The sequence below is a fragment of the Rosa chinensis genome, chromosome 2, assembly GCF_002994745.2.
Source record: "Rosa chinensis cultivar Old Blush chromosome 2, RchiOBHm-V2, whole genome shotgun sequence".
In the NCBI taxonomy this organism is placed as follows: domain Eukaryota; kingdom Viridiplantae; phylum Streptophyta; class Magnoliopsida; order Rosales; family Rosaceae; genus Rosa; species Rosa chinensis.
In genome coordinates this window covers 21,638,329-21,755,796 of record NC_037089.1, presented here as the reverse complement: position 1 = coordinate 21,755,796, position 117,468 = coordinate 21,638,329, and the positions used below count along the sequence as shown (strand labels likewise).

The following is a 117,468-nucleotide window of genomic DNA, read 5'->3' as shown; positions in this document are numbered from 1 at the left end:
TTGTCCCACAGGGTTTTTATGACCTGGCAAGGTTTTTAGTGAGGCAACGATCAAAGCGTCATCACCAAGTTTGAGCGGCATAAGGGGGACTGTTAAAGGATGTTGACACTATGTGTGCCTCTACAAACTAGGGTTTAGAGTTGTAATAGGAAAAAGTTCTAGGTATTCAATGTATTCAGATTTTATTGCCTTTTGTGTACTTTGTAACTCCCTATATAAAGGGCTCCTATTATCAATAATAAACACACAATTACAATTCTCTACAACACATTATCAGCACGAGCCCTAACCCTAGCCTAAAACAAAAAAGAAAAAAAAACCCTAAAAACCCTCATCACCAAAATCTGCATTGGACCGGCCATATGAATGCATATACAATGCTCCTAAGGAAGCATAAGGGAAGAGATGTCTGCATTTTACAGGAGAATGTTGTGAACAAAGTTTAATCGATAAAATGAAATGAGTATTTTCAAGCATAAAGGGAATACAAACAATCAGGATCTCTTAAAAGAAAAGGCAAACCAAAGAATGATCTGTAATTCTGTATACAAATTTGCAAAACTGGGATAGTGCACATATATTGTTCAACGACCTTCTTCAAGACTTGTAGTTATGAGCGGTTTACCAGAGCTGATTGATGGTGTATGAACATGCATATTTGTAGGAACAAGCATATTTGTAGGACCATTTGGCAATGCTACCTCAAAGTTCAGAACATGAACTGCTTGCCTTATTGAGGGCCTTAAGCTTTTATTAGGGTGAATACACCACAATCCTACAACTATCATGCACTCTGCTTGCTTCTCATTATAGTCCAAGTGCAGCTTCTCATCCATTGCCATAAGAAAATTTCCTTTCCCATAAAGGTCCCAAACCCACTCTATCAGTCCCATTTCTAAATCCTCTCCCATACGATCCACTGACCTTTTACCAGTGGCGATTTCTAAGATGACCACCCCGCAGCTATAAACATCCGACTCTTTACTAGCCCGACCTGTCTTGAAATATTCTGGAGCCATGTAACCTAGCGTCCCAACCACTCCAGTTGTTTGGGGACCTAGCTCATGGTCCATTAGCCGAGCTAACCCAAAGTCACCGAGTTTGACATTAAAGCTGGAATCTAGCATGATATTGCTTGATTTAATATCCCGGTGAACAACACATTGCTCCCACTCTTCATGAAGATAAAGCAGTGCAGAGCCCAACCCTAAAGATATCTTGTATCTCATGGCCCAGGAGAGAGCAGACCTACTCTTCCCAAATAGGTGAGCATCAAGGCTACCATTTGGCATGAACTCGTACACTAGTAGGAATTGTCCTCCATCATGGCACCATCCTATGAGTTGCACCAGATTTCGGTGTCTCAAGCTGCTTATAATCTTTACCTCAGTTCTGTACTCCTTCTTCTCTGCCTAGACCCACTTGAGATTTTCTTCACCGCTACCACAGTATCTAAATCAGCCAAGTAGCCCCTGTAAACAGCACCAAACCCCTCTTCCCCTAACTTCCTCTGATTAGAGAAATTGTTAGTAGCTGTAGCAAGATCTGTATAAGAAAACCGTCTCGGTCCTGCTCTTCTTTCAAGGTCTTCATTCATCGAGTTTAAGTTCTCTGTCTCTGGAGTTTGCCTTTTCTTTTGCTTCATCCTTCGCAACACCACAAGCAACACTATAAATATCCCAGCTATCAGAACACCCGAAACTGTTAAACCCACTACTAATTTTTTCTTCTTTGTGTTCTTTCCAGTAGTTTCTTTTCTATCCAAAGTTGAACTAAACTCCCATGAAACAAGCCAATTTCGCTCCCCAAACTGACTAGTAGCAGCTGAAAATCCAATTGTATCCACTCGGGCAAAATTTTCTTCAGATCAAGCTAGTAATGAAGATTGGTAATGTTCTCTTTTGGAGTTGAGGTATTTTGGTAGCTCCAGTGAACACTAAGATTTTTAGTTGTTGCATTGTAGACAATCCATACATCAGTGGTGTCACCACTATATAAGCTAGCATTCGAAGGGGTTGAGACAGAAGAAGAAATTAAGTTCTTGTTAATCTCTACATGCTAATAACCAGGATCTCATTCAGGGTTTATGAAGGAGTCAAACTCAACTAGAACAATCTTGTTGCCGGAGGAGTCACTGGTTGTTGTGTTGAACAACCCTAGAAAGCCACCAACTGAATTTGGTGGGAGTTGAAATCCAACAGGAGCGAGAAAGAATGCAGTTCCATGGCCATAAGTAGGGTAACCATCTGTGTCAATGATGAATGAGAAGTAAGTTGTGAAGTCAGTGAGCTTTCTGTTGGATAATTTGAAAAGAAATATTGCTGCAATTATACTCTGATATATCAAATCACATAGAGAACAAATAGAAAAATTAAGACAAACCTTTTTCTAATACTAATCGAGGCTAGAACTTGGTTATATTTCCTTAAGACGAAATTGCCTCCCTCGTCGGTGCTTGAAGGGTAATTGGAATTGGCAAACGTCTCCCAAGAATTCAACAATCAACTTTTTCTAGAAGAAGCACTGCAATCTAGAAAACGGACGAACACAAATTGTGTGGTACTCTCTTATATGCTAGAATGATTTTAGGAGAAACTTTTGATGGAAAGGAATTTCAAGATCAATTAATTATATACAGAAAGATCGAATTGATGCTTGTTTTATAGGAGTCAAATGTCTGATCGTGAAAGAACGTGTTTATTGATTTAAATGCATCAGTTGCTGTTTCAGTAGAACTCTTTCAACAGATATGTTGTAACTTCTTGATGATAGTTACAAGATATTTAACTACCTATAATTTCCATTCAAATAAAATTAAATATTTAATAAATAAATATTTAAATTTCTAACACTTTCCTGTACTAGTGTCCCAGAGCGGTACCCTTTGAGCATAGGTGGCCAAGCCAACCCGGCATACAAAAGCACGAGTGTTAATTAGATCAATTGCTCCAATGGAAGGCGCTGCGTCTCCTTGATAGAGTATGTTGCCTGCATTCGGTTCAAAGCGGGGTAGTTTGAAATAGATTGAGCTAGCATAAGGAAGAAACAGCAGTGAAAAGAAGACATGTAGAGATGCTGAGCTCTTGAAAGACTTGACCATGGTTTCAAGATCAAGAAACAGAGACATGCACAACAAGAAATAGAGACAACAGGAGAGATGGAGAGAAGCAGTGAGACAAAAGGTTTCGGAACTTATGTGATAAGTACTCTGCGGGGCAACAGTTTCTGCGTTGATTTGTTCCGCTGAAAGGGAGTTTATCCCTAGCTAGAAATCTATGAAAGTCTGTTTGAGTCCAAAAGTATTTTTAGCAAGATCCTTTAGTGGATTCAGCATAGCGGGCTGGTACCTGCGGCCCAAAAATAGGCCTACTTGGGTTTGGGTTACAGCTTCATCCATTCCAAGATCCATAAGGAAAATGAGTCCTTATTGGAATCAAGTAGCGGAGATTGAATAGGAAACTTCAATCAATAATCCTTCTATCGCAAGGAACAGTCGAAACCCTAGGTATAAATACAGGTTTCAAGGACGAAAAAGAATACAACTCTCAAATCAACTAATCGCACAGATTATCAAAGCCTCCCCGGAGCAAACCTTCAACCTAGTTGAAACCCGGCTACCATACTTCTAGTCCTAGGCTCTCCAAGAGCCGACTATTAGCGCTACTGCCACCGATACTACCAGCAAAGCAAGGGTAACGCCCTCGCAACCCAGCTAAGCTAAAGTCACGCTGTAGCAAAACCCGTGCTTTCTCAGAACTTCCCAGTGATTGCTCTGCTCAACCTACAACGTTTGAGTATCGATTCGGTGACGCGAAGAGATCACAACCAAAGCCCTTACCCGTAAGGCAAGAAGTCCTTTTTCGAAAGGCAAGAAAAGAACCTTGTGACGAGGTTGGTGCTCTACTCGTTCATATCGTTTGATTAAGAAGTCAGGTCAAGGAACTCCCCGACGACTGCATCCCACGGTACTGGCACGCCTGCGCAATCACATCAGCAAAAGAGACAGTTTGCAAGCCAACTGGTTTTGGAGCCAAACATTTTGGCACGCCCAGTGGGACCTATGCATAGTGTTTCTTCGTGAATGTAACCATTGGGAAGTCAGGCGAAAACTCTTACCAAAAGGTTTACGCTAACTGCTCAAAGCATAAAACCTCCAGTTACAGACCGCATTCTTGCGCAATCACCCGACATGTTGACTGAACAGGGAGAGAATCACTTGCCTGCTACTGAGGGGCAGAATGTCACTACTAACCAGACAAGTGAGCCTGTTAACACTACCGTTATCTCCAATGCTGCGGAAAGTGAAGAAAGAGAGGATTTCATTCTGAAGCCTATTCCAGAGGGAGAGACTTTCGAGGAAAAGCTCGCGATCATCATGGAGAATAACGAGGCACATCATAAAAAGGTAGTTGCTGACTTTGATAGGGAAATCGCGAGAACAGACCAGCTCATACGCGAACTAGATCAGCGCATCGCCCAGCGTGCTGAGAATATTAAGCAACAAATTGCACGATCTGAGAATGCATTAAGGGCACATGCCAGAGGTATCGCCGATGAGTATAGTCAGCGCCAAAAGGAAGTCATGGAAGCTATCGCGAGCCAAGCCAAGCAGACCGCTTCAGATTTGGCAGGTCTTCGTAACGATGGTTCTAACCTTGCAACAGAGATGGCCATGCAGAGAGTCGAGTTGAACCAGGCGAAAAAGGTATTGAACAATGCCTTAGGGGATCCTAATGCCATCCTCGGATCACTTGGCCAGCCCTCCGGTTCTGGTAAATATATACCACCAAATGCTCGGGAGAAAGCGATCAGCAGTACGGCTACTGCCGCGTTAACCAAGAATAAGGAAAGAGCCTTGGTGATCAGCGGTAACAAGGCCACTCCACCGGCCCTGCAAAAGGATAAGATTCAGAAAATCGGTGATGGTGCTCCTGACGATCCCATTGTGTTTACTCAGTAAGATAGCGACGAGGCGGAGAATGTCTATCATGAACTCCCAGACAATTACTATGGCATTGATCAGACAGGCAACCCGGTCAAGATAACAGCTCTGGTAAAGGATGTACCCATGCCAGTGGTAACTCTTCAGCAATCTACTGATCCTCAGACCATTCGCCTTGGAGAAGGAACAACACTGCAAGCCAGGCTATACCCCTGCAGAATACCCGCCAGAACGTGGCAATACCTCCCCTTCGTCCAGGCTATGTGAGACGGGAATAGGTTGAGGAGATGATCAGGCTGGCTAATCCTAGGGCCCACCTAGATGGGGTCTATGAGGGACCGTTCCCGCCGCATATAATGCTCGCGCCTTTTCCCAGAGGCTATAAAAATATCATATTTTCTACTTTTTCAGGAGAGGATACAAAGGACGCGGTAACCCATCTTGCCAGATTTAAGGTACAATGCGGCCAATACCAGAATGATGACGTCCTCAAGTGTAGGATCTTTGGCACTTCCTTGTCCGGCGCGGCTTTTAGATGGTTTTCTAAACTGCGACCAGGATCAGTGATTGATTGGCCAACCATGGAGAAGCTTTTTCGAGAGACTTTTGGAGCTATTGAACTGGAAGTTGACTTAGCATCTCTCACCCAGATGGCCTAACAGCCCACCGAGTTCGCTGTCTCTTATCTCCAACGCTTTCAGATCCAGAAGGCCAAATTGAGCATGATATTGCCTGAAATAGAGTTGGTTAAACTGGCAATCAAAGGTCTGGGGCCGCGCCAACGAAAGAAACAACACGGCAGCATGATTCAGACAATGGGAGAGCTTATCACAAAGGTCTGTAGCTTCGAGCATCTCCTTAGAGAAACTGACGCTAGGAAAAATGCGTCCAAAGGGACATATGTGCCAGGCAAACACCGCACAGTAGCAGCGCTGAGCTACTAGCCAAATACTTATGATCCCTACTACCACCGTCCTAGTGAAAAAATGTTCCAGGATGAAGAAGAGGAGAATGAGGAAAATGATGTCTCTACTTTTGAGCTGATAGGAAGGAAGAACACAGCCTTGAAACAACTGAAGATATCCAAGGAAACTGTCAAACTCAAATCTGTGGCCTTCACCAAACCTGAATTCGCGACGTATACATATGATGCCAATAAGGCACATGAGATTTTAGATAAAATGATCGCCGCGAAGATGGTGAAGACAGACTTTGGACCTTTTCCTCGTCCAGATCAGCTAAAGGGTAAAAAGTACTGCAAATTCCACAACTTGTGGAATCATAACACAACTGATTGTGTGAAACTGAAAGATCAGATTCAGGTATGGCTCAATAATGTAGTTTGCAGGTGGAAGCTCCAGTTACCGCAGCAACGCTTGTAGATATGAACCCTTTTTCCTGACACCGGAGTCAACATGGTTGATGTGAACTGGCCGAAGCAGAACCAGAAGAAACCAACCCTAGACTTGGCCACCAGGGGAAAAGAAGAAAATAAAGACGAGACCCCTGCGAAGAAGAAAGCTAAAGCTATTAGCAAAGCCTCACCAGTGGTCCTTTGTTCGCGATGTAAAGAGGAATGTGGCATCTAAGTGTCACATGAAGAGGTCGAGCAGACATTTCGTTTCGGCTCTTTCCCTCCAATCAAATGGGCTTCACCATCGCAAAATTATCAACCTTCGAGCCCAAGAGCAAGAGACAAGACCGAGTCACCGTCATCCCCAAAGGACTCCAACTTATTCATGAAGCTGAAGGCAGCTGCAGCAGAACAAAAACAAGATGGCAAGGGCAAAGATGTTTTGACGAAACCGTACATTCCACCTTCTTCCACGACTTCCATCAAGGAGGGCAAGTGGTATACCAGAGCGAAGGGGAAAGTAGTGGAAATCAATCCTTCCAAGAAAAGAAAGCTGCAGTGCAGGTTTGGAGAAGCCAAGCGAACGCTGGAGTCTCTAGATCAGGGGCTGATCAAACCCTCGCAACTGGTCAAATCCCCTGAGCAATATCAAAAGGAGATTCTGACGTCAGCCAAATTGAAGAAAACTTCAAAATAGAAAAACTAAAATTTCCCCCTTCAAGAAATTATTATCCAAGACCAACCCTTATAGATTTACAATTTGAAGAAGCAAAACTTGAAAAACATGCTGGATATTCTGCTGGTACTTTGTACGAGTGGAACATAGATGGCATGAGTGAATACAGAATCATCCAACACATCAATGAAATGTTAATGGTTAGCAATGTTTACAAAAATACAAAAACAGATTGAGAAATCGGTAACATCCTCGTAGCAGGATTTACTGGCCAATTGAAAGGATGGTGGGATAACTATCTCACATCTGATCAACGCAATCAAATTTTAAGCAGTGTCAAAATAGAACAAACAACTGGTGCAATGATTGTTGACCAGCAAAATCTGCCTGTAACCAATGTAGTAGCAACGCTTTGTTACTCCATCATGACTCACTTTATAGGTGATCACAAAGCAATCAAAGATAGAATGGCCGAAACCCTTACAAATCTAAGATGTAAAAAGCTTCAAGATTTTCGTTGGTACAAAGATGTTTTCCTTTCAAAAGTCATGCTGAGAATTGACTCAAACCAACCTGTATGGAAAGAAAAATTCATATCAAGATTACCAAATCTTTTTGCTGAAAAAATTAGACAAAAGTTAAAACAAACTTATGGTAATGAAATTCCTTATGGAGATTTAACCTATGGACAGTTAATTAGTACGATTAACACCACAGGTTTAGAACTCCGTAATGATATTAGGTTAAAAGCCCAAATGAAAAAGAATCAAATCACAACAAAGAAAGAACTAGGATCTTTTTGTGAACAATTTGGATACCAATCTCTCAAATCTCCTTCTGGGAAAAAGCCAAAGCATCATAAAAAATATTCAAAATATTATAAAAAACGCAGATCAAACCTAGAAAGAAAAGTCACATCTAAACCCTATACAAGCTCAAAACCTTATAAAAAATACAAAAGAAAATTTGTCCAGAAAGACTCAGAGCAAAATTCAAAACTTCCTATTTGCTACAAATGTGGCAAAGCAGGATATTACAAAAAAGATTGTCGAGTCAAACAAAAAATCAATGCTTTAAATCTTGATGAAGAAACAAAAAACAAACTTCTCAAAATCATGCTTGATTCAGAATCAGATAGCTCAGACTATGACGACTCTGATTCAGAAGAAGCTTTGCAAATAGACGAAATTGACTTCTCAGAAACTTCAAGTTCTGATGAAGAAGAAACAGAATGTAACAGCAAAAACAAATTAAAAATCCAAATGATTTCCCGAAAAACAAAAAATGAGTTTTTAGAAATAGCTGCAAAAATGGAAGACACAGAACTTCAAGCTCAATTTCTTACTATCTTCAAAGATTTAATTAAAGAAGATATAGGAAAAGATAATCAGTCAAATGACCTTTATAACATAAAAGATATTTTTCAAAGATTCGATAAAAAACAAAAATCTGAAGTAACAATTTCAGATTTACAACAAGAAATAAACCAAGTCAAGAAAGATATAATTCTTTTAAAAACAGAAATTACAGAACTCAAGAGTAAATCTACGAATGAAGAACCATCCAAAATTGAAGAAAAAGGAGAAAGTAGCCAAAACGATCAAAATATTCAAGAAAATGTGTTTAATGAACAATTTATTGGATTTATTACTAGAGTAACCTACCAAAAATGGAAAACATTAATAACTCTAGCAATTTCAGATTCTTATACTATTCAAATAGTTGCCCTGATTGATACAGGAGCAGACATGAACTGTATTCAACAAGGGATAATACCTACCAAATATTGCGAAAAATCAAAAGAAAAACTTACTGGAGCAGAAGGATCAAAATTGAAAATACGATACAAATTACCAAAAGTTCATGTATGTGTAGATAATATCTGCATCCAAACATTTCTCACAGTTGTCACCAACTTAGACACTGAACTGATTCTAGGAACCCCTTTTATCAGTTTAATCCATCCATTTTTGACAACTGATGAAGGTCTAGAAACAACAATTTTACGTCAAACAATTCGTTTTCCTTTTATTGAAAAGGCAAAAACTAGAAACCTAAACTTAATACGAAATGCTGCAATCACCAAAAGGGTCAATTTAATTCAAAACAAAGAAAATCACATAAACTACCTCAAAGAAGATCTGCAAATTAAAAGAATTGAACATCAACTTCAACAACCTTATTTACAAAATAGAATTAAAGAATTCAAAGAAAAATTAGAAAAAGAAGTAAGCTCAAATATCCCAAATGCTTTTTGGAATAGGAAAACTCACATGGTTGAATTACCATATGAAAAAGACTTTGACGAAAGAAAAATCCCTACAAAGGCAAGACCAATTCAAATGAACAATGAATTATTAGAATATTGCAAAAAAGAAATTCAAGATCTTCTAGACAAAAGGTTGATAAGACCTAGCAAATCTCCATGGAGTTGTTCAGCTTTTTATGTTCAGAAGGCTTCTGAGCTAGAAAGAGGAGCTCCAAGACTAGTAATTAATTACAAACCTTTAAACAAAGTCCTTCAGTGGATAAGATACTCAATTCCAAACAAAAGAGATTTACTCAAAAAACTAGTTCAAGCAAATGTTTTCTCAAAATTTGATATGAAATCTGGTTTTTGGCAAATCCAAATCGCAGAAAAAGACAAGTACAAAACAACATTTAATGTTCCCTTCGGGCACTACGAATGGAATGTTATGCCCTTTGGACTCAAAAATGCCCCTTCAGAATTTCAAAATATGATGAATGATATTTTTAATCCTTATTCAAAATTTTCAATTGTTTACATAGATGATGTTTTAGTCTTTTCAGAAAATATTGAGCAACATTGGAAACATCTCTACAAATTCTTTCAAATTATTAAAACCAATGGATTAGTGTTGTCAGCACCAAAAATCAAATTATTTCAAACAGAAATAAGATTCTTAGGACACAATATCAAACAAGGTACTATAGTCCCAATTTCTAGAGCAATTGAGTTTGCTAACAAATTTCCTGATGAAATTAAGGATAAAACTCAATTACAAAGATTTTTAGGATGTCTCAATTATATCTCTGACTTTTATGAAAAACTAACAGTTGTGTGCAAACCCCTTTATCAAAGATTAAAGAAAACCCCTCCAGCATGGACGGATGCTCATACTCAAATAGTTAGAGAAGTCAAAGCTTATGTCAAAACCCTACCATGTCTAGGGCTACCAGACCCAGAGTCCTTTAAGATTGTCGAGACAGATGCGTCCGACATCGGATATGGTGGAATCTTAAAACAAAGATTAGCAGACGACCAACCTGAACAATTGGTTAGATTTACCTCAGGTTTATGGAACCAAGCTCAGCAAAATTATAGCATCATCAAAAAAGAAATTTTAGCTATAGTGCTACGTATCACAAAGTTTCAAGATGATCTTTTAAACAAAAGGTTTTTACTTCGCATTGATTGCAAAGCAGCAAAGTCAGTTTTAGAAAAAGATGTTCAAAACCTTGCCTCTAAACAGATTTTTGCAAGATGGCAAGCAGTACTTTCAGTATTTGATTTTGACATTGCATTCATCAAAGGAGAGAGCAATTCCCTGCCAGATTTTCTTACAAGAGAATTTTTACAGGGAAGATGAGTGAAAAAACCCATCCAACTTCAAAAGAATCCTATGCAATGACTCCCACAAGACCACAGCAAAGCAGACTGGTTTCCAGTCCAAATACTTTAAATGTTGCTGGACAACTAGTTCCTATCAGGAACTCTTTCACTCCCTTAGTGGAGCAATCTCAAACATTTGCTCAAAAATTTACTCAGCCCAAATCTTCTGTTTTACCTTCTTCAAGTCAAACAAAATCTTCAAACCTGCAAAAACCTTTTAAGAGCCCGTATTTTATCAAACCTGAAACCAAAACCATTCTGGTTATTGATCCAGAAATTTATGATACTGAACCTTATCAAATTCTCAGAAAAACAACTTATCCTCATTATTTTGTTACCAATGACCCAAACAAAAGTCAAAAGTTTTATGAATTTATCCTGGTTGATACCAATTCAATCACAATCACCCACAACCAAGACAAAGCAAGTGGCCAAATCTCTCATTCCAAAATTCAAATTCGCCAAATTTTAACATTTGATGATTGGAATCAACACCCAATGACTCCCAAACGGTTTTCTCAAGATTTTATTCCTCAACACTATACTTACTAGGATTATATTGATGCCTTGTCAAATGTTTTTTATCTTCAAAATAAAAACAGGCAGCATTCCTGGTTTGTTTTCTTTTGCAAAAACTTTCGTCCAAAATTCCCTTCATGGTTTAAATCATGGTGGCAGTTTTTCGGCGCAACCGAAATCATCTTGCCCCCACAAATGAAAAGTTTATTCAAATTTTTCCAAGAAAATTGTGAACTTTCTATCATCAAACCCTTTGATGCAATTTTTACTTTTTATGCCTTTCAAAATATTGCATGGATCCTCTCATGGGATATAATTGTATCTCCACCAAATCAAGACAATTCAATGACACTGGTCAGAAGATTCAAACAGAAGTGGTGGGATGGCTTCACAGTTGACAAGTTCTCTGAAGAATCCCTCCTCCAATGGTTCAAAACCCATCCTCAATATTGAAAACAAGGATCAATAGTCCAAAGTCAAGAGCAAAGCCAATTCTTGTTACAAAAATCCAAGATTCAAAGTCAGCTAGCAGGCATCTCTTCTCCTCACGAGTATGCCCTAAAGCTCAAAGAAGTATTATCTCAAATATCACAAAGTGACAATGGAGATGATGACAATGACATCACGGATGAGGTTCAATCTCATTTCGCAAATCATGATCCAGACGCTTTTATCTTCGGCGAGTTTTAATCGCACAGCTGTCTCTCAAAAGATCTCAAATCAGACAAAACCCAAATCAGATCTGCAAACGGACAAGACCCAATGTTTACAGGTGCCCTAATCCTGATAATTGGGACAAATGTGAATAGTGCCACCTCCTTCAAGATTCACCCTTTGATGACACGTTCCATGCTAGGAACACTCAAAAGCAAAAGCAAAGATTTCAAGCAAGACTTTCTTTTCAAAAGCAAATGATGGTGACATGACCAAGATTTTCAATGATGGTGACTTTACTCTCCAGCATGACTAAATTCATGCATGGCAAGAAACACGTCAAAAGTTGATACACCAAAGTCTTCAAAGTCTGTCAAGGTTGGCAGAATCACGACAAAAGTCTTCAAAGCCTGACACAAATCACGACAAAAGTCGGCAAGATCTTATCTTGACGAATCTCTTCAAATCCAAAGAAGATCATTTTACTTTCCAGCTGTAAACTTGTAACAGTATTGTAATCGGCTATAAAAGGCCATCCAATGTACCAATGTAGAGAGAGTCTTTTAGAGACCTGAAGAGAGTTTTTTAAGAGTTTTTTTTCAGAGTTAGAAAAGAGTTTCAAAAAGAGAGTTAGACTGAGAGTTGCATAGTAGCCTGCATACTTGCTCTCATCAAGATCTTGTATTCAAATACTTTCATCAATCAAAGTTTCAACTATTTCAAGGTATCTTTATTCACTTTATTTTATTCTGACATTATTTTATACAATCATGTCTTTATATTTGCAATTAAAATTAGATATTGCTGAATATCAATTTCAACTTTGAAAAGTGCGTTTACAACAAAGATTTGTTGAAGGAAAATATCCTGTTGTTCTTCTTCATGCAGATCCAGAATCTTTTGATTATGATTGTTATAACTTATATAATATTCCTTTTGAAAATTTTCAAATTATTATTTGCCGCTAGGCCATTGGTGGCTCCCCGAAGTTTTCAAAAGCAGGCACGCTTGGAAGCAGGGGCCTCTAAGCCTAGTGTGCCTAGTGTTTTCTGCAGGATCACTAAAGAGCGGACACCTCCGCCAGCTAGGAAAGAAAGCTCACCAACTAAGCGGCCACATGTCAGGCGCAGGTTGTTTAGCGAGGAACCAGACATCAAATCCTCGGTCTTCGAGAGACTGGGGGCAAGGACAACACTGCAGAAGCTTTACAGTGGAGGCCTAAAAAAGTCCAAAGTATAGTGATTGCTCCCCTAGAACAGAACACAGCAGGGGAAGCGGGGCAGGAACACAAGCAGTGTGAGGTAAAAGGTCTTACGGAAGAGTCGTCGGTAGACTGGTTGGCTAAGCAGTTCAACACCGACATCCCACTTGAGGAGCCCAAGCTCGACCTTGAGGAGGACATGGATGAGACAGATACAGTTGATAGCTCTTGCAACATGGTTTACGTACTTCAGGCGAACTATGCACTGTCAGTCGCAACGCAAGAATGTATTGAAACTAAGGAGAACAGTAAACAACCTCTACAGATTACTTCAGTGGCAACGACACCTGTCGAGGAAACTGTGTTCCTGGAAACAGGGGATGCCAACAGCAAGGAATTCTTCATGAGCTTTACAAGGCCAACACCAGCCATGGTCCTATACATGAGGCCTCTGTACATCACGGCAGAGATTGGTGGCACCAAGGTTAGCAAAATTATGGTTGATACTGGAGCCGCAGTCAATGTCATCACAACAAGAACCATGCATTTACTTGGGATTAAGAAAGAAAAAATCAAGTCTACATCTCTCACGCTCAAGAACTTCGCGGGGACTGTAACGAAAACATTGGGTTTATTGTTCCTGCGTGTCAAGGTAGGCCCCGTAGAGAGCGTTTATACTTTCTTTGTGACGGACTGCTACGCGGCTTACAGTGCCATTATAGGCAGGGATTGGATCCATCGAAGTTACTGTGTGCCGTCAACTCTTCATCAGGAACTGATTATGTGGAACAGGATAACATACAAAGCTGAGGTGGTTACAGCGAATCCTCGCCCGTTCTCTGTTTTTGCGAATTATGTAGATGCCAGGTACTACTTGGAGCCTATTACTCCATTGCAGGTCAGTGGCATCGATGACAAAGGCCGCCCCACAGGGGTGACGGCCTCTGAATTGGCATAGTGGGGGCTCACGCTCGTAAAGGAAGGCTAGTAAAGGCCTGGCCACACTGTGCCCAAGCCCTTAAACGATTAATGGATTACAACCTTCCAGAGGAAGGCTTAGAGGCCTTCCACTCGTTGTCCGAAAGACTATCCTTGTACTTGGTGGAAAAAGAGGCCTATGATCGAATCGCGACCTTAGAAATTGTCAACGAAGAGTTCTCTGACCAAGAACAAGAAGACGAAGAAGAGATTCAGCTGGCTCCGGCAGCGCTAGACGATACCCCTCCTAAGGTCAGGGACCCTACCGAGAAGGTCAATCTTGGAACAGTAGATGAGCCTATGGAAGTGGCTATTAGTACTTATTTAGAGCCTAGCGAAAAGCAAAGGCTTATTGCTTTATTACTGGAATTCAAAGACTGCTTTGCTGAGAAATATGAAGACATTCCAGGCCTATCACCGGATTTGGTATGCCATCAGCTACCCACACTCCCTGACAAAAGGTCTGTGAAGCAAGAGCCGTGAAGAATGAACTCTGAGACCCAAGTCCTGGTCAAAGAGGAAGTTGAGAAGATGCACAAGTCAGGCATCATCAGGGTAGCCAAATACAATTAGTGGCTATCCAACATAGTGCCGGTTCGGAAGAAGAATGGCAAGATGAGGGTCTGCATGGACTGCAGAGACCTTAATGTCGCTACGCCTAAAGACATCTACCCCATGCCGGTCGCGGATATGTTGGTAGACACAGTAGCAGGACATGAACTTTTATCCTTCATGGACGGAACCGCAGGTTATCACCAGATTCCGGTCGCGAAGGAAGACAGACACAAGACCGCGTTCCGTTGCCCAGGGTTCGCGGGTGTTTTTGAATACGTGGTCATGCCTTTTGGACTGAAGAATGCTGGGGCAGCGTATCAGGGAGCCATGAACCTAATCTTCCATGACATCATTGGGAAGATTTTAGAGGTTTACATTGATGTGGTTGTGAAGTCTAAGAAGAAAGGAGACCATATCACAGATCTTAGAAAGGTCTTCGAGCGCATGCGGCAACACAAGCTCAAGATGAATCCCGCCAAATGCATTTTCAGAGTTCAAGCAGGTGACTTTCTAGGATTTATAGTCCAACAGAGAAGAATTGAGGTCCCTGAGGATAAGGCAAGCGCAGTTATCAACGAGTCTTCCCCGCGAACAAAGAAGGAGCTACAACGATTGTTGGGTAAGATCAATTTTCTGAGACGTTTCATCTCTAACTCTGCAAGTAAAATCTAGCCCTTCTCCCCATTGTTGAAGTTGCAGGGACAGAACGAGTTTGTATGGGAGCCTAAACATCAAGAGGATTTTGACAAAATTAAGGCCTATTTGGAGAGCCCGCCAGTACTTGTTCCACCTAGAGCTGGATTTTCATTAAAACTGTATATTTCAGCAGCTAAGGCTTCCATTGGTAGTCTACTCGCTCAAGATGACGAGGAAGGCATCAAACATGCCATCTTTATTGCGAAACAAGGTATACTCCAATGGAGAAGCTGTGTCTTACACTATATTTCTCAGCATGTAAGTTACGGCACTACATGTTATCCTTTACTACTTGCATCATTGCTCAAACTGACCTGGTTAAATATATGTTGTCGCAACCTATTTTGAGAGGTTGCATTGGCAAGTGGGTGCTAGCCTTATCCGAATTCTCGCTACATTACGTTCCACAGAAAGCAGTAAAGGGACAGGCAATCGCAGACTTCTTAGCACAACACCCTATGTTGGATGTTCCCACAGTGAAAGAGTTAGAGATAGCGACCGCCACCACAACTCGACCAGACTTGGCGCGCATTCTAGAATATGCTGTATGGTATCAAGCCACAGTTTCCCTTCAACCCTGGGTATTGTTTTTTGATGGCTCAAGAACAGAAACACTAGCAGGGGCAGGGGTGGTTCTGGAAAACCCAGCAGGCGATCGTTTTTCATATTCTTTCAAGTTGGAGTTTAAGTGCACCAATAACCAAGCAGAATATAAGGCCCTTATTATCGGCCTAGAGGTGTTACTGGAGCTAGGAGTGAGAGACATCCAAGTACACAGTGACCCTTTGCTCGTGACCAATCAACTTCAAGAGAAGTACAGGTGTGTAAGCTGCTTGCTCGTACCATATTTGAATCGTGCCGTTGAACTCCTAGACCAATTTGATGACGTGGGTTTGGAGTACATCCCTCGCGAGCCCAACTTCGCGGCCAATGAACTCGCCCAACTGGCTACAGGAATTACATTGAAATATGGGGTCCACGAGCACATTTTGAAGGTTGAGCGATGCACATTGCCGTTGTGGCTTGTACGACCTGACCCGCCTAACGATCCGATCGTCGCGGTTCTGGAGCCTATTGACATAGATTGGCGCATCCTTTTGATAGCTTATCTCAAGCGACCAGAGATATGTGCTTATCTCAAGGTTTAGTCACCAGTTGACTTATGTAGGCACGATATGAAAGGTTATGAAATTGATGGCCGTAGGCGTGAGATATGTGCATATCGTGTTTAGGTTGAGGTGACTTAAAAATGTGTTTTGCTTTGTGGTTTTGAGTTTACTCATACGGGCTTACAAAACCTTACCGGGTTTGTTGTGTGGCAACCCGGTACACTATTCAAACGGTGTAGGGGTTAATCTTGCAAGTCAGGATAATAGGGGCTGAAGCTGCGGTAGCTCCTTTGCAGCTTTACGGTAGGAAGCCATTTTTGTGACTTTACTGTTGATAAGGACTTCCGTTGTATTGTTAACTCTGAGCAGCATTTACGTTTTATTTTGTTGTTGACAATTTAATTCGTAAGCTTATGTAATATATGACTCTATGGAGCAGGTCAATATTGCCACAATGGGTTCAAGGCATCAATATGTAATTGGTTTAAAAGGAAAAAAAAGTTACAGGTATTTTGTATTGATGGCTGACGTTCACGCATATATAATTATGGGATTGTATATCGATTTTTATTTGTGTTAAAAATGAGGGGCGTGACAGAAATGATGTTGATTACTGGGATAATCTCGATGATGAAGAACTCCACAACATTCAAAACATGATGGAGGCTTGACGATCATCTTACTGCATCAACATGGAAGATAAGACTCAAGCATGAAGATCTAGTTCACACATTTCAAGAAGTTCATTTCTCAAGCAAGGAGATCAAGATAAACAACAACAGCTCAACATAGTTTTGTCAACAACTGGCAAGAAGAAACGAAGCAGTGATCCAAGAAGCAAGAGGCAAGAAAAAGCCAAAGCAACACTCATCCTTGGACAAGCAAGGAATTCCTCAAAAAGAAAAGGACATGAATGTCTTTCTACAGCGAAGAGTTGTGTAACTGGGAAACATTTACTAGTAACGGGGCAAATGGGAAATATCCCTATTAAATAATAGGGGCTGTGACCACTTACCCAATTTTTGGCCAAAAATTGCCCACTTACTCCACCAAGAGTTTTTTAACCCCATTTACCCAATCTAACAGTGTTTTACAGTATTGCCCTCATTTTAATTAACAAATTACACACATATCTCTCTCTCCTCCCCCTCATCGATTTCTCTCTCTCTCTTTCTCTCTCTTTCTCTAACCTCGTCTCAGGCTCTCTTTCTCTCTCTCTCTCTCTGAGCCACCATGCCCACCACTCCACCGTCGATGTCGGCCTCCACCGCCGCCGCTCTGTCCTACCGTCGGACCACCAGAGGATGACGCCATCTAACTCCACGATCCCAACCCCTCTGGGCTTCGCCGGTTTTGTTCGTCAGATGTCCGGGAAGCTCTCCACGCCGGAATCGGGTCTGGGCTTCGCCGGTTTTGTTCGTCAGATATCCGGGAAGCTCCGAAGCTCCACGCCGAAATCGGGTCTGGGCTTCCCTTGCAGGTCTTGGACGACGTCAAAACTGTGGTCTATTGGGGGGTAATAGACAAATTATTGCCCCCCACTAATTTCTTAACTGTGGTTAATTAATCACTAAAATTAGAGTTTTGATAAGTCTTATGTTGTTTTGAGTTTATTAAAGTATAATAATCTGTCAATGATAGTTAAGTGAAGGGTTCTGACTTAAAACGAAGACATTATTTGGGGGCAGTAATGTGTCTACTGCCCCCCACTAAACCATTAAAACTTGCACCAGTTAAGTGAAGGGTTTTGACTTCGTATGAAGACATTATTTGGGGGCAGTAATGTGTCTACTCATTACTGCCCCCCACTAAACCATTAAAACTTGCAACAGTTTCAAGGATTCACAGTGTATTGCACTTTATCACAAACAAATCAACAAGAGATGATTACTGTCTCCTAAGAAAGACATTATTGGGTGGCACTAATGTGTCTACTGCCCCCCAATAGACCATTAAACATTACACCGCTTCCTATGTTTCACAGATTATAGAAGTTATTCACACTCAAAACAACAGATAATGTCTAAAAACCCACATTTTGAGGGTCAATATTCTGTCTACTGCACCCCACTAGACTGACACAAACCACACAATTTTTTTCATTTATCGACTACTGCAATTTAACACTACATTTACTTTGGAATAGCATTTTTCAGTCCGTCAATAAATAAAGCAGTCATCATTGGCCCCCAATACAAAGTCTACTGGGGGGCACTAATGTAACAACTTTTATGGTTATGACTGCACAATAGCAGATAGCAGTTTTCAGTCCGTCGTCAATTCCTTCAGAAGGTCAACCCCGGCGTCGCCGAGCTTCTAAGCGACGAGGACCGTTGGCTTGGCGTCGAGCCTGGCCGCGGAGAGCACGACGACGAGTTTCGGCGCCGCGATGGCAAGAGCAGGCGTCGTGGGCGACCTGCTGGAGGGATGGAGGGAGGGAGAGAGAAATCTGACGTCGTCTGGAGAGAGAGAGAGAGAGAGAGAGAGAGAGAGAGAGAGAGAGAGAGAGAGAGAGAGAGAGAGAGAGAGAGAGAGAGAGAGAGAGAGAGATTGGTGAGGGGGGAGGAGAGAGAAATCGGTGAGGGGGGATAGGGCAAAAAAGTCCCAAAAATAAATAAAAAGAAGAAAAAAAGAATTAATTGGGTAAAGGGGAAATAATCCCTTAGAGTGTTTTGGGTAAACGGAGTTAAAAAACAGTTAGTGGAGCAAGTGGGCAAATTTTAAGCTAAAATTGGGTAAATGAGCATTTTCCCTAAATAATAACTGGTTGGGCTGAGCTTTATTGTAAATCGAATGATCCAAGCCTGTCCATATAAAGCGGGTTTTTTTGGGTTGGACTGGGCCGGGCCGGCCTTGCGGGCTTTATTTATAAATAAATCATTAAAGACACTAATTTTTTATAAATCCATATTTATATATCATACACTCCAAAGAGCAACCTCTATCAATTCAAAGAAACTGTGAAAACCGACATTGGATGTGATTATTGCAACAAATTATGTGTGTGGTTAAAAATTTAGCCAATTTCACCATAGTTTCGAACCCGATCGAATTTGTCAACCGTAGTCAGTTGTATGTCTTCTTGGTTGATCGATGGCATGACGACCGCGAAACGTGCTTATTTTTTTACATCACGTTTGTAAATATTTTATCAGTGGATGTGCATGGACATGAGATAAAAATTTGAATTTTAATTACAATTACTTTGGCATATACCAATTTGCCTCCTAAAGTTGTATGACTTATACGTTGCATTTAAATTGTTAAGGTCCATGACTCCATTCTAAAGCAACCATGAAGTGGAAAATGACTTTGAAGAAACCAACCGCTCGATGGAGAGATTGTAATGTTTTATGGTGGTTGTAAAAAATCCAGCCAATTTGGTTCTCATTTCAAATTCGATCAACTAAGTCAAACTTTGTTACTCTTATAAACCTATATATATATATATATATATATATATATTTTCAAAGAGGATCAAAGGATTTCACTCCTACCTCCATGGTGACTCGAACCCAGGACCTAGATCCTGGGTAGTGGGTGCTCTTACCAATGAGTTAACACCACTTCGTCAAGAGAGATCTATATTTATATATCATACACTCCAAAGAGAAACCTTTATCAATTCAAAGAAACTGGAAAAACCAACTATTGGATGTGATTATTACAATAAATTATGGGTGTGGTAAAAAATTTAGCCAATTTTACTATATTTTCGAACCCGATCGAATTGGTCAACCATTATCACTTGTATGTCTTCTTGGTTGACCAATGGCATGACAACAGCGAAATGTGCTCATTTTTTTACATCACGTCTGTAAATATTCCATCGATGGATATGCGTGGACATAAGATAAAAATTTGAATTTTAATTACAATTACGTTGGCCTATACCAATTTGTCTCCTAATGTTGTATGACTTATACATTGCATTTAAATCCTTGAGGTCCATTCTAAAGCAACTATGAAGTGAAAAATGAATTTGCAGAAACCAACCGTTCGATGGAGAGATTGTAATGTTTTATGGTGGTTGTAAAAAATCCAACCAATTTGGTTCTCGTTTAGAATTCGATCAACTATGTCAAACTTAGTTACTCCTATAAACCTATATTTATATATCATACACTCCAAAGGGCAACCTCTATCAATTCAAATAAAATGGAAAAATGGAAAAACTGACTGTTGGATGAGATTATTGCAATAAATTATGAGTGTGATATAAAAATTAGCTAATTTCACCATATTTTCTAACCTGATCGAATTGGTCAACCGTATTCATGATATGTAGAATATATATGCACATATTCTATATAGAAGTATGAGAACTTCCACAAACACACACACACATATAGATATATATGCAATATATAATAGTTTACGGGTTTTTACGGGCCGGGCTTTGAGCCCACGGGCAGGCGGGCCTCCATCGGTCCACTTGATCTGTGGGTTTTTTGATGAGGCCTACTACAAACCATATTTTCCTTTATTGCAGTATATCAAACTAAAACAAAACCATTTACTAGCAATACTCAATCTATTCAAACATATGCACAATTATAGAGAATACTACATGCAACCTTTACGCAATATTCATTATCCTGAAATTGCTGAGTTCAACGACCTTCTTGATGGCTTGTTGTACTCAAAGATTCGCCTAAGCTGATTGATGGTGGTGTAGGTATATGATACCCTGGAACTGGCATCTTTGTTGAAATGTTTGGCAATGTTGCCTCAAAATTTGAATTGCTTGTGTTTTGGCTAGAATCCGACAGAGGGATGGGTCCTAGCAGAATCCTAGTCAATATCTCGGAACTCCCCCTAACGAATGGGTGTGGGATTATCCTCCTGCAAGACACAAAAATCATCAGGGGTAGACCTGGTGGACCAGCCTATAACCCTCTGATGTCTAAATCAGTGTCAAGTAAGATGTTGACAATTAAGGGAGTGAGATAGTGGTGACTTACATCTCTGTGTTGGGATTGGAGCTTTGTTCATTTTCAATGTGGGAGAGTGTGTACTCTCAAAAGTGACAAATGAGGTTTGCATGTTTTGAAAAATGGAGCAAAAGCGTAAGAGGTGGCCCACCCCTTGTGCGGGAGACCCTTTGGCGAGATGCCGAGGGAGGCTCGACATCCTTGTTTTGCCTTATTCCTTTTGGCATTTATAGCAGAGATCAAGGTAGTATGAACAGCTTGTCTTACTGAGGGCCTGAGACTACAATCAGGGTGAACGCACCATAGTCCTGTAATCATCAAACACTGTACTTTTTTCTCATCATAGACCAAAAGCAGCCTCTCATCATGGTATCAGCATCAGTCTTCGGTAGATAATCAGAGTGGGCAGAATATTGCATACCAATAAAGATTAATTACAAAATACCTACCAAATTATGAGTCTATTTTTATTTTCATAACTAACTATTAAATTTTTATATTTGCATACCTTAATTACATTTCCTTCCGTTACATCTGGGTACCCTTACTAGGAAAATTCTACGATACCTACATGTATGTGAAACAAATATTTGGGTACCCTTACTACCGTGTTTCTTAGTGATGTTTGCACCTTTGTACTATGTTCGTCTCTGGGGATGTATTGTTGGTCCTATTTCAGCAATGTTTTTTGGCACTTCAAGGAGCGGCCTTGGCCTGGTCCTCCCTCCTATTTGTACTCTATTTTTATTACTTTAATAAATTTCGAATGAGGGAGATGAGTTACCCCTTATTTCGCTTCCATAAAAAAATAAATAAATAAATTGTTGTCACTGTGGTAATTAGAGTTATTTTTGCGGTAATTTTAGTTCTATTAGATGTAATTACTCTACTTATGCACGACATTTTTACAAGTTTGTGAACAAATTATTGTCGATATAGTAACTTTGTTCAATTATATGCAAATGTGTCAAACGAATGTTAGTAACTGTGTTGTCAGTGTCGTAAATTTGGTTCAATTAAATTATAATTTTAGTTAGATGTAAAATGAGTGTATGATAAAACTCCCAGTACCATAGACAATCTCCCCTTACCAATAACACCATTAAAAATTTAAAATTCAAAGATATATGTAACCATGGCTTAGAGAAGGGAGTTACACTCCGACAGAGACAAGTTTATTGATGATCTCTAGTTATGAAAATTTAGTGCAGTGATCTGCTAATTAAAAAATTAAGATTGGATTGTAAGACCTTTTGTACCAATAATGATCATTAATAATCGGTGTGTAAGAAAATGTTGAACTTCTTTTAACTTCATCGGGTTCAGAGATTTTGTTGTCTATGAATAGGAGAACATCTCAAGTGATGAACTGATGATGCAAGGAAGCAATTTCTGAGAATCAAGATCTGGGGAGATCAAGTTTCTATATATAGTAAAGGGATTTGCTACAATCAACAATGCCAATTTGTCTTATGTTGAAGTCAGTACTCAGTTACTTGACCTGTGAACAATTCGACCAAAGCTCCAGAAGTTCATTTGTCATCCACCTTGTTTCGAGAATTGTCATCTTGAGTGAACTAGGATTGACTAGGAGAAGTGACAAATGTCAGAGAAAGTTAAAAAAAAAAAAAATGGTGTCGTGGTCAAAGGGGACCGTTGCATTGCGTTTGGTTTCATATATGTTGATTATGTTCCTTTCCTCGCATTGTAATTTTGTATTCTATTTTATTTTAAAAAACTCAACGAAGGTTAATTTGAAGTCAAATACTGTGCCGAGTAAATTTGACCGGCAAAAAAGAGATGCAATATAATTAAATTTTTTTTTTTTGGAGCAATGGACGATACAGATAAGCAAATCTAACACTACGTATCAAAGAAATCAATAAAACAAACGGAAAAGCAAATCAAACCACTGGGGGTATAATTGGTTGAGGTATCACCCCCCTAATTCATTGACTTTAGATTAATTCAAGCTATATCGGAGTTTTAAAAAGGAACAAGCTAGTCAATGAAGAGTGATGATCACTCAATCAAGAATGGGAGTATCTGAGCAGATATAATTAAAAGGAAAATTAAGTGACTTATTTATTAGTACACAAAAAAACTTTTATTAATATCAATAGTATAGACTATATAATATATCGATCCAAGAAACCACTGATCGAGATTGCATCCTCAAACGTAGAAATTGTAAATTACTAGTTGAGGAGCTTATTCATATTTAGATATAGCTAGCTAAGCTACATAGTATACCTTGCCCGAAGGATCCTGGCAATCTGTTTTCCTTTTACTGAGCGCGCAACTTATCACATTTGTTGCCTGGTGATCCAGACAGATTACCACTTCCTTTAGTGTGTCACCAAGGGTTGTCCTCCTGCACAGGATTAAAGGAGTATTGCTAGTCCCGATTTTCTTTTGGATTGCGGTTACAAGCTGAGTCATAGTGTATGATGTTGCAGTACTCGGCTTAATAGTTAATACCACTTTGATCAAGCACTGAATGGATGTCATATTGGTTCCATAGCTGGTGTCCTTTCTCAAAGTAGGACTTTTGAGTGAAAGGTGGTACACCTGACTCTACTGTACATGCGCCATGTTTCTTGTACTCATGCTCCCAGAACCACATATTGCTCTTTGTTGTTAACACGGACGGCCATGAGTTTACCAAATCCATCTGCAGAGGTGTCATCTGAAAATAAAAGATACAATTAGAAAAACATATCACTAATTTGTTAAAAACAAAAAAAACTATATATGTCACACGTCAAATTATATATATGACACACATACACACCTGCGCGTTATCAAGGGGATTATTCTTCAGTGCTTGACCACAAGTGACATGTATATCGGAGAAGTTAGAAGGCCATATTCCATGTACATGGAACTTGGTTGGCAGAGGTGAGATGCAATAACCTTTTGATGTGTCATAGCAAACTCCAGGTGGGTACTGGAGTACAAATTGCATGTACTCGTAGGGTTCAGCATTTGAAACGTTGAGAACTTGTACAACAAGTACATATACTGATAGAAGGATGATGAAGTTTGAATTCTTCATTGCAAGTGGTATGGAGCTAGGCAAATGATAATGATAATGATTATGAGTTTGATCGGCTGGCTGGTTCTTTGATCAATGGTGTTTATATAGGACAATTGCATGTACCTAAAAAAGGTTCTTTAATATGTTTACGACTTTACGTAAATGTATGTGTGTGTGTATATTTCTATGCATAAAATGACTAGGATTATTTTTAATCTAAAACATAAATTGTTGCACCTAATTAATTGACTCATTTGTACCCAATAAAAGCACGTATACGAAATTAGTAATAAGTCAATGACGTCCTTTCTTGCATCATGCATCGTAAATCCGTATATATAATAAGGGTAATGTCTTTATTTACTCTTTTTTTATCAGTTTTTTTTTTCATGACTACCTGAAAAAAAAATTGTATTTTTAGTTGAGTAGCAAAAATGGAGAGAGATGTGCATATATTATTAAAATTAAGGATTTAGTTCTTCTTTATTCTTCAGTTGACACACAATGTGTTTTTTGGTAATGCAAATTGGAGCTTAGGGTAACTGCTAGAGAACTCAAACATGACGATTCCAAATCCTATTGTAATCAACGATAAACCCTTAACACTGAGGAACGTACGGTCATATGGTCAAGCAGTTATAATTTTCATGAATTGAAATTCTTGCAATGATCATTAGCAGTTACTAATTAATATAGTTCGTCGTCATCTTCCACTATTGAAACTCCTTCCTTTCAACAGACTTATAGTCCAAGTAAGGTCATCGATTGTGATATTTGGCAAGGAAACATAGGTATTGCTTTTTTTAGTACGCAATTAATTAGAAGCATCATTTGAGTACCTTAATATGTGTGTGTAGAAATTCATACTCATTAACATTTTAAATTTTGCATTTTTGGTGGTTGCCTTGGAGAAATGGCGATGATAAATTTGGGAGGCGGGTCACATGAAGGGGGTGAGGGAGGACTTTATATGCTCTTCTCTGTGTTTTTATTGAGAATTTAGCTTCTAAATTTATAATTAGAACTTAGCAGTTCCTTCTTGCTTTGGTAATTACTCTAATTTGAAGCTAATCGATGTGTAATCCACCTGGTCTTTCTCAATTTTCTCTATTTGCAGATCCACTTAAGACGTACCTCAAATCTTAATGAGTAGATTTGTTTTTCCTTGCTTTCAATACTCAAATTTTAAAGTGATTTAGCAGGTAAACTTATACCAAAATAAGGAAAATCCAATATATATATAGCAATGGGGTCTTGGGTGTTCCACTTGGTCATCCTCCATTAAGTTTCTCCCTGTGAAAATGACTTGTAAAATGATGGAAAACGTGTAGACAACAACTCATCATGACTAAGGAATCATGACGAGTTGTATAGGATTAGGAAATGCATTATATATATTTTGTTTCTTTGTATATCAACATTAATTTTAGCAACAGATTTGGATAATGGCATCCCTTTCAGACATTTAGAACAAGCCTACCAGAACATTAATATTGGAAGAATCATCAGTTTTACCCTAAATAATAATATATAGGTCCTTACTACCACTCTTACTCGACTCCAACCATTATCAGTTCATTCCTTCTCGAACTTGTAATTCTCTCAACTGCTAATTATCAATAAGGTGAAATGCGTTGGTGACAGGACGAGGGGAGGCCTTGAGGCAGCATGGGTGGTGCCTCACACTAGGTCTCCGATTCAGAGAGGCCTCCGAGCTGGTAACTTATGTGCATATAATGTTAGAACTATATTGGGCCTATCATTATCTAAGCTTAAGTAAACAAATTTGATTAAAATCTTATTCCAGTTAATAGGAGATATATAGTAATATAAAATTTAGGTACCTAATGAGTTAAGTATATCAACTCTTTGGTCAGGAATTCATTACTTAGGCTACAAGTTATAAGATGACTTGATCCTTAATAGATATCTTTATGGGAGGACTCCTAGGGTTGATCACCTAATAAGTCTAGGATCCTAGTCAACCGTAGGGTGTGTATTTTGAGCATGTCTAGGACAAAGTTAGAGGCTTGACCCCCTCTAATTCATATGCTAGAATCCTCAATTTTATATTCGAGGGGTTATAAGCATAGTGATTTACACCTGTTGCATGATTGCTAGGGCAGATTGATTAATAGTCTAATTCCCTATCTTTACGCCAATTATAGAGTGAGTTAGTGACCCCCAAACCGGGTTTAACTCTCTCTAATTGAGTTAGTGTAACCCTTCAACCGGTGCATTAGTACGGAAATGAAAATATATGGTCCTTGAACCTTGAACCACCTTGGATACGACTACCATTAAAGTATGAACTTTGCATCTATATTAGATTAGCTTCCAACACATAAGGTTTGGGTAAAGGAGCCTCTCTAGGACCTGACATTCTCATTCATACACTTTATTAGTTGAGATACATTTCATTACTTTTTGTTAATCTAAAATAAACTCTAAAATATTGAACTCTTCGACTCATTGTAAATAACCACCACTGGACTCTTAATTTTGATTAGGGTTTGGTGAAAACCAAAGCCGAATATCGCTAAGCCTTGGTGCCTTAGAGTAGAACTTATGTTTATTTTATTTTTTCTTAACATCCTAAGTGTCTTTATTTTCTATTAGCCAAAGAGTGTGGTTTAGCGACTAATCTCTGTGGTACGATGATTTTGGAGATAATATTTCTCTATCTTGATAATGATATGTACACTTACGTAAATGTATATCAAGTTAGTGGGCTCCGATCAAACCCAAAATCTCTTGATCAAACCCATGAAAGGGAAAGTATCCACTGTCATTGCTTCTCTCTATTTGCCCATCACAACTGCTCAACAAGCACTTCATATTCAAATCACTGGCGTTGCTCCCCTCCTCTCCATTGGCCCAGAAACCACCCAACAGAGGAAGATGAAGAAGAAGAAGAATCCAAAACAAAGGTGCTGCCACCAACCCAAAGTCTCTTGATCAAATTAAACCCCATGAAAGGGAAAGCATCCACTATCATGGATGAGATGCTAGATTAAAAAATTGGAATTTCAATTCTAGCCCTAACAGAGCGGCTGCAAGGGTTTTTTTGACTAAAATGAAAAAGGTCCCTCTGCTATAAGATTGTTGTTCTTCTTCACTTGTAGGAAAAAGTTATTAAGATGTGTGTGTAGAATGCATGTACACACGGCCGGCCCTGGGTACCTTGAGACGAACGCCTTAGGACCACTGGCCTTTAAGGGCATCTGAAGGATTAAAAAAAAAAGTTTCTTTACATATTTTATGGAAGTTATATAACTCAATTTCTGCATATAGATGTGAATCTGCATCTACAGTCCAATGGTACTGGTAACTTAATTTTTGGGTCCTTAACCCAAAACACTAATATGAGCTAAAATTATCTCACATACCCCACCAATAGATTTTTTATTCCAATTTACCCTGTTTAAAATAAAATGACAACTTTGCCCTCAACATAATTAAGGAATTACATCTATGCCTCTCTCTCTCTCTCTCTCTCTCTCTCTCTCTCTCAAGTGGGGTAAGAACCGACCCTAAACCCTAAATTTACCCTGTTTAAAATAAAATGACAACTTTGCCCTTGACCTAATTAAGGAATTACATCCATGCCTCTGTCTCTCTCTCTCTCTCTCTCTCTCTCTCTCTCTCTCTCTCTCTCTCTCTCTCTCTCTCTCTCTCTCTCTCTCTCTCTCTCTCTCTGGTGGGGTAAGAACCGACAGAGGTCGCTGAACAAGGTGTAGTCAGGGCAGTTTGAGAGGAGATCGAGGTTGAAATTAGAAAGGAGCCGCCGGATGTGGATCGGACTGAGTCAACGAGGTTGGATCGAACTGAGTCAGTGAGGAATCAGAGCTCCTTGAGCTTCGTATCGGCGGTTCCGATTCAGAAAACTCTACAAATTTGACTGTCTGCAGGCATTGTGAGCTTGGAGAGTTGTACTTTGGCTCGACCTCGACTGCATCCCGAGCACCACTGCCACGCGAAGAAGACGCTAGAAGAAGGTCTTCATCAGACCAAGTCGGGGCTCACTATGGTGTCGTTCTAGCTTTTGCTTCTTTTTCTTTTTTTGGGAAAATGGGGGCAAGCCTATAAGGAAAGAGAAAAGAAAAACAAAACGTTGTATTGTCTCTTAACAAAACATTGGATTAAATACTTATTACTCCATGTGCTTTGCTCTATAAAACAGTTTAGTCCAAAATTTTTAAATTAAACAGATTAGTCCTTATCTCTCTAATTCTCAAGCAATAGGTCCTAAAAATTACTATTTTACCCCTTTTTTCAACTGTTTTTATTTTTATTTTTTTTATTTCTCTCTTTTTTTATTTATTTTCCTGCTTGTTCTTATCTGGATGAAACCTTCAAAGACAGCTTCCTATATGCTTTTCGAACATCTGCAACACTACAAGTTCTGTCCACCCCAAAATCTCATAACAGTCTTTCTTCTTCTTCAATTGCCTCATAATCGTAACCTGGTCCTTCGTATAGCCACTAGCAGAGGACGACCCAGACTTGCCAGCTACCCTAGTCCTTTGACGGAGCATCGGCATACCCAAACACAACCCAAACGGCCGGTCGGCGGTTTTGGTGCCATCTGAAGCCAGCAGAGGATTGGAGTCTTTCTCAATCGACGATAACAAATCAAGTACTTGCGGGGTGAGGTGGACGTGAGGATAAATACTGATGCCGGCGAGCAGGAACTCCTTGAAAATATAGGCGTATTGGCGGACAAACTCGACGGGGCGCGTGGGAATCATGAGGGAGTGTCGGGTTTTGGTGAGGATAGAAATGGGGAGGGATTTGGAGGGCTCTGACTTGATGAGGTTCTTGATGTTGATGATTGGCTGGATCTCTCTCTCTCTCTCTCTCTCTCTCTCTCTCTCGACCAGGTGGTCGAGGCCACGGTCGCAAACCCAGTGTATAGTGGCGTCCGTGAAGGTTTTGTGGCTGACGTCGTGGTGGTGGGATTTTAGGATGGAGCGGAAGGTGAAGTGTGAAGTGAAAGGGAGACAGTGGTTCCTGATCTTCGGTAATGAAAATCGAAACTTTGAGCGATTTTGATTCGTGTAAAGAAACGAAATTGAACCCAAAATTGAGGGAATTGAACTTACTGATGAGAGAGAATAAGGACTAATCTATTTAATTTAAAAATTTTGGACTAAACTGTTTTATGGAGCAAAGTACAGGGAGTAACAAGTATTTAATCCTAAAACATTTATTGGGGGACAATGAATGTTTATTAGGGGCAATAAATGTTTATTGGGGAGCAATAAATGTTTATTGGGGAGCAATAAACATTTTCAAACATTTATTGCTGCCTAGTAAAAGTTTTGAATTGATGTAATCTCTTCATCTTTTTCTTAATCAAAGTTTTATTTGTCTAATTTTAGAGAGATTAGTTTCAATTTCGGCGACCTAAATGTTTATTAGAGGCAATAAATCTCTTCGGTGACCTATGAGATCTTCAATAACCTCCGCGGGGACCTCCGACGAGGTTCATAAGCTTTTATTGCCTCCCAATAAATGTTTATTGGGGGCAATAAAAGTTTATTGAGGGCAATAAATGTTATTAAGAGGGCAATGAACCTCCCCAGTGACTAATGAGATCTCCGACGACCTATTTAGGGACCTCCCGTAAGGTTTTCAGAGAAGTCTGGAAGCCAGCGATCGGTGACCAAATTCTCGCGACCGGTGACGGGGTTCTGGCAACCAGTGACCAGACTTTGACAAAGTCTCCTACTGCTTCTCTCTCTCTCTCTCTCTCTCTCTCTCTGTAACAAAGGGGAAAGGGCAAAGTAATTTCGAAAAAAATAAAAAAAAAACAAAAACTTAATCGACCTTATTAATTAGCGTCTTTATGGGTATATGGGAAAAAAAATAAGCAGGTGGTGTAAGAGGGAAAAAAGTCTCTAGAATTAAGGTAAATGGTCAAAACCCCTATATTTTTTCCTAGCATGCAAGGTTAGAGTCTTGCTACCGCAGAACTTTTAAAAAAAAAAAATCTTCTTTTTCTTTTGTTGAAAATAAAATCTACATACATTTTCAATAATAAAAAAAAAGGTACAAAACAAATATAACACTAATCGGATTAGAATTACAATATGTCAACCCTATATACATAACTACACTTATCTTAGAAAACGATTAAGAAACAAGGGGAAAAAAAAGTTTTCAATATATGTAAAAGCCACATTTTCATTTTCCGCCTCGGGTCTCCATAATCTCAGGGCCGACCTTGCATAGTTGCATGTACATAACCTATAAAGATCTCTTAGTCTGTTGTGCAACTAAAATTAAGAAACAAAAATTCTAAACTTCATACTTTGTTATATGTTATATATCTGTTCGTCTTGGGGTGTTTGGTACGTATCAGAAGTTTAAATGCTTGGATTTTGTATGTATAAACTTGTATAGGAATAAGCGTTATGAAGAATATAAAATCTATTATACATGTTCCAAGGACTCGAAGAAACGAACGAAGATCATATTCATTCTAATTAAAGACATAACTACAGCATGCAGGGACATACTCTTATGTCGACCAGAATACAAGTTTTACAGTAAGCATGAATTAAGAGACCGACCTAATGGAATGGGAGGGCATATTCAGTTTTTCCCATGATTTGAGTGTCATATCTCTATAGTCGATTTTGTACACTGCGAGTTGAGCTATATGGTGAAGCTCAATCTGGAAATGTTTTTATCTAGAATGCTAACTTTTTCTAGAGCTAATTTCCTCTCTTCTTCTATCAGATTCTCGTAAAGGAGACTCAAATATGGCCTACCATCTGCAAAGGAGGAGAGGCAAATTACATTTCATACGATAAAATAATTAGCGCAACAGCTATGGTCTAATTCAAAATTATGCATCAATCCTGAATAATAGTTACAGAAAAAACCAGTTCTAATTGAAGGGAACTTACACAAATGGAAACCAAAATGCACCTGTTGTATATTTTAACTAGAAAAAAAAAATTCATGTAATATTAGTCACGGTATATAAGATAAATGAGAGTAATTGAATACTTGGCTCAACTATTACCTAAAAATAGAACTATGGATGCCATAAATGATAGGGAGATGAAATTTCCAAATCAAATTCATTGTTTCAAATTAGTCAAGTTATACATCTATCCAAGACCAAATGCGGAAAACTACACTCAAAAGTTCATATGAATCAAGAATAATACATACATATAAAATTGTAGTAGAATATTGCCTAAATTTTTAAGCTGTGCTGATGCCTGGAAAAGATGAGTGCCCCTGTAGCAATCCACAATCTAATTACACATTATAGGGACTTGAATAAAAGAACAGAGATCATATTAGCTGTAACTAAAGAAATGTGCAGCACTCAGGGACACTGAAACATAGTACTCTTATATCAATGAGAATATAAGCTATGTAGTAAGCATGAATCAAAGACCAACCTAATGGAATGGGAGGGTATATTCAGTAATTTTGTCCCAAGATTTGAGAGTTACATCTCTGTAGTTGATTTTGCAAACTGCAAGTTGAGCTATGGTGAAGTTCAAGCTGGAAATGTTTTTATCTAGAATGCCAACTTTTTCTAGAGCTATTTTCCTTTCCTTTTCTGGCAGATTCCCACAAAGGAGACTCAAATATGGCCTACCACCTGCAGAGGAGGAGAGTCAAATTACATTTCATACAATAAAACAATTAGCCCAACAGCTCTAGTCTAATTCAAAATTATGCATCAACTCTGAAAATAAATTATTGAAAAAACCAGTTCTACAGTGAAGGGAACTTACACAAATGTAAACCGAAATGTGCATTGCATATGCCAGTTGTATACACTAACTGAAAACAAAAACAAAAAATCATTTCATGTAATTACTCACAGTGTATTAGAAAACTGAGAGTAATTGAATACTTGGCTCTACTAAGACCTAAAAATAGGAATATGGGTGCCATAAATGAAAAGGTGCATGAAATCTCCAAATCAAATTCATTGTTTCAAATTAGTCGAGTTATGCATCTATCCAAGACCAAATGCAGAAAACAACACCTGAAAGTTCATATGAATCAAGACAAAACAAAACATCATAACAAGAAAAATTAAATACCTGACTGGATTCTTCAGTTGAAGAATCAATGAGTAGGGAAACACATTGGTGATAAAAATTTCGGGTAACCACTAGATTTACTTTTGCTTGGTATGCACAAAAATTTTTAGAACGGAGAGATCTAAATTTGTTGAGCACATCTTCATATGTCATACGAATAGACCCCACAATAGGGATATGCGGTTCGATCTCCGGCCCACCGAACTCGGCCCTGAGACTTTCCATCACCTTCTTGATCCTAAGAGACACATCATCCGGTGGGATGGCCCATATGGAATATGAGTTGCTTTCCCTTTCCACTATTGAAGGACTGAATGGAAAGTACGTGAGTAGAGAAAAGTTCACCTGAAAAATAGCATGAAACATCAAAGTTGACATGTAAGGTATTTCCTAACTAAAGACACATTTTGAACATCCTTATTGGTACAAACTTATGGAAGGATTTGGATAGAAAGGGTAAAAAAAAATTTTTAGTAACTATACCACATTGGAATTATCTGTGCTTCGGAGCTTCTGGGCACCCAAGACTGAAACTATACTTTTCACATAGACAACAGCTGCAATCTCATCTAACCGGACATATATATGAGAATAAGGCGTGTTTTGAATCAGAATATCTTTAAGCCTTTTGCTACGAAGTTCATAGGAGAGTACAAGTCCCATGAAATCATTTCTAACTGTCTCATTGCTATTCAAAAATGCCAATGGCTTTTCTTTGGGTTCAAGAGTTATGTGTTTTGTCCAAGCACCCTTGGGACCACCAAGTTCATCCAGCACCCATATTTCAAAAGAATAATCTTCTTCAGGTTTATAACCTTGAAGTCCATCAACCAATACAAAAAGAGCAGGGGATTCGTTCCACACCCGAAGTTCCATACCATCAGTATTGACCCAGGGATGATATAAACTATCAGGTAACATGATATCATCGAATACCTCATTCTCAATATCCAACAAAATGATGACCGGCCTAATGAGGTCCTCGTCTCTATCAAATGCAACCAGTTCCTTATGTTGCTCATGTCCTAACCAATAAAACATTTGCTTGAATTGAAACTGGAAATTTTCGGGTCTAAGGAGAGTGGTTTCTGTTTCAAAAGCATTGGTGTTGATCTCCCTCCAAGAATCAGTACTCAAAGTGTATATTGCTGCTTTTGGAGGATGATAAATAACATATCCATCATCCCTCAAATCTGAAGGAGAAACTAGTCCAATGTTAACAACTTTATATTCGTTCAATTTAGGATCATATCCAAACCCCTGAACATACTTGAACCACAGAGTTCTTTCCCAATCAACATCTTGAAGGTATGGAAGGGGAGGAAGAAGCTTGAATTCCTGAATTGCTGGGTTCCATAAAAGCAGCTGAAAAGAATTAGGTAGAACTCCTAGAAGTAGACAGATGATTCCGTTGCAATGCCCTACGATATGAACTGCTTCGCCTCTAGTCTTTAGACTCATACAAAGAGGAATCTTGATATCCTCGACACTAGAGACAATAATGCTGTCCTCACCATTATCAATATCATCATCTTTATTGCATAAATTAAGCAACGAAAACACTAGCTCTCCTTCTTCTTCTGCAGTCTCATTTTCAGTGTCCTTGATGTCCTTGGACACTAAATGCTTCTTCATAAGGAGCAGACGCTTGGAATTGGAATTGGAATTGTAATAGGAGAGGTGGTTAGCTACGAACCTGGGATCGTTGATCAGCGCATACCACCCTTTAGAGGCGCATTTGAATCGCATCAGAGCCTTGGGAGGCAGAGTTGACAGGATTTTCTCCACCAGATCTTCATCAACCTCTGTCATTTCTGCCACGCCCTTTCCTCTTCAACCTCTTCAATTAAAAGTTATAAAAGAACAAATTCATTAAAATACATCACAATGATGATAAAAGTTATGAGAACAATGGTGCATAGAGAATTAATAAACGAAATCGGATCTAACTATATAGAATTACCTTAGTCCTTAACCTGAAAACTAGTACAAGAGACGGGGAAAGATATGATGATTCTAAGAGAGAGAGAGTGTGTGTGTGATCGAAATGCGAGTCTGCTAGGGCTGGAGATCGAGACGATATGAGCGATGGAGATTTGAGACTCGGAGTCACTGAGAAAACAGCTTGTGAGTTCTGATGTTGTTTTGCTCGATAAATATTTCCATTAGGTTTTCATTGTACCTTTTCTTTTTTGAAAAACAACGAAAATAAAAAACTCATGGTTGGATAATTCTAAATACAGTATGTAGGATAATTCTTATCTATCATGTCGTTTTCCAAAAGTGTGTTTTTGAAAAATTGAGCTGTATATACTTGTTACGTCAATCTTCTCAAAGTATGTAAACTTTAGGAGAAATGCTCATTTTTTAAATTTATTACTTTAAAAGCTGATATGACCCTACCGTATGGATTCTTTTGATCATACTGATATGACTCATAATAAATATTACTTTAAAAGCTACTAGTATAATTTTGTTCGAGTCACCAACCTTAATTCATTGATTGATTCTGGAAGACTTGACAAAGCATTAATCTGAAGTGTCAATACTAAACATAAAATATGATAGTTAGATTATAGTACTTATCATCTGAATAGAAGAGTAACATCTAGATCCATTACATTATATAAGTGTGTCTATATTAATGTATCTGATGCATATATCTGTGCATGTGTGTTTTTATACATACATAGTAGAAGTTCATTTCAATAACCACCCTTATGGTTAGATACAAAGTTACAAACTGACCTCTCTTTTTTGTTCTTGTTAATGTCCCTTTCAGGGATTTTGTGGAGGGTGTACTTCCATCTTGTCTTTGTATTTCGTCTGATATGCCATTTCAGATCTCTCTTCTTCTTCTTCTTGTTCTTGCTCTCACCATTGCTTTTCTCGACTTCTTGTCTTTGATTCACCAAATGAAGCCCTTCCCAGCTCAAATAGATTGATTTTAACATCTCCCATCTACCTACATTTAGACGTACCATCAAGTCAGCTGGAGAAGAAAGTAAACTCATAACTCGCTCTTTAGGCAAATAATTGCCACATACAACAGCTGAGCAGCACGATGAGTCATATATAGCGATGCTCCCAAATCGCGTAAAACATTGTATAACTTCATAGTGATTCATTGGTCATGATTCAGAGACAACCACTATAGAAGGATGCAATACCTATGGGCAACAAAGCATGCTCTCAATCTAATTCATAGGATAAGTACATAACCATGAGCAATAGAGTCTATAATTCTTCAGGGAAACATTAGACAATTCAATACTTGAGCACTTAGCTCATCTCTAATGTGCTATGCAACTGATCTTCAATCATTCAATTCAATACTCATGCCCATGTTTCAGTAACCATTTTAGCTGCAAAAATAGATCAATGTCTTTTCAAAAAAGGTACGGAAAATTCAATCAACAAATTAAAGAAATAGCTTAGTAATTTGGAATGCAAAACAACACCCATTAACACCCTCATCTATTTGAGCCTCTTCCATTTGTCAACACACTGAGACTTCAAGAACTAGTATCCTTATCCAAGTAATATGCAGAATCACAAGCCCAGAAACTTTCCCCATTTCAATAGTAAAAGCCAAAACCCAATTAAGAAGCTGCATAAAGGAAACGTATTGATTCTGACCTAAAACGGATTCTGGTTCGGCACAGTAAGCCGGGCAGGGCAGCCCGGCCCAAACCCCCTAGAGCAAAAGTCCTTATAATCCAATTTATTACTTCAGGTCAAGGTCAAAGTTTAGATCTTTCTGTCCATCTTCGCCTCTGTTGGTAGAAACTAGAAAGATTCAAACTTTGTAGTCTGCAGAAGCTGAAGTGGTCAAGGGGCCAACTACACAAACTCTTATCTTGTGGACTTGTGAACAGCTATGGAGTTGAGGTCAGAATAGGGAATATATTATATTGTTCCATTCTTTCCAGGCCATTCTCTGTTGACTATGAGATTCAGAGTTCCAAAATTCAATCTTTCCAGGCCATTCTCTGTTTTCCAAACTTTGAGACTTCGACTTTATTTCGCTGCTGCATTTGACATTGAGGTTTTTTTTTTTTTTTTTTTCATTTTCATTTCATATAAGTCAGAGTTAGTAGTTATTGACCAAAAGAAAAGGTCAGTGGGAGTCGTAACAACAGGAATTTTTATATCTAAATTTTTTTTCCTGGAAAAAAAAAATTAGAAGGCTATAATTTTATTTTATAGAGAATATAGCAGCAATATAGAAAAACGCACCACAGTAAACTTTATATGTTACATTGTACTGTTCTGTTAATTGAACATCATTTTTCTTCACCATTCCTTGTATGTGGTGAAACTGTGAAAGCCTTGAATCAGAAATTTTAGTTAGTTTTTTTATCATTGGCATTTGTTAGTAGTTTTGCATAGCAAAGGATGAGTAGGATTTTTTTCCAATGAAACAAAAATGAAAGTAGCAAATTATGAATGCCGATAATAACTTTCATCTTAAGCTTTGTTTTGCATTGGACCGGCCATATGAATGCATATACAATGTTCCTAAGGCAGCATAAAGGAAGAGATGTCTGCATTTTAAGGAAGAATGTTGTGAACAAAGTTTAATCGATAAAATGAAATGAGTATTTTCAAGCATAAAGGGAATACAAACAATCAGGATCTCTTAAAACAAAAGGCAAACCAAAGAATGATCTGTAATTCTGTATACAAATTTGCAAAACTGGGATAGTGCACATATGTTGTTCAACGACCTTCTTCAAGACTTGTAGTTATAAGGGGTTCACCAGAGCTGACTGATGGTGTAGGTACCTGATATGTAGGAACAGGCATATTTGGAGGAACATTTGGCAATGCTGCCTCAAAGTTCAGAACATGAACTGCTTGCCTTATTGAGGGCCTTAAGCTTTTATCAGGGTGAACACACCACAATCCAACAACTATCATGCACTCTGCTTGCTTCTCGTTATAGTCCGAGTGCAGCTTCTCATCCACTGCCATAAGAAAATTTCCTTTCCCATAAAGGTCCCAAACCCACTCTATCAGTCCCATTTCTGAATCCTCTCCCATACGATCCACTGACCCTTTACCAGTGACGATTTCTAAGATGACCACCCCGAAGCTATAAACATCCGACTCTTTACTAGCCCGACCTGTCCTGAAATATTCTGGAGCCATGTAACCTAGCGTCCCAACCACTCCAGTTGTTTGGGGACCTAGCTCGTGGTCCACTAGCCGAGCTAACCCAAAGTCACCGAGTTTGACATTAAAGCTGGAATCTAGCATGATATTGCTTGATTTAATATCCCGGTGAACAACACATTGCTCCCACTCTTCATGAAGATAAAGCAGTGCAGAGCCCAATCCCAGAGATATCTTGTATCTCATGGCCCAGGAGAGAGCAGATCTACTCTTCCCAAATAGGTGAGCATCAAGGCTACCATTTGGCATGAACTCGTACACTAGTAGGAATTGTCCTCCATCATGGCACCATCCTATGAGTTGCACCAGATTTCGGTGTCTCAAGCTGCTTATAATCTTGACCTCAGCTCTGTACTCCTTTCTTCCCTGCCTAGACCCACTTGAGATTTTCTTCACCGCTACTACCGTATCTAAATCAGCCAAGTAGCCCCTGTAAACAGCACCAAACCCCCCTTCCCCTAACTTCCTCTGATTAGAGAAATTGTTAGTAGCTGTAGCAAGATCTGTATAAGAGAACCGTCTCGGTCCTGCTCCTCTTTCAAGGTCTTCATTCATCGAGTTTAAGTTCTCTGTCTCTGGAGTTTGCCTTTTCTTTTGCTTCATCCTTCGCAACACCACAAGCAACACTATAAATATCCCAGCTATCAGAACACCCGAAACTGTTAAACCCACCACTACTTTTTCTTCTTTGAGTTCTTTCCAGTAGTTTCTTTTCTATCCAAAGTTGAACTAAACTCCCATGAAACAACCCGATTTCGCTCCCCAAACTGACTAGTAGCAGCTGAAAATCCAATTGTGATCCACTCGGGCAAAATTTTCTTGAGATCAAGCTGGTAATGAAGACTGGTAGTGTTCTCTTTTGGAGTCGAGGTATTTTGGTAGCTCCAGTGAACACTAAGATTTTTAGTTGTTGCATTGTAGACAATCCATACATCAGTGGTGTCTCCACTGTGTAAGCTAGCATTCCAAGGGGTTGAGACAGAAGAAGCAATTGAGTTGTTGTTAATCCCTACATGCTGATAACCAGGATCCCATTGAGGGTTTATAAAGGAGTCAAACTCAACTAGAACAATCTTGTTGCCGGAGGAGTCACTGGTTGTTGTGTTGAACAAGCCTAGAAAGCCACCAACTGAATTTGGTGGGAGTTGAAATCCAACAGGAGCGAGAAAGAATGCAATTCCATGGCCATAAGTAGGGTAACCATCTGTGTTAATGATGAATGAGAAGTGAGTTGTGAAGTCAGTGAGCTTTCCTGTACTAGAGTCCCAGAGCGGTACCCTTTGAGCATAGGTGGCCAAGCCAACCCGGCATACAAAAGCACGCGTGCTAATTAGATCAATTGCTCCAATGGAAGGGGCTGCGTCTCCCTGATAGAGTATGTTCCCTGCATTCGGTTCAAAGCGGGGTAGTTTGAAATAGATTGAGCTAGCATAAGGAAGAAACAGCAGTGAAAAGAGGACATGTAGAGATGCTGAGCTCTTGAAAGACTTGACCATGGTTTCAAGATCAAGAAACAGAGACAGAACAAGAGGTAGAAACAATAGAGAGGGAGAGAAGTAGAGAGACGAAGGGTTTCGGAACTTATGTGATAACTCTCCGCGGCAACAGTTTTCTGCATTGATTTGTTCCCCTGCAGTGCTTCGGAGTTGCGTGTCAATGTTGAAAATTCAATGTGGGTGTTTGAAATTATGGTACGTATATCCTGAATGATTAAATTAAAATTCTCTTCCTGTTACATTATGACAACTATCGTACTCTAGTAACAAAGGTCTAAATTGATTTTAATTTTCCTCCTTGTTCAACTTGATTGGTTAAAGAATGGCCAGATTCGTTATAACTCTTACCCAATGGTGTGACGTGTCGAATAAATGAAGATTAAATACTCTACTATTGCAAGGAAATGTACTTTCTTCAACAGTGGCGTCCAAATATAAGCCGCCATTTTTGATTTTTTTTTTGGGTTAAAATATGATTGGAGACACAATCATAAACTTATTTAAGATGCAACATCATATATGAATGAATCAGCACTCATCGATCCCATACCCCCAAATCAAGATAACTAAATATTCTTGCTTGCGTGTAATACGGGGAACTATGATCAGATTGTCTGTGTTATGGTTTCATGTAGGTTATGTGTTGTAAGAGATTTCTTTCGTCCAAAATAGTCGACTAGTTTATTCACTAAACCTTCATTTTATAAAATAGCAAATTACCACTACCTACACTTTTAGCCCATAAATTACCATCAGCAAACCTGTTTTTTTTAATTCCCATGTGCTAGTGTGCAAGGCCCATGTGCAAGGTATTATCCCTTGCGGTCAGATTCTTTCCATTTTTTAATTATTTATACTGATAAGTAAATTACAAAACTGCCCTTGTGATTTGGATAATATGAATTAACACTGCTGAATGTCAGTAACATTATGAAAAAAGAATATCTCTACATTCCATATTTGTTTTTCTTAGAAACAACTCATTTATTTAATAATTCTAAAAACTATTTGTACATATTACAATATGAAACTTGGACACTATCATTTATCTCTGGCTTTGCTGCATCCGCATACAAGCAGTAGTGTACTGAGGGTTAGTTGTATGTCACTCCCAGCAGTATACTAGCCCCAGAGTATACTGACCCTCAGTAGTGTACTGATCCGCAATAGTGTACTGGCCCCTAGTAGTATACTAGTCTGGCCTTCTCGCGTTTGCTCACTTCAGCATTGCTTTCATTAGCTCCATCCTAATCCAATAAGAAAGTATCATAAACACAAAACTAAAGCATTACACAACACCACCAATCCAATAAGAAAGTACCATAAACACAAAACTAAAGCTACTGACCCTCAATACAAAACTGAGAATCCACCAAATACAGGGAAAAAAATTGAAATTCAATTTTATTCAGCACCAATTATTTGGTCATACTTTCAGATCAAAAACCAGTGAAATAGCTTACCCATGCCAAAACCTGTGACAACATGAGGATAAAGGTACTGACCCTCAGAATTTCTCAACCAAATCCGGATTCACAGCCTTGCTTTGCCGGATTCGCAGCCTTGTTTTGCCGGATTTGTAGCCTTCCTTCGCCGGATTCGCAGCCTCCCTTCGCCCGCTTCGCAGCCTCGGTTCTCCGGTTGCTTTGCAGCCTCGGTTCGCCGGATTTGCCGCGTCACTTCGCTGGCTTTGCAGCCTCGATTCGCCGGTTGCTTCTCTAGATTCGCAGCCTCCCTTCGCCGGCTTCGCAACCTCGCGCCGGTTGCTTTGCAGCCTCGATTCGCAGGATTCGCCGCCTCACTTTGCCGACTTCGCCGGATTTGCAGCCTCGATCCGGCAGCTGCTTCGTCCCTTACCTTCGTCGGAGCCCTAGATCGATTTAGGGAGGATTTGGATTTTGGGATGGTTTCAATTTTGGAACCGATCTGATTTTGGGAGAAATGGGTTATGTGAGTCTCAATGGCATATTTCGTAATTTTCTTAATATTTGAGTGTTTTTTTCTATAAATGGGCTGACAGCCTGTTTCAATTATTGGCCGCATGGGCTATTGGTTTTGGAGTCTGCTATTGGTAAATAGTAGTGTCATTTTGTAGTTATTGGTAAAAACCTCTTTATAAAATATGAGAGAAAAAATATCATTCCAAATTTTATTCTTGATATTGAGATAGTTCAAACATACAACATATGATGGGCTTATATGGTAAAACTGATACAACTTCACTTATACATATGTGAATGCATTAAAGATGCACTCAAAGAAATTTGCCTGGCTACATGTATAGCTTACAATAGGAATAAGGAAAAACATGTGGAAGTTGTAGGCATCAGCCAACAATGACCACTGTTTCTTTTACTTCCAACACAGATATACCAAGATGATCATCACTTTTCTTAGCGGGGGTAATTAGCTAAGTTTTTGTGATCTAAATCACTTTTATGTTATTCTATTTTGATTATACAGATGAAGCAACTCATGAACCGGAATGTCATTAGATCATGACTGCAGAACAGCAGAAGTCCACTTCTCAAATCACCAGACGAGGATGACTAATTCTTGTTAGTAGCATCAATGTACCCAAAATAATAATAATAATAATAATAATAATAGCCGAGCAGATCACGAAGCCTCTAGTTCCTCCAGCTGACTATTTCAACATGGGAATGATGGGATACACGGCACTGCTCAATAAACTAACAAGCATAAAGTATATTCCTATGCATTTTCTGTCAGTTACTATTACAATGCATTGAGAAACTTGTATATAAAAATTTAAATACTACTATTTTGGTTGGCATTTAGTAATTAGTAGTTGAAGAAATATGGGCATCCAACTAAATTTCTTGGTAAAAAATCACTAATAGTTATTGAGTTTTGACATATTCGACACTTAACTCAATGATATTTTAAAAATATCACTTAATTCACTCACATTTAACATTATCTTATATTTAACTTACTGATTTTTCATTAGAAATTGTTAAAATTGAGGGTATATTTGTCAAAACACATAAATATACATTTTGAACTAAAAAAAAGGTTTTTGACCATTTACCCTAATTCTAAGGACTTTTTTCCTCCTTACACCACCCACTTATTATTATTATTATTTTTTCTACTTATCCATAAAGACTCTAATAAGGTCTTCCTTGATACCCAACTATGTTTTTATTTTTTTATTTTTTTAGGCTATTTTTGCCCTCACCTTTTTGTTATATCTAGAGAGAGAGAGAGAGAGAAACCATAAGAGACTTCACCGGTCGCTGGACTCCGATCACGGAATGCTGAACTCAGGTCATCGATCGCTAGCCGCCGGACTTTTCTGAAAACATCGCTAGAGGTCTCCAAAGAGGTCGTCGGAGATCTCATAGGTCACCAGAGAGGTTTATTGCTCCCGTAATAAACATTTATTGCCCTCCAATAAAGGTTTATTAGGGGCAATAAAAGTTTACTCGCTATAGGTCTCCAAAGAGGTTGTTGCAGATCTCATAGATCGCCGGAGAGGTTTATTGCCCTCCCCCCTAATAAACCTTTAAGTCGTTGGAATGAGAATTAATCTCCTTAAAATTAGACAAATAAAACTTTGATTTAGAAAAAAAAAATTTACATCAATTCAAAACATTTATTGAGGGGCAATGAACGTTCATTGATCCCCAATAAATGTCTTATTAGGAGACAATAAAACTTTTTTTTTTTCCTTTCCTTCTGGCCCCATCTTACCAAAAAAAAAAAGTGAGGAGACGAGCCGAGTTCGACCAGCTCAATGAAATGTTCTTTGTTAAAGCATATACAGGGCTATGTCAACAGAACATTTCTATTCATTGAATCATTTCAAATACATAACACTTGGTTAAATTGGCTGCAGCCAGCATGTATGTGAAATACCATTTAATAACAAATTGACATACGACTTAGCTAGTCTAACTTTGGTACAATATGGGTCACTGTGTTCATGGTTAATCATGATGAAAATTTCAAAGAGGAACCAAGTTCTGGGACCTCGATCGCTAAGATAATAAAAGGCTTTGAGACTAAGCTCGACGTTTTACAAGAACATTTCCTCTGCAAATTCAATTTCATGAAACACGAAATCAATCAATTAAGCTGAGATAAAGGCGAGGATATTGAATGTACCATTCCAAATATTGGTGATCTTGAGCTGGTGCTTGTGAAAATCCTTAACATAGCGACCAAGATAGCCGTGAAGAATCTGAGTGATGATTCGTTCAAACATTGCTCCGTTTCTGATGATTCACGATCGCACCCATTCCAATTGCAATCGGAACAAGTCTGTGTATGAATGAAGTACTATTAGTAGTAAGAAAGCACCGCTGGAGAAAGATAGCCGTGATAGCGACCAAGATAGCCGTGAAGAATCTGAGTGATGATTCGTTCAAATGATTCACGATCGCACCCATTCCAATTGCAATCGGAACAAGTCTGTGTATGAATGAAGTACTATTAGTAGTAAGAAAGCACCGCTGGAGAAAGAGTCTCACCTACGCCGACGGCGTTGAGAATGAGAAAGAAGAAGAACAAGAGAGCACGGGCGTCCCCCAATCACAAACTCTGCCATCCGTTTCCTCCAAGTCGGGCATCTTGTCCAAGTCGACCCCAATCCACGAACCCGCTCTCCTCTGCTGCTGCCTGTTAGGTCCATAATTACCCAGAAATTATTCCTCTAATCTTGCTTTTTTACTTAACCTTTGTGTTTATTTATATATATTTATTATGTTATCTTTATCATGCTAGGAAATGATGGAGAAACTTAGAAATGCACTAAAAAGTCAATCTTAGCAATTTTAGCATATTTTCCTACTCTGACTAGGAGAAACCAAGCTAGACAAGAAAGAAGGAGAAGAAATCTGATCAAATGAACTCCAAATGAGCTGAAATTTTACAGCTAGATTGTAGACATCATGAGTATCATTTATTATGAAGAGTACAATAGCTAATTTGGAGTGGATGACCTTCAAAAGATCCATGCAAGTTTCTGCACTAGTAGACAAAAATTCCAAAACTGGACTGGTACCGATTCCTGCAACATTTCCAGCCAAACCAAGACAAACCTGGCCCTAAAAATTTACCATGATGATCTACATAAGTGGATGAACATTTGGTATGAAGAAACCAAAGGCCAATTTTGAAATCTTGGTGAAGATTGAATTGAAGGAAGAAATGAGAAGAACGTGCATAAAATGACGAAAAGGGATCAACGCCGGATTCACTACTAGCAAAACAACAATCTAACACAGATTTTAATCTGTGTGTAATAAGACTTTCTCACACAGATTTCAGTGCGTGATAGCTTTTACCCATCGTACACGCATAGATTGAGTTACCGTGTGGTTTGAAGGGGGAGGGTAATACTCATCTCACATGGATTATGTTGTCCGTGCCAATATTAGACGTGGGCCCCAATATCTCTCCTTAAATATGAATTACCGTAATGGAATGTAATCCGTGTGAACAACTCTATTTCACACGGATTTATGTGTTAAATATGTAAACTCTATTTCACACTGATTTCTGTGTGAAATACAATTCATACTGATTTCTGTGTCAAAACCTATAACCTATTGACACGGATTTCCGTAGGTAATCCCTATACTCTAACTCGCACTGATTTCAGTGTGTAAGAGTGACAGCATTTAAAAAAAAAAATTTCTGCTAATTAATTTGCAACCTGAACATAATAATACTTTTATTTATCTACAATAAATATACTTCAAATATTAAACTTTGGATTCAAATATACTTCAAATAAAGTGAACAAATCCACAACTCAATCGAAAATATTAAACTTTGCATTCATAGCAAGATATTATTTACATTCCTAGCAAAATACATTTCATACCAAACTAAATTCTTGGATGACAAAAAACAAGGCTGCTTTCTAGAATACATTGTTATTGAAGGTAGAATATCACTAAGATTTCCCCCCTTTAACAACATAATCCTTGTCCAAGAATAATTTCCATCAAAATGCTTTGAGGACTAACTCAAAGTAGACAAAAACATAACCATCAAACCAGCTAATGGTAAGTGAAACCAACCCTTTCAGTTCAGCAACGAATCTGGAACAGTTTGAGGCATTTCGGGTCGATACCCATCATTGATGGCTGGGGTTGGTATCACAGGTCTACTGTATTGTGCGTGGACTGATGCAAGCTGTGTCATTTGGTCCTATCCCAGCTGTGTCATTTGGTCCTATCCTACTTTGACTATTAATAATTTTAATAGACGTGGGGATGGGCCTTCCAGCTAGGCTGGGTTCCAAACCTCATTTCAAAAAAAAAAAAAAAACTTTGTTTACCCTACAATTAAATTTGAAACCTTAAACTTCCAATTTCACCCTCAAATAACCTAGAAAAGAAAAAAAGATATCATTGTTGAAGATGTGAATCTGGAAAAGAAAAAAGAAAAAGTAATTAAGCACACCATCGTGCTGCAACCCCATGCCTTCTAGTTTCTTTTTACTCTTACGTTCTTTTTCCCTCTCTACTATCTTCTGCCTTCATTAGCCACTGTGACGTAGAATCAAACACGAGTCACATGAAGTAGAACAAAATAATGCTAACCAACAATTCTTTTCACGTGTTGCTATAGCCTGAAAATTTTGTCTAACTAATTGTTGTTTGGTAAGCTAGCGATGAAGAAGCTGAGTTGATAATTTTTTTTTTTTTTGGTATAGAAAACTGAGATGATAATTGGGATGTCTGTTGGGTAAAGTTGTATTTATTGATATTTTCATTCTTTTTTGGTTATTAATTGTAGTTAAGGACAATTTTAGAATTTTAAAGAAAAAATTTAGCTATAGGGTGAACAAAGTGTTTGGTAAGGTGGAAATAGCCGCACCCTAATTTTATCAACTTCTAACAATAGATTTAACGACAATGAGTTAAGTAAAAGACGAATGTAAAAGTGGGTGAGTTATAAGTGATATTGTTGAAAACACGTTGAGTTAAGTGTCGAACAAGTCATAACTCAATCACCATTTGTGATTTTTTCCCAAACTTATTTGGTAACAGCTGGAGAGGCTCAATAACTTAAATCTAGTTTCACTTAAGATTCTCACAAGTGCCCCAACATATGGAGGGGCTCAAACGAAACATGTGCTCAACTGTAAGTGACAGGTGTTGGAAAATTTGGTCGATGGATGCTACTTCCGTCACAAGATTTCGTTTCCTATAAAATTCCACAAATACACTATTTTATTAGTAAATAAATATAATCACATTAATGCCATAATAAGCTGAAAATAGAAGATCAACACTTATCTTTTAGATTTGCAAGCTGCCACCCAATGATTACTTCAAAAAGAGTTTAAGGTTGAGGCGTGTAAACACTACCCTTAAGAGTAGATTTCGCCCCTCGGAGACAATGTCTCGGTGTAGCAGGTTTGTGGCGCCCTACCCTCTAGGGTACAACAACCGTTAATCCTTGTAAGTGTACACTCGCAAACTTAGATCCTAGAAATGCTTGATTTTTCCCTTTGGCATTATGGAAGAGCAAGAACAAAGCACACTCTAGACTATGTATGAACTCACTAGGGAAATGGCTAGGAGAGAACTATAGAAGATAATGAATTTCATTGTGTGTGTAAGAGCAAGAAGTGACATGTATATATAGTAGATGAAAATACTTAGAGATATGATGCAAATTTAATAAGATAATTATTGGAATACTGTAACTCTCATAACCTTAATATGCCATAATATTATGATCATAATGAAGTAGTAACGTTTAAGCATAAATATATAGTAAATAGTTTTTCAAAGCATTGGAAGTTACATAAAGTATTTTGAAATACACAATCAAAATTTCCAACAATCCCCCACATATTTCAAAATACGGAAGCTGCTAAATAAAAAAGGAAATTATAGAGTGCCAAAGGAAAATGAGAATCCAATGCTTCTAAACTGGTGTCTTTTGGACTATGAACCAGCCATAGGATAAATAATTGTGATCCATAGAAATTTGGTGAAAATTAAATTTTCTATGAACCAAAATTTCTTAATATGAATCAGAGAACTACCATCCACACTGAACTCTCGAAATCAAGCATTTTCCGCGAGTGGGCACAAATAGGCCATGCGCCCCTACCTGGATATTCATGAGTGCTCTAGAAGACTTGCCCAAGTTTCATAGGAAGCGGCCTCACTTCCACACTCATATAGGTAAGTCCATCAAGTGTGTACTGGAATCAAACACACCACCCATGTGTAAGGGCTATGGTACTTATTAAGAACAAAGTTCATCCTTATACGTTCCAGTTAAAGCACTATCTATGCACCTTAGGGATAGACTCCAAACTTTATTTTGATAGTGCACCACTGATCAACAAGTGACTTGTTGTTACCCATATGAACCTACTTCCTGGGATCGCCATTCACATAGGTTGGGTTACCATCACTCTTGATCTTTGTTATAGGCATAGTCTCATCCCCCTCGACGTATTAAGCACCAGCTTCAGCCTTTGGTCTGGTGGTTTTGTCAGAGTATTGACCAAAATCAACTCTGACCTACACAACTTATTGAATAATCTCAACAATAAGTAATCTTTATTGGGTTTTTAGTTATCCAATCTCATTTAAATATAAGAGCATATTTTTTTCTTGTTTTGCCTTGACCCCCACATCTTTGAATCTATCTGGCTCATATATATAGGCAAGATAATATCAAGCCATATATATTTAGGCAACGAATCTTTGCATGTCAAGGACTTGAGAATTTAATAGGCAACGAAAATTCAAAAGGCAACCCAAAACCTTAAGGCAGCATTTTTTTTTCTTTTTGAGGACATCAACCATAGGGACATTAATATTCCGAGGCATCAAATTGCCATAGGCAACCGTCGATGTAAAATTGTCAAAATAATTTCTCAATAACACATTTATTTTTCAGGCAACCGAGGCATCATCTTAATCAAGAGGCAACGGAAATATTGAGAGGCAACAACTTTATTATTTCCGAAGAAACAATAATCCGAAGGCAACAACAAAGAAACAACTTTTTGAGTTTTAATGGTAAAAATATATTTTAGTGCATATAAAATAATTATGGTTCAAATCATATAACAGAGAATTAAAACCGCTTGCTAAACCATAATATTAATAGCAATCACTGATGCAAAATAAATACGACGAAAATGGTAAAACGATATTAAACACAGAAATTAATATAGAAAAGTAAAGGGTTATTATCACAAATGGTGCCTGAACTATATCTCAATCTTATCGATGGTACCTGAACTTCAATTTTGATCACAACCAGTACCCGAACTTTTCGATTTCATTTTAAATGGTACCTAGAGCCACCTCCGATCACTATTCCGACTAAAAACGGCATGGAAGGCGATCATAGTGATGATTTTTGATGATTTCGAGAGTTGCGATCATATATAGTGATGATTTTTTGGTAATAGACTTGCCTTGAACTTTTTTTTTTGTTTTTTGTTTTTTTAGATTTGGTTTTTTTGGCCAGAATAGTGATTGAAGGTGGCGTTAGGTACCATTTAAAATGAAATCGAAAAGTTCAGGTACTGGTTGTGATCAAAATTGAAGTTTAGGTACCATCGATAAAATAGAGGATAAGTTCAAGTACCATTTGTGATAATAACCCAAAAGTAAATGTGCGAAACGGTTAATTTTTAAGTTACAAACATAATTCCTTTGAACAATGAAGCAAATAAAACTAAAATCACACAACTTAAATCTTAATTATACCATGCATTACTAACCGAAAAATGCACCTTATCAACATTCAAATGCAAATTGAAAACCCATTAGCAATTGAAATATATACATTTTACCATCGTAACATATATTAAAAATGATAAATTATAATAAAATCATAGATGCAACTGTAACCGTGCAACATAAATAGTATTAATAGAGAAAATCTTATTGGAGCAAAACAATAATGTATGACTGCATGTAAAACGGTTTTGTTTTTCAAGGGACAACAAAGGCACCAAATGAAAGGAATGAATGCAATAGATTAATAACAGCCCGAGCATATTGAGATCTTATTTGAAACGCTAAGAAGACATTTAATAATCATAAGCCATTAAAAAAAATTTGAAGTTTAATGCACGATTACGATGCAGTTAACATTTGCAATATGTGTGAAGCTAACTGCCATAATAATTATTCCAAACCAAAAGAACGAACTCATTTTTTCAAATTTTAGCATGAAAAATTAATATGTTTAACGAGAAAGAGTTATACTTGCAGCAACTAAACGAATAACAGACTTATCTTTATGTTCAAGCATCCCACAAGGAAACATCCACCAACAACTCTACTCTTAAGATTGTTGGAAAATTTGGTCGATGGATGCTACTTCCGTCACAAGATTTCGTTTCCTATAAAATTCCACAAATACACTATTTTATTAGTAAATAAATATAATCACATTAATTCCATAATAAGCTGAAAATAGAAGATCAACACTTATCTTTTAGATTTGCAAGCCGCCACCCAATGATTTCTTCAAAAAGAGTTTAAGGTTGAGGCGTGTAAACACTGCCTTTAAGAGTAGATTTCGCCCCTCGGAGACAATGTCTCGGTGTAGCAGGTTTGTGGCGCCCTACCCTCCAGGGTACAACAACCGTTAATCCTTGTAAGCGTACACTCGCAAACTTAGATCCTAGAAATGCTTGATTTTTACCTTTGGCATTATGGAAGAGCAAGAACAAAGCACACTCTAGAATATGTATGAACTCAGTAGAGAAATGGCTAGGAGAGAACTATAGAAGATAATGAATTTCATTGTGTGTGTAAGAGCAAGAAGTGACAGGTATATATAGTAGATGAAAATACTTAGAGATATGATGCAAATTTAATAAGATAATTATTGGAATATTGTAACTCCCATAACCTTAATATGCCATAATATTATGATCATAATGAAGTAGTAACGTTTAAGCATAAATATATAGTAAATAGTTTTTCAAAGTATTGGGAGTTACACAAAGTATTTTGAAATACACAATCAAAATTTCCAACAACAGGAGCACATGTAACCACTTGGCTTTAGCACATGGGATAAGTCGTTATGATATTAGGAAAAAATTTGGGCATTTAACCTAAAATTGATTTGCAATAGGTAGAGATCTCCTACACCTAATAAGTTCTTATGCAAGATTTGATTTTCTAGTAGGTTGTCATAGTAATTTTTCATATTAAGGAACGAGAAATGATGAAAATTAAAATTAAATATAATTAAAATTGATTATTACAGTTTTTGTCTTGGGCCTCACTTTGTACGGACAGTCTTGATAAAGGGAACATCGAGGAGAAGAACGAAGGTGTCTTCGTTTTTTGGGAGAATATTATGGAAGAATAGCTAATAGCTAAGAAGAGTGAAATCTACACTTCCTACTTTGTAATCCACACTCCCTCTTTTCTTCTTTGGTCAAACTTCTCATAAAAAGACAAAATTGAAGTTAGTAAAGATAAAATTTAAGTTACCAAAAAAGAAAACATGAGGTTTAGATTTCACTCCCCATATCTAATTGCATAAAACTACAAACCATATTTTCCCTTATTGCAGTACTTCAAACTGAAACAAAACCATTTATTAGTAATACTCGATCTATTCAAACATACACACAATTATAAAGAACACTACATGCAACCTTTACGCAATATTTACGGCATGATCCTGAAATTGCCGAGTTCAACAACCTTCTTGAAGGCTTGTTGTACTCAAAAGTTCATTGGAGCTAATTGATGGTGGTGTAGGTAGATGGTACACTAGAACTGGCATCTTTGTTGAAAGGTTTGGCAATGTTGGCTCAAAATTTGAATTGCTTATCTTACTGAGGGCCTCAGACTATGATCAGGGTGAGCACATCACAGTTCTGTAATCACCAAGCATTGTACTTGTTTCTCATCATATACCAAATGCTGCCTCTCATCCACTGCCAAAAGAAGCTTTCTTTGTCCATAAAGGTCCCAAACCCACTCTACCAGTCCCTTATCAGAGTCCTTTGCCATAGGGTCCACCAACTTTCTTCTAGTAGCAATTTCTAGGGCCACCACGCAAAAGCTATAAACATCTGACTCTTTACTAGCCTTACATGTGCTGATATATTCTGGAGCCAAGTAACCTAGTGTTCCAACCAATCCAGTTGTCTGTGGACCTAGCTTATGATCCATTAGTCGAGCCAACCCAAAGTCACCAAGCTTGACATTAAAGCTGGAGTCTAGCATGATGTTGCTTAATTTAACATCCCGGTGCACTGTACATTGCTCCCACTCTTCATAAAGATAGAGCAATGCAGAGGCCAAACCCAGAGATATCTTGTATCTCACAGCCCAGGTTAAAACAGGCTACTCTTCTCAAATAGATGCATATCAAGGCTACCATTTGGCATGAATTGACCTCCATCATGGCACCATCCTATGAGTTGTACTAGGTTTCAGTGTCTCAAGCTGCTAATGACCTTCACCTCAGTTTTGTACTCCTTTTTCCCTTGCCTAGATCGGCTTGAAATTTACTTCACCGCAACCACTATATCAATTTCTGTCAAGTAGCCCCTGTAAACAACACCAAACCCTCCTTCACCTAACTTTCTTTCGTTAGAGAAATTGTTGGTGGCTGTTACAAGAACTCTGTAAGAGAACCTTCTTAGCCCTGCTCCTCTTTCTAAGTCTTCATTCATTGACTCAGGTTTTCTGTATCTAGTTCTTTTCTTTTGGTTCAACCTTTGCAACACCACTATTAGCGCTACTAACACTATTTAAGTAAAAACAAGCAGAGAATTCAGCCGCTTCAGCATATTGGACGGCGAATATAGTTCCTAGTTTACTAAAATGAAGCAGTTTCATCCCACAGTTCTCAACTATTATGGTATAGAGTTGAAGCAGTGTTATTTTGTAGTAATAATGTACTTGGTAAGTTGGTATCAGCATCAGTGATCGGTAGATAATTAGAGTGGATAGAATATTGCATAGCAGTAAAGATTAATTACAAAATAACCTACCGAATTATGAGTCTATTTTTATTTTCATACCCAACTATCAAATTTTTATATTTGCATACCTTAATTAGGTTTCCTTCTGTTACATTTTGGTACCCTTACCAAGGAGATTCTGCAATACATACCTGTATTGGAAACAAACATTTACATATATGACAACAAATTTGTTGTCATTGTGGTAAATAGGGTCATTTTAGGGGTAGTTTTTGTTCTAATAAAGGTAATTACTCTACCTACGATATTTTTGCTAGTGTTAACATTAGAACCGAAGGGTCTTGTTAACGTTTACCAAGCAGATTCTGCAATACATACCTGTATTGGAAACAAACATTTACATATATGACAACAAATTTGTTGTCATTGTGGTAAATAGGGTCATTTTAGGGGTAGTTTTTGTTCTAATAAAGGTAATTACTCTACCTACGATATTTTTGTTACTGTTAACATTAGAACCGAAGGGTCTTGTTAACGTTCTAGAAAAAGAGAGAGAGAGAGAGAGAGAAAGAGAGAGAGAGAGAGAGAGAGAGAGAGAGAGAGAGAGAGAGAGAGAGAGAGAGAGAGAGAGAGTGAGCAAGACACAAAAGTATAGTGGTTCGTCTTCTGCCTTAGCGGAAGACTACATCTACTTGAAGTGTTGCACTATATGGGTTTGGGCCTTGCGGCCCACTAGGATTACAAGTGTGTAATGGGATGTGGAATAAATGGGAAGGAGTCTCCTTTTATAGGGAAGGGAGGCTCCTTCCTTTTCATGGTTTTCAATGTGGGACACAAAGTTCCTTTCTAGTCTAGAAAGCTTGTTGTGAAGGCATATTGGTGAGGAAGGGAAAGTGGCTTCCTGGTGTGCACTTGATCGCTTCCAACTACTGCAGGGTAGCTTGAATGTCGGGTTATGGGATGTATGTCGCAGTTGGGTCCATCATGGCTTGTGGACCCCTCTAAGAGGGTGTTACATATGCTTGGTGATATAGTTATTTCTCCATATTAGTGAAGTATATCTACAAGTCCCCGAAGTCCCCAAGTAAGAGGAGTTTCTTGGTTAGAGAGTTATAAATGTGAAATCATCAAGCATAAGTGACGAGCAGCGCCTAGCCCCTACAAGTCCCCGAGCTCTGTAAGCAAGAAGGGACTCTTTAATCTACAAAACAAAGATAGAAGCACGCGTATATAGAATGCTTGTTGTATTGAGCAACTTATGTGAATTGCTCCGATGTGTATTAGTATGTACGAAGTGTATGGTACATGATGTATATATGTGAATGGCGCCGAGTACGATCGGTTATGAGTTTGAGAATGCACATGGTTGTGTGAGCATACAACGAATGAGCATATGAAGTGCATATGATGCATACAATGCGTGATTTGAGCAAGATAACGAATGAGATCGGATTGACGAGGTTATGCCCGTGAGGTGTATGTTGCATGATTGGCACCAAGAACGATCAGTTATGATGTATAAGCTCGAGAACGCACATGGTTGTGTGAGTATACTAAGAATGTGCATATGATTTGTATATGAAAACGGATGAGGTCGAGTTGACGAGATTATGCCCGTGAGGTATTAGTTGCATTAGTACCGTGAAGGCAAGAGTTTGTGACTCATGAACAATGAATATGCAAACGTTTGTGTTAGTTTGGTTTTCGCTCGTATTAATGGAACGTGAAAAGAATTAGTTTGTTGCAAATGACAAATGGTAGAAGAATTCAATGTTCCATTAATGTGTATTATGCCGGGGAGACATGAGTGTAAAGCTTGGAAATACTGGGAAGGCATGAGCGTGAAAGCTTGGGGATGTCGGGAAGGCAAGAGAGTGAAAGATTGGGGTTGCCGGGAAGGCAAGAGCTTGAAAGCTCGGGGTTGCCGGGAAGTCAAGAGCTTGAAGCTCGAGGATGCCGGGAAGGCCAGAGCGTGAAAGCTCGGGGATGCCATGAGGAATCAGTGGGTAGCTCGAAGGTGATACCATGAGGCCTAAGCATAATCGTTGCTAATTATGCTAGGCTGTATCTACAAGTCCCCAGCCAAGAAGGGTTTTCTTGCGAGGTTGATACCAAAGCGTGGCTTTGTGCCGTATATTGAGCATAATTAGAGCAAATGAGTTGTCCACCTAGGATTTTGTTGGAGTGAATGCTTTTGCCCTTTCGGGTGAGCCCTTGCTAGGCCCTCCAAGGAGTCCCCTACTCCTGGATATAGACCTTCGTATTGTCAGAAAATTGTTTGATGAGAGGAGCTGCGTTTAAGCACTGGATGTTAGGTAATGAACCTAATTTTGATACCTAACACTACTACAAAAAGGTCATCAGACGACGGTGGATTTCTGTTGTCTGATGACCAAGCTGACCGTGGTCTAAGTGAGTGTTGTGTGATTGGAAAATCAGACAACGGTGATTTCACCGTTGTGTGATAATAGTTTGCTCAACAGAAATACCTATTTCCGTTGTGTGAGTTCTGCGCAGCATGTGCCTGGTGTGGCATGTGCGGCGATGCCTCGGCACATTCAGACAACAGAAGAAAGAATTCACTGTTGTGTGAGATTCATAACACACAACATATATAACTCATTCTTTGTTGTCTGAGATATGTAACACACAACAGATATTACTCATTCTTTGTTGTCTGAGATTAATAACACACAACTGAAGTGAAATTATATCCCTTGTCTGTTAATTACTCAGACAATGGAGATGATTTCATTTCTGTTGTGTGTTATGAATCTCACACAACAGAACTTTGTTTTCTTTTGTTGTTGGTTGTTAGTTCACACAACTACTCTATTTGGTTTCTGTTGTGTGTTATGAATCTCACACAACAGAAGTTTGTTTCTTTTGTTGTTGGTTGTTAGTTCACACAACTATTTTATTTGGTTAGCTGTAGTGTGAATATTGTAATCAAATTGAGTAACAAACCAATGACTATTGGACAGTAATTACCACATCAAAAGTACTCAAATCCATATCATTCCATTACCATTTTTCAAACATCCATACATTCAAGTGACTAAGTAATGTACCAAACAAGAAAGCATTCCTAGCTAGCTACACATAAATCAAAAGCTGATATAATATATTTTCGCTTCAACAAAACCTTCTTGTGCCATTTTATCAAACATCCTGTGCACTATATATACTCTCATTTGCATCACCTCCAAGCTTATTGTGAAGCTTCACGAGTTAGCACATATTGCAGCAGAAGAGCATGATACAGGAATGAAGAACAAGAGCATGTAACCCAAGTTTAAGTGCCTTTTCCCCACTCACTAGCACCAATGAAGCTGCACCATCACTGCTCAAGAGAAAAGCACAACCCATTATGCACTGTTAAAAATGAGAGACCATTATGATTTATGAGAAGTACCTAAACACAGACACATATATAAATAATCTTATGATAAAACAAGATTAGTGAAACATACACCAACCTTAGCTGGTTCCTTTATTGCAACACAATCCTTGTGCAAACTTTTTGCTAAATCCTGACAGCATGATAAAACAAGCAAGAGATATCAATAATGAGTCTTGTCCTAAACCTCAGTTCCCATGAAGATACTGTTAAAGGATTATCTAGCAAAACAAAAGAATTTAATTTTAATTTTCATGTGGCTCATCTACATTAAAACAAAGTGGATGAAAAGTCTCACGTACTATCTGTGAGACTCAAATAAAAACAAGCAGATTCACCTCTCAAAAATTCAAATATGATGTGACTACTGATAGGCATCCCATATTAGCTCCATCAACTACTTCTAGCAAAAGAGTATACAACGGAATACCAGTAAAAATTACACAAGGCAGTAAGATTAGAGCATAACCTGAAGAACTACAACATCACAATAAAAAGTTCTCATGGTCCGGTTTTGGTTAACATCTTTCTTGAAATGTCGGAAACAGAAAAGAACTGAATCCACTAGGGTCAATTTTTAGCCTTGACTATGTAAACGGTGTGTTTCTTGGGTGACACAACCAAAAACTAGTTTAAGTGGGCTCGCCATATCAACAATTCATGAACAAATATATGGATGGATTAGATAAGAGTTGGTTATGATTGATCAAATTGGAGAGTATAAGGGCATATGTGATCAAATTAGAAGTTCAGGAGCACAAACAATTTTGAGTGTAACGTTCACGAAGATAAATGAATATAGCACATTTAAATACAAAAATTCATAGTTAGCTCAACTTTAGAAAACCACATATAATAAAAACCTCCCTTTAGATGTCTAAGGAAGAAGCACATAGAATGGCACTCACCATCTGGTTTTGACGTTTGACTGTCCCCGGCCAGCTGTATTGACAAGAACATAGATCATGAAGCACTGATTTTAGACTCCCGAACAAATAATAATAATACAGGGCACCTTAAACATTTCACATAATAGAACGGAACCATCACTCACCATATGCTTTTCTACAGAGTCAGTAGCACTGTCGGTATCTACATGTTCACTGGAAATCATGCACATTGTTAATCAGAAGGAAACCAAAAGAAAAAAAATATTTTCATAAACCCTGGGGGCTAGCCCAGGCAGTCGGAGGAACATGGGAAATGACGGATAATGAGTTTAAAGCCATCCCAACATAGCAAAAAATGGGTGTTTTTGTGTAACCACAATGAAAATAATTGATAAACAGAAGTGCAGAGCAGATGGTGGGTCACACCTCTACAATAAAACTAATCCTACTTGCAAGGAAACAAGAAGCTATTCAGACTTGGAAAAGAACCAGAAATCAGACCTGCTTTCACCGGCTGTACTGGCAAAACTTTTATTAGGTGGTTCTGATGCCAGCTGCCTAGCATGGTCATAAGATCCAGAACGATATAACTCTGGGGCGACATTTGATTCAGAATAGTGTGTGTAATCCTGCAAAGCAAAATATGATCAATATACTGTTCACCATTGATAAATGAATTGTTGTGACTTTAAAAGAAACTCACAAACAAGCAAAAAAGACTGAATCAATCCATAATAATATGAGATCAACTCCGATAAACTTTGGGGTAAAAATTGTAGGCCTCCATTATTGATGGAGGAGGAGGACTGATAAGCTCCCCATACATTTGTCTTAATTGCTATCATTTTGAGGAACGAGAGAGCCCTTAAAAAATGTAGAATGAGGGAAAGGATGGAAAAAAATATATATTAAAAAAAAAAAAGTCTCATGCTTCAGTGACTACCAATCCATGAAAATTAGCACAGAAGAACACACTATTTATGGCATCTACATAGATGTCCTACAGGACGATATCCCCAGCCAAACAAATTACACACTATAGAACTTAGAAACTAAACCCACCAGTCCCAGCCAACTATGGTCAGAATAATGAGATAATAGTGAGGAAGTACCACAGATGAAGAGCTTGAAGGCACCTGAACTCCATGGTTGCCTTTTCCACTGGTCCAATCGATTGAACTCTTTTGCTCAGAACCAGGAGAACCTCCAAAGGTCTCAGTATTACGTGAATCCAATAAAATATCCTCATCTTCATCGTATCCACTATCATCAACTACCTCACCCCGATAAACAGAGGAGTATCTGGTCTCCTCATCAATATCAAAATTTTCATACGGCTGCATGCCTCTTTCCTGTGAAAACATATTAACATGTTAGATATAAGGGATGAGGATAAGTGATAATTTGTACAAGCATGAAATCACATCAACAAAGCCTCACCTCTGCTGCATGCAGATCCTGGGTATCCTCACCCTCAATTTCTCTTGCTATTCGTAAAGCTTCCCTTTCCAACTCTCTCATTTTAGGACCTTTCTCAAGCTTTGTTGTGTAAAGTTCCTCATCAAATGTGCTTTTTACCCCAAATAATGCTTCATTTGTTTCAAATTGATCCCAGTTCCTAAATAGAAAAGAATAAAGAAAACATTTAGCAACCACAATTTTCCTTTCTTCTGAGACAAATTATAGAAATTATTTGTGTTTCATTTGATACAAATAACAAAATGCTTTGAGAACTAAGCACCAATCCTATATTCAATAAACCAAAACGCTACTTGCAATTATCACTCCTACTATATGACTCTGAAGGCTATTATATTTCTCAAATCCATGTCTAAAAATAGCATCATATAAAGTAAACTAGTACATCATTGGTCCATCTACTCCCATTTAACTTCTTCACTTTCTCAGGAAACTAAATGACAACATACAGAAAAATAGAGGCACCATGCTACAAAGAAATTCGGCACCACACCTCTCTTCAGAAAATATATAATGAAAGGGCTAGATTTCACATAATGCTAGCCATCAAATCATAATTTCCACATGACTTAGAATTTCACAAAAGGACATTAACTGCTCAACTATAGCCCATCCCTACACCCTTAAAGTATGTTCAAAACAATTCAAGGTTCCATCAATAATAACAAAAAAAAATCAATCAACTGAAAATATCACACCATGGCACAAAGCTCCCTGATAACATAAGTAAACAAGAATAATCAGATATTCTGGAATAATGTGCTATCAGATTATTAAAGCTGATTACCACTTTAACAGGATATAGCAAAAGTCATGTAACCAATTGAAAAAATAATTTCCAGATGGCACTGGATTCAAGTAGAGAAGCTATTGAACAGTTGAACAATTACCAAGAGATTTGGGGAAAGAAATTTACTATATAACAACCTATTCCAATGTCCATCAAATATATTTTCCATAAAACTCAGCCACCTGAGTGGACTCGGCATTGCATTGCCCAGAACATCTAATGAAGAATATTCTCTGAGAGTGCAACTTATCCATAAGGAGGAAACATCATCCCTTGTGGATAATTGTACGTAAGAGGCTGCTGGTAGCCATATGCTCCGACATAAGCCCCACGAGGAGCTTGCATGCTTCCAATGTATGGAGAAGCCGGTGCTGTACGTACTGTAAGTAACAAATACAAAGAGAAGTACTTAAACTTTGGTACTTAGAGAGAAACTTGACTAATATGGACAATGTGCATTCAACAAAGAGTAAAACTGAAGACGATTGACAGCAAATCGTCAACAGAGTTCAATTTTCTCCAACTCCATGACTCATTCTTCTCATTAAAACAGATTCCAGGTGGCACACAGGTCAGAAATTGATAGCAGAATCATCAACCACACAATGAAGTACATGTAAGACACCATACCATAACTCATATGCGGCCGAGGGCGCCGGAGTGAAGCCAGATTACAATTAGCGCGGCGGCCATCAATAACTGGAGTTGGATCAGCACATGCCCTGGCAGCAGCCTCCGGCTCCTGGAAAGTGACCTAAATCCTCCATATAAACACAAAACAGTTCATTCAAAAGCCAAACGAAACAGAAGCCTCCATTGATTCATCAAATACCACCACTAATTACCACGATTGGGAGTGTGGGGGGTTGGGGGTTGGGGTTTCACGATTGGGAGAGTCGTGGGGAAGGGGGGTGGAGAGACGGGGGTTTCACAAGTCACAACTGAGAGAGCTCGAGATAATTTGTTTCATTTTTCTTTCGACACGATGTGGCTTGGCCTGGGTGGGAGGCACAATTAAACTTCCAACAAAGCAATCACACAACAGAAACCTAACAAACTGTTGTAAGAGTATCAAAATGTCAAAACATGGAGGGAAATCTGCCGCATACAGCAATTTGGCTCAAAATGTTCCGCCTATATGTTCCCACTTTCACACAACAGAAAATTATAACTTCTGTTGTCTAATTTCTACAGCTTGCACTAGGTTTATCTTGCGGAAGACATTCAATCAAGCTTCCTCAAAATTTGGCATCCAGTTTTCAATCACACAACGGAAAATATAAAGCACCGTTGTATCAAGTAGCACAAATTTCAGATTTCAAGAGGCAACCAAGGCTCCAAAGTGGAGGGAAATCTGCCGCTAATTTTTTTAAGACTCAGACGACAGACATTACTTAAGTCCGTTGTGTAATGTAGTTCTGATAAAAAAGTTATCACTTTGTTGGCATTCACACAACAGAATATAACAAGTACCGTTGTGCAATCAAGCTTACTTAAACACACAACGGATGATTTCTGTTCCGTTGTGTGATTAGTGTTGTGTGATTAAATTTTTGTAGTAGTGTAAGTGTCGGAGGTTAACAGCCAGATCAATGCTGCTGTGAGCTGTATTAACCGATCATTTTACTCTTTCCCGGAGGGGAAAAGCTTGACTACAATGCCGCGTAGCGGTCATTGTCATTATGAGAAGTTGCCTTACCGCTTGGCGGCTGGTCGTGGACTATGGACTCGTGGAGTCTAGACCGGTTTAGGTCTTTTTCCATGGAGAGAGTTTAACAAAGTACGGTAGCAATGGGTTAGGCAAAAATATTTACATATAGAGTACATGTAAATCTTGTTAATTATATGAACAATGACAAATAAGCATAGCAAGTAATATTATGTGGATCTTATGGTCATGTAACATGCACAATAAATAGTGGTAAGTGTAATGGGTGTCCATATAAAATTTTGGGAGTAGCTTTCAGTGAATAGCATGAAGCATTGTGAATTTGGGGCTAAACTAAAGCATGTTGGATATGTTCGAGCAAGTTGGGTGTAGTTGAGCAAGTAGGCACTGTGCAAGCATGCAGGGCGTGGCCTAAGTAAGTCGTGGCCATGCTCGATACCCAAGTTAGCCGTAACCCAAGCAAGTCATTATCCGAGCATGTTTAATTAAATCACAAGTGTCACAACGTTTCAAACATGGCATAGTTTGTTTAAGTGAGTGTCACATTAAATTGACTAAGCATGGCATGTGTATAGCATGTACTTGTAGTAAAGTTTGCTAATAATATTTTGGATTAAATACTTGTTACTCCATATACTTTTTCCCGTAAAACAGTTCAGTCTAAAATTTTAAAATTGAACAGGTTAATCCTTATTCTATCTAATTCACACACAATACGTAATGACTGTTTACCCCTCAATCCTCTTTTTTTTTTTTTAAATTTTAATTGCCTCTTTTTTTTCTCTCTTTTATTTATTTATTTTTCTGCCTCTCTCTAAGATCGATTCTTGTTCTCTGCTCTTGTTAATCTCCAGAATATCCATTTGTATGAGAAGCTTGCTAGGGAGAAGAAAAAAGGTCTCTGATCGATTCAACCTTTTTTTCCAGATCGCTACAAAGCTCAGTTAGAATTTCAATCTCTGCCTGCTTTTCAATGGTGTCCTCATTGGACTTCGTTGCCGCCGCATTTGGCTAGGCTGGGTTTTCGCTCACTGATGTCGATGCTTCTTCCGCCATGGCTGGTATTCGAAACAATCAAAAACCCTTTTTTCTTCTCCCCAATAGGCTTTCCTAGAGTGGATCCTGGGCTAGTGCCTCTCGGCGGTGGGGTGAAGTGGCGTAAGGAGGAGGAGCCGACGACTGCGCCAAAGATGAAGACGACGTCATTGAGGAGGTAGAAGCTGATGTTGTGGCTAGGTCCGATCAATGATCTACGTTGACCAGAAAATAGGTCACCGTCTGTGGTGTGGATAAACTCGGGGTCGGAGACAAACTTGGGGGGGGGGGGGGGCGGAGGACGGAGGGAGGGGGAGAGAGAGAGAGAGAGAGAGATTTGGAGAGAAAAAGAGAAAGAAAAAAGTAAAAAAAAGAATAAGGGCTAAATAGTCACTTTGGACCTATTGTATGAGAATTTAAGAGAATAAGGGCTAAATTGTTTAATTTAAAAGGCAAGGGACTGAACTATTTTACGGGGCAAAGTACAGGGAGTAACAAGTATTTAACCCTAATATTTTTGTATTGTTGTAAACATGCGTAGTGATCATTGAGATTAATATTTGTAGTATGGCATATCTAACATGTAAGGCCTAGAAAGCATTGCCAAATCTATGAAATGTTGTAGGCACGCTCAAGAGTTATGAAAGCATGCATGGCATTGGCATGACACTAGCTCAAATTGAAAGAGCGTAAAAAAGAAGATATAGTTACTTATCTTATGCTGATTTGGAGTGAGTTATAGTTGGAATTGATATAAGTACCCAAATCATGTTGGAGTTATCCAAGCATAACGCTCCATTGTTTCGGCGAAGTTCCTTAGTAGAAGGATGATGATTTCGCTAATTGGAGAGGTGATAAGTGATTATGTCTCCTTGAAACAAAAATAGATGATTAGTACATAAGTATGTAAAATAAACACTAGTATCTTGCATATGTTCTTTGATAAACTAGACAAGGTTTTTTTCCTTTTTTTTTTTCTTGAATTATGTGTTAATTGAGTGAAGCATGCAAGCCATGCTGTAACTAGTGACTGATGAAACATGACATTTGCTTATATGTGTACCTATTTTCAATGTGAAATTGACATATAGATATAATAACACCATTTAGGTATTTGAAAAATGTGACGTTCATAGTGGGAGACCTTTGACTTATTCTTGCTGGAAAAATAAGAAATATATTTGAATTCCATTACAATTGTATAAATTGAAGGCATGGATGCATAACCCAAATGTATATATAATGATAATTGAAGCATGGATACTGAGCTGGTCTCTGTCATACACAAAAAAACTAGTTTCTAGAAGAGGACAAGAAAGTGGCATTGATGCTTGTGCTTCATTGAAAGTTATACGATGAGTAGTGCAGTGAGCATATGAATGTGCAGCAAATAGCAAGCTAATGCAATTTAATAGATGATGGGGGAGATCTATGTGTCATATAGCATTGTTTGTTTAATAAGCATGCTTTTGATTTGCCTAAAGAAGCTAGCTATATATGCATGCATTGAAGTATCTAGAGGTTATGCGTCTTTGTCAATTAGCTACACGTGATGGTGCATGAGGCTAAAAGCGATAGTCCTACTATAGCAATGAATCCAAATATATTAGGGAAAACTTTGCAAACAGTACACCAAGTAAAGACCACTAATAATTTCCATACATGATGTTTCAAACGGATTGTTTTGGTACACAGACTCTCAAGCTCGACCCACTTTGTAGACATGCCATCACTGACGCCTTTTAGTGTTATGTCATTACTCACTTGTCAGAGGGTAATTTAGTACTTGTACCTCTTTCTGACTTTGACACTCTCCCTCTCTTCCTCCATGGCTGTGACCAGAAATTTTCCCAGTCCTTTACCGACTCTCTTGTTATCTTTCCTCCAAGCTCTTTTGTAACCAAAACCAATCCCAATATCATAGGAATTACTCCATAATTGTAAGTGAGCTCCATTACAAAGTTCGTTTCTTCCGGCCCGAATTCGAGGAAAGCATTCGAGTACTTCTCGTCCGGAATATCCCTCTGCCACAACAGCTTCATCCCAAGAGCCTCAGTGTGAAACTTGATGGTGCGCTCGAGATCACCGACGCAGTACACGGCATGGAGGAGGCGGCGCTTGTCCTTCTTGGGCAATTCTAGAAGCTCCGAAGCAACGAATATCCTCATCAATTTCTTCTTCTATCATCCGATTCATCAGAGTGAATGGGAGCCGTTGGATCGGCCCACGATTCTTTCTCCCCTCGCCTTCACCTTTATCATCGTCGTTCGCCACTACCCGCCTCCGCATCGCCAGCGGTCGTAATTGAAACCTTGAATTCTCCAACAATAATATCAAATCAAATTTCAAATTTCTTGATCAAATTGGGTTTCTGCAATTGAAGGTGAGGGATTGGGTTCAATGCTTAGATCACACAAGTAAGGCGATAGAACTTACTTTGAATTTCTTGGATAGCTGGCCATGCCTAAAGCCAAAGCTTTGCCTTTGATACAGAACACGATGAACAAGAGGGAAAGAACATTCGCATGGTTTTGTTACTAGTATATTTATTTTATTTTTTAACAGAGTTAAGCCTCCTCTGCTTCACTCTCGTACTCCATATCTTCCTCACTCACCATAGCCACCAATTCAACTGTCACAGTAGCAAAAACCCTAGATTGGAGTTAGAGATCTTGAACAGATGAACCCGATAGAGAGAAGTGGGAGGTGAGGATGAGAGATTAAAGATTAAAAAGTTTGGTTTCGGCCGAGAAGCTTGAGAATTGAAGGGTGTTGATTGATGGTAATGGTTGGAATTGCAGAATTGCAGAGGTGATCGAGATTGGGAGGGGGGAAGACAGATGGGTGCCTATAGTGACAGAGAGAAAGAGAGAAAACGGTGGGTGCCCAGAGGAAGAGAGAAAAAGCCGGGTGCTCAGAGTAAAAACTCGAAGAGACCAAATTACCCCTTAAATTAGGCTAGGTGGCACTGAAACTAACAGCGTCATTGACGTCGTGTCTAGATAGAAGGTTGGGTTTCAGGTTTCATGTACCAAAATACTCGGTTTGGAACTTTATGTATGAAAATTATTAGTGACCTTTACTTGGTGTACTGTTCGCAAAATTTTCCCAATATATTACATGCCTATGGCCGGGTGTAGAAATCATATTACATCGAGGTGGATACGTGTTATTATGTGTGCGATCATGCTTTTTCATAGGACTAAGTGGCATTGAGTTTTGCAAAGTATAGGCACGTAGCGCTCATATCCGGTAGGAGGAGAACATAGTGGACACATGCTGTTAAACTATAGATCAGAGTGCATACATGTATATACATATATAGGTGTGTCAAGTTATCTGATAGACAGCTGGTATATAGAATCATGGTTATGTGCAGCAACTCGTGATGTAAACCATGTGTATGATCTGATTCTTAATATATAAGACGAGCAGGGAGTATTTGAACTTAGCTTTTTATCTTTTCACTCATATAGGATCGAGAAACCTAAGCGTTGAAGAAGAGTTGTTGATTGACCGCCAAGAAGTCTGAGAGTCAAGAAATATGAGTGAGCGTCGTGAAACATGGCCGAGTGTGAAGCAACTTGATTGAGTGTCAAGAAATCTGAATGCGGAGGATTAAGCGTCATGTGAGTATTCGTTGTGTCAAGACCAGTGTTCAATTAGGGAAACCGTTGGTGGTTGCTGCTTGGCTGTGCAATTTGGCAGTTGGCGTGCTGGCGCTGGCATTAGCGTTGGCCTGCTGGTGTGCCATCGTTGGTGTTTGCTAGTGGTGGTGCCTAGCAGAGGCCGTTGGCTCTTACTAGCAGAATGCTCTGGCCTGCTGCCAGTAGTGCCCAGCGGAGGATGCCTAGAAGGGGCCACTGGTGTGTTGGCGCTTGCTAGCCCAGTGTACTGACCTGCTAGTGGTGGTGCCTAGCGACGGTGTGCCCAGTGGAGGATGGTCCCTGATACGTTGGCGCTGGCATTAGCGTTGGCCTGCTGGTGTGCCATCATTGGTGTTTGCTAGTGGTGGTGCCTAGCAGAGGCCGTTGGCTCTTACTAGCAGAGTGCTCTAGCCTGCTGCCAGTGGTGCCCAGTGGAGGATACCTAGCGGGGGCCACTGGTGTGTTGGCGCTTGCTAGCCCAGTGTACTGACCTGCTAGCGGTGGTGCCTAGCGACGGTATGCCCAGTGGAGGAGGCTTAGTGGGGGTCGTTGATACGTTGGCGCTTGCTAGCCAAGTGCGCTGACCTACTGGCAGTGGTTCCCCACAACGATCCGTAGTGGGGGTCGCTTGCTAGCGCTGCTATCGTGAGGTGATGAACTGCGCTGCACGTGGTGGCCTCTGACGATAACCAAAGAATGGGGAGGATGATGGGAATGATGATCAAAGGCTTCTGAAGCATGACGCTGACTAAGTGAGTTTGCGTCATGAGTGTTTATTGCTACTGCTGGAGGAGCACTTGCTTGGTGGCGGCTCTTGGCGAAGTAATAGAACCACAAAGAAGGCTGGGTGCCCAGAGTAAGCTTCTGGGTGTCCACCTTGTACCTCAAATTTTTGTTGCGGGCCTTCTTTGATGCTGACAAGGGGCCTATTTTGATGCTGGCGTACCTAGCGGAGGATGGCTGCTAGCCTCGCTCGGGGGGCCTACTTTAATGCTGGCGTGCCTAGCGGTGCCTTGTTTGGCGGGAGATGGCTGCTAGCGAGAGTCACACTAATTTTTTTTTTTTTTTAATACCGCTAAGATAGGATGACGTTTTCCATAAGAGGCTAGTGTACCGCTTAAACTTGGCGTAAGGTTGAATGGGGAGATTGCTCAAATTTTTTTCTTTTCTGAGATTAATTGGAGGTGGCATCTGGCGGAGTAAGGAGATATTTGAATTTTCAACTGGCGAAGCAAGCTCTGTGCAAAGAAGCAAAATTATTTTTTGTTACCGCCAAGGATGGGGTTTGCTCATCAAAGAAGATGATGGCCAGTGAATTGATAACTCAAATAAGAAAAGAAAATTCTTTGAACTTCTGTTAAGGTGACTTAACGCATGGTAAGTGACGAAGCCACTGTATCGGCATCCCATAGACGACGCCACTGTTAATGTTAGAATGAAAGGGCCACAGACGGCGACAGTATTAACGTTAGAACCGAAGGGTCTTGTTAACGTTAGAGAGAGAGAGAGACACACACACACACAAAAAGTATAGTGGTTCATCACTTCCACTTGAAGTGTTGCACTATATGAGTTTGGGCCTTGCGGCTCAATAGGATTACAAGTGTGTAATGGGATGTGGAATAAATGGGAAGGAGTCTCCTTTAAAAAGGAAGGGAGGCTCCTTCCTTTACATGGTTTTCAATGTGGAACACAAAGTCTCTTTCTAGTCTAGAAAACTTGTTGTGAAGGCATATTGGTGAAGAAGAGAAAGTGGCTTCCCGGTGAGCTCTTGGCTACTTCCGAGCTTGGATGTCAGGCTATGGGATGCATGTCGCTGTTGGGTCTCACCATGACTTGTGGGCCCTCTTAATAGGATGTTCCATATGCTTGGTAACATGGTTATTTCTCTATACTAGTGGAGGTATCTACAACGAGTTTATGAACAAATTGTTGTCAATATGGTAACATTGTTCAATCATATGTAAATGTTTCAAATGAGTGTGGTAACTTTGTTGTCAGTGTTGTAAATTTGGTTCAATTAAATTGTAACTTAGGTTCAATTAGATGTAAAATGAGTATGATAAAACTTCCAATACCATAGACAATCTCCCATTACCAATATCACCGTTAAAAACTTAAAATTCAAAGATTATGTGACCATGGCTTGGAGAAGCGAGTTACACTCCGACAGAGACAAGTTTAATGATGATCTCTGGTTATGAAAATTTAATTCAGTGATCTGCTAATTAAAAAAATTAGGATGGGGTTGTAAGCCGTGACATTTCATACCAATAATGATCATTAATAGTCCGTGAGCAAGAAAATGTTGAAATTCTTTTAACTTCATCGGATTCAGATATTTGTTGTCTATGAATAGGAGAACATCTCAAGTGATGATGCAAGGAAGCAACGTCTGAGAATCAAGATCTGTGGAGACAAAGTTTCTATATACAATAAACTAGTAAAGGGATTTGCTACATTCAACAATGTCAATTTTTCTCATGTTGAAGTCAGTACTCGGTTACTTGGCCTGTAAACAACTCGACCAAAGCTCCAGCAGTTCATTAATTTCTGAAACAAAGTTCGTTAATCGTTATAACTCATTCCTGACCTTTGTCACCAACCTTGTTTCGAGAATTATGATCTGCAGTGAACTAGGATTGACTAGGAGAAGCGACAAATGTCAGACAAAGTTCTAAAGAAAATGGGGTCGTGGTTAAAGGGAAATGTTGCATTGCGTTAGGTTTCATATATGTTCCTTCCTCGCATTGTATTTTTTTGTTCTTTTTTATTTCCCTAAACTCAACAAAGATTAATTTGAAGTCAAATACCCTGTGGAGTAAATTTGACCGGCAAAAAAGAGATGCAATGTAATCTTTTTTTTTTCTGAGCAATGGATGATACGGCATATCAAAGACATATATCAACAGAACAAACGAAAAAGCAAATCAAACAACTGGGGGTATAATTGGTTGAGGTATCACCCCTCTAATTTATTGACTTCAGATTAATTAAAGCTATATCTGAGTTTAAAAAAGAACAAATCAATGAGTGGCGATCCCTCAATCAAGAATGGGAGTATCTGACACAGGACCTGCCACGGATTTCACTCTGAAATTCGAAGTGGACCTGCGGGGCCCACCTTAGAAGAAATTTTGCCAAAAATTTGGCAGAACTTCCCCTAAAGTGGACAACCCAAAACCTGTAGAAAGAAAATTTACACTTCTAAATCACCCATCCTTATTCTCCTGGAGCCACCCTGCTCCCCCAAACAACATCAACCAAAATCATATGACACAAAACACAACTTAAATAACATTAATTTCCTCAGGTAATCAGAGCAAATCTAATAGCAAGGGTGATCAAGGAAAACCTAAATCAAATAAAAACGCGGAAGCCACACTGTTGTCTATGCCTCAACTCCAATGTACGTCCGACCTCAACTAATTTCGCCTGCAAACTGGGCATTTGAAACCGAATGGCCCAGGGGAAAGTAATTGAAAAACACGTTAGCGTGAGTGGACAAAAATAAATAAATTAATATGAATAAAACAAAATAAAACTTCATACTTTCCCACATTTTTTGATATATATAAAATCCGGATGCATGCAACATTTATAAAACACTTAAGAAAGTAATCCGAAAAACGTTGAACTCCAGAAAACTGACTAGCCCCTCTAGCCACAACAACAGAGTGAAAGATTGAAATTTCAATACTCGAAAATATAAGACCAGCCCCGCTGGTTAAGAAAACTCAGACTAGTCTCCGCTACTCAAAAATAGTATAAGTAGGGGAAGATGATAGCCATACGAATGAGCCTCCTAGGCTCGGGTGATAGCCTCCCAGGCTAAAGTACTCCCATTACTCCCGTAATATACCTTTACGCCACTAAGTGTAGCGATAGGATACCGGGCTACATAATTACTGTCACAGAGACAGTAACCTGCGCCACAAAGGCGGAGGGCTACGGTGATCCCATCACCGCGCCACAAAGGCGGAAAAATCAATGCTAGCATGATAAAATCACCCCTCAGTATGGCACAGGGAAACATAACCGAAAATCCAGTAAATCCAAAATACACAAGGCTTCCCTCATCTCTCGTAAAAGAATTTCCAACGACGTGTCCCACACGCCAAAAGTATCTCCAAATCAATAGCAAAAAGGCGAGAAATAATAATAAATCGTAATCCCCGTAAACCGAAACAAAACCAATTCTAAAATCATCATCAAGGCATTCCCAATGCCAAAATCGAAAGTCGATAAATAAATAGGAAAGATCAATAACTCAACGGCGTCTCTCACACGCCAAAATATTCTCGGGTCAATAATGAATAAGCAAGGAAGTTCAATAATGAACTAATATTCCATTTTGGAAAATACCCTGGAAAATACTTTATTGAAAAACAACGTAAATCATAATTTCAAATCCGAGCATAACAAAATTAATATCCGAAAATCACAACCGGAATAATTCATAATCACTTCATGAAAATCGTCAATGAAAGTAATTCCACGAGATAAATCAAAATTTTAAACAATCCTATGCTCATAAGATAATATGATAATTAAATAGAGCACTAATTCAAGAATTAAATGCATGCATACTTATTTAAAAACAAAAGTCCACTCACAGTATACAGCTAACGTGGTATCTTAAGGATCCTCGTCGAGCGATGAGTCGGTTCCTCGTCCTGTACACAATTATTCGTACATAAATAATTACCGAACGGAAAAATAATTTTATGATAATCAATAATTAAATCTCAAAACCCATAACCTCAACTTCTCCAATCCTCTTCCACATCCAACCAAACTTCACCAACACTGGCCACTCGTCGATTTCAGACTATATAACAACTATGGAGGAAATCCGACAATCGGATTCACGATTAACATTAACCGAAATCCAAATCTTTAGAAATTTATAACCAATTCAAAACTCCACCAATCCTCACCAAACTTCATATATAAGCTCTATGATAATTATAACATTTAACTAGCCAGAAATTGAAATTAAAAAGCTACCCTAGCCGCCGCTACCGCCGCCCACAGTGGCGGCGCCGCCGCCACTGCCACCAACTCCAATGGCCACCAAAATTTGGCAGTAGCACCTTCTCAACACACCCATTAATTCTTTCAACTGTGACCAAGTTAGAAAATGAGCGGAAGTACCTCAACAATTAAGGGGAATGTTGAACCCGAATCGTGAATAGTAACCTCAAACTTCAAACCGTCGATTCTTCCTCCACGCTTCAAATCTCAGCAAAAGCTTCCGGGAGCATCATCTACATCCCAAGGCGCTTCCAATAGACTAAGGTTTATCGCTGGGGGTGGCCGGAAAAGGAAAATATCAGCCGGTGAAGGGAGGCGATTTCCAGCTCGAGCTGTGCAGCTTCTCGGCCTTACAGCACCCTCCACAGTTCGATTTTCACTCCGATGTCTTCTGAGAAGTTATAGACGACGTCAAGGTGAGAAAAATTTCTTTTGGAATCAAGTCGATTGGAGGCCTGTGGAGGAAGATATGGCCGGACAAAGAAGACCCCAGAAAAAAAAAAAAAACGCGATGGAGAGAGGAGAGGAGAAAGGAGAGCTCGGTAGGGGTGGGTTCGGTTTCTTTCGGTTCGGTTTTGAGCCAAAACCGAAAACCGAACCGAATTTAACTACGGTTCGGTTCGGTTCGGTTTTACATTTTTTAGCAGTTTCAACCGAAAACCGAACCGAGCGGGCCGGTTCGGTTCGGTTCGGCCCAATTCGGTTTTTTTTTTTAAAAAAAAAAATTTAATAAAGCTTTTTTTTCCTAGGCCTGTTTGATAATTAGTTAATTTTCTCTTTTTGTTGACCTTTTAGTTCTCTTGTTCACCTTAAAAAAGAATTCTACATATAATTACAATTACTCTATCAACTTAAAAATTAAGAATCAAGGCCATTGGAGCCTCTTCAATTATATATTACAAAAAAAAAAAAAAAACTAATAGCCATTCTTAGAATTGAAAGACTCAAAACACATCCGATGCAGCCATTAATTAACCATCTTGGTCATGGATGAGGTTCGTCTTTCCAATCTCACCACCCGGCTCCCCGACAAAAGACTCCCACATCAATATTAGTAGCGGGGACTTCCTTAAGTATTGATTCTTTAACATCCCTACCTGCATTTGTATTCCTTACTGCCTTGATGACATGAACACCATGCAATGATAGAACACGTGTTGTTTCCAAACCATGATCACTTGAAGCTCCTGAGATCCAACATCATTATAAGACCATAAAGCCTAGTGTGCAAAATTTGATCAACTCCACCTATTGTTTATTAACTTTTCACGTCTTTACTATCACTTTGTATGAATATATATTAGAAAAAGCATCAATATAATCACCTCCGTCCTCACTCTCACAACTACATCTTGTAAAAAGAAACTGATAAAGTTAAAACTTTTCTTGTCTTAGCAATCAAACATGTGATAAATTATGAGCAAAAAGAAAGACCTGTAACAACTGCAATGAGGCCAGTTCCATCAATCCCTTAGAGTAACAAAATCTGCATGTTTAGTAACTGCAATGAGACCGAGTTCCACCATTCCCAATCTAATCTTCATAGTCATGCTCAGCAGAAATTAAACGAATCTCATAACCAGATTTGAACTAAAAAGTAGGTGGATCTGGAGAAAAAAATTTACCAAGGCAAGGGTGCTGGTGTCGGGAAACATCATCATCATCTGACCCTTGCTACCTTAAGCCTTCTCTATCGGATTATTCACTACCAGATCATGAACAAACTCATCCATTCCCTGCCATGAAATTCATACCAACACAAATTCAAGAGAAACCCAGAACAAAATTGAACCCAAATCATCAAAAGCAGAGAAATTTGATACTGAAATAGCTTGGGTTCATACCAGCACCTCAACATCACCGTCGGTAATTTCTTACTGAATAACCTTGGGGTCCTTGCCGATTCTCCTTCACAATCCCGCTCAGATCCTTCGCCATCGATCTGGTCTTCATGATCTCGGCGATCTCGATGAGGCTGTGCTTGATGTTCTTGCGGTGCGATTCGGCTCCTTGAGAGCCTTGCTGACTCTAGCAGTAGAGAAAAAAGAGAGGCGAAAAGAAGAAACCTAAAATGAAATGTCGCGAAAGGCTGAGTGCAAAGTATTTATAGTGCGGCTGCTTTAGGGTTCTGACGAAAAGGGAAAAAACGACGTCGTTTTTCTAATTTCGGTTCGGTTCGGTCTGAACCGGTTTTTGACACTTACAAACCGAAAACCGAACCGAACCGGTTCGGTTCAGTTCGGTTTTTTTGTTTCGGTGCGGTTTTTATTCGGTGCGGTTTTTTTCGGCTTCGGTTCGGCTTTCGGCTCGGTTTTTTTCGGTTTTCGGTTTCGCAAACCCACCCCTAGAGCTCGGTAAGTTTCTAGAAAAATATGGAAACTTACCACAGTACTTTCTCTATATATAGCAAGTTACTATGAACAGTAATTTTGTATTTGGACCATAACTTTAGCATACGAACTCCGATTTTTACGTAACACATATGCACGCTCTCGGTTTAACGTCCTCTACAACTTTCATGGAGGAAATTTTCTCAAATTTTGACCCGAACAAACAGTCATCTTTTAGGGTCACTAAAAGTATCGAAACAAAGTAAAAAGTGAAAAATATTTGTCGTTTACCGTCCAAATGACTAGTAAACGGGTAAATTAAGATACGGGACGTTACAATCTGAGTAGATATAATTGAAATGAAAATTAAGTGACTTATTTATTAGTACGCAAAAAGCTTTTATTTGATAATATCGATAGTATAGACTAATACATCGACCCAAGAAACCACTGACCGAGATTGCATTCTCAAACGCAGAACAGACTGTAAATTGTAAATTACTAGTTGAGGAGCTTATTCATATTCAGATGGATAGCTAAGCTACATAGTATACCTTGCCCGAAGGATCCAGGCAGTCTGTTTTCCTTTTACTGAGCGCGCAACTTATCACATTTGTTGCCTGGTGATCCAGACAGATTATCACTTCCCTTAATTAGTACGTAACCAAGTTTTTTTCTTCCTGCACATGATTAAAGGGGTATTGTTACTCCCGATTTTCTTTTTGATTGCGGTTACAAGCTGAGTCATAGTGTATGATTTTGCAGTACTTGGTTTAATACCACTTTGATCAAGCACTGAATGGATGTCATATTGGTTCCATAGCTGGTGTCCTTTCTCAAAGTAGGACTTTTGAGTGAATTGTGGTACACCTGACTCTACTGTACATGCGCCATGGTTCTCGTACTCATGCTCCCAAAACCACATATTGCTCTTTGTTATTAACACGGATGGCCATGAGTTTACTAAATCCGTCTGCAGAGGTGTCATCTGAAAATAAAAGATACAATTAGAAAAATATATCACTAATTTGTTAAAAACAAAAAATAAAAAAACTATATATGTCAAATTATATATATGACACGCATACACACCTGCGCCTTATCAAAGGGGTTATTCGTCAGTGCTTGACCACAAGTGACTTCTATATCGGAGAAGTTGGAAGGCCATATTCCATGTACATGAAACTTGGTTGGCATGCAGAGGTAAGATGCAATAACCTTTTGATCTGTCATAGCAAACTCCAGGTGGGTACTGGAGTACAAATTGCATGTACTCGTATGGTTCAGCATTTGAAACGTTGAGAACTTGTACAAGTGCATATACTGATAGAAGGATAATGAAGTTTGAATTCTTCATTGCAAGTGGTGTGGAGCTAGGCAAATGATAATGATAATGATTATGAGATTGATCGAGCTGGCTGGTTCTTTGATCAATGGTGTTTATATAGGACAATTGTACCTACAAAAGGTTCTTTAATATGTTTACGACTTTACGTGAATGTGTATATATATAAATTCATGCATAAAATGACTAGGATTAGTTTTATTCTGAAACATAAATTGCTGCACCTAATTAATTGACTCATTTGTACCATTAAAAGTATGTACACGAAATTAGTAATAAGTCAATGACGTCCTTTCTTGCATCATGCATTGTAAATCCGTATATATAATAAGAGTAATGTCTTTATTTACTTTTTTTTTTTTTTTCATGACTAACTGAAAAAAAAAATACATTTTATTGTAGGAGAATAGAATTGTGTTTATTATTGATAATAGGAGCCCTTTATATAGGGAGTTTACAGAGTACACAAAAGGTAACAGAATCGGAATACAATTAGTATACCTAGGGTACTTTCCTATTACAACTCTAAACCCTAGTTTGAAGAGGCACACATTATGTCGATATCCTTCAACACTCCCCCTTGTGCCGCTCAAACTTGGTGATGACGCTTTAATTGTTGCCTCGTTAAAAACCTTGCCAGGTAACAAAAACCCTGTGGGATAAAAATAACCCTGGTCGAAGGACAAAAAGAGCACAACACGTCCTTCACTCTTCGAGATCGAACATGTAGACATCATGCCTCCCCCTGATGTCAATATCTCCCCCTGATTGCTACAATCATGGGAGTTCGTATAACTTTCTCAATCCGATGCTCTTCACATGTTTCTCGAAAGTGGATTTTGGTAACGACTTAGTAAATAAGTCCGCTACATTATCCTCCGATCGGATTTGGTTCACTTCAATATTTAGAAATGCTTGTTGTCATTTCGATGGAGGGGAGGAGGAGCACGGAAGGTGGCATTTTGCCTTATGGGGTCCGATCCCACACTTCCGTCATCTCTTTTCTCTGTAGGGATAGAACAAGCCCATATCAATCGTACCTCTCAAATATCGAAAGATTGTCTTTATACCATTCTAATAGAGTTGCGTTGGCGCGGGGCTATATCTAGCCAACAAGTTCATAATAATTGAGGTGTCCGGTCTTGTGTTGTGCTAAGTACAATAATGCACCTATTGTACATAAGTAAGCACTTTCGCTATTAACACGTCTTCGTCATCATCCCTGGGACGAAACGGATCCCTTTTAGGACCAAGACTACGGACGACCATGGTGCATCTTTGGCTTTATCAAAAATGTCTATTGACACGGTATACAAGTTCTGAATCTAGACAAAACCGTGTTCTCCCAAGGTCCTTCCTCTCAAACTCGGATTTCAGGTGTTCAGCGGTTTCCCTTAACTCTCAAGGGTTCCAATTATGTTTATCAACATAAACCGCGACCATTGCAAATCCGGAACTTGTCATGGAAACGCGTGGGCATAGTTCATCATATCTCTTCCCAATCAAGTAGTCATTTTAGTGAGCATTTCAACCTCGTTGCAAATGCGCTCCGTGGTCTAGAGCCACTTGACTTGGGTAAATAAAGTCCATAAGAATCTTCATTATATTATGTATCTAGATCCCCATAAAGATACGTAGTGATCATATTCGTAAGCTGCATGTTCAGTTATTTGGAAGCTACCAAACTGACAAGGTAGTGGAGTGCAATGACATCCATTACGAGAGAATATGTCTTCTCGTAGTCGATTCCAGGGCGTTGTGAGAAACCTTGCGCCATAAGGTGAGATTGCCATCTCTTTTTCTCATCACGCTATCTAACGAAGACCTGTTAATGTCAATAGGTTTTATGTTAGGAGGTGTTGGCATCTCAGGCCCGAAATCCTTCCTCTTCGTTAGTGAATCCAATTCAACCTGGATCGCATCTTTCCATTTAGGCCAAGTTTCTCTACGTTGGCATTCTTCAACGGAGTAAGGTTCGATGTCATTGGTCTCAATAATTCCACGTCCTCATGTACACTAGTGTAGTTCGTAGAGATCTCTATATTCTTAGGAATTGGTTCTAACATTGAGGCGTCCCCCAATGATGTCTCTTGGACATAACCACAATCCAAAATATTCTCATGAGACGGATTTTGAGTATCAATGATCAATGGATCAAGTTGTGCCAAACTCGCTCTCTTCTTAAGGCGAGAATCCATCGAACCTATGGGTCTCCTACTCTCTCTAGTGGAACCCATGGCCTATGACGCCATTATGCCACCTTTGTGGCGTCACCATACTACCATCCATGGTAGTGGTGCAGGACCCATCTTCTCTGGGTGGCACCATGTCCTCTTGTGGGGACATCAATCCTTGCAGGCATGTTTGCAGTAGGTATATGTGATCTCGTCACTTTTAGGGGATCAAGATGAGACATAGTGGGGACAGACCACGACAATTCCTGTCGTTCCTGTTGAACATTGACGGTCTAATCTCCCCCTAACGACGGGAAGACTGTCTCATCAAAGTGACAATTCGCAAATCCAGCGAAATAGAGATCGCCTGTCAAGGGTTCTACATAGCGGATTTATAGTTGGAGACTCATGTCCAACAAATATATATATATATATATATATATATGCATTCGTTGCAATGACTCATGTTGATGCGCTGTGGCGGCGCAATTGGCACATGAACCGCACACTCAAATATGCATAAATACGAGATATTTATACTCGAACCCAATCACTAGCTGTAACGCAAATAAAAGTTGAGTGGCTGCTATGAGTCGTAGACGAATTAGCATAGCTGCATGCGATATTGCATAATCCAAGCGGAAATATTGGTGCGCATTACCAATGTCCGGGCTACCATTGTAGTCGTTTAATGGTGGCTTTTCCGCAAGACCAATTGGGTGTGTACATGGGAATATGATATTTGATATCAATACCCAATGATATGCAATAGTCATCGAAAACTTTCGATGTAAACTCTCTAGCATTATCAAGTCAAATTGACTGAATGGGATGATCTGGGTAGTGAGCCCGTAGCCATATATTATGTGCTAGGAGTGTAGTATAAGCAGCATTACGAGTAGATAATGGCACAACACGTGACCAGCGTGTTTGCGTATCAACCAACACCATAAAACATCTATATGGTCCGCAAGTTGGTTGATCAAATCCATAGAATTCCCTTAGATTCTTTGTGAGAATGGAATTATTTCCTCAATCTCCTTTGCATAGGATGGTCTCAATCCTAAATAACAGGCTTTACAGAACGAAACATGGGCTTTATAATCAACTAATAAAGATTTTGGTGAAGCCATAGTGTCATAATAGACTTGAGAAGTAGAGAGAGGAGTTTATGGCGTCAATGCCATGTATTTGCCGCAGGGGGTAGGCGGCACTGGCCATGTATGGCCTGTCTTTGCACAATCATGGCTCCATGAGGCGCATGTGCAGCTCCTCGAACCAATTCTTGGTTCTTACTTTTCTTCGTTCTGAAAAATGGATGTCCGTGTAAGTCTTTAATACACGGATCATCATGTCAAAGCCTATATGTGCCAAAATCCCATAAGTCGTCTCTCATGACATAGTTGGATTCAATAACTCAAATAGTGGTTGCATACAACCCACTAGAGCGACACATAAGTTTCTCTAATACTCGTTTATGTCCGTAGTCATTAGAGGTGATGCAAAGGAACTCTGTCCATTCTGATAATGTGTTTCCACATGAAAACCATTGGCTCTATAAAGTTCGAATTAAGGTATGTCCAAGACATTAAGTAAAAGAATTGACACTTTATTAATAGCCAATGATCACATCAAAGTTTCCAAAGTCTAATCCAAAATAAAATCAAAGTAAGACACATTGTAGTCACTCTATCCGTTTGGTAACTCCAATCAAATATGACCAGGAAAGTAGAGAGAGATGTTGGTGGAGCAAGGCTCTCTTAAGTACCAATAACCTCAATGACTTTCCTAGACATCACATTTTATTGGGTCTGCCACATAAGAAAGAGTTAGTACAACTGTCATTTATTGACTAAGGCAAATTGCCATTACAAAAGTTCTTGGAAAAATAAAAAGGACTAATCTAATCAAAGTCTGTTGCATCCATGTGCACTTCATCTTCAGCTTTGAAGTCCTCTATGGTGAGATTGACATCTCCACCATCTTCTTCTTCTTCTACAAGGTACACTTCTTGCTCTCTCAGGTCCCTATATGCCCTGTAGCTTGCAGCTAGTTCCTCACTTACCTTGCATTGCTTGAACCAATGCTCAATTGATCCACATCGATGACACTCATCATTGTGGTTGCCTCCCTTTAATTGAGGTGCACGTTGTGCACGTTGCGGGCGTTCCCTAGGAGGGTTGGTGCCACCACCAATACCCATTGAGCCACCATTACGGCTAGGGATACCACGACCACCTCTCCCACGTGTGGCATTACCACCACGTGTATCCGCACCAAAATTGCGGTTTCCTTCCTTGTTAGGGCGGTTATATGGACTCATACGTCCCTCATATCCCTTATTAGGGTTCCGCTCCTTGCGCCCTCCTCTGGGTGCATTATAATTCGCCTCATGAACGCTCTTAGTTCCAATGGGCCTTGAATTATAATTCCTCACGAGTATGTTATCATGTTTCTCAGCTACAGATATAATATTGATAAGCTGATGAAACCTCGTGATCCGTCCAGCATTGACTTCAGTACGGTATTGCTTTGATACCACAATGGCTGAAACGGGGAAGGTGGAGAGAGTTTTCTCAATTAGCTCTTGCTCTGTGACAGGTTGTCCACAGAATCTCAACATGGATTGTATGCGAAGAGTTTCTGAATTATATTCAGCAACAGACTTGAAATCAGCAAATCGTAGGTTGTTCCATTGAACCTTCAAGTCAGGGAGGAGGGAATCTTGGACATTGCCAAAGCGCTCTTCTAGCGCTACCCATAGCTCTCTTGCATCCTTGATCGACATATACTCCAATCTGAGTGCCTTGTCCATATGGCGTCGCATCAAGATAACTGCTTGAGCATGCTTTGTAGATGTTCGGTTGAACATAAGATCCGGGTTAGGTGCCTGGATTATGGGTAATATTCCCTTGGAAGTGAGGTGGTTCTCAACATCGGTTACCCAACTGTGGTAATCCGAGCCTGTTGAGTCAAGCATGGGAAAGTCGAGTCTAGGTTCATTCGACATCCTGAAAATAAGAAGAGAAGATAAATTAGTTTCGGAGCTAAACTTCCACGAAAACTAAAATAATAAGATTTCTGAGCTATGCTACCAAGAAATCAATTTCCAAGAATCTCTTTTGGATTAGACCAAACAATAATGTTTTAATATGGTCACAATTTGATGCTTACGGACGCTCTTAGTCCAAGCATTGTGAACGCTCTTAGTTCACACGAACACTCTTAGTTCGTTTAATTATGAACACTCTTAGTTCATACGAACACTCTTAGTTCGTTAAGCGTGAATCCCCACAATTCCGCTTTGTTAAATACTCAAAAATCATTTGGCAACATATATTCCAATATTATGCAGAAAATAAAAAGGAATTTAAAGTACGAAAAGCAACAACTTTAATTATAAAAACTTACTTGATAATTCGGGGCTTGAGAACACGCGCGTATTGATGCAGGCGTGTAGTTGGAATCTGGTCGGAAATTGACAGTTGGTGGCTGCCCTTCTCCCTTCCCCCTTTTTTTTTTCTTCCTCCTTTTTTTTTTTTCCTTTCTTTCCCTTTTTTCTTTCCAGGCCCAGCCCTTTCCTTCCTTTTTTTTTTCTTTTTTCGGGCCCAGCCCTTTTCTCCCTTTTTTTTTCTCTGGTCTTCTTCTCCTTTCTTTCGTTCGTTCTTCTTTTGTTTTCTGGTTTGTTTTTTCTTTTCGCTGGCAGAAGGTGTGCAGGGACGCAGGCAGGCAGGCGGGCTGGCAGGGACGCAAGCTGACAGGCAGGCAGGCGGGCTGGCAGGGACGCAAGCTGACAGGCGGGCTGCGTAGGTGCGGGCTATGCGGAGGGCTGCTGGGCAGCGTTGGCTGGCAGGGGTGCGTCGCTGGTGGGATGCCAGGAGTGCAGGGGTTTTGCGGCAGGTGCTGCAGGTCGTGCAGCAAGAAGTTGCAGAGGAGCTTTCGGCAGGAGGCTGGAAGATGCGCGGGTGTGCAGGCAGGTGGGCTGGAAGATGCGCGGGTGTGCAGGCAGGAGGGCTGCAGTTCGGAGGTGCAGGTGGGTGCGACTGGTTCGGCAGAGAAAAAAAGTTTCTTCTAGGGTTTTTCTTTTTCTGAAGCTAGGGTTAGAACTCGTGCTGATAACGTATTGTAGGAGAATAGAATTGTGTTTATTATTGATAATAGGAGCCCTTTATATAGGGAGTTTACAGAGTACACAAAAGGTAACAGAATCGGAATACAATTAGTATACCTAGGGTACTTTCCTATTACAACTCTAAACCCTAGTTTGAAGAGGCACACATTATGTCGATATCCTTCAACACATTTTATATTTTTAGTTGACGGGCAAAAATGGAGAAAGATGTGCATATATTATTAAAATTAAGAATTTAGTTCTTTCTTATTCTTCAGTTCACACATTGTGTTTTTTGGTAATGCAAAAATTAGAGCTTTGGGTAACTGATATAGAACTCAAACGTGACGATTCCAAATCCTATTGTAATTAACGGTACGTAAACCCTTAACACTCAAAAACTGTACGTACTATGATCAAGCAGTTATAATTTTTATAAATTGAAATCCTTGCAATGATCATTAGCAGTTACTAATTAATATAGTTCCTCGTCATCTTCCACTATTGCAATTCCTTCCTTGCAACAGTCTTATTGTCCGAGTAAGGTCATCGATTGTGATAAGAATTTCATTTGACAAGGAAACATAGGTATTGCCTTTTTTAGTAATTAGAAGCATCATTTGAGTACCGTAATATGTGTGTGTACAAATTCATACTCATCAACTTTTTAAATTTTGCATCTTTGGTGGTTGCCGTGGAGAAATGGCGATGATAAATATGGGAGGCGGGTCACATGAAGGGGGTGATGATAGGGATGGCATTTGTACCCATTGGGTATTACCCGCTGGGTACTATCCACCTAATAATAATTCGCGGGTAATACCTATCAAATAATTCTCAAGTATGGGTATTTACCCACCCATTTCTAAATGGGTAAAACCCATACCCACCCATTTACTCATTTTCAATTTGGAAAGTTTTTTTTTTTTTTTTCTATTTTCAATCTTTTCAGTTTTTTTTCCTTTCCTTTTTTGACAAAAATAAATTTTTTTATTCTTTCTATTTTCATAGTCAATTTAGTATTTCAAATGCTTGAGACATTGTTTAAGAAAGAAATTTTTGGTTTAGTCACGACGAAGCAATAAGTTTAAAACAAATATTTATTTCCGTAAAACAATTTTCGCAACTTGGCGATTAAATGTAAAATAATAAAATTCGGTTCGTAAATGAACCATGTGAGATTTACTCACCTCAAAATCCTGCTGCGTCTTCTCTAACAGCCAAAATCACAAAATCACAAATGATCGTTCAATGCAATTCCGTCAAGCACCTAATCACATACGGTCTCAATTTAGCATACAAATCACAATTATACGATGATCCAATGGTTGGATCCTCACGGATCACCTTTTAAATCATCTTTTCACAATTATACGATGATCCAACGGTCAGATCTTCACCGATCACCCTCAGGATCATCCTCTCAAAATTATATGAAGATCCAACGGTTGGATCATCCCAGATCACCTTTAGAATCATCCTCACAAACTTATACGACCATCCAACGGTTGGATCCTCACAGATCGCCCTTAGGATCATCCTCTCAAATTATACGAAGATCCAACGGTCGGATCATCCCAGATCGCATGTAGAATCATCCTCACAAACTTATAGGACGATCCAACGGTCAGATCCTCACGGATTTCCCTTAGGATGATCCTCTCAAAATTATACGAAGATCCAACAGTTGGATCATCCCAGATCGCATGTAGAATCATCCTCTCAAAATTATATGAAGATCCAACGGTTGGATCGACCCAGATCGCCTTTAGAATCATCATCTCAAAATTATACTAAGATCTAATGGTCGGATCCTCACAGATCGCCCTTAGGATCATTCTTTCAAAATTATACGAAGATCCAACAGTTGGATCGTCCCAGATAACCTTTAGAATCATCCTCACAAAATTATACTATGATCCAACGGTCGGATTCTCACGGATCGCCGTTAGGATCATCCTCTCAAAATGATCGTCCCGGATCACTTGTAGAATCATCCTCATAAAATTATACTACGATCCAACGGGCGGATCCTCATGGATAGCCTTTTGAATCGTCTTTTCACAATTATATGATGATCAAACGGTCGGATCCTTATCCGAGACCACACAAAGTCATCGGAACACTTCTACGATCAATATATCAAATCTAAAAGTCGATCGGACGGCTTGATCCTCACTGCCAATATATTGAAACTAAATTTCGTAACAATTGAAACTACATATCGAAATCCACCACGTTCTCAACCCTAGATGCCGGAGTAGCCGATCTCTGGCCAGATTGCTAGGTTGAAAGGAGAGAGAAGAATCAGAGAGAGAGCAGAGAAGAATCGGAGAGAGAAGAGAAGTGAATAGAGTTTGGGTATTGGGTAAATTTTATGTACCCGTGGGTAATACCCATACCCACCCGTTTCTATAATAGGTATTTTATAAAATATCCATACCCACCCAAACTTCATAACTGGGTACCCATACCCATAAAAAAATACCTGTTTAACGCGGAAACCAGTTGGCTTGCAAACTGTCTCTTTTGAGAGTGTGTGCGCAGGCGTGCCAGCACCGTGGGGTGCAGTCGTCGGGGGAGTCCCTTGACCTGACTTCTTGATCAAACGATGTAGATGAGGAGAGCACCAACCTCGTCACAAGGTTCTTTTCTTGCCTTTCGGAAAAGGACTTTTCGCCTTACTGGTAAGGACTTTGGTTGTGATCTATTGCGTTCACCGAATCGATACTTAGTGTTGTAGACTAAGCAGAGCAATCACTGGGAAGTTGGAGAAAGTACGGGTTTTGCTAAAGCGTGACTTTAGCTTCGCTGGGTTATGAGAGCGTTACCCTTGCTTCACTGGTTGTATCGGTGGCAGTGGTACTGGCAGTCGGCTCGCGAGGAGACTAGGACTGGAAGCACGGTCGCCGGGTTGATCTGGTGATGCTGACAGTCAGCTCGCGGGGAGACTAGGACTGGCGCGCGATCACCGGGTTTCAACGAGGTTGAAGGTTTGCTCTGGGGAGACTTTGTAATCGCTGGGATTGATTGATTCGAGAGAGGTCTCTAGCTTTGCCGCTTAACCCTGTATTTATACCCCTAAGGTTTTGACTGCTCCTTGCCTTAGAAGGATTATTAATTGAAGTTTCCTATTCAATCTCTACTACTCGATCCCAATAAGGTTTCGTTTTCCTTATGGACTACGGAATGGGCGAAGCTCTATCCCAAACCCGAGTAGGCTTATTTTTGGGCCGCAAGTATTGGCCCGCTGGCTCAAACCCACCAAAGGATCTTGCCAAAAATACTTTTGGGCTCAAACATTGCCCCCCAGGCCCAGAAATCAGGCCCACGAAGATGTAACTGATTGAAGGCTACTAAAACGACGCGTCGGTCGCTTGAGCCGATGTCATTAATGAAGGTCGCGTCCCTTCGTTTGCAAAATGCCTTTCTGTCGTATCGTTTCCCTCATAAAATTCCTTATTTAAACCCACGACCGCAAGACCTGTCACATCAAAAACCCTTCCAGTCTCTTAAACCCAGAAAAACCCATTTCTTCCGATATCTCCTTCGCAGAAACCCAGAAATGGCTCCCCTGAAGAAAATAGTCATCGATCAAGAGGAAGAGTTAAACGAAAGGGTCGCCCATACTTAGGGAACCAACATCGGTGCCCGCATTCATCTCCAAACATCTATCCATCGACCCTTGCTCCTTCGATTCTCCGACCACCAAACCGGACTGGGGCCAGTGCCACAAGATGCTATGCCAGCCGATACTGCCGCTCTCTATGGCCTACCCGTCCGGCGGCCTATTCCGGTCCTCCGAAGGACTCCTGGAGATTTCAGTAGCTGGGGAGCCCAAAACCATCGAGCCAAAATAGGGCATTGGCCGTCCTCCATCAGTTCAGCGGAGACCTCTTGGTATCGCGAAATGAGGGCGCGGGATCTGGCTCGCTGGAATGCAGCAGGTATCACACACACCATCGATCTATGTTTCCATCTTCCACGCGGCGGCAATCGTTCGCCGCTCGCTGCCTGTCTTTGTTTCTGGAATACTGCCACCAACACTTTTGACTTTAGATTCGGTCAAATGAGTATCACCTTGCTGGATATTCTTGCCATCACTGGCTTGCCCATCGATGGCGAGCCCTATTTGCATGGTCAATTCGATTCTGTGAACTTCACCTCGACCATGGCCCAACATGGTCGCAGGGCCCACAGTGGCTCCTACCCACGATGGTTGGCGTATTACAGCCGGGAGCACAATGCGACCGGCGGAATCGCTTTCCTGGAGTATTGGCTCTGTAAGTTCATATTCTGCACCTCCTCCTGCAAGTCCACTGGTACTTGGACTCTTCTGGCGACGGCCCTCTACAACAGCCGCAATGTCTGGCTCGGGCAACCGGTACTAGGAGGCCTCTACCGCATGTTATATCAAGCCACGATGCATCCATTTGAGACTAGCATGTCTGGCCCCTTTTGGGTCTTGGACTTCTGGATCCAAACTTACTTTCCATTCTTCCGTCGCGATGACATCCCGCTACTTCCGCCGGCCGACCAACTCCTGGGTCAGTGGTTCAGCCACGAGGGAAGGTACTCATCCCCTCCTTACTCCGAGTGTTTTTCTTACATGTACCTCCTGGATGAGATACCATACTGCGATATAATTTTGGATAGAAGATTCCCACCTTTACTTGAATATGGCTTCCTTCCTGGCAATCCTCGCTACAGTGATCGCACGCGCTTAGCCTTTCGCCGCGCGATCTCCTGCTCAGATATCAGGATCGCTGCTGAAGAACTTAGTTACGTGCTCTACGCTCTGAACCATTTCACTCGCCAATTCGGCCTCGTCCAATTGGTGCCATTTCCTCTGTACGATGCTTGGAACTACAACACTTCTTGGCGTAGATTCGGGCCCCCTACCGGGCTTGTGCCAGCACAAAGCATGCTCGCACTGGTTGATCTTCCTGACTGGGCTCAGGTTATCGACGCCGTGGACGGGACTAAGGAAGGATATGAAGCATGGTGGGAAGAGGTCTCTGTTAATTGCTGGACTCAGCGGGATGATGAACTCTTTGCGGCCATCTTCGGAGAACTGAAAAACCCCTATCCTGCCGATGTTGAAATGCTCGCTCGCTTTTCTGAGGACGCTACACGATCCCAGCCTCTTCCGGTAACACAACCGGGGCTCCGAGCCCCTCACCCAGCCCAGGCTGGTATCGTAATCCGCGAACCCCCTCTGGAGGTAAGTATCTTAGTTCTATCTTATGCATCTTTCTTCATTACTTTCTTTTCACTCAACCTTCATTGGATCAGGGAAACGGGCCACGTTCTGGCAACCGTACAATCCGCGCTTCCCCGGCCGCTGGCCAGCCTAGAAAGCAGAAAGAGGTGATCGCGGAGCCTGAAGTTGAAGATTCTTCCTTTAACGATGATAATCCGCAGACCGTAAGAACCCTCTATTCTTAGGATCATGCCTTCTCTACGAGCTAAGTCTGACCCTTTGATTTTGGCAGGTCGTCACTGCTTTGGCTCGCAAGCGCAGCCGGTCGGACCCTCACACTAACCCATGGGAAGAGGATGAACCAATCGCTGATCGACTGGTAAGAGATGGGAAACCCACGTTAGAATTTACTCACCCTTTATTTCAATTCCTATAACTGTCTTTGCTCGCAGGTTCGTCGCCGGTCCTCTGGACAAGCTGGGGAAGGCTCTTCGGCTGCTGGTGAAGGGACATCTGCCTAGCAGGCCCAAGCACCCACTGATTCGAGTAATCTTCCACCTCCTGCCAACACCATGAGCGACGCGCAATTGGCCTCAATTCTGGTGTAGGTCATAGACGACAGTTCGCCCGAATTGGAAGAAGGAATAGCCCCTTCATACGCGCCGCCTGAGGAATCGATCGCCGCACAACCCTTAACGCAAATAGCCCTTGATCCCCTTCCTGATGAAGCAGCTCAAGAGCTTGCACCGATAGCAATCCTGCACGAGCCTCTGGCCGCAGAGGTACACTCTCCCTTGAGCATAATGCCTTAGTCCTTATTTTATTCTCTGTGCACTCTAATAATTCTTCCTTAACCACAGAGTCCTGATCCTGTCGGGGAAACAGCTATCGCTGCGGAGGTACCTGTCTCTGATCCAGCAGACCCAATCAGTGAAGATATGGTGATCGCGGAGCTTGCCCCCCATGTTCCTGAAGTGAGAGAGGGAGCGAATGCAGAACCAGAGCCGGAAGCGGTCCCTGCTATAGAGCCTCAGGAGGCCCACGCTGCTGCTGCTCCTTTACTTGAGCCTCCTTCCAGATTGGAAAGGCTTGTTCGCGTACTTGAAATGGCCCCTCCCAGAGTTATAGATGAAGCGAAGGATGGGCTACAGCGACTTCTAAGCCCTGACATCTTACTGCCGGGCGCGTCCGCCAGAGTTCAGGAGTACTTGATGGTTCTTCACCGCGAGCGAACTATCACTGAGGCCGAGTTCACCGAGATATATGAGCTGTTACAAAACCTTCTTGAGCGGATCAATGAAAGAACGACCGCGACCGCACAAGCTAGGCAAGCTCAGGCCCACTATCGGGGCCTTGCACAACAGACAGAGACATCTCACGACTTCTTGGGAGATAAAGCTATCCTCGTCAGAGATTTACGGATCACACAGAATCATCTTCGGACCCAAATCCGGGAACTGCAAGCCCAATTGACTGCGGTGACGACCCGGCTTGAGCATGAGGAACCTCTGCTAGAGCAACCCCTAGCGGCCTTCGAAGCGATGTCTCAAAACTTAGCTCAGGCTCGCGAAGTAGCCCGACAAGCGGAGCGAGCTGCTGCCGATGCTAGTTTTCGTCTGGATGAACACTTACTTCGCTTGACCCATGCGGGCCGAAAACTTTAGGCCTCTTATGTTTAGTCCCTTTTTGTTTTGTATGAACAATATTATAATTAATATTTATGTTTTGGCCCACTTTGCTTGGCCCAAATATTACTTTAATTCCGGTAGTTACTGACATCGAAATTGTTGAAAAGATAACCCAAATTTGGGCGGTTATCTCCTTTAAGACTGCCCCGCTTCCCACGCGTTTTCAATTCCTTTCATTTCCGAGATTCTAGCATTCAATTCCATTGATTCTCTCATTGATGGAGTTGAAAGTACTTCAACTACCCATCACGCGGTTGGGATTACTACGACTGGCACTATATATACTTGCCCTCAGGGAAAATAGGAAACCAAGCAATCATGTCTTTTCCAGAGATAACCTCGCAAGCCTTGCTGCTCTTCCTTCAATTTCTAAAATCTTCTTCCCGAGCTCTCACCCTTAGCCACAAATTCATAGGCTTCATGGCTTAATCTCAAAACCTGGGTAGGCCTTATGGCCTAATCTCAGGTCCAATGGCGCGTCTTTGGTTTCTGGGACTCTGGACGAACTTTCCAGTCTCAGTTAAACCGAAGAACACGCCACGCTCCTAACGCAGCATAAACAGATTTTGAGGGGTTCATCCCCTTCGATTGTCCGCGTGGGGCGGGGGGAAGAAGGGCGGAAGGCCATTTTGAAGTTGACCGCTCTTCTTCTGCGATCTACCTCCGGGGCCCGACTACGAGGCTTCTGTTTTTCCCCTGGAGGTAGATGTGGTTGTGAGTCGTGTGTGGTCTGGATACCAACTCCATCCCGGAGGATATTCAACTTGAAGGGTTGGGATGGATTATTTCCTTCCCTCTTCCTCCGGTACAAATGAGAGCAGCTGCGACTTAGATCGAAGGAGGATGTGGGTGAAGAGAGGAAGAGTGCCAGCGGTACTGTCCACATCCTCGCCACCACAAGATCCAGAAACTCTTAGAAGATCTGCAATCCTCATGTTTCTTTAAGCCACTTTTGGCCTTGTAATTGTAAATGTAACTATTTCAATTTGTACTGCTTTTGGCCGCAAAGCCACTCTATGAATGAATGTTTTTGAGCACAAGTAAGAAACATTGTTCTAAAATAAGGCCTCATGTATAGGCCATCATGTATATTTTTAACACACATTGTCAAGGAAAAATTACAACAAAAGTTGGCCTCAAAAGAAGGCCTGGAATTAATCAAAATAAGGCCACAACAAAAGAAGGCCTCATGTTACAGAGTGTATAGAGTGTTGCCCCCTAGTGTTCATAGGCGAAGCAAACATATGAGACGAAGGCCACAAAATAAGGCCTGAACGTAGAGATAATGCGAGCCGAGGAAAACTATGATTGCCCCCCAGTCTGGGACGAAGGTTGATATGGTGGATCTTCAAACTCCCAAACACTAGGGTAATATTTCTTCAGGAATCGCCCGTTGATGGGATTGCGATGGATTTCGCCATCCAAATTCTTGAGGTGAAAAGCCCCGCGTTCCAAAATGCGGTGAACAACAAAGGGTCCTTCCCAGCGAGGAGTCCACTTACCGCGACCGGTCAATTTCTCACCAAAGGTCAAAACAGCTTTCCAAACAAGGTCTCCTTCTTTATAACTGCGGCCACGTGTCCGCTTATCATAGGCACGGGTGATGCGCTGTTTTTCCATCACTAAATTATCCAGGGCCGCTAAGCGCTGCTCGCTTAAGTCTTCGTGTTCTTGCCACATTGCCTGGACATAATCTTCACCTATCAGGTGGTGCTGATCTTGCACACGTAAGGAATGAACGTTGATTTCCAAGGGTAAAACTGCATCATGACCAAACATGAGTGCATAGGGTGTGGTAGCAGTGGGATTCCTCTTGGAGGTGCAATAAGCCCAGAGTGTTTCATACAAAGTGTCGTGCCACTGTCGAGGGTTTTCTATCAGCATCTTCTGTAACAGGGTGATAATAATCTTGTTGCTGGCTTCTCCTTAACCGTTGGACTGAGCATAATATAGAGTGCTGTGGATAAACTGGATGCCGAAATCGTTGACATGTTGCTCGACAGGACCTCCCATGAAAGCTGCCCCCCGATCTGAAACGAGCATCTCGGGGATACCAAACTTGCAAATAATGTTACGAAAGATGAACTGTCGAATGGTGGCACCAGAAGCCTCCTTCAATGGTTCAGCTTCAACCCACTTGGTAAAGAAGTTAGTAGCCACAATGATGAACTTATGTTGGAGGGAAGAATGGGGATGAATCATCCCGATCAAGTCCAATGCCCAGCCTCGTGCAGGCCAAGGTTTAGTGATAGGTTGCATGGGAATATTGGGAATGTGCTGGACCGGACCGTGTACCTGACAGTCTTGGCATCCTTTAGCACAAGCGATACGGTCCTTCAAGATGCTAGGCCAATAATACCCATGTCTTCTGATGAGCCATCGCATCTTAGGTCCCGCTTGATGGGCGCCGCAAAACCCTGTATGTGTTTCGCGCATTAGTCATTTTGCTTCGTGGCCATACACACAGCGAAAATCTATGCCATCCTCCCCAAGCCGACACAGCTCATCGTCCCTGAGGAAGTAATTTAAAGCAAGAAAACGAGTCCTCTTGTCAGCTGTCTGGTCTGGCTGTTTGAGGTAATTGATCAATGGAATGCGCCAATCAACGTCAATAGGCTAGAGGACAGTGACGACCAGATCATCAGGAGGGTCAGGCCGTACGAGCCATGAAGGTAGCATGCGGCGCTCGACTTTCAGAATGCGTTCGCGAACCCCATATTTCAATGTAATGCCTGTAGCCAACTGAGCGAGCTCATTGGCCGCGAAGTTGCGCTCGCGAGGGATGTACTCCAAACCAACGTCGTCAAACTGATCCAGTAACTCAATGGCGTGATTCAAATAGGGGACGAGCAAGCAGCTTGCACATCTGTATTTTTCTTGAAGTTGATTTATCACAAGTAAGGAATCGCCACGGACCTGAACATCTCTTACCCCCAGTTCCAGTAAGACTTCTAGGCCAATAATAAGGGCCTCGTACTCAGCTTTGTTGTTTGTACACTTAAACTCTAGTTGGAAAGAGTAAGAGAAACGATCGCCCGCTGGGTTTTCCAGAACAATCCCTGCCCCTGCTAATGTTTCAGTTCTTGAACCATCAAAAAATAATATCCATGGCTGCAAGGAGACTGTGGCTTCATACCATATGGCGTACTCTGGAATGCGCGCCAAATCTGGTCGGGTGGTAGTTATGGGCGCTATCTCTAACTCTCTCACCGTCGGGATATCCAAAGTAGGGTGATGTGCCAGAAAGTCTGCGATGGCCTATCCTTTTACTGCTTTCTGGGGAACGTATTGTAGTGAGAACTCGGATAGGGCCAATACCCATTTGCCAATGCGACCTCTCAGGATAGGTCGCGATAGCATGTACTTGACCAACTCAGTCTGAGCGATGATGCAAGTAGTAAAAGATAACATGTAGTGCCGCAACTTGCATGCGGAGAAGTACAATGTAAGGCACATCTTTTCCATTGGAGTATACCTGGTTTCGCAGTCTGTAAGAGTTCTGCGGAGGTAGAAAATAGCATGTTCGACGCCCTCTTCATCATCCTGGGTAAGCAAGCTGCCAATGGAAGCCTCAGCTGCCGATACATATAACTTCAATGGAAATCCAGCCCTCGGAGGAACAAGCACAGGTTGACTCGCGAGGTAGGCTTTGATTCTGTCGAAAGCCTCTTGATATTTAGGCTCCCACACAAACTCAGCCTATAGTTTCAGCAATAGGGAGAAGGGCTGGATTTTACCTGCAGAGTTAGAGATGAAACGTCTCAGAAAGTTGATCTTACCCAGCAACCGCTGCAATTCCTTTTTTGTTCGTGGGGCGGTGGCGTTGATGACTACGCTTGCTTTGTCTTCAGGGACTTCGATGCCCCTCTGATGGACAATGAATCCCAGAAAGTCTCCTACTTGAACTCCAAAAACGCATTTGGCTGGATTCATCCTGAGCTTGTGTTGCCGCATGCGCTCAAATACCTTTCTGAGATCGGTGATGTGGTCACCCTTCTTCTGAGATTTCACCACTACGTCATCGATGTAGACCTCTAAAATCTTCCCCAGTATGTCATGAAAGATTAGGTTCATAGCTCTCTGATACATTGCTTCGGCATTTTTCAATCCAAAAGGCATAACCACATATTCAAAAACACCCGCGAAGTCGGGACAACAGAATGCGGTTTTATGTCTGTCTTCTTCTGCGACTGGAATCTGGTGATACCCTGCAGTGCCGTCCATGTAAGATAATAATTCATGTCCTGCTACGGCATCTACTAACATATCCGCGACCGGCATGGGGTAGACGTCTTTAGGTGTAGCGACATTAAGGTCTCTGTAGTCAACGCAGACCCTCATCTTGCCATTCTTCTTGCGAACTGGCACGATATTAGATAGCCACTGATTGTACTTGGCTACCCTGATAATGCCCGATTTATGCATTTTTTTGACTTCCTCTTTGACGAGGACTTGGGTTTCGGAATTCATTCATCGCGGCTCTTGTTTCACAGGCCTCTTGTCAGGGAGTGTTGGTAGTTGATGGCAAACCAAGTCTGGTGACAGGCCAGGCATGTCCTCATACTTCTCCGCGAAGCAGTCTTTGAATTCATGTAATAACTCAATGAGCCTCTGTTTCTCGCTAGGCTGTAAGTAAGTGCTGATGACCACTTCCATAGGCTCATCTGCTGTTCTGAGATTGACTTTCTCGGTAGGATCTCTGACTTTAGGAGGTGTATCGTCCAGCGCTGCTGGAGCGAGCTGAATATCGACCTCAGCATCTTGTTCCTAGTCAGAGAGTTCTTCATGGACAACCTCTAAGGTCGCGACCTGATCGTAGGCCTCTTTTTCCAATAAGTACGATGATAGTCTTTCGTACAGCGAGTGGAAGCCCTCTATCCCTCCCTCTGGAAGGTTGTAATCCATTAATCATTTAAGGGTTTGGGCACAGCGTGACCAGGCCTTTCCAGGCCTTCTTTTGCGAGCGTCAGCCCCCACTATGCCAATTCAGAGGTCGTCACCCCTGTGGGGCGGCCTTTGTCATCGATGCCACTGACCTATAATGGAGTGATAGGCTCCAAATAGTACCTAGCATCTACATAGTTCGTGGAAACGGGGAATGGACGAGGATCCACTTTAATCACCTCCGCTTTATCTGTCTTCCGGTTCCACATAACGAGCTCCTGATGAAGAGTCGACGGAACACAATAGCTCCTATGGATCCAGTCTCGGCCCGGAATAGCATTGTAGGCCGCATAACAATTTTTCACAAAGAAAGCATAAACTCCCTCAGCTGGGCCAACCTTGATGCGCAAGAAAAGAAGTCCCATGCAAGGTTTTTGTTACAGTCCCTGTGAAGTTCTTGAGCGTAAGGGATGTGGACTGGATCTTCTCCTTCTTGATTCCGAGCAAATGCATGGTTCTGGTAGTGACAACATTAACGGCAGCGCCAGTATCTACCATGATCTTGCTAACCTTGATGCTACCAACTTCTGTAGTTATATATAGAGGTCTCATGTGTTGGACCATCGCAGGTGTGGGCTTGGTGAAGCTCATAAAGAATTCTTTGCCATGAGCGTCCTCCGTCTCAAGCAAGACCGCTTCTTCCACAGGTGTCGTGACTGCTGATGTGATCTGCAAGGGTTGCACACTGTTTTCCTCAGTTTCGACGCATTCCTGAGCGGCGACCGGCACTGCATACCGCGCGGGAAGTACCTAAACCATGTTGCAGGACTTATCAGGCATGTCGGTCTCCCCCATGTCGTCATCTAGATTGAGCTTGGGCTCTTTGGCAGGGGTGTCAGTGTTGAACTGCTTGGCCAACCGCTTTACCAACGACTCCTCTGTAAGGCCTTTAACCTCACACTGCTCGCGTTCCTGTACCACAGGTGTCTGCTTGGGCGAGTCTGGCTTCGGTTCCCCTTCTGCGCTTACCTTGGGGGAAGCGACCACTACACTCTGGACTCTTTTTGGTCTCCATTGTAAAGTATCGGTAGTCTTTTCCTTGCCCCCCAGTCTCTCGAAAACCGAAGGTTTAGCTTCTGGTTCTTCTAGAAATAATCTGCGCCTGACATAAGGTCGCCTTGTCTGCGAACTCTCGTTTCGAGCTGGAGAAAGTATCCTTTCTTCGGTGATCCTGCAAAAAACACTGGGCTTATGTGCCCCTGTTGCTTGTTTCTGAAGGCTGCGGGGAGCCACTAATGGCTTGGCAGCGAGTGCCTCCTTTTCCTTCTGATACTGCTCCGGTGATTTGACCAATTGCAAAGGCTTGATCAGGCCCTGATCCAGAGCCTTTAGAGCGCTCTTGGCTTCCCCGAACCCGCGTTGCAGTTTCCTTTTCCTGGAAGAGCTTATTTCCACTGCCTTCCCTTTTTCCCTAGTGTACCACTTTCCTTCCTTGATGGTGGCAGCTGGAGCCGGTGGGATGTAGGGTTTGGTTAGAACGTCCTTTCGTTCGTTCGTGGCCTTCTCCTCTTGTTTTTGATCGACCGCGGCTGCTTTCAGTTTCCTGAATAAGTTGGAGTCCTTTGGGGATGGTGGTGACTCTATTTTCTCTTTCCCTCTTGGGCTAGCAGGTTTATAGTCCGCGATGGTGAGGTCCACTTAATGGGCGGGAGAGAGCCAAAACGAAAAGTCTGCTCGACCTCTTCATGTGACACTTGGATGCCACACTCCTTTACATCGCGAGCATAGAATCACGTTTGAGGCTTTTCCAGCCGCTGTAGCCTTCTGCTTTGCAGGGGTTTCATCCTCGGCAGATTTTCCTTCACTCCCCTTGGTCTTCAAATCCAAGGTCGTCTTCCTCTGATTCTGTTTAGCCCAGTTCACATCAACCATGTTGATCCCAGTGTCGGGAAAAGGGTTTAAGTCTACGAGCCATGCCGCCGTTATTGGGGCTTCCACCTGCAAACTGCCATTATTAAGCCATACCTGAATCTGGTCTTTGAGCTTCACACAGTCTGATGTATTATGGTTCCACAGGTTGTGGAATTTGCAGTACTTCTTCCCTTTCAACTGGTCTGGCTGAGGAAAAGGTCCGAAGTCGGTCTTCACCATCTTCGCGGCGATCATCTCATCCAGAATCTCGTGTGCCTTATTGGCATCATAAGTATATGTCGCGAACTCAGGTTTGGTGAAGGCCATCGATTTGAGCTTGACCGGTTCCTTGGAGATCTTCAGTTGCTTCAAGGCTGGATTCTTCCTTCCGGTCAACTCGTAAGCAGCGACATCATTCTCATCTTCCTCATCGTCATCCTGAACCACTTCTTCACAGTGCACATATGTCCCTTTAGAAGCATTCTTCCTTGCATCTGTTTCCCTGAGGAGATGTTCAAAGCTGCCTACCTCTGTGATGAGCTCTCCCATTGATTGAATCATGCTGCCATGCTGCTTCTTCCGCTGACGAGGTTCCAAACCTTTGACCGCTAGTTTGACTAACTCCTTCTCGGGCAGTATGACATTCAGCTTGGCTTTCTGAATTTGGAAGCGCTGAAGATAGGCCACAGCAGACTCTGTAGGCTGTTGGGCCATCTGGGTGAGAGAAGCTAAGTTAACCTCAGGTTCAATGGCCCCAAAGGTTTCTCGGAATAACTTCTCCATCGCGGGCCAATCTGCTACGGTTCTCGGTCGAAGCTTCGAAAACCATCTAAAGGCAGCTCCTGAAAGAGAAGTGCCAAAGATCCTGCATTTGAGGATGTCATCATTCTGGTTCTGGCCACATTGTACCCTGAACCTAGCCAGATGGGTAGCCGCATTCTCTGTGTCTTCTACAGAAAAAGTAGAAAAAATGATATTTTTATAACCCCTGGGAAAGGGTGCGAGTATTACATGAGGCGGGAAAGGTCCCTCATAGACCCCATCCACTTGGGTTCTGGGGTTAGCCAGCCTGATCATCTCCATGACCTCTTCACGTCTTACATACTCCAGACCCGGAGGCGGAGGAGGAGGTGTTGCCACAGTATGGCCAGCAGCCTGTAAGGGTATCGCCTGATTCAGAGTTCCTGCCCCTTCTCCTACATGTACAATGTGGGTTATAGCTGGTTGCTGAAGAGTTAATGCTGGTATGGGCATCTCTTTTGTCAAGGCTGTTATCTTAATTGGATTACCCACCTGGTCAATACCATAATAGCTTCCTGGCAGTTCCTGATATACTTTTTCGGCCCCATCACTGTCATATTGAACAAAGGTGGTAGAACCCGATGCGGTTCCAGTGACTCTCGGTGTCTGATGCTTCTGCTTGGTGGTCTATCCATCTACCGATGTGACTTTCTCTTTGCTGCCACCAATAACCAGAGCTTGCTCTATGCCTTTCTGTGGCGTAACGCCAATGGTTGCGGCCGGTGTAGCGGTACTGCTGCTAGCTTTCTCTCGCTGATTAGGCGGCACGTACTTGCTAGAGCCAGATGGCTGGCCAAGTGAACCGAGGATAGCGTTAGGATCCCCTAAAACCTTGTTCATCAGTTCTCTTGCCTGGTTCAACTCGGCTCTCTGCATGGCCACCTCGGTTGCAAGGCTAGCGCCATCCTTGCGAAGACCTGCCATATCTGATGCAGTTTGCTGGGTTTGGTTCGCGATGGTCTCCAGGATCTCTTTTTGGCACTGATTCTGCTCACTAGCGACATCCGTGACATGAGCCCTTACTGCACTTTCTGATTGTGCGATTTGTTGTTGGGTATCTGCTGCATGTCGGGTGATGCGTTGGTCTAACTCGCGCATGCGCCGGTCTGCCTTCGCGGTTTCCCTTTCAAAATCAGCGACTATCTTCTCGCGGTGATTTTCAATGTTCTCCATGATGATCGCGAACCTCACTTCCGAGGTCGCTCCTGCTGGAATAGGTTTCGCGACGAAAGCCTCTCTTCCTCCACTTTCCACTATATTAGGAACAGCGGTAGTGATAACAGGCTCGCCGGCTTGTTGAGCAGTAACACTCTGGCCCTCAGTAGTGGCCGGGTGATTCTCTTCCCGTTCAGTAGACATGTCGGATAATTAAGCAGGATGAGAGAATCGTTGAATCACTTGTTCTTCAGAAAGACCACGACAGTCCGCCCGAGAGTGCGGTCTGCAACTAGAGGTCTTGTGTCTTGAGCAGTTAGCGTAAACCTTTTGGTAAGGGTTTTCGCTCGACGTCCCAATGGCTACGTTCACGAAGAGACACTATTACAGGTCCCACTGGGCGTGCCAAAATGTTTGACACGGAAACCAATTGGCTTGCAAACTGTCTCTTTTGAGCGTGTGTGCGCAGGCGTGCCAGCACCGTGGGGTGCAGTCGTCGGGGTAGTCCCTTCACCTGACTTCTTGATCAAACGATATGGACGAGGAGAGCACCAACCTCGTCACAAGGTTCTTTTCTTTCCTTTCAGAAAAAGACTTTTCGCCTTACTGGTAAGGACTTTGGTTGTGATCTCTTGCGTTCACCGAATCGATACTTAGTGTTGTAGACTAAGCAGATTAATCACTGGGAAGTGGAGAAAGCACGGGTTTTGCTAAAGCGTGACTTTAGCTTCGCTGGGTTGCGAGGGCGTTACCCTTGCTTCACTGGTTGTATCGGTGGCAGTAGTACTGCCAGTCGGCTCGCGAGGAGACTAGGACTGGAAGCACGGTCGCCGGGTTGATATGATGATGCTGACAGTGGGCTCGCAGGGAGACTAGGACTGGCGCGCGGTCACCGGGTTTCAACGAGGTTGAAGGTTTGCTGCGAGGAGACTTTGTAATCGCTGGGATTGATTGATTCGAGAGAGGTCTCTAGCTTTGCTGCTTAACCCTGTATTTATACACCTAGGGTTTCGACTGCTCCTTGCCTTAGAATGATTATTAATTGAAGTTTCCTATTCAATCTCTGCTACTCGATCCCAATAAGGTTTCGTTTTCCTTATGGACTACGGAATGGGTGAAGCTATATCCCAAACCCGAGTAGGCTTATTTTTGGGCCGCAAGTATCTGCCCGCTAGCTCAAACCCACCAAAAGATCTTGCCAAAAATACTTTTGGGCTCAAACAATACCCATATGGAATAAATACCCACGGGTACCCATACGTTGAGAACTTGTACAAGTGCATATACTGATAGAAGGATAATGAAGTTTGAATTCTTCATTGCAAGTGGTGTGGAGCTAGGCAAATGATAATGATAATGATTATGAGATTGATCGAGCTGGCTGGTTCTTTGATCAATGGTGTTTATATAGGACAATTGTACCTACAAAAGGTTCTTTAATATGTTTACGACTTTACGTGAATGTGTATATATATAAATTCATGCATAAAATGACTAGGATTAGTTTTATTCTGAAACATAAATTGCTGCACCTAATTAATTGACTCATTTGTACCCATTAAAAGTATGTACACGAAATTAGTAATAAGTCAATGACGTCCTTTCTTGCATCATGCATTGTAAATCCGTATATATAATAAGAGTAATGTCTTTATTTACTTTTTTTTTTTTCATGACTAACTGAAAAAAAAAATACATTTTATATTTTTAGTTGACGGGCAAAAATGGAGAGAGATGTGCATATATTATTAAAATTAAGAATTTAGTTCTTTCTTATTCTTCAGTTCACACGTTGTGTTTTTTTGGTAATGCAAAAATTAGAGCTTAGGGTAACTGATATAGAACTCAAACGTGACGATTCCAAATCCTATTGTAATTAACGGTACGTAAACCCTTAACACTCAAAAACTGTACGTACTATGATCAAGCAGTTATAATTTTTATAAATTGAAATCCTTGCAATGATCATTAGCAGTTACTAATTAATATAGTTCCTCGTCATCTTCCACTATTGCAATTCCTTCCTTGCAACAGTCTTATTGTCCGAGTAAGGTCATCGATTGTGATAAGAATTTCATTTGACAAGGAGACATAGGTATTGCCTTTTTTAGTAATTAGAAGCATCATTTGAGTACCTTAATATGTGTGTGTACAAATTCATACTCATCAACTTTTTAAATTTTGCATTTTTGGTGGTTGCCTTGGAGAAATGGCGATGGTAAATATGGGAGGCGGGTCACATGAAGGGGGTGACGAGCACTACAAAAAAAAATTGCAATCACCACGACGCCCTGCCGTAGCTAAAAGCTGTTTTGCAGTCGCAAAAAAGCATTTGCGACGGCTCTGTGACGGCAAACCTTCTGACGCCGTTGGTGGCGTCGCCAATATCTTTAGCCACGGAAAAATGCCGTCGCAGACCACTTTTGCGACGGCAAAGAGCTTTGCGACACTTACTCTGCGACGGTTTCATGCTACCCCTAATGCCGTCGCCATTACAAAATGTACTACGGCAAATTTCCGTCGCAGCATAATTAATATTAAGATAATTATATTACTTCCCGCCAAAATTTGTTTCCTACCAAATTTGTTTCCCGCCAATTTTTTTTTTTGCTGCGAAACTAATTTGCTTCCCGCCAATTTTTCAATAGCAAATTTTGCTACGGTCTCGTTGCCGTAGATTCGGTGTGGTGTTATATAGAAATATATTCTTGGCTATGGCAATTCACCGATGCTAGTAGCCAACCTGTTTTTTTTTTTTTTTTTTTTTAACAAAACTTGTATTTTTGCAATATCCAAAAATGGGATAAAAATATCAATACACAACACATATATTGTTCATTAACTCATCTATTTCATTGCAATGTAATTAAGTTGTTGCACTATCAGTATAGGTAATTAGAAGAAGTACAAATTAAGTTATGCCCAAAACCAAGTACCTAATGAAGACAACCAAGAGTAACACTTAACAAAAATATGCAATAACATATTGAAACTCAGTCTATTGCTCTATCACTGCTTGAATCTGGATTCCCTTCTTCTCCTACAGACTCCCTGATTTGTGTGCTTGAATGCAACTTACGCACAATAAGGGCACGGTCATCAAAGAAGTGGGAAATATTTAGACCCGAAATTATCGTACCTCGGGGATTGAAAAGCTAACTTCAATCCTTGATTATGCTGATTACTAAGTCACTAACAATTAACAAAGAACCTAAAAAAATAGCACCAAGCTATTTACATGCCCGGCTCGGAACAACCAAGCCTAAAATTAGTCAAGAGAACCACAAATAAATGCGGAAACTCACAACCAAGTGGTATTGACAATGAAAGTGGTTTATGAAATTTGAATTTGATTGCAAAAAATAAAATTGACAATTGAAAATTAATATTGCAACTAAAGATAAAGATAAGAGAAACTTATCAAGAAATGAAAATTAGGTCACTAGGGTATCCTCCTAGCCAAATTTAATGCATAAATATATTCCGACAATGGTCACTCAATTCATAGTGGCATTAAGAACCGTACCCAAGGCTTTTCAAGGCTCATGGGTCAATAGATTCCTTAAAGGGTATTCCTACTCCGGATCAAGGGTCGTAGAAACTCAATTGGGACAATCTAGAGCCTTGTTAGGGCCTCTAGTTGCACCAAAAGGCGAAGAGTCCTAGAATCAAGGTTCCCAAGCTAGCCAATACGGCAATCGAAATTGGTATTGTAGCTAACCATGTTCTAAACAAGTGTCCTAGCCATAAATTAGAGAAGTGATTAGGTCCCCTAATTTGTTCTAGACATGCTCATCTATACATTCAAGAGTTAATCAAGCTCCTAAGCATGCATCTAAGCCAAATATTATAGAATAGAACATATGCCAAACACGAAATTAAAAAACCATTAAATCAAAACATATTTATTACATTAAATCCATGCTAGGGCTCAAACCCTAGCTTCCTAAATAGACTACTCACAACCCATCCACAAATCAACAACAATATTCATCAATTAAAAAGGTAAAGGTGAAGAAGAGTGAAAAGTAACAAGAACAAGTCACAAATTGCTATGGAGCAATTATGACAAGCCTTGATTGATGGCTTCCCACTATACCCAATCTCAAATCTTGATGTCTCTTAAAATCCCTTGAGAAATTGATGAGGATTTGATGGAATTTTGGTGTGGTGAATCTTGTTGAGATGATGATGGATCTTGGTGAGGTGAAAAATAATCTTAGTGAGGAGGAAAATGGATCTTGGTGAGGTGGAGTGGATCTTGGTGAGGAAGTTCTTGGTGTAGAGGAAAATGGTGTGGAGTGAGAGAGAGAGAGGGTGCGGCTACTGTTGTTGGTGTCTGAGAGAAAGAGAGTCGTCCTCCCTGGGAATAGGGTTCTCTGTCGAAGAGTGAAGGGATGATTATATATGGTGCTGCAGTCTGAGGGTTAAATAGGCACGTGAAAGCATGTGAGGTGAGAGTCATCTTTGCAGAGAAGAGAGGAGCTAAGGTTGCTACGTGTCAAAAATTGAATGGCTGCCCCTATTGATTAATTGAACCATAATTAAGCGGCTGTGGCTCCCCTCCCCCTGCAGGTGCATGGCTTCTACAGTTCAACCAAAGCTTGATTAATTAAGCTAATTAATCAAGTGATTAATTAACTTAATTAATTAAGCTGCATTATTTTCTTTTCTTTTCTTTTTCCCATTTTTTTCTTTCTTCTCTTCTTCCTCAACGCACTTCCACACATTATCAGAGATGGTTTGATTCCGCTCCCTTGATGGTGTTGACTACGGTTGACCCGCGTTGACTTTTTCGTTCTTTTGTCGGAAACTCCAATTTGCTCCAATTTCGCACCATTTTCTCTCGTTTCCGCAATTCCGCTTATTTTCTACAAAGTAAATAAAATAAATTAATTACATATTAATTGACATGAGGATTAGCTTAATTCTAGTGTTTTAGATATAATTACACGCATATAAATGCGTATAATCACACCCCCACACTTGAACTTTGCTTGTCCTCAAGCAAACTAAATGTAAATTAATTGCCAAAAATCTATTAACTCAAACACAAATGTTCAAACATAAAGAAAGTGTGGTATTAGCCTTTCCAACCATAATCCTCGGAGAACTAATTATGTACATGACCATGAAGTAGATATAAGCACAACATAAGATTTTTGAATTTGTAAGGCAATTAAGATGCATATGTGAGAAATGCTCAAGTATATGCATGTGTTGACCATGTGTCAAATCGATCCACCACAATCAAATAAGTACATAGAAGACCCGATATAACCCGCTAAACTCACATAGGTTCACTAAATATTACCGCTCATGTGTTTAGGGGCTATATGTGTTTCACTCAAAAGCAATTTCACAACATGCGCCGCCATATGCTTACTCTTCGATCTCGTCTCCGCTAGGTAGCTTACAACATTCAAGATTAAGAGGTCTTTTATTTAGTTGTAATGGGGCTAAGGGCAACTGACTATAAGAAATGAAGGATAGGGAAAGACAAAGTCCATGAAAATCGGTGAAGCAATTCTCTCTTGTAGAGATTTATGACTTTTGCTTTCGAATGCTAAGTCACTCACTCTAATCCCAATGTACAACCCACACTATACTATGTACAATACCTTACTTTCTTTCTATTTTGGATTTTCTTCTATTTGACTTTCTTTTTTTTTCTTTTTTCTTTTTCTTCTTTTCTTTTCCTTGAACTTTCTTTCTATTTTCACACTTTTTTTCTTCTTCTTCTTGTTTTTTTTTTTTTTTTTTTTTTTTTTTTTTTTTTGGGAACTTTCTTTTCTATACAAAACACTCACCCCCACACTTATTCTTTTGTAACCTCACACTTTTGACTTTTCTTTTGTTTTGAAGCACTCAAACATAAAGTCATTCTCTCAAATCGCTTCACCAACTACCACGGAAGGGTAGGATAAAAGTGTTTTGGCTAGGTAAGAATTTGTGGTGGTAATGAACAAAAAGGCTAAATATATAAATAGGCTCAAAGTAGCAATCTAGTGGTAAATATTTTTTGGGCACATGCTTCTTTGGCCATGGTGATATTAAACCTAATGCCTCCATCCTTTCTATCATGTCGCAAGCTAAAAGTAGCCTCAAGAGGTCTCAAGCAAGTTCTAGATACGCAATGTCATGAAATTGTACACACATGAAAGAAAAAGTGAATGAACAATGCATACACTATGGATATTAGGCTCAAAAGCTCACAAATAAGGCATGCAAGCTAATCAAATAATCTATATGCTTCTCTAACTATGATGAACGAACCTAACATAGGCTATATGCACACATATAATCAAGCATAGATCACATATGCACTCAATTACAAAACAAATTCATAGTCCTAGATCATGCTTAATCTATCCACAATCATAACAAGTTAAGTCCATGGCTCGTCATTGGGGTTGGAAAAGGCATTAACCACTAAAATATAATTACATAAAGCTAATCTAATTTTTTTTTTATAGGCGCCCGAGCCCTCACCCCACACTTAAAACCAACATTGTCCTCAATGTTGTAAAGTGAGCTCGAAAGCTAAATCCGTGTCGGAGTTAGATATGAGAGTGAAGTCTGGACGAAAGCACAAAAATTAACTACGAAAATAAAAATCTAAATGCGGAGTAAAGTTACGGAAAACCCCTTTGTAGACCTCCATTGCTCACGACCTTCGGAGAAGACAAATATGAGACACCAACCTCAAGGCACAAGGCCTTGACTTCCTTAACGTATGCTCCAAGCTAGCTCTAGGTGCTCATGAAAGATCAACTCTATTGAGAAATATATAGTGTCCAAAGAGCAATGCGTCACAAATAGGCCACCAAAGAATAAGGACAAAGATCCTCCATTAAGCTCATAGGCTTTGGCACCTCCAATACACCAAAAACTGCCCATAGATTATCCTCCAACGATGAAATGAAGTGCGAAGAAGTCCAACCAACCTGAGTGAACAAAACCAGTGAGTGCAGAAAACTTGCAGCAATGAACTTTCTGTCTTTTAATGCCCATATCTCAAAATCGGAAAGTGATAAGTAAGTGAACTCTCTGAATTGGAAAGTAGACTGAGAGAGCTTTCTATCCATATAAAGTGAGCCACCTATCTCCAACTGAGATGAAAACTATAGCTGGTCAAAGTTTCCAATCTGTCATGAAGACTCCTGCTGACCCTCAGGCACCAAAACTGTAATATCTGAAGCTCCAGAGGTGCAAAGAGGGTGAGACCAACTGGATACGAAAGTAGACTCATGAATATATCTGAAGGTAAAATTTCACTGAAGTATCATATCTGAGTCAAACATCGTTGGCCTCCAAAGTCACTGATCTGTTCTGCAGTTTCTGCTGTGCCCTATTTCTGACCCCTGTCACTTAGAACACAATATCTGAAATTTGGAAGGTTCAAATCAAAAACTGTTTCTTCTGTATATAGAGGACATGTGAAGATACATCTCTGAAAAATTTTAGCTCCAAATAGCTTGATATGTAGAGGGTGTACGTTCTCAACGTCACTCTACAGTAGCTGTCTCTGTTCTGACCTCCATGCATTGACCATTAAATAACTTGAGTTCCAGTGACTGAAAGTGGTTCAAATTTTGGCACAAGACAGTAGACACCCAGGGATATATCTCCAGAAAATTTCAGCTGAAATTCACATGTTTATTGAAAGTTATAGTCAACCAAATTCAACTGAACTTTCTGGACAGAAACTACTCACCACTACATTCTTGCTTTCTTCACACTTCCAACTCCAAACATCTCCCATCCTTCCAAAAAGATGGCAAAAAAGCCTTATTGATGCAAAATGAACAAGTAAATTTCAAAACCACATAGGGTTTCCTCCCTAGAAGCGCTTGTTTTTAAAGACCCCAAGCCGGTCTTCTTCACTTTTCTTCCTCAAGGTGGCTCAAAGGATGTCTTCTTACCACCCACAACAATTGTGCTAGCCTCACCATCATTTCCAAAACATCTAGCAATTGAAGAAGCGAGCTTGTAGCTTGGAGGTGGAGGCCAATCATACCTCTTTGGAATTTCCTTCTTCTTCACAACTCCGCAAGTCTCCCTTAATTTCTTGATGGACTCCTCTTGTGCTTCACTCAATGGTGAACTTTTCTTCTTGTGTTGCTCATAAGTCTCAAGAGTAGGGGTTGTTTGCTTTTCAAGCTCAATAGTAGCCTCCAAAGTAGAAGTAGGAACTACATCATCATGCTTCAATGGTGGCTCATGGTCATAGCCCCAAATAGGTGAGAAATGATCTTGTGCACGGATTGTAGGCTTAGAAGGATTCAAAGGTCCAAAGATCCGCTCACTCTTGGCTTCATTACCCTTCACCAAATCAATAGAGAATACCTCCTTCATAATGTCCGGCGGATAGAATGGATTGCACACTTTAATCTTCACTTTGTCACCTAACACCTTGAGTCTAATGGTACCCTTCAACACATTAATCTTCACACCCGCCGTTGCCATAAGTGGTCGGCCTAGAATGATAGGTAACTCATTATCAAGGTAGGGGTCTTCACCCATATCCAACACTACAAAGTCGGCCGGTAGAATAAACTTATTTACTCTCACTAGCACATCCTCTACAACTCCCACCGGACGCCTTGTGCTACGATCCGCTAATTGTAATCTAATCGATGTGGGCTTCAACTCACCAATTTGTAGCTTCCGGTATATAGCTAAGGGCATCAAATTGACACTCGCCCCTAAGTCCATGAGAGCTCCTTCAAACACTTTCTCTCCTATGGTACACCCTATGGTAAAGCTCCCCGGATCTTACATCTTTGGTGGTAGTCTTCGTTGGATAATTGCACTTACTTCCTCTTTCAACTCAAATGTCTCATCGGCTTTAAATTTCTTTTTATTCATGCACAAGCTCTTGAGAAATTGAGCATACACCGGCACTTGATGAATGAGGTCCATCAATGGGATATTGACATCCACTTTCTTAAATATTTCTTGTATCTCCCTCATCAAGCCACTCTTCTTCTTACTCCTCTTTGAGTTATCTCTTCTTGCGGCATTAGGATAAGGAAGTGGTGGCTCCGGTGCATTCAAATCAAGAGGTGGATCAAATGTGAGACTTCCGGTAGTGCCCCTAAGGGTAGTCACGGTCCCACTAAGGTTCTTAGCCCTCAAGGCCTCGCCTAGTGATGAGTAGACCGGACAACTCCTATCCCTAGAGCTACCATGCATAGGTAAATCTTCCTCCTTATTCCTCCCCTCATTTTCTCTAGAAATAGATGGCTCAAACTCATGAGTGGTGGGTCTAATGTCATCAAGAACCTTCCTAGAGGTGTTATCGGCCGTAGATGGGTCCCTAGCCTTCATGGCCTCACCATCTAATTTAGGGTCCGAGACATCCTCATCCCTAGAAGTCTTCTTTCTCAACAAAGCTCTTTCCTTGCCACTATCAATCAACCCATATTTGCTTGCATTGTTCTCAAAGGACAAGAAACCAAAACCTTTACCAAGAATAGCTTCTCCGGAGGGTACATTTTCTTCCCCTCCGGCTACCTTATCCACCCCCTTATTTCTTCCTTTGGCATTCAAAGTCACATCACCCACTCCATATTTACCGAAAGGTACATTTTCTTCCCTTCCGATCCCATCCTCCTTATGATAAAAAGAATCATGATGTGTATGCAATTGATCATCAACAACATGGCCAAGAGGTACATTTTCTTCCCTCTTGGCCCCATATGAATGCAAATCAACATCGTCATCAAATAAAGGATTTGTATGGAAACTAGAAGATGTAGGCATGTAAACATGATTATCATATACCTTTCCCGAACGTAGAGTGGTGATGGCATTGCATTCATGGAGTTTTCCTCTTGGGTTTGGCTCCGGTTGTGAAGGTAAGGCTCCTTTTGGTCTCTCACTCATGTTGGTGGCCATTTGGCCCACTTGTACCTCTAATCTAGCCATGCCTTGTTGTAGAGTTTGATACCCTTGAACTAGTGAAGAGATGCTTTGCTTGGTATCCACATTAGTAGAAGTTTGAACTTTGAGAAACTCTCCCATCAAATCTTCAAAATTAGGCTTCTTTGGTTCACTTGGAGCTTGAATAGGAATGCCTTGAAGAATAGGAGGGGAATTGTAGTTCTCGCCTTGGTGGGAGCCTTGAAATGAGCTAGGATTTCCTTGAAACTTGCTACCACTATAGCCAACACCTTGTGTAAACCCGGGAGGGGTGTTTTGACCATGAAATCCTTGACTTGAGGTAGATTGACCTTGAGAATTAGACCCATATGCTTGCTGTCCATGTTGACCATATTGTGAAAATTGAGTATTTCCTTGGTGTGCATTGCCATAATTAGCAACATTTGATGAGTCTTGACCTTGGCCACCTCTAAAGCTTTGCTTTCCACCTTGAAACGCACTAGATGAACCTCCTTGGTCTCTCCAAGAAAAATTGGGATGATTCCTCCAACCGGGGTTATAAGTATTAGAGTAAGGATCATTTCTTTGGTTCCTTGGCACAAAATTACCCACTTGGTTCACTTGTTCTTCAATAAAGTCCGGAAACTTGGATGATAAGTGACACTCTTGAGTAGAATGTGCTAGACTCTCACAAAGCAAACATGATGTAGAAGTTGCCATCTTGACTTGGGCTTGAGTAGGATTCCGGTTCACTTGGTTTAGAAATTGGTCAATCTTGCTTTCTAGCCTCTTGAACTCATGCATAGAAGGCCCGGATGATGTTCCTTGAACCTCATAGATTCCACCACGGCTCGATGTGTTCTCCTTGCTAGGTGCTTGTTGTCTCCTTGCATCATGATCATCCCAATGAAGGGAATTAAGTGAAAGCTCTTCATATGTGTCCCAAGCGGCATCGGGAAGCTTGCTTGCAATAGTTCCACCACTAAAAGTGTCAACTCTTTGTCTTTGGTCCGCCATCAATCCTCTATAGAACTTGTCCACAAGAAACCACTTCTCTAACCCATGGTGAGGACATGACATCTCAAGATCCTTAAAGCGCTCCCAACACTCATGAAAACTTTCTTGAGGGTGTTGTCTAAATGCAATTAGCTCATCTCTAACATTGGAAGTTCTTGAAGGAGGATAGTACTTTCTTAAGAAAGTTTCTTGCATCTCAACCCATGTACGTATTGATCTAGGAGGCAACTTGCTCAACCACTTTCTTGCATGGTTCTTGAGTGTGAAAGGGAATAATCTAAGCTTCAAACCATTAGAAGTGAGACCATTAGGTTGAACGGTAGTACACACTTGCTCAAACTCCGCAATGTGGTCATAAGGATTTTCCAAAGCCATGCCATTAAATGTGGGTAGAATGCTCAATGTAGTTGGCTTGATCTCGAAGTGATGGTCACATGGGGGGAGTACAATGCAAGAAGGGTGATCAACAATAGTGGGGCTAGTATACTCCCTCATAGTCTTGCCTTGGGGAGGATTTTGTGCGTCTCCCATGTTGACTTCTCCTTGTGAATGTCTTAGAGGTACTCTCTCTTGATCAAGAACTCGAGGTGGAGCACTCTCGGTCACTAATGGCCTTCGAATCCTCCTTCTTGGTCTCCCTCTAGTGTCCTCACTCAATACCCTTCCGCTTCTAAGAGTGATCGGTTGATATGAAGAAGATGCTTCGTTCATACACCTTGGAACAAAAATGAGACCACGTAATGAGTACTCAAGAATTCACAAAAATAGGCAATGAGACTCCAATTTCACTTTTTACAATGAATAAGAGGGGTTAAGAAGAGAAAGTAAGACAACAATTAAACAAGAAAATAAAATAACAAAAGCAAAGAAATGATGAAAACCAACAACTCAAGAAATTAACGACTAAGTAGGAAACCTAATAAAAGGATAGAAAACAAGTCAAGGCAAGTGACGATCGCTATCGATGCTCATGTCTTACATGTACTACAAAGTAATACAAGGCCCGTCACTTCGATAGAAATAATCACAATGTCTCAACAAACAAACACACAAGTAGGAAATAATCTAAATAAGAAAAGTAAAATAAAGAAACAGTTTTTTTTTTTTTTTTTTTTTTTTTAAATCTAAACAAACAAAGAAAAATTAACTAAAATTAAGAAAATAATGCAAGTGACCTAACAACCAAAAACCAAGGGATTAAAGCTATTACACTTTAATCCCCGGCAACGGCGCCATTTGATTTGTGTGCTTGAATGCAACTTACGCGCAATAAGGGCACGGTCATCAAAGAAGTGGGAAATATTTAGACCCGAAATTATCGTACCTCGGGGATTGAAAAGCTAACTTCAGTCCTTGATTATGCTGATTACTAAGTCACTAACAATTAACAAAAAACCTAAAAAATAGCACCAAGCTATTTACATGCCCGGCTCGGAACAACCAAGCCTAAAATTAGTCAAGAGAACCACAAATAAATGCGGAAACTCACAACCAAGTGGTATTGACAATGAAAGTGGTTTATGAAATTTGAATTTGATTGCAAAAAATAAAATTGACAATTGAAAATTAATATTGCAACTAAAGATAAAGATAAGAGAAACTTATCAAGAAATGAAAATTAGGTCACTAGGGTATCCTCCTAGCCAAATTTAATGCATAAATATATTCCGACAATGGTCACTCAATTCATAGTGGCATCAAGAACCGTACCCAAGGCTTTTCAAGGCTCATGGGTCAATAGATTCCTTAAAGGGTATTCCTACTCCGGATCAAGGGTCGTAGAAACTCAATTGGGACAATCTAGAGCCTTGTTAGGGCCTCTAGTTGCACCAAAAGGCGAAGAGTCCTAGAATCAAGGTTCCCAAGCTAGCCAATACGGCAATCGAAATTGGTATTGTAGCTAACCATGTTCTAAACAAGTGTCCTAGCCATAAATTAGAGAAGTGATTAGGTCCCCTAATTTGTTCTAGACATGCTCATCTACACATTCAAGAGTTAATCAAGCTCCTAAGCATGCATCTAAGCCAAATATTATAGAATAGAACATATGCCAAACACGAAATTAAAAAAACCATTAAATCAAAACATATTTATTACATTAAATCCATGCTAGGGCTCAAACCCTAGCTTCCTAAATAGACTACTCACAACCCATCCACAAATCAACAACAATATTCATCAATTAAAAAGGTAAAGGTGAAGAAGAGTGAAAAGTAACAAGAACAAGTCACAAATTGCTATGGAGCAATTATGACAAGCCTTGATTGATGGCTTCCCACTATACCCAATCTCAAATCTTGATGTCTCTTGAAATCCCTTGAGAAATTGATGAGGATTTGATGGAATTTTGGTGTGGTGAATCTTGTTGAGATGATGATGGATCTTGGTGAGGTGAAAAATAATCTTAGTGAGGAGGAAAATGGATCTTGGTGAGGTGGAGTGGATCTTGGTGAGGAAGTTCTTGGTGTAGAGGAAAATGGTGTGGAGTGAGAGAGAGAGGGTGCGGCTACTGTTGTTGGTGTCTGAGAGAAAGAGAGTCGTCCTCCCTGGGAATAGGGTTCTCTGTCGAAGAGTGAAGGGATGATTATATATGGTGCTGCAGTCTGAGGGTTAAATAGGCACGTGAAAGCATGTGAGGTGAGAGTCATCTTTGCAGAGAAGAGAGGAGCTAAGGTTGCTACGTGTCAAAAATTGAATGGCTGCACCTATTGATTAATTGAACCATAATTAAGCGGCTGTGGCTCCCCTCCCCCTGCAGGTGCATGGCTTCTACAGTTCAACCAAAGCTTGATTAATTAAGCTAATTAATCAAGTGATTAATTAACTTAATTAATTAAGCTGCATTATTTTCTTTTCTTTTCTTTTTCCCATTTTTTTCTTTCTTCTCTTCTTCCTCAACGCACTTCCACACATTATCAGAGATGGTTTGATTCCGCTCCCTTGATGGTGTTGACTACGGTTGACCCGCGTTGACTTTTTCGTTCTTTTGTCGGAAACTCCAATTTGCTCCAATTTCGCACCATTTTCTCTCGTTTCCGCAATTCCGCTTATTTTCTACAAAGTAAATAAAAATAGATTAATTACATATTAATTGACATGAGGATTAGCTTAATTCTAGTGTTTTAGATATAATTACACGCATATAAATGCGTATAATCACTCCCTCCGAATTTCATGGTCACTAGTTGCATCCGGAACCTAAGACATCAAAAAAAAAAAAATTGATATATCATGTATGGCTTTGCATATCACCCTTTTTCAATGTTACACCGTAACTCAATTCCAATAATTAATATCGTAGGTTGCACCATGAGCATGAATTATTAAGAATACTAACAGTAAATAAGCATTCTACCATGAGCATATCACGCCCCTGATTTTACACACAAGAAAATCGATATATGTAATCTCATAATTATACATGCGTGAACGTTCAGTCATCAATACAAAATACCTAGAATCTTTTTCCCTTTAAACCAAGTACATACTGATGCCCTGAACCCTTAAAGTTAATCTACACTCGCTCCATAGAGTTATATATTACACAAACTTACGAATTAAATTGTCAACAACAAAATAAAACCGTAAAGGCTGTTCAGAGTAACTATACAACGGAAGTCCTTATCAAAGGTAAAGTCACAAAGATGGCTTCCTACAGTAAAGCTGCTAGCTCGCTGCCTCAACCCCGATTATCCTAACCTGCAGGATTAACCCCTACACCGTTTGAATAGTGTACCGGGTTGCCACACTGATGAGCTCGAAATAAGTTCTCAAAATTAACCCTGTTGACAGTTGTTAGTATATAGCAAGTAGGGATCGTTCTATCCGGGGATTGAGGGTGCTCCTGTCATTTATACGTCAATAAAAGAATATTAATTATAAAAATATAATATCTACAAAAATTACAAAGAATTAAGAGGGGATTTCGAAGGTTTGTGTCTAAATCTAACTACTAAATATTATACAAGTCATCAAACAAATCTGAATCAAAGTAGAAGTAGATGAATGGAGGAGGTAGAGATATAATTAACAACCATTAACACATTAAGCAGATTATCAAACATAATTTCGAATCAAACATATCATAGAAACAAATCAATCAAGAACAAACCATGAACGCATGCATAAGTTCTTATTACTTCCCTTAATTAGATTAACTAGATGAACGCACCATAATTAACCCTATTAATCATGCAAAGCTAGTGAGTGATCAATTCCCCAACAAAACACAATTAACACATTAAGAACATGTGGAAGTTTGATTGATTTAAGCAAAGACGACAAGTTAGAATGCTAATCTTATCATGCAAAGCTCATTGTTGATTTACCTAAGGAATTATAGGTTTTCCACTTAGCAATTAAGATCTAGAACACTAGCATATCTTAATTTGGATGCAATTACATGCTTATAATTCTAAGTTGCGCACCAAAGAACATAATCACATAAAAGGTGGGATTGAAGCACAAAATCAACAAACAATCATGACATATATGAAACTGAAAATTATAATCTGAAAAACCTAAAACAAAACATACTTCATGGTTATTGGAAATCAATCTTTAACATCCAAACTTTAATCTAACAAGAATTCGAAACATCCAAAATAACAAAACAAAAATCTGTTTTGAATTACAAGAAAAGAAAACCGAAATTAAACTAGAAAATGACATGGTTACACTTTTGAAGATCTCAAGAATGCAAGAAAGCTTCGAAGGTGGTGGAGGCAAGATGAGGACCACGGCAAGGAGATGTTGATGGAGCTTGATCAAGGCTTCTTGACTTGAAGAGAGGATGATGAAATTTTGAGAGAGAAAATGGGAGGATTGCGTATTCGATTCAGGGTTTGATGATATTTTTAATGAGAGAATGTGTCAAGTGGTTGTTGTTGATGCTCCTATTTATAGGAGGATGGCAACTTAGTCTCCAAGTCTTCAAGATTGATCCACACAGCATTAGCTAATCAGATAACGCCACGTCAGCTCTACTATGTCATCCAACCAATAAGAAACCTCCAATTTAGCACCTTGATTTAGGGAGATTATTTTTGAATTCATTGCATAATTATTTTCTGATTTATCTCCTCAATTTCAGCCAAGAATGAATGTGGACATCAAGGAATGTATCTGGTTGCACCACATAGCTCCAACCAATGAATTAATGCCACGTCAGCTCTGCCATGTCACTCAACCAATCAGGAAGCTCCAAAATAACTCCATAATCTTTCCAAATATATTATTGCTGATTTTCCCAAGATTTAATCTGATTTAATCTCTTAATTTTCGACCAAAATAATCTTGAGTGAAAATAGGAATGAATCTGGACTTGTTTTGGACCTTTTCTCCCTTAAATCTCTCCATGGCATCATTATCCTTGATCCTCGCTTGATTTTTGACATTAACTCCATAATTTCCCATGGCAAAATCAGATTTAATTCCCCAAAAATATCTCCAACGTCATCTTTTTGCCATGTGGTCTCCTAATACCTTCTGGTTTCCTAGCCTCATCAGGATTCCTGCGTTGACTGGGATTCCTAGTTGGACTAGGAAAACTCCATTTCCTCATTTTTGCATCTTTTTAGCTCATTTCCTGCGTTTGAAGTTCATTTCTACCTAAATACAACAAAGTAAGTTAGAAATGACATTGTTAAAGGGATAACTAAGTAAAATGTAAGGAAAATGATACTAAAAACATAGAAAATATTACTCCGATCACACACAACAAACCCGGTAAGCTTTTGCAAGCCCGTATGAGTAACTCAAAACACACATGCACAACTCACGCCAAAAACGAGGAAAACCTTTCAACTCGCGAATAAAGAAAACATACCATGCTTCCAAAAACAATACTCTTTTCCCAAAAGAAACAACGAAAGTCACACCGTGACAAAATCATATAAATCGTTAACCTAACAATTCAAATATGATAAATCGATCCAACCTAGATAAAACAATAATTAGGTCCAAGCTGGACAAAACAGCAAATAGGTCCAACCTGGACAAAGCATCAACACAAATAAATCATACCTATCGTTAACCTAACAAGTAGAATATGATAAATTGATCCAACCTGGATAAAACAATAATTAGGTCCAACGTGGACAAAACAGCAAATAGGTCCAACCTGGACAAAATATGTACCCAGGAGTCTTAAGTAACCTACTTAGATCCATGAAATACGATGGCAGACAGACTAGAGCTCTAACTAAATCGTAACCTGTCACCCGGCCAAGGTTCAATCTTACGATATAATATTGCCATGAGGATGCAACCTGCAACCCCGGATCCTTGGGCCAACCTGACCCTCAGATCAAAACGTCAAATCAAATCAAAAGGAGAAATCACAACCTGTGACTCTCAAATCCTCAGACCACCGGTCGTCAGATCAAAGCGTTAAATCAAATCAAAAGGAGAAATCACAACCTGTGACTCTCAAATCCTCAAACACTTTTCAAAACAATAGAAATACCATTTCCCACCATTTGTTTTCCAAAAGCCACAATCCAAAACAATAAAAAGCATCATTTCATGCATATTGTTTCACAAATCCACAAACCACCAAAACATATATATTTCACGTAAATATATATATATATATATATATATGTAGTCATCCGCTCAGGAATGCCTACTAATACCAACTATAGTTTGCAGTTAACAAAATAACTCTCAAAATGATAAAGGTAAGCCCTTTCGTGAATGAACTTCGTGAGATTACTCACCTCAGAATCCCACTGCGTCTTCTATACGAACCGAACTAACACTATCACCATCAACTCGTCTAATTCACCCTTAGAAGCACCTAATCACCAATGATCTCAAATCAGTAACGATTCACATTTGATTAAAGTTCGAAACCCCTATTATGAACTGAAATCCCCAAAGTGGCGCCAATCGAGGCAAAACCACATCCGAGACCTCCCAAAGTCTCCAGAATACATCCACGATCGATGTGACCAAACCACAAGTCGATCGGACGCTCGAATCCTCACGAATAGAATAATCGATCGGTATGAAACTGCAAAAATCATAACAATTCCATACGAACTCCAAAATTTGCATATTATATATCGAAACGCTCGTATCAACGAGTAAAACATATATAATACCAAAAACAGTTCCTTAAGTGGCCGGAACACCGCCGGAACTCCACCACAGACAGTGGTGCATCGCCGCCGGCCAAAAACTGATTATTTCACAAAACTCCCAACATCAAAGTTCTTCATCTAAGTATGCTTGTGAATTCTCATAACTAGCTCGAAGTCAGAAAACAAGCATAAGGGGTCGAAAACTACCTCACAAGCCGTGAACAGTAATCCACACTAAGTTGAACAAGTTTTCACGTGAATCGATCCAAACAACCACCAAGGATCGATCGACGAGGCTGCTCTGAGCTCAACCAAGAAGACTTGAAGCCTTGCCGACGTCGGAATAAGGATTTCCGACCGGGTTCGAAATCGTCCAACTGCGCCGCCTTCTATCGCCGCCACCACAGAGAATCGGTGCTAGAGGACACCACAGGGACGACCAGACGGAGGAGACGATCCAATCTGGAAAGTTTCGTCGCCGGAGACCGCCGCAGTTCGCTTGAAAAGTCGGGTCGGGTTGACCAGGTCCGGGTCCGGTCAGTCGAATTATTTCGATTCTGAAGGTAGCAGCCGAGAGAGAAGAGAGAGGAAGTGAAATGGTTTCCGGAAAAGGAAATAATGAAAATAGTAAGTTTCTCCTTCGGGAAACTTCTATTTATACCAAAATGAAAATTCCTTCCGATGGCCATAACTTTCTCATATGAACTCTGATTCTTGCGTTCCACATGTCCACGAACTCGTATCGATGCGCTCTACAACTTTCGTGAAGGAAGTTTTCTGAGAATCCCAACGAATAAAAACTCAACCTCTGCGCCACCCCTAAAGTCACATTTTTCCGAATGAAAATTCGTCCGAAACACTTCCGCTCCATCCACGATCCACGAAACCGTCCAATAACCATAATTTAGATTCCGGAAATTCCTCGGAAAATAAATACGAATTTCCGGGGCATCACAGAGCATTCAGCAAAGCCACATCATTTTTTCCAAAGCAAATAAGAAAAGAAGACAGCAACTAATTAAATGAAAAACCAAACTCTGAACACCCCCAATCACTTGCACACAACATGTGGCACCTAAAGAAAAAAGGTCACAGAATTATATGTAAACAAATGATGGGATCTGAGCAGCTTCAATGTAAAAATTCTACCTCTCTCTTCTCTGCCTCTTGTTTCCTTCCATCTCTCTCTTTTTCTTCTTCTCCGAGAAGTCCAAAAGATAACTAAAAGTTATATCAATCATGAAGGAGAGAAATATCAAAGATAAGAACTCACTTAGTCACTGCTGGCCATTGTACTTGTACCCAAACTCATTGCCTCTGCATCAATCTGGCAACTTATCTAACAAACCAAATTAAACCAAAGATACAGGTCAGAGAAGACTCACTTGGTTTGAACCCCTTATATAAATTCCAAATCATCCAGACCTGAAAATTAAAAAAAAAATACTAAATCTTCAATTCAAGGACTCAAACTTTAATTGGAAATCTGCATAAGCATGCCTTACTTTTGTATTTCTCAAAGTCTTCCTCTTTCTGTTTCGATCATGACAATTGCATCTGAATGGACCCCTGCAAATGCAGAAGAACAAAATCATGAAATTAATCCATCATTTTCTCCCATTTATATCAAATCAGCTGCATATTTAACCAAAGTACCAAACAGTATAAAGTAAAAACTCAACCAAAATGTCTTTACAGTTCATTTGCTCTACTTATGTTCCATTTTATATCTGTTCATAACTTGATATTATTCAAAGTTACACCACTATTGTGATCCTAATTGTCATTCTTAGAATAAAACCAACCCAACCAATTCTTAGAAGGAAAAAAAAATTGCAAAAACAAAAATATAGATTTCAATTATGGTAAAATATTCCAAGCAAAGATCAGATGAGTGTCAAAACTAAATTTCTTTCGAGCTCCTTGAACCAAAATTATAGCTTCGAAAGAAAAAATGAATCAAACCAGTGGAAATCATAATTGCGATGACATGAAAAGGAAAATATAATTGTGCAATTGGTAAACACGATTTGATGGAAAAGGAGAAGAAAATGGAGAGGGAAATTTACCTGGAAAAAAAGAAATTAATCATCTCTTCTAGCAATGGTGATTGCACAATTTCATATTAAAAAAACCAAATTAAAATTAATATACCTATTCTTAATTGAAAAGCCCTATACTATGTGAACTGAGCCTGAATTGAAAATTGCACTTGGTGCTGCAAATTTGATGGATGAATGAAAATTGCACTTGCTGCTGCAAAGGGTCTTGATCAATGAAAATTGCACTTGCTGTTGCAAAGGGTCTTGATCAATGAACTGAGCCTGATCAAAAACCATGTTATAAGGGTTAGCATGTGATAAGTTTAATCAATAAACCCTGTTATAAGGTAATGTCAGTTCATGATCATTTGCTAATCTGCAAAGGGTCTTGATCAATAAACCCTTCACTGCATATCACATTAAAAGGTATAACAGAATCAATATAGTTGTAACTAGCAATTGATATAAAGTATCTAATGATGACTCCATTGGAAGACCAAACCAACTCATTCTAAAGGAAGGGCAAATAACATTTTGTTCAAATTTCGGTAAACAAAAGGAACAGAAAGTGACTACAAATGATACATCGAGATGAGTAATTTGGCACTTGGAGTATCATCTTTGCTATTTGTTTATGCAATATGAAAGAAGGTTTTGTTGATAGCAGTTAAAACAATTGAATCCAATGGTGATTAACATCTCAATAAACCTCTTATTACTTTTGGTGAGATGTTGCAAGGACAAGAGAGAAAAAAAATAATGATAATAATATAAAAGTCAAAATAAAAAGCCACAGCCTGGAACTGAAGTAATTGAAAAGAGCAGGACTCTTGCTTACACTTATTAAAAACAAACACAAACAAAAAGATCAGGCATTTTTAATATCTCAAACAAGTGCACATGCCCAATATTATTACAATTCTAGATACTGATTGCAGAAAAAGAAACAACCCACCATCGTACAAAATCGTGCAGCTCCAACTTCTGACCACCATTACGTTGAACTCATTTTGCATCTACAAATCTCTTCTCCTGGTAAAATACAATTACCAAGCTTCAGACACCAAACAATAAATGGAATCTGTAACTGGAATATAGTGATCCTTTTAGTTTATTACAAGATATATATGATATACCTGGGAAACCTAGCCCTACAACAATTTGTGCCGCTCCTCAATATCTGTTAATTGATTCATAAGTTCGGTGAGTAGATTTATTTTTGTTTCTCTGATAATGAAAAATATAAAGTTAACTTCAAGTTTCTCATCTATCAACGTGTTCACTTACCCCTAAAACTGAAAAGAGGAAAAACCATAGTTCCCACAGAAGAAGATATGAAGAAGAAGAATTAGAGAAAATAATATTACCTATAAAGATGGTAATTGATAATTGCACTGAGAAAATACTCAGTGCGATTGTAGTCGGGTCTGAGGAGATCTTTGGAGCTCCTTGTATAGAAATTATAGCTTCGAAAGAAAAAATGAATCAAACCAGTGGAAAAATAGGTCAACAGTCTCCAAATGTTTGGTATAAGACTTTACACAAGGAAGATTGTATGATATTCCCCTTTATAACACTACTGAACTACCTGATCTCCATATAACCAAACCTCCAGTTTTACTCTGGCACAGAATAGAAGATAACCCGAAATAAGTTACCAGGACACTCAATTCTTAAACAACTTATTAACAATATACAACACAGCTATTATCAACGTCATTATTGCATCTCCAATTCAAAAGAATACAGACAATACTAGTCAACTGTGACTAAAATAATCAGAACGATTCAATTGATATAGATGAAAGAGAGTAAGATATATAACAATGTACAGACACCAACCTCTAAAATGCCATGAGTTCTTTTCATGTTAAGTGAGAGTGGCTCCTCAAACTTCAACTTGACCACTTCATCC

The 117,468-nt window shown here is 40.1% G+C and overlaps 5 protein-coding genes, 1 non-coding gene and 2 pseudogenes across 9 annotated transcripts; 1 reads left to right on the top strand and 7 right to left on the bottom strand.

Moving 5' to 3' along the window:
- Positions 1-584: 584 nt before the first annotated feature.
- Positions 585-3,131, bottom strand: LOC112189706 (annotated as a pseudogene).
- Positions 3,132-23,719: 20,588 nt separating this feature from the next.
- Positions 23,720-24,310, bottom strand: LOC112183904 (ribonuclease S-7). Its single transcript, XM_024322221.1, has 2 exons — positions 24,047-24,310; positions 23,720-23,941 (listed from the first exon to the last, which is right to left on the bottom strand). The coding sequence occupies exons 1-2, from the start codon at positions 24,308-24,310 to the stop codon at positions 23,720-23,722; spliced, it is 486 nt and encodes a 161-aa protein (XP_024177989.1).
- A 6,504-nt stretch (positions 24,311-30,814) lies between these two features.
- Positions 30,815-36,098, bottom strand: LOC112183903 (F-box protein CPR1). Of its 2 annotated transcripts, XM_040515340.1 has the most exons (8): positions 36,013-36,098; positions 35,122-35,338; positions 32,857-34,213; positions 32,374-32,718; positions 32,059-32,107; positions 31,717-31,922; positions 31,210-31,247; positions 30,815-31,074 (listed from the first exon to the last, which is right to left on the bottom strand). In XM_040515340.1, the coding sequence occupies exons 3-6, from the start codon at positions 34,183-34,185 to the stop codon at positions 31,717-31,719; spliced, it is 1,929 nt and encodes a 642-aa protein (XP_040371274.1). In that variant the 5' UTR covers positions 34,186-34,213; positions 35,122-35,338; positions 36,013-36,098; the 3' UTR covers positions 30,815-31,074; positions 31,210-31,247. The 2 variants fall into 2 exon arrangements, with proteins under 2 accessions (XP_040371274.1, XP_040371275.1); XM_040515341.1 differs by lacking the exons at positions 30,815-31,074; positions 31,210-31,247; positions 35,122-35,338; positions 36,013-36,098 and adding an exon at positions 34,337-34,584 and having other exon boundaries at positions 31,514-31,922.
- An 840-nt stretch (positions 36,099-36,938) lies between these two features.
- On the bottom strand, positions 36,939-39,225 carry LOC112188297 (L-type lectin-domain containing receptor kinase IX.1-like). Its single transcript, XM_024327394.2, is given in 2 exon segments — positions 36,939-38,231; positions 38,234-39,225. Coding segments are annotated over 2 exon segments (1,950 nt in total). The 5' UTR covers positions 39,048-39,225; the 3' UTR covers positions 36,939-37,095.
- Positions 39,226-50,732: 11,507 nt separating this feature from the next.
- LOC112183902 lies at positions 50,733-51,720 on the bottom strand (annotated as a pseudogene).
- Positions 51,721-55,247: 3,527 nt separating this feature from the next.
- LOC112185645 (polyadenylate-binding protein-interacting protein 3) lies at positions 55,248-59,322 on the bottom strand. 3 transcript variants are annotated; one of them, XM_040514966.1, is made up of 9 exons: positions 59,162-59,322; positions 58,782-58,911; positions 57,703-57,880; positions 57,399-57,614; positions 56,764-56,891; positions 56,427-56,475; positions 56,281-56,314; positions 55,452-55,505; positions 55,248-55,315 (listed from the first exon to the last, which is right to left on the bottom strand). In XM_040514966.1, exons 1-8 carry the CDS (start codon positions 59,169-59,171, stop codon positions 55,453-55,455), a joined length of 798 nt encoding a protein of 265 aa, XP_040370900.1. In that variant the 5' UTR covers positions 59,172-59,322; the 3' UTR covers positions 55,248-55,315; position 55,452. The 3 variants fall into 3 exon arrangements, with proteins under 3 accessions (XP_040370900.1, XP_024179677.1, XP_040370901.1); XM_024323909.2 differs by lacking the exon at positions 55,248-55,315 and having other exon boundaries at positions 55,446-55,505; positions 57,375-57,614; positions 59,162-59,321; XM_040514967.1 differs by lacking the exons at positions 55,248-55,315; positions 58,782-58,911; positions 59,162-59,322 and adding an exon at positions 58,632-58,692 and having other exon boundaries at positions 55,446-55,505; positions 57,375-57,614.
- Positions 59,323-71,598: 12,276 nt separating this feature from the next.
- On the bottom strand, positions 71,599-73,482 carry LOC121051196 (extracellular ribonuclease LE-like). The gene is made up of 4 exons (XM_040513305.1): positions 73,342-73,482; positions 72,986-73,237; positions 71,798-71,947; positions 71,599-71,655 (listed from the first exon to the last, which is right to left on the bottom strand). The coding sequence occupies exons 1-4, from the start codon at positions 73,480-73,482 to the stop codon at positions 71,599-71,601; spliced, it is 600 nt and encodes a 199-aa protein (XP_040369239.1).
- A 32,984-nt stretch (positions 73,483-106,466) lies between these two features.
- On the top strand, positions 106,467-106,573 carry LOC112191138. The gene has a single exon (XR_002932855.1). It is a non-coding gene; the product is annotated as a small nucleolar RNA R71 (small nucleolar RNA).
- Positions 106,574-117,468: the final 10,895 nt, after the last annotated feature.

Bases quoted from the DNA above. Each gene is read 5' to 3' on its own strand.
- LOC112183904 (XM_024322221.1), bottom strand. From the start codon at position 24,310: ATGAAGAATTCAAACTTCATCATCCTTCTATCAGTATATGTACTTGTT. The intron at 23,942-24,046 runs GTGTGTATGTGT...TTTTATTTTCAG, and splicing joins ATCCCCTTGATAACGCGCAG to ATGACACCTCTGCAGATGGA.
- LOC112183903 (XM_040515340.1), bottom strand. From the start codon at position 34,185: ATGACAGAGGTTGATGAAGATCTGGTGGAGAAAATCCTGTCAACTCTG. The intron at 32,719-32,856 runs GTATAGTTACTA...GCTATTTTTCAG, and splicing joins GCACAGATAATTCCAATGTG to GTGAACTTTTCTCTACTCAC. The intron at 31,923-32,058 runs GTAAGTTCCCTT...CCTCCTCTGCAG, and splicing joins ACATTTCGGTTTACATTTGT to GTGGTAGGCCATATTTGAGT.
- LOC112185645 (XM_024323909.2), bottom strand. The intron at 57,881-58,781 runs ATAAGTTGCACT...TTTTCTATTTAG, and splicing joins ATGATGTTTCCTCCTTATGG to GAACTGGGATCAATTTGAAA. The intron at 55,506-56,280 runs GTGAGTGCCATT...TCATGCTGTCAG, and splicing joins TCAAACGTCAAAACCAGATG to GATTTAGCAAAAAGTTTGCA.
- LOC121051196 (XM_040513305.1), bottom strand. From the start codon at position 73,482: ATGACAGATCAAAAGGTTATTGCATCTTACCTCTGCATGCCAACCAAG. The intron at 73,238-73,341 runs GTGTGTATGCGT...TTTTATTTTCAG, and splicing joins ACCCCTTTGATAAGGCGCAG to ATGACACCTCTGCAGACGGA. The intron at 71,656-71,797 runs GTAAGAAATTAC...ATTTCATGGCAG, and splicing joins AAGGACCCCAAGGTTATTCA to GGAATGGATGAGTTTGTTCA.